Source organism: Aegilops tauschii, chromosome 6, assembly GCF_002575655.3.
Source record: "Aegilops tauschii subsp. strangulata cultivar AL8/78 chromosome 6, Aet v6.0, whole genome shotgun sequence".
NCBI lineage: Eukaryota > Viridiplantae > Streptophyta > Magnoliopsida > Poales > Poaceae > Aegilops > Aegilops tauschii.
The window spans coordinates 256810135-256954313 of record NC_053040.3 but is presented as its reverse complement, the minus strand read 5'-3'; positions in this window follow the sequence as shown (position 1 = coordinate 256954313).

Below are 144179 nucleotides of genomic sequence, written 5' to 3'. Positions count from 1 at the left end.
AGGTCTCGTAAGAGGTGAAGTCAGTATTCTGCTGTATCGGCGCTGAGTGTGCAGCCTCCGTGACGGGGTCCATCCGCCCGTCCACGGACGGCGCGATCTGCTCCGGATCGAGGGCCGGAGCTGCCACCGGTGTGATCTCCCGAACATTGTCCGACGGCAGAGCTAAGTCATGCTTGTCGTGACTGTGCGGCGCACCTGACACGGACTCGAATCCGTCGATGATCAAGTCTCCGCGGATGTCAGTAGTATAGTTTAAGTTTCCAAACCTAACCTGACGGCCAAGGGCGTAGCTCTCGATCTGCTCCAGATGGCCAAGCGAGTTGGCCCGCAGTGCGAAGCCGCCGAATACGAAGATCTGTCCGGGGGGGAAAACCTCACCATGGATCGCATCGTTGCCGATGATTGAAGGAGCCATCAAGCCTTATGGTGAGGGCACAGTGGAACTCTCAATGAAAGCACCAATGTCGGTGTCAAAACCGGCGGAACACAGGTAGGGGGTCCCGAACTGTGCGTCTAAGGCGGATGCTAACAGTAGGCGGGGGACACAATGTTTACCCAGGTTCGGGCCCTCTCGATGGAGGTAACACCCTACTTCCTGCTTGATTGATCTTGATGATATGAGTATTACAAGAGTTGATCTACCATGAGATCGTAGAGGCTAAACCCTAGAAGCTAGCCTATGATTATGATTGTTGTTGTCCTATGGACTAAACCCTCTAGTTTATATAGACACCGGAGGGGGTTAGGGTTACACAGATTCGGCTACAAGGGAGGAGATCTACATATCCGAATTGCCAAGCTTGCCTTCCACACAAAGGAGAGTCCCACCCGGACACGGGACGAAATCTTCAATCTTGTATCTTCATTGTCCAACAGTCCGGCCAAAGCATATAGTCCGGCTGTCCGAGGACCCCCTAATCCAGGACTCCCTCACCAAGTAAACTTTACCCGAACTTATATTTCATGCTCTTTCTCCAACGAGTCCGGCCGTAACGGCTGACTTACAAGACGTGCCTCGGCATAACTTGCCAGGGGCCCGGTATGGGAACAAACGAGTCGCCAGTAAAAGTCCGAATAGCTCTATAGCGTACTTCGGCGTCGCAAGTTAGCCTTATATGCATCAGCTCCAAATCATTGTCTTTGGTCAATAGTTGGGTTGCCCGGCTCCTGGGCTTGCTACCCTACGTTCCGCTCTATCGGCTAGGGTAGTAAGGGAGAACTACTGCGATTGTGCCCTGGCCTAGACCGGATGAGCACCTCAGTAGAGAAAGCCGAAAACTGACTGTCATGATGCGGCGAGAGCTGGTCAACCACTTGACGACTTATTCGAATCTTTAGTGATTCTCCGTGTCACACGAGGGATCTTTTTTAGATCAACATATGTAAGGCACTATAAGCCGTATACATACCAGGGGTTACCTCGTAGCCCCACCATAAAACTCCTATGGTTAAGTGAAAGTGTTAACGCCCTATAGTCTGATTGCCAGGTTCGCCGCATTATCACCTCCTTTATAGACCAATACGTTGGATAAAGAGTGATTTAATGCTTTTCCGAATACCCCCGTACTTCCTACGAGGGGGCTGAAGCCGACGACTGGAAAACTTTCAGATTATACTAAAACGGCCACAGAGGAGGAATTCATGCTTTCGAGCAAAATATAAATAGATTAACTATAAGGTTGTCTATTACATCATTATATAAATCACTCGAACATTATATCTTTTGAGCATTGACCCTCTATTAAGCGGGCGGCATCTAAGACATCTTCAAAATAGAGCTCCGTCTCATTACGGTCCTGGCCCTCGGGTGGACTCCTCGCAGCAACATCAATGGCCTTCATCTTTCCCCAAATGTTTTGACTCGGGCAAAGGCCATCCATGCACCCTCAATGCACACAGACTGCTTCACAGCGTCAATATGTGGCACCGCGTCAACAAGCCTCCGCACCAGGCCAAAATAACTACTCGGAATAGGCTCACTTGGCCACAGCTGGATTATGACGTTCTTCATGGCGTCGCCAGATATCCTATGAAGCTCGGCCCACTAGGACATCTGTTCATTGAGAAACAGAGGGCGCTTCGAAGCGCCGAACTGTGACCAGAAAAGCTTCTCTGTTGCATACCCCTCTTGTGCGCGGTAATATTGCGCCGCATCGGAAGCACTCTTCGGCAAGTCCAAATATTCAGCCAGAGAACTCCAGACCTGGTTCAGCTGAACATAGTCTGGAACGCCAAACTTGGTCTGAAGTAAAAAGGGCTTACCGGCCACTATTTCCTTAGCTTGCCGAATCTCTTCACGAGCTGCCCTAGATTCAGACCGAGCTTCACTCGCCTCTCGTACGACCTTATCAAGCTCAGCCATTTTGGCTTTATTCTCCTTCTCAAGGAATTCACAGCGGCTGGCAGTACTCTTCAATTCAAGTGCCAGTGCGGATATCTTTTCCTCACTTTGGCGGCGAGCTGCTTGTTCGGCTCTTAGATCCGCCGATGCCTTCTCGGCAGCCGCATCACTACGCCGGGCCTGCTCCTTGGCCCGAGCTACCTCCGCCCAAAGAGATTCAACGGCGGCAGCACCATCTGCAGTCATGCACATTTCATATAAACCCTTTTCGGCGTCAGGCCCAAATTACAAGCACATTGGTGTAAGGAATGCTCGACATATATACCTTGCGAGTCATCAAGACGCCTGTTGATTAATGCAATGTCACCTCCACAATATCCAGCTTTCGCTGCAGTTCAGCCTCTTCCGTATTTCTGGTAGCCGCAGGAGGGGAGGCAGCCTATACTCCAATTTAAATCAAGGTTAGCAACTGAGCATATCTTTTTGATCCTCCGATCGCTTCCGTCGGAAGGCAATCCAAGTCTCAGGGGCTACGGCATATACAACAGGTGCATTCTGTTAATATTATTCAATTGGCAAAACTACATCACAAACCTCAAAACCCCTTAGGAGGCTCGTGAAGGCCTCGTTCAAACCGCTCTTCGTGGATAGAACCTTTACGACCACCGTAACCATCAAGGCACGGTGTTCCTCCGAAATGGACGATCATCGCAGCATGTCCGTCAGCATATCCGGCACTTCTGGGTCTTCGGAAGCCACCGCAGGAGTAAGGTATTCCTTTGAAGGAATCCGCCCACTCGCCCCCAGGATAGTCTCCGGCTCTAAACCGGATAGGGCGGGGCCGCCATGCTTGATCCCTGAACCCTGAGGGACAGAGGCACCACCTTCGGGTTATGCCCTCTTTGTTTCCTGCACTGCTTGTTGACCGAGAGGAGCCCCCCGGGACGATACCTCAGAATCATCTGCCCTTTTGGGCGAGGGGGCCGGGGAGGGCGTATCACTCTCCATCATCTCTGGAAGAAGGTCTCCCGAACAGGAGGACGATTGGGAAACACCAGGCGTTGACCTGCGAGGACATACGTATGTCGGAGGATTACTTCAGTAATAAGAAAGGAAGGGGGTATCATTAAAGTACCCTGCTGCACTTACGGTTTGGCCAGAGGTTCATCCTCATCACAAAGCGCCACGTCAACATCGCTTGCCCGGCCCAAGCCGCCCGTCGATGGCGTTTTTCCTTTCTTGGAAGGTTTCCCCTTCCGACCTTCAGAAGCAACCCTCTTCCTACCATGGCGGGCTTCCTCTGCACCTTTGCCCTCCTCTGCAGACACCTGGTACGGTGTCGGAGTCAGCATCCTCGTTAGTAGGGCGTTCGCAGAGTCTTCGGGAAGGGGCGCCGGACACCAGATCAACACCGCTTTCTTTATCCAGTCCTGTGAAGAGACGGGTTGTTCAATATCTTACCAAGAGATACTCGAATGAAAGGTGTGCGGAGATCGAATACCCACCGTGGTGTCCGGATGATTGCAGTCAAGGCCAACATATTCGGTGGTGTCCGGCCTTTGCTCTCGTTCCCTGAAATATAATTTCCACATTCCCTCATGCGTAGTGCCGAGGAAGTGCTGAAGAGTCCGCCGTCCTTCAGGATTAAACTCCCACATACGGAGAGGACGCCGCTGACATGGCAGGGTCCGGCGGACTAGCATTACTTGAACGACGTTCACAAGACCGATGCCCTTCTCGGTAAGGCTTTGGGCACGATCTTGCAGAGTCTGCACTTCATTGACGGATCCCCAGTTCAGTCCCTTATTGATCCATGAAGCAAGCTGAATTGGAGGGCCGAGTCGGAACGCAGGCATAGCTGCCCACTTGGAGCCCCGCAGCTCATTGATATAAAACCACCCCTGCTGCCATAGGTCGGAAGACTTGGCGAAATATCCTTTAAACCAAACCGCGCCGGCAAGCTTGCCTATTGTAACGTTGCTGCACTCTGCCTGCTCCTCCTTTGTCACCTGCGACCTCACGTCAAAGGTCTTGAGCCACAAACCAAAGTGCGGAGGAGTCCGGAGGAAGGCCTCGCATGTGACGATAAATGTCGAGATGAGGAGAATAGAGTCCGGGGCCATATCGTGAAAGTCTAACCCATAGTAAAACATGAGCCCCCGGACGAAGGGGTTAAGCGCGAACCCTAACCCATGGAGGAAATGGGCCACAAACACTACCCTCTCGCTGGATTTGGGGGTAGGAATGACCTGCCCCTATGCAGGAAGCCGATGGAGGATTTCCGGGGTCAGATACCTCGCTGCGCGGAACTTCATAATATCCTCCTCTGTGACAGAAGAAGCCACCCACCAGCCTGGACGGCTGGATCCGGACATGATTGGGGCTGGTGGTGATGGGAACCCGAGGGTTGGAACTCGGGGTGGCTAGGGTTGAGGAAGAAGCGAGCACAAAGGAAGAAGACGAGTCTGAGACCCTGTTTAAAGACCCCAAGCACTAAGCGTAACCACCTGGGTCTCGAAACTTACCAATCTCCAGAGAGTTGTACCCAGGGGACGGTTGGGTTACCCACGCCTGCATTAAAGAAAATCCCGTGAATAAGGGAACATGATCTCTGCCTTGGAAAGACAAGCCAATAAAACCGCGTCCCGAGACGTGGGGCGACGCGCCAGCCAACGGTTGGGAATAGTGACCGGGCAGGCGTGATATCATAAACGGTTGCCAATATATTAGGCTCGTATATTTTCTGCAACAATACATACAGGTCCGGATATATCCACTACATTCGAAGACTATCTTGGAGTTCGGAGAAAGGGGAACCCACCTTGCAATGCCGAAGAAAATCTGCACGCCGGACTCCTCCTCATTGACGCCAAGTTCAGGGGCTACTGAGGGAGTCGTGGACTACGGGGTCCTCGGGCGTCCGGCCTGCTATACATGGGCCGGACTGATGGGTTGTGAAGACATGAAGACCGAAGACCATACTCGTGTCCGGATTGGATTTTCCTTGGCGTGGAAGGCAAGCTAGGCGATCAACTATGAGGATTCCTTCATATGTAACCGACCCCATGCAACCCTAGATCTCTCCGGTGTCTATATAAACCAGAGAGCATAGTCCGGATAGGACACATTCATTACGATATACACATAGGCTAGACTTATAGGGTTTAGCCATTACGATCTCGTGGTAGATCAACTCTTGTAATACTCATATTCATCAAGATCAATCAAGCAGGAAGTAGGGTATTACCTCCATAGAGTGGGCCCGAACCTGGGTAAACATCGTGTCCCCCGTCTCCTGTTACCATCGATCCTAGACGCACAGTTCGGGACCCCCTACCCAAGATCCGCCAGTTTTGACACCGACAGGGCGCCCCCAGCAAGGTAAGCTAAAGACATAAAAAGGGATACATGCCGCAGGGACGGACCCACACGGCCTAGGAATGATGCAGCCCTTAGGGCGCTCCCAGCTAAATAAACTTGGAAAATGTCACCTGCTTCCGTTGCAGAAGGGGTGTTGGGGCAGTTGAAGGTGCGTGGCGAAGGGGTTGCTCCTCACGAGCCACCGGGGCCCTGAACCTCGGGAGGCTCTGGGGGTCCAGGTGGTTCCTTGACGACCGTCTCCATCTTTGCCAGGACTGCGTGGTGCCTGGCCTCCTGAGCCGCCAGGACGCGCCGCAAGTTGCGCTCGTAGGCGGATGCCACGCTCGGCAGGCCGAATGGCATGCGAACGTAGCTGTGCGGTGGGCCCTCGCAGCGTCCCACGCGCGAAGGCCAGAAGAGCTCCTGAGACGCGGCCCTGTTGAGCCCTGGGACGTTGATGCAGACGCGCAGCCCAGCATCCTCGCCTGGATGGGGGGCTGCACCAGATGAGCAGCGATTGCCGCGCATGGCCCTTGCATACTGCAGTTCCTGAGTGGTCTTGGTAATGAACTCCTGAGCGCGGGGCGCTCCTCGCCCTGTGTCCTCCTCAGGGAAATGTGCCACGAAGCACGCCCCCAAATGGTGCCCGAGCGCCTCCCTCGTAATGTTGGCAAGGCCTGAGGCCCTCCAGAAGAGAGCCCCAGAGCCCTGCCCGAGGAGGGCGCCGGGCACGCCTTCCTATGCGATAGAGGGAGGCGCCCCAGGTGCGGGCGTCGATCCTGACGTGGCACCACTTGAGGCGCCGCTCCCCTGAGGCGCTATGCGGAGCAGCTGCTTCTTCTTCTTGGGGATGGCCTCAGGAGGGTACTCGCCCTTGCTGTCGGGGTCTTCGATTGCTGCAGCTTGGAAGGCACGCTCGAGGGAGCACACCGCAACTCTTTCTTCGCAGGGGACTGTGATGATTCCACCGCTTCCTGGCATCTTGAGGACGTTGTAGCCGTGGTGGGTCACCGCCATGAACTTGGCCAGGGCTGGATACCCAAGGATGGCATTGTATGGTAGACGGATGTGGGCGACGTCGAAGTCGATGAGCTCGGTGCGGTAGTTGTCGCGTTGTTCGAAGGTGACTGGGAGGCGGACCTGTCCTATCGGGGTGGTGGAGCCGTCGGTCACTCCTGAGAAAGGCTTGGTAGGCTGTAGCTGATCGTAGGGCACTTGAAGGTTGTCGAACATCTCGACGGACAGGACGTTAAGCCCTGCGCCACAGTCGATGAGAGTCTTGGTGACTTGCACGTTGCTGATGACGGGTGAACAAAGCATCGGGACAGCACCAGCAGTGGCCGCGCACTTGAGATGGTCTGCCGAGCTGAAGGTAATAGCGCACTTGGGCCACCTGAGCGGGCGTGTGGTCTCGAGCTTGGGGAGGATTGCGTTCACCTCGTGAGCAAACTGCTTGAAGATACATTGTGAGGCTGGGGCTTGAGCTCTGCCCAAGATGCAGGCGATAGCGTGCGGCTCCTGGAAGCCCCCAGCCCCCTCGTCTTGATGCTGGTCGTCGTTCCTTCTTGGTGGTAGCGTCAGCGCAGGAAGCCCAGCTTTGTCCTAAGGATTGTCCTCGCGAAGCTGATCCCTCCAGGCACCCTCGCGAGGCTGATCCTACCAGCGGTCCTCACGAGGCCGGTCGTGCCACTCCTGGCATGGGCCCCATTCGTCCCAGCGTCCTCCTCCTCGGGCGTCGCCTCGGTCGTTGCGCTCGGGGCGTCGACCGAAGCATCCGTCGCGAATGGCCCTAAGCTCTTGACAATTGTTGGTGTTGTGGCTGTGCACGTTGTGGAAGGCGCAGAACGGCCGGCTGCTCTTGGACAACTCGGGCTGGTCGCAGCCGCACTTCGTGTTCGGCTCCGCCGCGAATACGGCCGCTCCCTTGCGCTTCACGTCCTTGGCCTTGGCTTTCTTCTCCTCCGGGTCGGCAGCGGGGAGCTCGAGGAGGGAAAGGCGTCCCTCCTCAGCTCTTGGGCACTTGGTCACCATGTTGAACAGCTCCAGAGATGTGCACAGCTCCTCGTGGATGGCGAGTTCCACCTTCATCTTGACGTCGCGGACGCCATCATAGAACGTCGAGATGATGGCCTCGTCTGTCACCTTGGGAATCTTGAGGCGACCGTTGTTGAAGCGCTGGATGTAGTTCTGGAGGGTCTCCCCTGGCTGCTGCTTGACGCGGCGTAGGTCACCCGCGGGCGGTCGCGAGTGCCTTGGAAGTTGGCGACGAAGCGGTCACGTATCTCATTCCAGGAGGAGATTGAGCATGGAGGCAGGTTCAGGAGCCACGAGCGTGCGCCATCCTTGAGAGCCCTGGGGAGCGCAGGAGCTTTCTCCCGCGGCGGTGGGACTTCTTGGCAGCTTCTTTCTTCTCGCGCGGGCGCCGGACATGGTGGGTCACGCCGGGGGGCCGCGCGTCTTGGTGCCAGGGCGCCGTCTTGTGGCAGAGGTGGTGTAGGCTCTCCATGAGTGTAGCGACCAGACCTCAAACAGTCTAGTCTCTGTGCATCAGTGTCATCCCTGGATCGGTAATGCTGACAAGCACAGTACTTTGAAGGATTTATAACAGAGTAGCAATCACACACTTATTACATCGAATAGTTCAAGAGAACTCAATACAATAAATATGGCTTAAGGCCATCTAAAATACGATAACAGCGGAAGGCTTGGAAGATAAAGTGAGTCCATCAACTCCAACGGCATCACTGAGTATAAGACCACGACCTAAGGCTCCTTACTCGTCGTCTGAAAAGTCTGCAACATGATATGTTGCACCCCGAAAATGGGTCAGCACATGGAATATGCTGGCAAAGTAACACATAGAGAGTAATGAATAGAATAATGCTATCACTACATGCATATTTGGCTGGTGGAAAGCTCTATGGTTACAGTTTTGCGAAAAGCCAATTTTTCCCTACCACAAACGAATAAATTTTATTTAACTATCATGGTGGTTGTTAAACATTGAGAAGGTACCTCCAACTCAATCCCAATTAAGAACGTGATTAACCCAATCAAATTAAATTAAGTAACATGATGATGAGATTCACATGATAATCCAAGAACTAGATACTCAAGATGTCCATAATCGGGGACACGGCTAATCATGATTAGTTTGTACACTCTGCAGAGGATTGTGCACTTTTCCCCACAAGACTCGATCGCCTCCTCTTGATTTCTCGCACTACATGGTGTTTGAGAAACGGATGACCGAGACACAGTCTTTCAGAAACACTACTCTTTACTCCGGGTGGACAGTTACACCTACTTTCCCTACATCTGCTAGCCCACCTCTTCAAGAGGTCATGTAACCTACTCAACTATGCTAGAGCCCATAATAGCTTGTGGCTGCACACGGAAGTTTCTAGCATGAATAATCTCATGTTCCCTTTGAGTCTGGGTGGCGGTCCATAGGATGATCACACGGGTACTAAGGGATATCCAAAAATACAGGCAACACCGGTTTCTCCAGGTGCCTCAATCAACATCTGTCATGAAGAATTCACTCAAACCCAATCCACGTCTACGAGCATAGCATAGCAATATAAGCAAACGTAGAAGTAACTCCCAAATGTTTGATTGTAAACAGGACAATAGGTACTACCTCATCTACTTCCCAAAACCAACATATAAATCAGATCCTAATCATGCAACTATTTGAGGATTAATCTAATCCAATAAAACTGGGTGATGAAAAGTATGATCAAAGTGTTACTTGCCTTGCTGATGATCTGTGAAAACTAAGACTCGTAGTAGAACGCTTCGCACTCCGGGTACTCTATCGCAAACAAACAATACATACATAAGCAATCAAGCAAGGGTGCATGAAATAAAACTCAAAATAAGAGATCTAACCAGAAAATTCAACTTAAGAACTCCGGTTTGCAAAAAGAATCAATTCAAACGAAGCAACGAAGGTCAAACGGCGAAAGAAACAAGCTTCGTTTAGTAATCTGGATCTAAATCAAATTTTATAGTAGCAAAAACTTTTTTGAGTTGGTTTAAATGGAAAGTGAATTTCGAGATGAAACTCTAGGCGCTTGAATCGCCTGATTCCGATAAACGAGCGAAAAGTTATACTAAAACGAAAAACAGATCGGAAATCGCGATCAGGAATAATCGCGGAAAATCCGAGAAAAAGAAAAACTGACGAACAGGCTAACGATCGAACGTTCACTGTCTGTAAAAAAAATGAAAACCGTTCGTTAAAATGAACGAACGAACGGGCGTTCGCTATTTAACTAAACCGGAAAAAATATACCGATCTAATATAAAAAAACGCATCTCGGTTTCGAAATAAAACCGAACGGTTTTTCAAGAAAAACCGGTGGCTACCTGGGTTCACGTGATGGCAGCGGCGGCGAGCAGCTCTGGCGGGTGGCGGCGTCAGGCGAGAGGCGCGGGGCTCCGGGGGGCGGCGGCGGACGACGGCGGGGCTCCGGCGGGTGGCGGGTCGGGCGGCGGCGGCGCCTAGGGTTTCGGGGCGGCGGCGACTTGGGCTGAGGTGGGGCTCAGGCCGCGGCTTTAAAGGCCGGCCGGGCTGAGGTGTCCGGGTCGGACACGGCCCGTAAGGCGGTTGACTTTAAAAAAAAAAATTAATTCAGACGTGCAAAAAAAGTAAGAAAATAAATACTAAACGGACTCCAAAAATCCCGAAATAAATTTTCCCAATCCTCTAAAAATATGCCGGACAAAATGAACATTTATGTAGGCCTAAAATGCAATTTTGAAAAACGCGTATTTTTCCTAATTCGAATAAAATCAAATAAAATCAAATATTTGTTTTTAATATTTTTCCTCCAATATTTCATTATTTGTGGAGAAGTCATTTTATCCCCTTTCATATACTTTGATATGAAATATTTTCGGAGAGAAAAATAATTAAAACAAATGATCCTATTTTCAAAATTTGAGAAAGCCAAATATGAAAATAACGAAATCCCCAACTCTCTCCGTGGGTCCTTGAGTTGCGTGAAATTTCTAGGATCGCACATCAAAATGCAATAAAATATGTTATGCATGATGATCTAATGTATAACATTCCAAATTGAAAATTTGGTTTGTTACAAACCTACCCCCTTAAGATGAATCTCACCCTCGAGATTCGGGTTGGCTAGAAAATAGGTGAGAGTGGTCCTTCCGTAGATCTTCCTCTTGCTCCCAGGTGGCTTCATCCTCGGTATGGTGACTCCACTGAACTTTGCAAAACTTGATAACCTTGCCGCGGTTGACTCGGCTGGCATACTCAAGAATCTTAACTGGTTTCTCCTCATAGGTCAAGTCACTATCCAGTTGAATCGCTTCCAATGGCACTGTATCTCTCAGTGGTATCTCATCCATCTCTGCATGGCACTTCTTCAGCTAAGAAACATGGAACACATCGTGAACTCCCGACAATCCTTTGGGCAATTCCAACTTGTAACTAACTTCCCCCATACGGTCCAAAACTTTGTATGGTCCTACAAAACGTGGCGCTAACTTTCCCTTAACTCCAAAGCGCTTTACTCCTCGAAGTGGTGATACTCGAAGATAAACTCTGTCTCCAACTTCGTAAACTGTCTCCTTGCGTTTAGAATCCGCATAACTCTTCTGCCTGGACTGGGCTACCTTGAGCCTATCGCGAATCAACTTCACTTTCTGTTCAACCTCTTTAATCAAATCTGGTCCAAACAACTGACGGTCTCCAACTTCGTCCCACAACAACGGTGTCCTGCACCTCCTTCCGTACAGAGCTTCGAAAGGGGCCATCTTCAAACTGGATTGATAACTGCTGTTGTAAGAGAACTCTGCATATGGCAAATTGTCGTCCCAACTAGATCCATAATCTAGCGCACAAGCTCTCAGCATGTCCTCCAAAATCTGATTGACTCTCTCGGTCGGTCCGTCTGTCTGTGGATGAAAGGCTATACTGAACTCTAGCCTGGTACCCAAAGTCTCGTGCAACTGATTCCAAAACTTTGAAGTAAACTGGGTTCCTCTATCTGATACAATGCTCCTCGGAACTCCATGCAGACATACGATCCTGGTCATGTATATCTTTGCCAACTTAACACTTGTATAAGTGGTCTTTACTGGGATGAAATGAGCTACCTTCGTCAAACGATCGACTACAACCCATATCGAGTCATAGCCTGAACGATTCCTGGGCAATCCTGTGATAAAATCCATGCCTAGCTTATCCCACTTCCATTCGGGTATTGGCAATGGTTGTAGCAATCCTGCTGGCTTCTGATGCTCTGCCTTTACTCTCTGACATACATCACAAACTACTACATACTCCGCAATATCCTTCTTCATTCCGGTCCACCAGAAAGTATCCTTCAAATCCAAATACATCTTGGTATTTCCTGGGTGAATCGAATATGGTGAATCATGGGCCTCTTGCAGAATCAACTTCCTGATCTCTGGATCATTGGGCACATAAACGCGGTCCTCAAACCATAAGGTATCGTGTTCATCCTCACAAAATCCCTTGGATTTTCCTTTACTCATCCTTTTCTTTATCTCAGCAATTTCCTTGTGTGTTTTCTGAGCTTCTCTGATCTTCTCCATCAAAGTAGACTGAATCTCCAATGTTGCTACAAAACCTCTTGGAACTATTTCCAAACATAGTTCATGAAGATCCTCTGCTAACTTCTTGGGTAACTCTCCGGTCATGAGCGTGTTGACATGGCTCTTGCGGCTCAATGCATCGGCTACTACATTAGCCTTCCCTGGGTGATAATGCAATCTCATATCATAATCCTTAATGAGCTCCAACCATCTCTTTTGCCTAAGATTCAACTCCTTCTGCGTGAAAATGTACTTCAAACTCTTGTGATCCGTGTACACCTCACAATGGTTTCCGATGAGAAAATGTCTCCATGTCTTCAACGCATGCACTACATCTGCTAACTCCAAATCATGTGTAGCATAATTCAACTCATGGGGTTTAAGCTGTCGTGAGGCATATGAAACAACTCTTCCCTCCTGCATTAGCACTGCTCCAAGTCCTGGACGAGAAGCGTCGCAATATACTTCATAATCCTTGCGTTGATCTGGCAGAATCAACACTGGCACTGTAACCAAACGTTTCTTCAATTCCTGGAAACTAGCCTCACATTCCTCAGTCCAAATGAATTTGGTGTCCTTCTTCAAAAACTCCGTCATAGGCTTTGCAATCTTCGAGAAATTCTCGATGAATCTCCGGTAATATCCCGCGAGTCCAAGAAAACTCCGGATTTCTCCAACTGTCGTGGGTGCTTCCCAATTTGTCACAGTGTTAACCTTGGTGGGATCTACTCCTATTCCTTCTCCGGATATAACATGTCCAAGGAATCCAACTTCCTTTAACCAAAACTCGCACTTGCTGAACTTGGCATATAACTGATGTTCTCTGAGCTTTCCAAGTACCAAACGCAAATGCTCCTTATGCTCTTCTTCATTCTTCGAATAGACCAGAATACCATCAATGAACACTACGACGAACTTATCCCAAAACTCCATTAACACTTTGTTCATCATGTTCATGAAATAGGCAGGTGCGTTAGTCAGGCCAAATGACATAACAGTGTACTCATATAGCCCATACCTTGTGGTAAAAGCTGTCTTGGGTATATCCTGCTCTCGAATCTTCAACTGGTGGTATCCTGATCGCAAATCAATCTTGGAAAATACTTTAGCTCCTTGTAGTCGGTCAAACAGTTCATTGATCATCGACAGTGGGTACTTGTTCTTGATTGTTACTTCATTCAATCCACGATAATCAACAACCATCCTCAACGATCCATCTTTCTTCTCCACTAGAAGTATGGGTGATCCCCAAGGTGACGAACTTGGGAGAGTATATCCTTTATCCAGTAACTCCTTAATCTGCTTCTTAACTTCTTCCAAATCCTTAGCGGGCATCCTGTACGGTCTCTTAGATATTGGCCTAGTGCCTGGCGAAAGCTCAATCAAAAACTCGATGTCTCTATCCGGTGGCATGCCTGGCAACTCGTCTAGAAATACGTCAGGGAATTCCTTCACCACTGGTACTTCCTCCTGTACAACTCCTGATAAGGAATTCACTTGAGTCCTCTTCGGCACATGTCGGGATACATACTTAATCCTTCTTCCTTCTGCGGTAGTAAGCAAAATCGTCTTACTGGCGCAATCGATGTTTCCTCCATACATCAATAGCCAATCCATTCCCAAAATCACATCCAAACCTTGTGACTCCAAAACAATTAGGTCTGAGGGGAAAACATGCCTACCTATGGCCAATTGCAACTGAAAACATTCTTGGCTTGCCATATACTCTGCTCCTGGCGAGGTTACTAACATAGGTGTTCTAAGAACTTTGGTGGGCAACTTAAACGTATCCACAAATCCCCTTGTTATGTATGAATGTGATGCACCAGTATCAAAAAGAACGATTGCAATAAATAACTTAACCAAGAACTTACCTATTACTGCATCAGGTTGTGCTTCAACCTCCTCCACATTAACGTGGTTCACCTGTCCCCTGTTGAAAGGGTTCGGCTTCTTCCCCGAGCTTCCATTGCCATTTCCATTCGTTGCTTCTGGACAATCAGTGGCATAATGTCCAGTCTTCTGGCACTTGAAACAGGTAATGTGGCTTAGATCCCTCTTGGCTGGGGTTGATGGGTTGGTACGGTTCTATCCGTTGCTTCCTCCGTTCCCATTGCCATTCTTGGGGCCACTATGATTGTGCGAACTTCCTCCATTGTGATTGTGACCTCCATGGTTATGCTGAAGGTGTCCTCCCGAGTTCGGGGTAAAACGAGGCTTCTGGTGAGCTCCTCTACTATACTTTCCTTGTCCATACTTCCTCTTACGACTCTCAATCTGCTGCTGCTTCCCTTCAATCATGAGAGCTCTATCTACCAACTCCTGGTAGTTGTTAAAAGTTGCCACCATCAACTGCATGCTCAGCTCATCATTCAGTCCTTCAAGAAACTTCTCCTGCTTAGCTGCATCCGTAGCAACGTCATCTGGGGAATAACATGTTAACTTACTAAAATCCTCCACGTACTGGCCAACGGTACGTCTTCCTTGGCGTAAGTTGCGAAACTCACGCTTCTTCATGGCCATAGCTCCTGCTGAAACATGGGCAGTACAGAAAGCTTGCTGAAACTGGTCCCATGTGACAGTGTCAATGGGGTGAGTGGTTGTGTAATTCTACCACCATGATGCTGCGGGTCCATCAAGCTGATGTGCGGCAAAACGTACTCTCTCCGCATATGTGCATCCTGCAGTGGTCAGCTCCCTTCCAACCTTGCGGAGCCAATCATCTGCCACAATCGGCGGATTCAGCCTAAGAAATCGGGCTAAGTGATCAACAGGTGGTGGTGGTGGTGGGTTGTTGTTGTTGTTGCCTTGGTTTTGAACTAGCACTTGCATCAGGGCATTCTGCTGCTGAATCAACTGAGTGATCTCCGGTGGGACAACAAATCCGGTGTCACGTCTCGGAGGCATCTGATGGTTTAGAAAAGATGAGAAAATAGAATAGAATGAGGTCTAGAGGGAAAACACTACCCATATGCACATGAGACAAACACAATCATATCACTCCAATCAATTCAAACAAGGCATACAATCGATCTAACTATCGTTACAAAGTGCTTGGACTATAATATATACATGGTGGAATACTACTACTAATTTGGTGGTCTACTAGAAAAATTGCTCAGTCGAAGACTCCATAATATCTGCTCCGGCTTCATCCTCCAAATCATCCTCACTGGGGTCCGAGTCGGTGTCGTCAATGATGATGTAATTCTCCGGGCAAGTAGAATCGTCATCATCTCCTCCTGGTGCTGGGTCTCCCATGAAAACTCCTAGCTTCTTTGTCGGGTCGTCATTCTTCTCCACTAGTGCGACGATTTCCTCCATCTAATCCTCGCGTGTAGCCTTGAGTTCTTCCTCCAGTTCCATGATCCTAGTCTTTGCCTTCTTCAGTTCTATCATGTCTGCGCACATCTGGTTCTCCTGGTGACGAATGTGCTAGTTTAACTCCTGGATGAAAGCTGCAATAGATCTATCCTTCCTGGTACTGATCATCTCCCATTGCTCGTCTCGGCGCCCACAAATCTGATAGATAGTATCCTTGAGATCATTGTGGTACACTTCTCCAATGCGTCCCATGGTGATGTGGGCTTCCATGCTCTTTCCTAGACTCCAGGTTGGTGCATCAAAGGAAAACTCTATGGGCTCAGTGATTGGCGTGAACTTCCTTCCTGGAACTTGAACTTGAATCATCCAGCGCTCCTTTTCTGGTAGTGTGGCGTTGTAGGTTCCGGTGAAGCTTGGTATTCCGATGTTTAGGTACTTAGTAACTTCCTTCAAGTGTCGTCCAAAAGGTGTATCCTCATCTGGTTGCGCGAACTTGTTCCTTGCATCCACCATCCTAAAAGAGTGGAAGAAAGGAGAGGAGTCAGAAATGAGAAGAGAGTAGTGATCTAGGGCTTTGGCTTAGTGGTCGTGTCCTACAGTCAGCGTGTGCTCTGATACCATCTCTGTAGCGACCAGACCTCAAACAGTCTAGTCTCTGTGCATCAGTGTCATCCCTGGATCGGTAATGCTGACACGCACAATACTTTGAAGGATTTATAATAGAGTAGCAATCACCCACTTATTACATCGAATAGTTCAAGAGAACTCAATACAATAAATATGGCTTAAGGCCATCTAAAATACGATAACAACGGAAGGCTTGGAAGATAAAGTGAGTCCATCAACTCCAACGGCATCACTGAGTATAAGACCACGACCTAAGGCTCCTTACTCGTCGTCTGAAAAGTCTGCAACATGATACGTTGCAGCCCGAAAACGGGTCAGCACATGGAATATGCTGGCAAAGTAACACATAGAGAGTAATGAACAGAATAATGCTATCACTACATGCATATTTGGCTGGTGGAAAGCTCTATGGTTATAGTTTTGCGAAAAGCCAATTTTTCCCTACCACAAAGGAATAAATTTTATTTAACTATCATGGTGGTTGTTAAACATTGAGAAGGTACCTCCAACTCAATCCCAATTAAGAATGTGATTAACCCAATCAAATTAAATTAAGTAACATGATGATGAGATTCACATGATAATCCAAGAACTAGATACTCAAGATGTCCATAACCGGGGACACGGCTAATCATGATTAGTTTGTACACTCTGCAGAAGATTGTGCACTTTTCCCCACAAGACTCGATCGCCTCCGCTTGATTTCTCGCACTACATGGTGTTTGAGAAACGGATGACCGAGACACAGTCTTTCAGAAACACTACTCTTTACTCCGGGTGGACAGTTACACCTACTTTCCCCTACATCTGCTAGCCCACCTCTTCAAGAGGTCATGTAACCTACTCAATTATGCTAGAGCCCATAATAGGTGGCTGCACACGGAAGTTTCTAGCATGAATAATCTCATGATCCCTTTGAGTTTGGGTGGCGGTCGATAGGATGATTACATGGGTACTCCGGGATATCCAAAAATATAGGCAACACTGGTTTCTCCAGGTGCCCCAATCCACCCAGATGAAAATTAAAGTAGCCACCTTAAGTTGAACCATATATTAATAATCTCACATATGTCATGAAGAATTCACTCAAACCCAATCCACGTCTACGAGCATAGCATAGCAATATAAGAAAACGTAGAAGTAACTCCCAAAGGTTTGATAGTAAACCGGACAATAGGTACTACCTCATCTACTTCCCAAAGCCCACATATAAATCAGATCCTAATCATGCAACTGTTTGAGGATTGATCTAATGCAATAAAACTGGGTGATGAAAAGTATGATCAAAGTGTTACTTGCCTTGCTGATGATCCGTGAAAACTAGAGACTCGTAGTAGCACGCTTCGCACTCCGGGTACTCTATCGCAAACAAACAATACATACATAAGAAATCAAGCAAGGGTGCATGAAAAAAAACTCAAAATAAGAGATCTAACCAGAAAGTTCAACTTAAGAACTCCGGTTTGCAAAAAGAATCAATTCAAACGAAGCAACGAAGGTCAAACGGCGAAAGAAACAAGCTTCGTTTACTAATCTGAATCTAAGTCAAATTTTACACTAGCAAAAACTTGTTTGAGTTGGTTTAAACGGAAAGAGAATTTCGAGATGAAACTCTAGGCGCTTGAATCGCATGATTCCGATAAACGAGCGAAAAGTTATACTAAAACGAAAAACAGATCGGAAATCTCGATCAGGAATAATCGCGGAAAATCCGAGAAAAAGAAAAACTGGCGAACAGGCTAACGATCGAACGTTCGCTGTCTGTAAAAAAAGAAAACCGTTCGTTAAAACGAACGAACGAACGGGCGTTCGCTATTTAACTAAACCAGAAAAAAAAACCGATCTAATATAAAAAAACGCATCTCGGTTTCGAAATAAAACCAAACGGTTTTTCGAGAAAAACCGGTGGCTACCTCGGTTCGCGTGACGGCGGCGGCGGCGAGCGGGCTCCGGCGGGTGGCGGCGGATGGCGGCGGGGCTCCGGCGGGTGGCGGCGCGGGCGGCGGCTCCTAGGGTTTCGGGGCGGCGGTGACTTGGGCTTAGGCGGGGCTCAGGCCGCGGCTTTAAAGGCTGGCCGGGCTGAGGTGTCCGGGTCGCACACGGCCCGTAAGGCGGTTGACTTTTTTTTAATAATTCGTACGTGCAGAAAAAGTAAGAAAAGAAATACTAAACGGACTCCAAAAATCTCGAAATAAATTTTCCCGGTCCTCTAAAAATAAGCTGGACAATATGAACATTTATTTGGGCCTAAAATGCAATTTTTAAAAACGCGTATTTTTCCTAATTCGAATAAAATCGAATAAAATCCAAATAAAATCAAATATTTGTTTTTAATATATTTCCTCCAATATTTCATTATTTGTGGAGAAGTCATTTTATCCCCTCTCATATATTTTGATATGAAATATTTTTGGAGAGAAAAATAATTGAAACAAATGATCCTATTTTCAAAATTTGAGAAAACCCAAATATGAAAATAACGAAATCCCCAACTCTCTCCGTGGGTCCTTGAGTTGCGTGAAATTTCTAGGATTGCAAATCAAAATGCAATAAAATATGTTATGCATGATGATCTAATGTATAACATTCCAAATTGTAAATTTGGGATGTTACAATGAGCCACGTCACCTGCAGCTGGCGGAGGGCGAGGCAGCGAGAGGGACGGCACAAGGGAGCCCCACGGGGCGCTGACAAGCTCGACGATGCGGTCGAGCCAGTCCTCATAGTGGTCGTAGACGGGGCGGTAGCGCAGGAGTTCGCGTGCCATGAGCAGCGCGGCTTGCACGTCCGTGGGAGCGCGATGAGGGTGGGACAACGAACTGGCTGATGACGACATGTACCTAGGGTAGGGTCATAGGCCTGACCTAGACACCCTCGCCAAGGACATTTACCTAAAGTCAGAAGCATTCAAGGGATACCATCATCCACTCGACCAGAAACATTCTACTCAGAAGACTCAAGTTCATTCGACCAGGAAGTACTCACTCGACCGTAACAAGGATCACTCAACGGATAAAAGATGTAAAGTCACTCTGTATGGCAACGGTCAGGCGTTACTCTGTAGACTTAATGGTCATTCATGTATCTTTATTGCCGGCGTTATCAGTAACGCCCTATCTTTATGTAGCTTAAACCCTGTGTAACTGAGGGCCGGAGGGGCCTGGCGAACTCTATATAAGCCACCCCCTCCTCAGTGACAAGGGTTTGCACCCTCTGTAACTACACACTCATATTCCAATCGACCGAGCTCTCGAGCAACGAGACGTAGGGCTGTTACTTCCACCGTGAAGGGCATGAACTCGTAAATCTTGTGTGTACAACTTCACCATAGCTGGGATCTTGCCTCCTCATACCTACCCCCCATTCTACTGTCAGTCTTAGAACCACGATAGTTGGCGCCCACCGTGGGTCAGGTGTCTTAGTGATTTTTAGGTGTTGCGATTTTTCCGATTCCCATCATCATTGTTTCCGGCGGTGGATTGGCTGAGGGCCGCGAGATCCGTCTCGGCATGCTCGTCTTCATCGCCGACGACTCACCTGGCTCCAGGAAGCTCCCCTCGATGTCGAGACGCTCCCCGTTCGCGGAGCGATGCACTTTCGCGCATGCGTTCACGGCGTCCTTCTGCGGCAGCCGTCGACCCAGTATCGGTCGGCTCCCGTGGTGTCCTCACGCCCCGCTGTTCGCCGATGCAAGCGATCCGGTCGGTCGCGGCTTCAGTGGTGGGTGAAACACGCGGTGGCTCATCAGTCGGCCACCCCACAAGTCACGGCAATCAAGCCCGACGAATCTCTCTATGGACTGTTCGACTGGCTCCGTCGAGACCGCATCCGAGTGCGATAGGAGCGACCCTGAGGCTGAAGTCTTGATGGTCGATGCGCCGTACAGTCCGCCTGGTTTCTGCCGCGATGGTGGTGGTGATGACGGCGGCGATCCGTCGTGCGTTCACGAGGAGTACCACCCTGAAACCCTTTCTTCACAGCAGAGGGAGGAGCTTCACCGCCGCAACATGGGAGTGCTCCACACACCCATCGTTGGGGAACCCCTGAGGCTCGGGCCTTGGAGGAGGCGCGCCTGGCCAATTTGGCTGAGCGCACTCGACTGGAAAACCTATAGCATGCACTCGACGAGCGTGCTCGGCAGCGGATCCCTGAGTCCAGTCGACGACAGCGACAAATTTTTCTGCCTCAGCCTCAGGTATACCGCACTCTGATTCAAAATCTCACAGCTGCGGCCCGTATAGCAGAGTCAATTCAACCTTCCCAGTCGGAGGCTGGTACAGGTTTGATGCAAATCCGGGCCTTGCTCCGAGCAGCAGGAGAGCAGAACACAGCGGTGTCTCAGTCGCGGAAGAGGATTCATAGCAGATATGTGATGGTAGATACAGTTCAGTCGGCCCATAGCCCAAGATCGCCCCCCAGCGTGAGAGACATGGGCACCGGCAGGATCGGTACGTGGGACGGAACCACGAGCAGTATGAGCAGTCGGCCCATAACCTTGAAGGGGATGGGCATTCCGATGTCCAAGCTTAGCGAGAGCAACATGAGTTTCCATGGCGTTATCCCTAGAAAGAAAGCCGAATCACTCGGCCAGATCACTCTTGACGTGGTTTTCGGTGATTCAAAGAATTACTGTAAGGAAAAGTTGACATTTGAAGTTATGGATTTCCAAAGTGCTTATCATGCTATTTTGGGTAGGCCTGCATATGCACGTTTTATGGCTCAACCATGTTACATGTACCTCAAATTAAAAATGCCTTGTCGGTGTGGAACGACACCTATGGGGTCACAAGAATCCCTACTACGATTGCCGGGGCGCGGGCTTGCGAGAAGAGCAGGGCTAGTAGACAGCACGAGGATCGTTTACCCAGGTTCGGGCCGCGAGGATGCGTAAAACCCTAGTCCTACTTTGGTGGGTGTATTTCAGAGAGTTCTTGAGCTCTCGAACTAGTTGTGGTCATTGCGTGGTTCGAAAGATCCGAATCCTTCTCTAGTATGCCATGGGCCTCCTTTTATAGTCGGAAGGGGCTGCCACAGTGGCACAAAGGAGGTGGAAAGGCGTACAGTGCCCTGAGCTTTTCGCTCGTATTACAGGACAAGACGCATTTAATGCGTAGCTTAGGTGTCCCCTTGCTTTATTGGGGACGGGGGCGAGGCTCGTCCCGTCCGTCGGTGCTCCTCCTCGCCTTGACACGCGCCCTGGCCAGTGAGGTGCGTGGTGCCATGTAGGCAGGCAGGCAGCTGAGGTGGCACAGTGGCAGAGCCTTCATGAAGATCTGCACGCCGCCATGCAGGCGCTCGATGAGTTGGCCTGGGAGCTGCATGTTGCCACGCAGGTGCCCGCCCAGCTGGTTGGGCTGGCAGCTGCATGTGAACGGTGGTGGAAGCTTGGTTGGAGCGGGCCTGGCGGTGGCACCGCTGGCGTCCTTGGCGAGGGCCTTGCCGGGTGGCCTGGCAAGGGTCTTGCCGTGTGGCCTGGCAAGGGTCTTGCCATGGCGCGCTGTCGTCCCCGGCAAGGGCCTTGCCGTGGGTCTGGTGGCCTTCCTCGGCAAGGATCTTGCCGAGAATCGTCGTCTTCTAATCCTCATCTGATCTCGAATATGTCTTCGCAAAGATCTGCATGCCACCACAGAGGTGCCTTCCCGAGCCCTGGCCCCACGTCGATGATGGCGTTGGGGACCGTGGGCTCAAGGGTGGCTCGCTCTGTTGGTGTGGAGCGAGCTGCCCCGGCAAGGGTCTTGCCGGGACTGCTGAGGCTGCCCCGGCAATGGTCTTGCCGGGGGAACCTACTCCGTCCCTCTGCTCTTTGTGGTCTTGGCCTTGGCGTTGCTCTGATTATCTTGGGCTGCGGTCTTACCTTGGCTCACCTCCCCTGCTCTGCTTGGCGTGACCGTGGGCGCGGCTCCGACTGCCCGTGCACAGGTAAAGGGGTACAAAAGCGTGCCCCTCTTTTTTTACACCGGCAGGAGCCCCCGGCCCTGGGCCACACATAAGCGCTACAGGTTGTTGGGCCAGGCCCAAAACGGTGCGCGGGGAGGTGGGGCGGCTTTTACCACGGTAAGACTTTTCACGCTTCCCACGACCCACGCGCGCGGCGCAGCGTGGAGGGGCGTGCGTGACATGGGCGGCATGTGTGGGGCGGTTCCTGCACGCATGCGTCTCATCGCAGTAAATGGGCAGCACGACCCGAGGCTTTCCCATAAAAAGGGATAGCTGCGGGCGCACTGTTCCTTTTACCCTTCGCGCAACCCCAATCTCGGAAACCTCCGTCTGCCTTCCTCTTCTTGTTCAAGCTTCGTTCCTGCTCGCCGCTATTGCGCTCCCGCCACCCTCTGTCCTGCCCTCCTCCCCAGCCGCCATGGCGCAAAATCCACCAAGGGCAAGGGACTGGCCAAGGACGCCGGAGCCGCGGAGCCGCCGGAGAGTGCGGTGGCGGTGCAGTGGACGCAGTCCGCCTTCTTCCCCTCGACAGTCGACGTGTTCGAGCTTCGGGACTCCTTCAGGACCGTGTGGGGAGTGAAGACGGGGGGGAGAATTCGGGGCACCCAGCCACGCGCGTCATCCCCGCCGACTGCGCCGAGGCTGCCCCAAATCGGTACCCCTTCTTTGTTGATTATTTTTCCTGCGGGCTCTGTCCTCCCTTCTTCGATTTCCTCAGCGACGTCATGCATACCTTTGGCTTCCGCCTTCTGGATTTTACTCCGAATGCGGTGGCGTGCATGGCCCTTTTCGCGCACCTCTACGAGGGCTTCGCCGGGGTGCACCCCAACACGGCGCTTTTCCGCCATTGCTTCTCCCCTCGGATCCAACCAGGGGGCTCCATCTCCGGTTGCATTGCCTGGGTCTCAAGATCCAAGGGGCGGTATCCGGAGGGCGCCATGAAGGAGAGGTGGGAAGAATGGCGGGGCCGGTGGTGCTGGATCGAGGAGAAAGACCCGCCGGCGTTCTGCGAAGTTCGCCGGGTGCCGCCGGTCCGCAGAAGCGATTGGAGCGACATCGATGCTGACGACGAGAAGCTCACGGTCGCCACCACCAGGATCCTCTGGCTCACCGAGGCCGGCCTCACCCTTGAGATGATCGGGGCGGACTTCATCCGCCGCGGGATTGCTCCACTGCATAACAAGGGGAGGCCAGCCTGGCTCTTCACGAACCCCGCCGACATCATGCGGCTTCGTCTCGGCCTGGACCACAACTTCACAGTGATGGGGCATGCCCATTTCTGCCCGCGGCTCTTCCAACTTGACGTGGGCCACGACGGCGAGGTCGAGCAGACCGGCAAGGTCGCGAGGGCTGCCGCGAAGGCCGGCAAGTCCTCAAGGGGCCTCTGTTCAAGCTTCCGACGGGGGTGGTCTAGTTGTGCAACAACTCGTGCCGGTCCGATATCATTGCCATTATGCCGGACTGCAACGCGCATGGCCCTGACCCGAGCTGGAAGGAACCGGAGGACGCCGAGGTGTAGCAGTTCTTCGACACTCTGCACGAGGGGTAGGTCAACGCCGATGCCGAGTGGCTGCTTGTCCAGGACACCACCCAGGCGGAGCTGGACTACATCGCCACCAGGGCGAGGGAGGCACAGCTTGCTAGGGAGGCCGGCAGCGCCGACGGTGTGGAGGACAAGGCCACGACAGCCGCGGAGGAGGAGGAGCTCGCCCGGTGTGCGGCGGCCGCCGGGGGAGCCAGCAGTGCCGGCACTGAGGCTCCTCTGGTTGAAGATCTGTGCGGTGAGTCGTCGGAGGAGGAGGCCGAGACCGCAGGCCCGACGCCGGCTATGGGGAGAGGGCGAGTCCTGCGGCGGGTCAGTTCCAGCGAGCCGGTCCGGCCTGGCAGGGCTGCGCGGCCACAACTGACCTTGGAGGGGTCCGGGCGCCACACGAGGGCCGCGGTGGCAAAGAAGCCGGCGAAGGCTGCGGTGAAGAAGACAGCCGCCCCCTCTTCGTCCACGCGTGCCCAGACACCACCTTCTTCTCCTCCTCCGGCGGATGTCGATACAGGGGTTACTTTTGATTATAGATCCCTCAGCCCGAGGAGGAAGAGGAAAACAGCAGAGGAGGAGGCGGACGACGAGTAAGTTTCTGGTTCCCTTTTTGTTATCTCTGCCTCCTCAATCTGTGTTGCTCGTCTTGACTTTTCTTCATCTTCGCAGGGATGTGGAGACGCTGGCCGAAAGAGTGAAGAGGGCCAAGGTCTCGGCGGGTGGCCAGCCCCCAGTTGGTACTTCGGGGGCGCCACTCGTAGTGTTGAGCAGCCCGGACAGCAGCCCCCGGCATAGCCCCCAGCGTAAGTTCGTCACTCTTCCCCCCGTCGACACGTGTCTAGGGAACGACACTTTGGTGCTGACCTTGCCAGGTATGCAGGAGGAGAGCAGCAGCAGGAGGAGCCACAGAGGGCTACTCCCAACACGCCGCCCCGATGGGCGTCCCCGGCAAGCGTGCCAGGCACCGGGCCCAGGCAGATGGAGGAGGAGGAGGAGAACTTGGGCGCCGGCGGCTGTGCCTCGACGCTGAGTGTTGGCGGGGAGGGGACTTCCGTTTCCCAGCCGGGTACTGGCACAGGTAAGTCGTTCACCGTTCGTCCCTGCTTCTTTTTCCTTCTGGCCCCTGGTCCTGGCCTCGTCTCACCCCCTTCTTCGGCGTCCAGATTCCTCCTTGGTGAACCCAGATGACATGGACGCCGTCATCGAGGGCGTCGCCAAGGCCGCCGAGGCAGACGTCGAGAAGATCGCTGCCGAGGAGGCCGCCAGGGGCGCTGCCGAGGATGCCGCCTAGGGGCCTGCCGGGGAGGCTGGCAAAGCTGCCGCGGAGGAGGCCCGCAAGGGGCCTGCCGAAGACGCCGCCGGAGCCGCTGCCGAGGAGGAGGAGGAGGTGGCTGGTGACCAGCCTTCCTCTTTTGCTGCTTCCGGCTCCGGCAAGTACCTGAGGGTGAGCGACAACTTGTTCGTCCACCTTCCAGGCGCGTCGAGCACTAGGACACCCGTTGAGGGTGAGGTGAGGCGTCCCCTACCTGGCGCGTCACAGATGTCGGTGTGGAACGACACCTATGGGATCACAAGAATCCCTACTACGGTTGCCGGGGCGCGGGGTTGCAAGAAGAGCAGGGCTAGTAGACAGCACGAGGATCGTTTACCCAGGTTCGGGCCGCGAGGATGCGTAAAACCCTATTTCTGCTTTAGTGGGTGTATTTTAGAGAGTTCTTGAGCTCTCGAACTAGCTGTGGTCAGTACGTGGTTCGAAATAGCCGATTCCTTCTCCAGTATGCCATGGGCCTCCTTTTATAGTCGGAAGGGGCTGCCACAGTGGCACACAGGAGGTGGAAAGGCATACAGTGCCCTGAGCTTATCGCTCGTATTACAGGACAAGACGCATTTAATGCGTAGCTTAAGTGTCCCCTTGCTTTATTGGGGACGGGGGCGAGGCCCATCCCGTCCGTCGCCGCTCCTCCTTGCCTTGACACGCGCCCTGGCCAGTGAGGTCCGTGGTGCCATGTAGGCAGGCAGGCAGCTGAGGTGGCGCAGTGGCGGAGCCTTCATGAAGATCTACATGCCGCCACGCTGGCGCTCGATGAGTTGGCCTGGGAGCTGCATGTTGCCACGCAGGTGCCCGCCCAGCTGGTTGGGCTGGCAGCTGCATGTGAACGGTGGTGGAAGCTTGGTTGGCGCGGGCCTAGCGGTGGCCCCGCTGGCGTCCTTGGCGAGCGCCTTGCCGGGTGGCCCGGCAAGGGTCTTGCCATGTGGCCCGGCAAGGTCTTGCCGTCGCACGCTGTCGTCCCTGGCAAGGGCCTTGCCGGGGGTCTGGTGGCCTTCCTTGGCAAGGATCTTGCCGAGAATCGCCATCTTCTAATCCTCATCTGATCTCGAATATGTCTTCACAAAGATCTGCATGCCACCACAGAGGTGCCTTCCCGAGCCCTGGCCCCACGGCGATGATGGCGTTGGGGACCGTGGGCTCAAGGGTGGCTTGCTCTGTTGGTGTGGGGCGAGCTGCCCCGGCAAAGGTCTTGCCGGGGGAACCTACTACATCCCTCTGCTCTTTGTGGTCTTGGCCTTGGCGTTGCTCTGGTTATCTTGGGCTTCAGTCTATGGAGCAGAAGCGGTTCTCCCTCAAGAGGTCAGGCATCGCTCCGTGCGGGTCCTGGCGTTTGATGAGATGCAGCAGGACGCCGTGCGGGGGATGGACATCTTGCTGGGGGAGGAACGCTGCCGTGAAGCCACGCTACAAGCGGCAAGATACCAGCAGGTGCTGCGACGGTATCACTGCCGTAGCATGCACTCCAGGACGCTCGAGGTGGGCGACCTCGTCCTAAGGCGGGTGCTCTCCAGGGAAGGGATGCATAAGCTCTCGCCCATGTGGTAGAGCCCGTTTAGGGTTCCCCACTTCTCCAGGCCTGGGGCTGTGCGCCTGGGGACGCAGGACGGGGTCCCCATACAGAATGCCTGGAACATCCAACACCTCTTGAAGTTCTACCCATGAAGCAAGGCCCAGCGCATGTGAAGCAAGGCCCAGTGCCTGTGAAGGTGTCCACTCGTGACACTCTCACGTAATAATGAGTGGGGCTGTACACGCCCCGGAGTCTTAGGAGTGCCGCCCTCGGGCCTCGGGGGCTCCGTCCACGTCTTAGTGGAAGCACATAGCTCCGCGCTGGTGAGAAGAGTAGACTCGGTGCCAGACGCGGCTTTCCATTTGCTTTCCGTAGTTGGCTTGCCCCTCTTTAATGGAAATTTGCATTATGGTGTTTCTTGTTGGCTTGGTTCGATCGCCTTTTTCCTCTGTTTCTTCCCTCGGATCTTTGTTTTGACCCATACTCTCCCTCGCATGCCTCGCGAGGGGGCTGGACAGGTGCACTCGTGCACTCGTGAGCGTTTTCCCTGGTATTCGCGAGGCACCCACGCTTGAGCTCGCAAGCTGGCGCACCTCCCTCTCTTAAGTCGGTGCCCCTCGGGTACTGCGATGTGGAACGCTGGGTCATGGCCGGCCATGCCTAGGGCCCTGGGCTTGGATGAATAAGAGTTTCTTAACAAATTTTTGTAGTTCCTCGACGCCTACCAAGCCTACAGCAAGGAGGTCTCATCAGGTGCTAAGAGATGCGTGCCTCACGAGGCGGAAACTACTTCAGACACGTCGAGCTAAGTTATCTCTACACGCCTACATAGAACACTGATGCCGCAACATGACACAGGAACAATAAACATAACATAGCGGCTCGGAAATCACGGTTCGTTGCACACCCTTGCAGGGCCCCATACTTGTTTCTTTTTCAAATGTAGGAACAAAGGAAAGAACAAAACAAAAGTGGCGCGTGCCCCCGCAGCGGTTCATGAGGGTAGGCCCTTGGTGCCCTCCTGGACTCAGCCAGAAACCCTCCTCACACTTCACTGGGGCGCGATGACGAGACGACCCGCTACCGCCCTCGAAGCGGGCACAGCGGCGTGGCGGCTTGTCATAGCCGTCGCTGATGGAGCTGTCGCGGAGGAAGAGCCGCTGTAGCTGGACAAGCCGCGGCCGGCGCCGAGGGCAAGTCCACCTTCACCCTCATCACGACCGTCACCAAGGCCGAGCACCTCACCGCCGTCGTTGTCCTCAGGGCAGCATCCGACGAGGCGACCATCTTCCCTGAATACCCTCACGTAGAGGGTCGAATTGCCGTCGTACTTGGAGAGGAGGGTACACCGCCTACCCAGGCCGCGCGCGTGGGCAAACGTCTGCCAGCCGTGGTCCAGGGCCGCGTTGCCCGCGAGGGAGACCTCCACCGCGACCCACGAAGCCTGGCTACAGCAGTCGTCTGCCTGCAGCCAGAGACCGCCTGGACCCGTGGCCGGCAGTTCTCCAGTGAAGAAGCGTGGGAGCTAAAGCCAGGTGTCGGCCGGGTTCTCCGACGACACGACGAACTCTGGCAGCACCTCCGCCGAGTGGAAGCGTGGCCGGGGAGGCCGTGCAACCATGGTGCGCCTCACTTCATCGACGGGGCTGCCACGACCTGGGCGGCTCCCACCGCACGAGGAGACGCTGCCGCGGCCGCAAGGGGCCACGGCGGGGGTCGCGACGTGCTTACATGGGCGACCGCGCCCCGTCTTGGGTGGCGGTGAGCCGGGCCCCTCCTGGCGGGCCTTCTCCTTCTCTGCGACCGAGAACCTCTTCAGAGGCGCCATGGGTGTCGCTGCTAGTAATGAAGCAAGGAAGAAGGAGCGAGCAGAACGGGAAGAGATGGGCGACGGGGGCTCTGCCCTCCTCCTCATTTATAGCAGGAGAAGGCGAAGCCTCGCGAGGCGGACGACACAAGACCTTCTCAGGGGCAGCCTCGCGAGGCAGACGACACAAGACCTTCTCAGGGGCAGCCTCACCAGGCTAGCTCACGAGGGGCGGAGAGATCAAGGCAAGGGGCACCTCGCGAGGTTCTTGTGACGCAAGCCATGACGACAAAGGCTAGGCGGGCGCTAGCGCGCGCAATGTACTCGCTTCCTCTTTGGTGCTAAAGAGGCAGGCGCAGGCGAGGAGTCCCGAGCCATCAGGCAAAGGTTTCCATATCGGTGCAACAAGACCAAGACCAGCAGGATGGCAGGACGGAGGTTATCGCGGAGCCCACGACTCCGTCACCACCACAGCCTTTGGCAGGCGAAGACCACCTTTTGTCAGGATAGCTTGTACTAGCTGCCCCCCTTCAAATTGGCCGTTGTGGGATCCCTTCCCGCCTAAAATTTGGGGAGAGGACCCAGGCCTCTATAAATAGGACTAGCCACCACTGTAGAAAGGGACGGATGATCCAGATCATGCTCGACCACACAAGCTCACCGAGCTCAAGAACACCTCTCCTTAGGAGGCTGTTCTTCCCTTGTACTTGTTCATCCTAGCCTACGAGGCAATCCACCACACCACACTGGAGGAGGGTATTACACCACATCGGTGGCCCGAACCAGTATAAGCCATGTGTCCCTTGTTCTTCGAGTTCGACGTGCTGAGCCTTGAGATCGTGGTGAGTGGGTGAGCTAGGGAAGGGAGAGATCTTCGTGCGCACCCCATTGTTCGAACCTTAAGGGTAATGCCGGAACCCACAATCCAACAAACATGTTTAAGATCGATATCTCCTTTAGCAACATCATCTCGAATGAAATGGTGACAAACTTCAATATACTTAGTTCGAGAATGTTGCACGGGATTGTGAGCGATCTTAATGGCACTTTCATTATCCCAAAGCAATGGAACGTGTTTCACATATATCCCAGAATCTTTAATAGTTTGGGTCATCCAAAGTAATTGAGCACAACATGAACCGGCGGCAATGTATTCCGCTTCGGCGGTCGATAAGGATACCGAGTTCGTTTCTTGGAGGACCAAGACCCAAGAGACCTACCAAGAAATTGGCAAGTACCCGAAGTGGACTTGCTATCAACCTTGTCACCGGCATAGTCCGAATTGGAGTAGCCAACAAGATCAAAAGAAGACCTCTTAGGATACCAAATGCCAACGTTTTGTGTATTAATTAAGTATCTCACTATCCTTTTCACAGCCTTAAGATGACATTCCTTAGGGGCCGCTTGATATCATGCACACATGCACACACTTAGCATAATATCGGGACGGGAGGCACATAGAAATAATAATGAGCCAATCATAGAGCGATAAACCTGTTGGTCAACCAGTTTGCCACCCTTTGTCAAGTCAAGATGTCCACTAGTAGGCATGAGTGTTTTCATACCTTTGCTTTCTTCCATGTTGAACTTCATGAATAAGTCGTTGGTATACTTTGTTTGAGAAACATAGGTACCCTCCTTTGTTTGCTTGATTTGCAAACCAAGAAAGAACTTGAGTTCACTCATCATAGACATCTCAAACTTCTCCGACTTTAGCCTTCCAAACTTTTCACTAAAATGAGGGTTAGTCGAACCAAATATGATATCATCCACATAAATTTGGCACACAAATAATTCACCATTAACTCTTTTAGTAAAAACTGTAGAATCTATTTTTTTCAATTTCAAAGCCTTTTTCAATAAGGAACTTGGTCAAGCATTTATACCACGCTCTAGGAGCTTGTTTAAGACCATAAAGAGCTTTGTGAAGTTTGTAAATATGATCGGGTTTCTTGGGATTTACAAAGCGAGGAGGTTGTTTAACATAAACTTCCACCTCAATTCCACCATTTAGAAAAGCACTTCTAATGTCCATTTGGTACAAAGTAATATCATGGTGATTGGCATACGCAAGTAAGATGCGTATGGACTCAAGTCTAGCAATGGGGCCATATGTCTCACCATAGTCCATACCTTCAAATTGAGTGTAGCCTTGGGCGACGAGACCGTCCTTGTTGTGTACAACTTGTCCATCTTCATCTTGCTTATTCCGAAACACCCATTTGGTTCCAATGACATTTTGGTTGTTGTCCGGCTTTTGTACCAATGTCCACACTTGGTTCCTCTCGAAGTTGTGTAGCTCTTCGTGCATGGCGTTCACCCAATCCAGATCATCAAGATCTTCCTCAACCTTCATAGGTTCAATGCTAGAGATGAATGAGTAATGTTCACAAAAATTAGCCAAACGAATTTTAGAGAGTAATTCTCCCGGTTTGAATATCATCGAAGATTTGTTCGACGGGATGATCTCTTGAAACTCTTACGCTAACTCGTGAGAGATTTTGTTTGGGTCGGGGTGGAACATCCTCTTCATCATCTTGTTCTTCCTCTTGGCCTTCTTCATTGTTGGTGTTGTTGTTCTCTTGTGGAGGTGGAGAGGGAGGTTGATGAGGTTGATCTTGGTGTGCTTCCTCATTTTCTTCATCTTGGCATGTCCCAATTGTGGATGCCTCCGAGTAAACTCGTGGTCACCTTATCGTGAAGTAGAGGCTTCCACTTGAATCGACGAGGGACTCTCCTTCACCTCCATTGGACAAATCTTGCCAATCGACAAGTCTTGGATTGCTTCCGAAGGGTCTTCGTGTCCTACATCAATTGGCAATTGCTCTACTTGCGAGCCGTTAGATTCATCAAACTTCACATCTACCGTCTCTTCAACCTTTCAGGTGAAATTGTTGTAGACACAGCAAGTGTGAGAGTTTGAGCCATAACCGAGTAGGAGACCTTCATGAGATTTAGGAGCAAATTTCGAACAACGATGCTTATCAAGAATATAACACTTTGAGCCGAATACTCGAAAGTATGCAAATTGGGGTTTGTTACTGGTGAGAAGCTCGTATGCCATCTTGCCGAGTAGTTTGTGAAGATATAGACGATTTGTTGCATGACAAGCTGTCTCAACAGCTTCCCCCCAAAAGTGTTTTGGTGTCTTGTATTCATCAAGCATTGTTCTCGCCATCTCAATAAGTGTCCGGTTCTTCCTCTCAACAACACCATTTTGTTGAGGTGTGTATGTAGCCAAGAACTCATGTGAAATCCCTTCTTCGTCAAGAAAGGTGTCCACATTGGGTTTCTTGAACTCTGTTCCATTGTGACTGCGAACCTTCTTCATCTTCACTTCAAATTGATTTTGGGCCTTCCTAGCGAAGTTCTTGAAGATCTTTTGGACCTGTGATTTATCATCAAGAAAGAACACCCACGTAAATCTTGAAAAGTCATCGACAATGACTAAACCGAATGAGTTACCACCGAGACTCTTGTAGGCATTGGGACCAAAAAGATCCATATGAAGCAGCTCGAGTGGTCTTCTCGTGGACATAATGTTCTTCACGGGGTGGCTTCCTCTAACCTGTTTTCCTGCCTGACAAGCACTGCAAAGTCTATCCTTGTCAAATATAATGTCTTTAACTCCAAGGATGTGATCAACTTTGATAAGCTTATCAAGATTTCGCATGCCCACGTGACCTAACCTTCTATGCCACAACTAACCTTTAGACGATTTAGCCATTAAGAAAGTTCTATGTTTAGCCTTTTTACTGAAATCAACAATGTATAGATCACCTCTACGTATACCGGTAAAGACCATATTATGATTATCTCTTCGAAACACTTGGCAATCTACTTCAGTTACTAGGACATTAATACCAAAGTCAGCTAGTCAGATACGGAAAGCAAATTATAGCCAAGAGATTCAAAGAGCATAACATTTTGGATGGAGCTATCATTTGAGATGGCCACCTTACTAAGGCCAACCACCTTACCCTTAGAGTTATCACCAAAAGTGACATACTTTCGAGGGCCGTCATTTTCAGCAAGCTCACTGTCACAGCCCTAGAATTTGTTTGCAATAGTTGCATAAGCGTCCAGGCACCATGTCTAAATTTATTTGAAACATGAAATAGGGGGTGTTCAAACCCTAGCACTTTGAAATTCAATTAGGTCTAGCAAAAAAAATTGCATTCAATGAACCCAAAATGTTCTGCTTTGATGTTTGATATTTTTGGCAATGGTTTTGATCCATACCAAATAATGAACAATTTTAAGGAACAATTTGGGCACTGAATTTAAGTCATAAAGTATTTGAATTGGGGCCTTTAATTGCTATAAATATTATTAATGCTCCAACAATTCTGAAAATAGCTAAGGGCCTCTGAGATAATTCAGTAATTGCCCATAATTAATTTCAGGATTTATAGAAGTGATTTGGTGTTTTTACTAAATCAAAATCAAACTTGCAAGTTAGAAAACAAAACAAAAGTAGAAATTACAGAGAGAGAGAGAGAGAGTACCTGGGCCACTTACCTGGCCTTACCTGTAGCCGGCCCATTAGGCAGCCCAGCCCACCAGGCAGTCGTGCCATCTTCAACCTCTGCCAAGTAGGCAGAGGCGATGGCGCATGCGCTCGCTGGGAGGCCTCCACCTCCTGCTTCCACCGAGGCATTCCCGAGCCTCCCCCTCGCGCCACCGCGATGCCACGAACCCCCTGGAGCCCCTCTCAATCTCTCCCTCGAGCGCCTCCCCCTCCCCTGCTCTGTCCACCGAGCACAGCCGCAGCCGCACTGCCGACGTAACCACGGGCACCGTGCTCCCCTCGCCTCCCCACCTCGCCTGCAAGCTCTGCCATCGTCCGCCGCCTCGCCCCACCCTAGCCCCGAGCGCTGGGACGGACTGCATCGCCGGCTCCTTCATCTTCTCCCTCCTCGGGTCGCCGGAGATCCCCCTCGCCGCCCCAACTGCTCCGGACCGTCTCCGAGCTCGCCGACCTGCTTGTCCGACTCGCCGTGAGCCTCTGACCCCGGCCATCCCTCTTTTCTTCCTCGTAGACCGCCGTAGCCACCGGACCACCTGCGCCCAAACCCGCCATCGCCCAAGCTCACTGCCGACGTGACTCCAACGACCAAATGGTCCGCCCGGCGCATCCAACCCACTCACCGCATCGCGTAGGCCCCCGCTAGCGCCTCAGCCTGCTTGCTCGTGCACCGCAGCACTGCCTGCGCTCACGCCCGAGCTCCGGCCGCCGCGGTCGAGCTCCTCGCCGTCGCCTCCGGCCACTCCAGGCCCGACTAGCGCCACCGCCCGACGTGTGCTGGTTTGGGCTCTCGAACGAGCCCTGCCACGCTGCGAACGGGGCACCACCGCCCGTGCCCGAGTGCCCCGCCGCCTCTGCTACCGCTGGCGGCTAATCACTGGCGTTTTAACCCCGGTTGACCAGCGGTTTGACCTCCCCTGGGTCAATGACATGCGGGCCCCACCTGGCTAATTAACCAAGTTTAGCTTTAAATTTAATTAGTTTAACCTAGGTTAGTGCTAATTAAACTGGGTTAGTTTAGCTAGCCACTGACACATGGGCCCCACGCATCAGGTTTGACCTGGACGGTGCCCCGTTGACCTGCTGATGTCATGATGATGTCAGGCTGATGCAGTATTTATTTTCTGGAATTTTAAATAAATCAGAAATGATTTATGATTTCGGAAAATGTCCTAAACTTCTAAAAATTATAGAAATTCAACCGTAACTCCAAATGAAAGAAATTATATATGAAAAATGATCAGAAAATTCCAATCTATCCATCTGTACCATTTTCATGCATGTTTGAACAACCTCAGGTTGCTGTATATGACAATTTGCATAATTGGCATTTAAATAATAACATATGGAGTTTAAATTTGAACCTTTGGTTCAAACCATCTTCATTTAAATTGTTGCTAGTTGCATTAGCTCAAGCACACTCATTTTGCCATGTCATGATCATGCATCATATTGTTGCATTGCATTGATTGTGTTCTTCCTTGTTTGCCGGTATTTGTCCCCTCTCGGTTCCGACGAGGAGTTTGATGACACCGATGAAGTGCCAGGCAAGCAAAAACCCCCTTGTTCATTCTGATACAATCCCACTCTCTTGCTCCTGCTCTCTTTTACTGCATTAGGACAACAACGTTTCAACTGTTACATGTTGCAGTAGTTGAACCCCTTTCCTCTGCATGACCTGTCATTGCCACAGTAAATAGATGAAACCCACTAGCATGAGTAGGAGTTTTTTAAGCCCTGATGTGCCTACTCATTCATGCTTGTTTGTCATGCCTGCTACTGCTTAGAGTTGAGTCAGATTTGATTCATCGGGGATGAATTGGAATGTGGTGAACATGTCCTACTGTTGAGAGCTAAGTGTGTGAACACGATTTGGTAAAGGTAGCGGTGAGAGGCCATGTAGGAGTACATGGTGGGTTGTCTAATTGAAACCGTCCTCAGGAACTGAGTTCTGTGTTTGTGATCCGTGAATAGTTACTACCACACATTGGGTTCCGGTAACTCGAATCGAATAGGCGATAAACCTGGACTAGAGACTTGTGTGGTTAGTCAGGTCGTGGCCGACTCCCACACCAGGCTTCCACTTGAAGGTTGCCAAGGTACACGACGTGTACATGGTGGTAAGTGGCGAGAGCGTGTGTGAAGAAGTACACCCCTGCAGGGTTAACATCTTCTATTCGAATAGTCGTGTCCGCGGAAAAGGACTTCTGGGTTGCCTGTACAGTTCATAGACAAGTGAAAGTGGATACTCTAAAATACGCAAGATAAGTGTGAGTGATATGGACGGCCTTCTCGTAGGGAGATGGGAGCGGATCCATAGTGGTGTATTGATATGGTGAATATGTGGACTCGTGTGTGCCACCTCAAAAGAGTTACTTGCAGTCGTAGTTCAGGATAGCCACCGGGTCAAAGCTGGCTTGCTGCAGTTAAACTCCACCACCCCTTTGTTGATACTGATGCATATGTAGCTAGTTCTTATGTAAGTCTTGCTGGGTACATTTGTACTCACGTTTGCTTATTTTATGTTTTGCAGAGAGACTTTAGTCTCGCTAGTAGTCCGCGTGGACTTCGACGTTTAGCTTGTTACCTCAGCTACGATCTTGTACCCTTGGGAGGGTCTTGTAGATAGTCAGGCTTCTCAGCCTTCTTCATTTGTAGTTGTCTCTACTCAGACAAGTTAAGCTTCCGCATGTGCTTGTTGCTTGTATGCTCTGTATGTTGGGTCATGAGACCCATGTTTGTAATACTTGGCTCCTCGGAGCATAATGAATAAATACTCTGAGTCGTAGAGTCTTGTTGTGATGCCATGTTGTATTGCACATATTGAGCATATTGTGTGTATGATTGAAATGCTTGGTATGTGTGGGATCTGACAACCTAGTTGTTTATCCTTGGTAGCCTCTCTTATGGGGAAATGTAGTCTTGTGCTTCCATGAGCCATAGTAGTCCGCTACAGCCCGGTTCACCGGAGTCCTGCTAGCCCAGCACTACTGCTCCGGAACACTTGACTGGCCGGCACGTGATTCACTTTGTTCCTGTGTCTGTCCCTTCAGGGAAATGTCACGCGGTGACATCCGGAGTCCTGCCTAGCCTGCTACAGCCCGGTTCACCGGAGTCCTGTTAGCCCAGTGCTAAAGCCTGGATTCGCACGCTGCTGACCAACATGCTCGATGTTGATTCATGTATGCCAGTCCTCGTAAGTTAGTGCCACTTTGGGTTCACGACTAGTCATGTCGGCCCGGGTTCTCTATCATATGGATGCTAGCGACACTATCATATACATGAGCCAAAAGGTGCAAACGGTCCCGGGCCATGGTAAGGCGACACCCGTGGGAATACCGTGCGTGAGGCCACAGTGTTATGAGGTGTTACCGGCTAGATCGATGTGACTTGGAATCGGTGTCCTGACACTCACGAAACATATCCTTGTCTCTGGTCATGTGATCGGTACATCCACTATCAAGAACCCATTCCTTTCCTCCAGCCATATAGTCGTGAAGGTTAGACATAAGACCAAAGTGTCTCATAGACTCACCGAGATCAGACTCATCATCATCATCCTCATCATAGTATCCATGTTCAACATCGTCTTGTGATTGATCATCACCTATAGAGAGTGATTCATTAGATGTATGACCATGGCAATGTGCATCTTTATGAATTCCAATGACTTGAGAGATAATGCTACTAATGACTCCAACATCTCCTTTGGCACGCATAAGGTCACGAAGCTCAAATAGATAATCATCAAATTTAGGATCACTAGGTTTCATTTTTTGAAAAGCTATGGACTTCTGAAGAATCATATCTAGATTTTTCAAGGAATAGTTTGGAAAATTTACCTCAAGAAACCTCAATATAGTGTAAGCACATTCAAGATTAGGCAAGCATACAATCAAATTTCTAGGCAATCCTCTAATGATAAGATTGATGGTTCTAAGATTGCGGATCATGTGAAGAGACTCATCAGGGGTAGGATGCAAGGGATCAATAAGGGGCGCACAAGCACTAGTAATGTACTGGTTCGAGTGATATTCATTGAAAATCTCAAGCATCTCATTTTTCCAAGCATTAAAGAACTCTCCATCAAGCATAGGCGCTCTATGTCTAAAACTCCCCATCGTAGACCCATCCATCTTCCTCCAATGGTGATTAAACCAAAGCAATGGAGACCAATGCTCTAATACCAACTGAAATGATCTAGAAGAGGTGTCTAGAGGGGGGGGTATTAGATCCTCAACTAGCAAAAGTAGCAGTTTTTAAGTTATTCAAGTTGAGGTGGAGTTCTAGCACAAGTTTGAGCATTCACAATACATTTCAAGCAAGCATGGCAAGAGTATATGAGCATCGGAAAGTAAAGCACGCAAGTTGCAAGAAAGTAAAGGGATGGGATTGGAGTCTGCAAACGCAATTGAGGACACGGAGATTTTTGGCATGGTTTCGATAGGTAGTTCTATCGTACATCCACGTTGATGAAGACTTCAACCCACGAAGGGTAACGGTTGCGCGAGTCCACGGAGGGCTCCACCCATGAAGGGTCCACGAAGAAGCAACCTTGTCTATCCCACCATGGCCATCACCACGAAGGACTTGCCTCACTTCGGTAGATCTTCACAAAGCAGGCAATCTCCTTGCCCTTACAAACTCCTTGGTTCAAAACCACAATCTTGACGGGGGATCCCAAGTGACACCTAACCAATCTAGGATACACCACTCTCCAAAAGGTAATAGATGGTTTGTTGATGATGAACTCCTTGCTCTTGTGATTCAAATGATAGTCTCCCCAACCCTCAACTCTCTCTCACAGATGTTGCTATGGTGGAAAGATGATTTGAGGTGAAAGCAACTTGGGGAAGGCTAGAGATCAAGATTATTGTGGTTGGATTGGAATGTCTTGGTCTCAACAAATGAGTAGGTGCTTCTCTCTCAGAAAATGAGTAGTGGAAGTGTAGGCACGTTCTGATGGCTCTCTCTAGAATAGATAAGGGGGTGGAGGGGTATATATAGCCTCCACACAAAATCTAACCATTACACAAATTTGACCCAACTCGGTCAGACCGAATAAGTGAACTTGGTGAGACCGATTCAGTTCAAAATGTGAACGTTAGGATTCTCGGTGGGACCGACACGATCGAGCCAGTGGGACTTATGTGCTAGGGTTAGGGCAAAACCTTATCTCGGTTTGACCGATTACATAAACTCGATGAGACCAATTTCAGTAATAAGCAAACAGAAAGTTGGTCAGGAAAACTCGGTGGGACCAATTGCATATTTCCGTGAGACCGAAATAAATGCATCATGCAATAGAGAGTTTGCAAGGCCATCTCGGTGAGACAGAGATCACATCGGTGAGGCCGAACTAATTAGGGTTTCTGGCAGTGGCTATGTCAAGTGAACTCGCTGGCGCCAGATGAATGAAATTGGTGGGGCTGAGTTTGACTTTAGGTTTAGGACATATTTGGATTTGAGAAAGTGGTTGAGGCTTTGGAGAATATCACTAAGCACTTTGAGAAAGTAGACCATTAAGCAACACCTCCCCTTTTAATAGTATTGGCTTTTCCTATGGACTCAATGTGATCTTGGACCACTAAAATAGAAATGAAGAGTCTTGAGCTTTTGCCAATCTTTGTCCTTACCATCTTGAAGGGGTTCCACATCCTCTTGTCCAAGCCACGCCTTTTTTGAACTCTCTGAAAGAAACTAGATGAAAATATTAGTCCAACAAGAGATATGATGACATTAATTACCAAAATCACCCAGTGAGCGCATGTGCTTTCAGACGCGCGTCGCAGGACAGACGAGCACAGGGGCCACCAAGATAGGATTCTCACGAGGCCCCTCGTGGACCTCGGGGAGCAGCCCCCACTCGTCGAAGCGCGACATCTTCTCGACGAAGGCCCCCCAGCTCGAGCAGTTGTACAACTGACACCCCTCGGTAGGGAGCGCAGCAGCCGCGGGGTCACCCGTCAGGAGATGGAGCACTGTGCGCAATGTCTTGGAGGGGAACGTAGGCGCCTGGAGCCTCATGGGGTCGTTGGGGCTGGTGAAGGCCCACATAGGGCGAGAATGGCGCTCGAGCGGAGCAATGCGCCACCGGACGAACTCCATCACCAGCATCGCCATCGTCAGCCCTGCCACCTTCAGCTTGGCCAACCTGGACAAGATAGGAACGAGCCGTCGGTCAACGAGCTTCGCGTGTCCCCAGTCGGAACTCGGCTCCGCTGGCACCAATGGGAGGAGGAGCAGGGGGCTGCGCACGGTGGCGTCCACATACACCCACTGCTTCCGTAACCCCAACGCATCCGGGCAGAGCGTGAAGTCGATGCTGGAGCCAGCTCTCGCCGCCACCGCCTGGAGCGACACACACCCCGAGGGTTGCCGTCGTCGACCAAGTGCAGTGAGAAGAAATTGTGGAGCAGGGCCATGGACGAGGCAATGCCCACGGAGGCCTCGCGCAGGAAGGCAAAAGCGGAGAGGAGAACGATGGATCCAGGGTCCAGATGTAGTGCGTGGATCTGGTAATGCTAGAGTACGGCATTGAAGAAATCCAAAAAAGGGGTGACCAGGCCGGCGAAGAGAGCGTGGAGATGAAGGGGGATTTCGGTGGCCTCCATGTTAACCAAGGCCCGTGAGGCAGGCTAGATCGTCGTCGCCTTCGACTCATTGGAATTGGCGGCAAGGGCCAGCCGAACCTTGTCCAGCCCGTCCCGGTTGATCACGTGGGCCGGTCCAGCGCCGGTTCCGACCCCGGTGAGGGCTCCGCGGTCACATGGGCCTTCTCTTTATTCGACCTGGGAGCCATGGCGGCGGGGTGGATTGTAGCTGGCGTGGAATCTGCCGAAGGAGGCGTAAGCTCGCAGGAAAAGAGGGGGAGTAGAAGCCGAGCACGGCGGGCAATGATGCCTGGGCCACATATGCAAGGCAGTTGTCATGTTGGGTAGTTGCCGAGGAGCGTGGGGAAGTGAAGATGCCCACGTCCTATCAGGAGGGATGCGTCAGCCTGGCCCGCAGGCGATTGGGGCCTGCGGCGTTTCACCCTTGCCATTTGGCTTCGCCTCGAAGCCAAGTCCAAGCGCGCCTTGGGCCCGGGGGCTACTGTTTGCATTCTAGAACCAGGGTACCCGGACATGCCTGCCTGTGGCCCACGGCGTGGCTCCATCGATAGCCTGGTAAGGCCCATCTTCAGCACCTTCATGACAAGACCCTCGAGAGGCGGACGAACCCAAGACCTCCGGAGGGAGCGGCCTCCCCAGGCTGCTCCCGAGGAGCAGAGATTTCTATGCAACCGCCCACCTCATGTGGTTGAGGTGACGCCAGCCATGACGACCAAGGCCAAGCGGGCGCCAGCGGGCATAGAGTAGCAAGTTTTCTCTTTGGTCCTAAGGAGGCAAGCGTAGGCATGGTTTCCCGAGGAATCACCCAAAGGTTTCCATTCTCGTGCAACGAGACCAAGACCGCCAGGACGGCAGGACAGATGTCCTCACTGAGCCCACCGCGGCGTCACGACTAGAAGCTTTGCAGGCGAAGACCGCCTTTCGTCAGGATAGGATGTACTTCTTTTCCCCTTCAAAATTGGCCACTTTGGGATCCCTTCCTGCCTTCGTTTGGAGGAAGAGGACCAAGGCCACTATAAATATAGCTTAGCCACCACCGTAGGGGCAGAGGGGAGAGAGACCTCACTAGCTCACACCCATACTAGAATAGACCTCGTGAGGTTGTTCTTCCCTTGTACTAGTTCATCCTCAGCCCCTTGCGAGGCTAATCTACCACAAAGCAGGAGTAGGGTCTTACCCTGCAAGGTGGCCTGAACCTGTGTAAAATGTCATGTCCCTTTCCTTTCTTGTTCATCGAGCTAGGCAGTGGGGGTGACAAACTGGTTGGCTGGAGACGTTGAGTTCTTCGCACACGCCCAGAGTTTGAACCTTTCTAGGGTCTGCGGAGCCCTGAATCCGACACCATCCCAAGGCGGCCTAGCACGCTCGCCACCTCCTGAAGAAGGCCGTGCCGGACGGCGCTGCGCCCGCGCGCGAGCTCTAACGCTCGACCGGGGCTGTCCTCGGTGCCCCAATAAGCTAGGGAGCCACGCGAAGACTTGCCTGTCTCCGGCAGGGGCCCAGTGGCTAGAACTCCCTCGCCCGCTCCTCCGGCCCGAGACAGGGCCCAACGCAGACTCACCCCGCTGCTTGGAGGTGGGGCCGTCCCGCAACTCACCCAGCTACCGACAAGAATTAGTGGGGTAGCCCTTGGCACTGCCCCCGCAATGGTGAGGCCGCCCAGAAAGAAAGACATCAGGAATGCAATCCCAAGGCCCCCAAGGGTTGGCCTCGACTTAGGTGCGGGAGCCTCCTTGCGCACGCAGCTCATGAGGGCACGAGGTCGTGATGGGACCGGTTCCCTCCAGAGGCAGCACTCGGGACATGCTCGTTCCTTCGACGGAAGGGATCCTGAGGGACAAGAGTCAGGAAATGACACGATATGCAAGAATCTAGGAGGAAACGAGGCACTTACTCGTCCGTAGCGATCCACTTCCTCTTCTTCAAGGTCCTTGGGGCAGAGCTACGGCAGCTGTCGAGCTCCTCTTCTGGGTTGCGCCAGGCTCAAGACAAAGCGTGTTGCGATATGGCGCGCAGCCTTGCAAGCCGAAGACGACAGCCACATCCACATCCACATCGTCACCCCCGCCTTCCTCTGGTTGGCTAGCCTGGTCATGGCTCGAGCGAGCCGCGGGTCGACCAACTCCACGTGCCCCCATCCGTAGCTTGGCTCCATGGGGGCTGGTGGGAACAGGAGGAGGGGGCTATACACGGCGGCGCCGACGTACACCCGCTGCCTCTGGAATCCCCCCTCCCCCGCATTCGGGTGCAGCGAGGTGTCGATGCCGGGATCCAGATGTAGCTTATGGATTTGGTAGAGCATAAGAACGACATCGATGAAATTGGAGAATCGCGGCAGCAGGCCAGAGAGAAGGTCTTGGAGATGGAGAGGGATGTTGGTAGCATCCTTGTAGATTAAAGACCGGTAGGCCGGCCAGATCTTCGTCGCCTTCCACTCGTTGGAGTCAGCAACAAGCGCGTGTCGGACCTTGTACAGCCCCTCGCGGTTCATCACGGTGGACCGGCCCAACGCGTGTTCTGGCCCCGCCATCACCGGAGCCTTGCCCCTCTTCTTCTTGGGGGCCATAGGAGCGAGGCGGAGTGGAGCTGGCGCTGAATCCGGCAAAGAAGGCACAAGCTTGCAAGGACAAGGAGGGGCAGAAGGCAGGCGCATAGCAGGGCAACGATGGCCCCGCGGGTGTGCGCCAGCCTTTTGTCAGCCTGAGCGGTTGCCCAGGCGACGTGGGGAAGTGGATGCGTCTGCGTCCCATCAAGCGCCATGCGTCAGCCTGGCCCGCAGGAAATTGGGGCCCGCGGCGCTTCGCCCTTGCCCCTTGTCTTCGCCTCGAAGCCGGCCCGAGCGCACCCTGGGCGCGGGGGCTACTATCGGCGTTCTGGGAACTAGAGTACCCAGACTTGCGTGCTTGCGGCCCACGGCATGGCTCCCTCGATGGCCTGGTACGGCCCATCCACAAGACCGCCAAGACAAGACCCTCACGAGGGCCTTGGCCTCGCGAGGCGGACGACAGCAAGACATATAGAGGGAGCGGCCTCCAGAGGCAGCCTCCCGAGGAGCGGAGATTGCTATGTAGGTACTCGTCCTCCCGAGGCCGCGATGATGTGAGCCATGATGACCAAGGCCAGGCGGGCGCCAGCAGGCGCGGAGGAGGCAGTTTGCTCTTTGTTTCTAAGGAGGCAAGGACATGCATGGCTTCCCAATGAATCCCCAAAAGCTTTCCATTCTGGTGCTACGAGACCAAGACCACGGGCTTAGCAGGACGGATGTAATCACCGAGCCCACCGCTGCGTCACGACCAGAAGCTTTGCAGACGAATACCACCTTTCTTTAGGATTAGATGTACTACTTGTCCCATTCAAATTGGTCGTTGTGGGATCCCTTCCCACCTAAGTTTCAAGGGAAGAAGACCGAGGCCACTATAATAGGTTAGCCACCACCGTAGAAGGGATCCGGATTTCATCCAACCCTTTCCACCCTCACCACTTTAGCCCTTGCAAGGTTGTTTATCCACAATACTTGTTCATCCTCAGCCCCTCGTGAGGCCAATCCACCCCAATGCAAGAGTAAGGTTTTACACCGCAAGGTGGCCCGAACCTCGGTAAACTGTCATGTTCAACTTCTTCCCCATTCACACGAATCCAGCAAGGCTAGGCTGTCGGGCGACGAGCTCGAAGCTTGAGAGGCTGAGATCTTCGCACGCGCCCCAGAGTTCGAACCATCTTCGGTCTGTGGATCCCTGAATCCGACATGCTAGATATTTTTTGTCTTGATAATTTGTTTTCAAACAAAATTCCTATGCATAAGAAGTATGTTAGACTTAAATGTATTTGTCACATGTTTTATGATGCTCTCTTTGTGCTTCAATTCTTGTGTCTTATGTGAGCATCATTAATATTCCAAGCCTATCTTAATTTCTATAAAGAAAGGGCTTGTTGGGAGACAACCCAATTCTTTTTGTTTTTGAGTGTTCACACAATTATGCTCCTGTTATGATTAGTTTTTAAATTTTAATTAGTGTTTGTGTAAAGTAAAGCCTTTGTGATGATTTGGTTGATAGTTGACATGATTCTGTGAAAAAAAAACAAAAACATTTGCGCCCACTACTGGAATTCTTTAAATTCATTGGAAGGTGATAAAATTCTGTTTTTTTACACATTATTGATATAGAAATTGCCCATGTTGTCCTGATAATTCAGAAATTTTGGAGTCACAAAATTATTGCGTTTTTCAGATCATTACAGACTGTTCTATTTTTAATAGATTCCTTTTTTGTTTCATAGTTTGCTTGTTTTAATGATGTTATGGATTATATCGGGGGATATAAGTAATGGAGAAGTTAGAATACAGTAGATATTACGCAATAATAAATTATGAATTGGTTGACAGTACCTAAAGTTTATGATTTACCTGTCATACTAACGGATCTCATGAGGTTTCTGCTGAGTTTTGTGTGCTGAAGTTTTCAAGTTTTCGGTAAGATCACGATGGATGAAGGAATAAGGAGCGGAAAGACCCGAAGCTTGGGGATGCCCAGGGTTATATTCAAGGACCACGAAGTATCTGAGCATGGGGATGCCCCAGATGGCATCCCCTCTTTTGTCTACAATCCATCGGTATATTACTTGGAGCTATATTTGTATCCATAACATGATATGAGTTTTGCTGAGAACATCATGTATTATAAGAGTCTTTGCTTTATTTGCTTTTGAGTTTCCCACAATCATTGTTTTATGCACACACCTTTTCAGAGAGACATGCATTTATTAGTGATTTGTTAGAATACTCTATGTGCTTCACTTATATTTTTTGAACAAGGCAGTTGCTCTAGTGCTTCATCTATATCTTCTAGAGCATGATGGTGGTTTTATTTTAACGAAATAGTTGTACTCTCGTGGTTCACTTATATCTTTTGTAGAGTCTAATAAATAGTAATGGCAAAATGTACGGGTTACAAAATTCGTCCTGGAATGATAGGTATTCAAGAGGGATATTGTAACACCCCGGATGTAACTTTCCATATTTCTAACTCCATCTCTTGCAATTTTCGGCTATGTGTTATGATATTCCCTTCGTGGTCGGGTTTTGTTTTTCGTTTTGCTTTTTGTTCATGTCATGCATCTCATATCATGTCATCATGTGCATTGCATTTGCATACGTGTTCGTCTCTTGCATCCGAGCATTTTCCCCGTTGTCCGTTTTGCAATCCGGCACTCCCACCTCCTCCAGCGCACCCCTATTCGTTTATTTTCATGAGCGGGTGTTGAACGTTCTCGGAATGGACCGAGGCTTCTCAAGTGGCCTTGGTATACCACCGGTAGACCACCGGTCAAGTTTCCTTCCATTTGGAGGTCGTTTGATGCTCCAACGGTTAACCGGGTAACCGCAAAGTCCGTTTGTGTGTTGCAGCAAAACCCCCCTTCAAACAGCCCAAAACCCCCTCTTAGTCTCTTCCATGCTCTAGTTCATTCGATCACGATCGTGGAGGCAAAAACCGCGCTCCGTTTGGACTCTCCTAGCTCCCTCTATCTATTTAAACACCTTCCCCTCCGAAATCCCGGGTCCAAACCCTAGCCCCGCTCCCTCCGCGCCGCCGGACGTGTCCGCCCGGCGCCGGACGAACCAACCGCCGCCGCCCGCAGCCAGTCATAGTGTGCCACGTGGCGCCATATGCCGCGGCGCCGCCGAAGCCCGCGAGCCCGTGGCCGGCCCCCGCCGGGCCCGTGCCTCCTCGCCCCGAGCCCGTGCGCCTCCCCCGCGCCCGAGCCCGCGCGCCGCCGCCGTCCTCCCTCGTCGCCGCCGCCTCGTCGCCCGTGCCTCGCCGGCGCCGCGCCGCCGCCTCCGCCCGCCGTACGCCGCGCCCCGCTCCTCTTCCCCGAGCCCGCCTCCGGCCGCGCCCCTCTGCCGCCTCCCCGCCGGCCCTCTCCTTCCTCTCCAACGATGCCGGCCACGGTCTCTCCACTGCTCGGGCGAGCCACCGTGCGCCCCGAACCCTAGCCGAGCGCTAGATCCGATCGGGTCAACCCGAGGTTGACTTTTCCCCTCTCGATTTTCTCCAAGTCTTTATGTTTTTGCATTACATGCTCATGTTCATCGCATCATAACTCACTGCATATAGCTCCGTTTCATGCGTGTAATATATCGAAATGTTCGTCTCAACATGTTCATTTGAGTCCATCTTGATGCCCAAATCTCTGGTGCAAGAGTGCTAGTTGATGTTAACTGCTGTTACTAATCAGAACTTGAGGATTTGTTATTTTTGTTGCTATTTATGTGTGCATCTTATGGGCATGAGCTCTACATGTGTTTTGATGTATGACATGCCATATTTACAGAGGTGTATGCCATGTATTTTTGTGATCTCTGCGGTGACTAGCACAAGCATGCAAACTAGGCTTCGTGATGTTTCTGATTTCAGGGACTTAGTAATTTTACCAAGTCTGTGACTTCTGTTATTTTGTTGCTATGTATCCATGTGTCTACAGAGAGATCCATGCTCCTTTTGGTGATGCTCAGTAAGGATGTTTTGTAGATATAGTTGTGCTTTATCCATACATGCCATTGTTTGCAATTATGGAGTGCCATAGCATGACTCAATATTGCTATACTTTTGCTATAAATTATTTCTGGCAGATTGTTAACATGATATTCAGTTTTGCCAAGGTTGTTGTAGTTGATCCATTCATGCTATGTATTTGTTCTTTGCACGGATAGCTTCTTAAACATGCCATATTACTGTAGGTATGCTTGTTTCGTCATGCATTGCTTTGTGGTGAGTGCATCAAGCTCACAAAGATGCCCTCATAATGTCTGTTTCTGTCATTCTCTGTTTTCTGCTAAGTCTGTAACCTGTTAACGAAACTTGCTATGTTTACATGGTTACCATCATATCTTCTGGTCCTTTTTTGCTTATGGTCAGTAAGGGACTTTTGTTATATGCATTTAGTAGATTCATTACATGCCTAGCTTTGCTATGTTAAGTTCCTGTAGCATGTTGATTTTGTGATCTGAACATTGCTACCGGATTCTGTTATTGCCATGTCCAGTAATTTCACCAAGTCTGTGAACCTGATATCTTTTGCACTTTTGCCATGCTTGTTTGGACCTATTATGTTGTTATCTAGCCGTAGCTCAGTGTTCATCTTTTGTCAATCATCACCTGTAGATTACTTCCATATGCTTTGTTGCTATGTTGGAATGCTGTAGCATAGTTTCTTGATGTATTCTAAGTGCTATCATGTTGTTAATCACATATTCGTGTCATTCTTGTTTTGCTTGCCATTTGTAAACCGTGCATCCGTTTCCGGTGATCTTTATATCGATTTCGACCGAAATGATCTCATCTTTCCAGTGTCATGCTTGGTTTGCCAAGTTACTGTCTTGTTCATCATTTTTCTTCCGGAGCACGCATATGCATCACATACCACATCTCGCATATCATACATGTTTTACATCATGTTACTTGTGCATTTCCCGTGATTGATTGTGGTTCTGTTGCTTGTGTTCTTGTTTTGGATAGAGCCGGGAGACGAGTTCGTGAACGAGGAACTTGTTGAGTACGCTTACGAGGATCAAGCTTTCGACAACTCTGAGAACCTTGCGGGCAAGATGACCATACCCTCGAAATCACTTCTATCTTTGCTTTGCTAGTTGTTCATTCTATTGCCATGCTTCGCTACCTACCACTTGCTATATCATGGCTCCCATATTTTCCATGTCAAGCCTCTAACCATCCTTTCCTAGCAAACCGTTGTTTGGCTAAGTTACCGCTTTTGCTCAGCCCTTCTTATAGCGTTGCTAGTTGCAGGGGAAGTTGAAGTTGGTTCCATGTTGGAACATGGATATTTTGGAATATCACAATATCTTTTATTTAATTAATGCATCTATATATTTGGTAAAGGGTGGAAGGCTCGGCCTTATGCCTGGTGTTTTTTTCCACTCTTGCCGCCCTAGTTTCCGTCATACCGGTATTATGTTCCTTGAGTTTGCGTTCCTTACGCGGTTGGGTGATTTATGGGACCCCCTTGACAGTTCGCCTTGAACAAAACTCCTCCAGCAAGGCCCAACCTTGGTTTTACCATTTGCCACCTAAGCCTTTTCCCTTGGTTTTTCGCGAGCCCGAGGGTCATCTTTATTTAAACCCCCGGACCAGTGCTCCTTCGAGTGCTGGCCCAAACCGAACGATGTCCGGCGCCCCCTGGGCAACCAGGGTCTATGCCAACCCGACGTCTGGCTCATCCGGTGTGCCCTGAGAACGAGATATGTGTAGCTCCTATCAGGATTTGTCGGCACATTCGGGGGGCTTTGCTGGTCTTGTTTTACCATTGTCGAAATGTCTTGTAAACCGGGATTCCGACTGATCGGGTCTCCCCGGAAGAAGGTTTATCCTTCGTTGACCGTGAGAGCTTATGATGGGCTAAGTTGGGACACCCCTGCAGGGTATTATCTTTCGAAAGCCGTGCCCGCGGTTATGAGGCAGATGGGAATTTGTTAATGTCCGGTTGTAGAGAACTATTCACTTGACTTAATTAAAATACATCAACCGTGTGTGTAGCCGTGATGGTCTCTTCTCGGCGGAGTACGGGAAGTGAACACGGTTTGAGTTATGAATGACGTAAGTAGTTTCAGGATCACTTCTTGATTATTTCTAGCTTCGCGACCGTTGCGTTGCTTCTCTTCTCGCTCTCATTTGCGTATGTTAGCCACCATATATGCTTAGTGCTTGCTGCCACTCCACCTCATTACACCATCCTTTCCTATAAGCTTAAATAGTCTTGATCTCGCGGGTGTGAGATTGCTGAGTCCTCGTGACTCACAGATTCTACCAAAAAACAGTTGCAGGTGCCGATGATGCCAGTGCAGATGACGCAACCGAGCTCAAGTGGGAGATCGACGAGGAACGTGGTCGTTACTATGTTTCGTTTCCTGATGATCAGTAGTGGAGCCCAGTTGGGACGATCGGGGATCTAGCATTTGGGGTTATATTATTTTCATTTGGATTTGACCGTAGTCGGTCTATGTGTGGATTTTGTATGATGTATGAATTATATTTATGTATTGTGTGAATTGGCGATTGTAAGCCAACTCTCGTTATCCCTTTCTTGTTCCTTGCACGGGATTGTGTGAGGATGACCCTTCTTGCAACAAAACTACAATCCGGTTATGCCTCTAAGTCGTGCCTCGACACGTGGGAGATATAGCCGCATCATGGGCGTTACAAGTTGGTAATCAGAGCCATCCCCGACTTGGGAGCCCCCCTGCTTGATCCAATTGCCGGCGTTGTTGAGTCTAGAACAAAATGTTTTTAGTCTTAGGATTATATATATCGGAGAGTAGGATTCTTTTTACTCCTCGGTCCCTTCGTCGCTCTGGTGAGGTCTCCTGACGTAGAAGTTTTGACTCTTCTCTCCTAAAATTTCACAAAAAAAAATTTAGGATCACGCGGGTATCTTAGAATCGTTCTGATGGTTTTGTGACGAGAACATTGTTCTCGGTGCCTCCTGACATTTAGGGGTTGTGGCAGTGTCCCGGGGAGTTGAGCTCCGAGGTGTTGTCGTCACAATTTTATCGTTGCAGTTCTGGAATACCTGAGTTTCGCCGACATCGAAATCTCTTTTATGCAGTTGTTGGTGAGATCACCTCGATGCCACCCAGTACTGGGGCAGGAGTTCGGGAGTACTGCCATAACTCGTATAACTTATGCTTTTCAAAGGTTGAGGTACACGATTTCCGAAGGTTTCTTGGTTATGTGTTGACGGATGGATACAGATGGATCTAGGGATTGCTAGTTTGGGTGATATATTTTGTGTCCCCTGTATCCCCAACACTAGATTGCATAACCAGAAAGTTTCGGGAGTTTATAAGTGGGAATTCAAGTAGCTCCTAGGATATCTTTCCGACAAACGCATGATATGAGATTGGGGTTCGACGTCTAGTGGTCCGCCTTTCCATGGTTGGTTTTACAGTGGTCTCGTAGTGTCTTAAAGAGTCCTTGGCTATGCCGTCTCGGGGACGCTTCGTATGTCATGTGCACTGCCTTGTACATGATGGTGCTGTACGATCGAGCCCGTGTGGGCCCCACCACGAAAACTTCGGACGAAATCTCTATCATATGTTTGTTCCGGCTTATTCTGCAAGCCAATACTTTGTTTTGTTTTGAATTGTGGTATTCGAGTCGCTTCGAAGTCAAATGTTGATTCCATACCTTTTCTAAGTGGCTTCTCAACTTAATGGAAGTGTGATGATTTACTATGGAATTCATTCGTTCATCCGCGTTCGAATGTTTATTGTGAAGACTATATGTTGCAATTTCTATCCGTTGATTCAATTTGTCTATCTGTCTATCAAGATGGTAACGGATGTCACCCTCTTCAGGATGGCTCCACCAACGCGTCAGAATCCGGAACGCAATGAAGGGAATCAGGCGAACCCTCCGCCTCCACCTCCGCCTCCGGAGGCATGGCAAGCTATCATGGCAGCCCCCAACGCCAATGCTCAGATGATTCTGCAACTCTTGCAAGAACGCATCCAAGGGCAAGGCAATCAGGGAAATCAAGGCCAAGGCAACAATCAGCCTCACTTTGCTACCCTCAACCAGTTTCTCGCAAATCAGCCCAAGTCTTTCAGCTACTGTGCCGAGGCCACGGATGCCGATGATTGGCTCGTGGACATCAAGAAGCATTTTGAATGTAGCAATGTCAGGCCTGAGGACTATGTCAAGTTCGCTTCTTTTCAGCTCAAGGACCAAGATGCTGATTGGTATCAACAATACAAAGATTCCAGAGGAGGTCGTGTGATCACTTGGACTGACTTCTGTCGGGACTTCAAAGCACACCACTTTCCACAAAGTGTTGTTGAGAGCAAGCGTGAAGAGTTCCGCAATCTCAAGCAAGGCAACATGTCTGTGTATCAATTCAACATCCAGTTTCAGAAACTTGCTCGCTTTGCTAAACAAGACGTTCCTGATGAAAAGAGCATGATCTATCACTTCAGAGGTGGCCTTATAGAGGATCTGCAGTTAGCTCTCGTTCTTGTTGAGCCTACTCAGTTTGATCAATTCTACAATATGGCACTGAAGCAAGAGGCTGCTCTGCTCAAGTGTGAGGCTTCTACGAAGAGAGTCAGGGACGCAGTTCAGTCTTCTTCTTCCTCACTAGTGGCTGCTAAGCAACACAAGTTCTGGTTGCCTCCTCCTCCTCCGTTTCGCCAGCCTTACCAGCAGAACAACAAAGGTGGCCATGGATCTTCCCACTCTTCCAACTCTGGCTATCAGAACAAGTCTCAGAATCAAGCTCCAAAGTCGAATGCTCCTTATCATCGTCCACTCTCAGAGGTGACTTGCAACAAGTGTCAGCAGAAAGGTCACTATGCTAACAAATGCTTCAATCAATGGCGCCTTCCGCCTCCTCCTCCTGTGAGATCTTCCAGCAATCCAGTGGTCAATCATAATCCAAAGTTTGCAAAGGTCAACATGATGAATGCAGCTCAAGCGGAGGAATCTACTGATGTGATAATGGGTAATCTCTCAGTTAATGATATTCCTGCAAAAGTTTTATTTGATACTGGTGCATCGCATTCTTTCATGTCGTACCCATTTGCATCGAAGCACAATTTTGACACAGAGGAATTATCTAGAGCAATGCAAGTTATTTCTCCGGCTAAGCGTTTGAGCTCTAGCATGATGGTTCCAAATGTCGGTATCAAGATTTGCGACTATAAATTTCTGTCTTCTCCAATTGTTCTTGGTGACTTGAATATTGATCTTATTCTCGGGATGGACTGGCTTTCTAAGCACAAGGCTCTACTTGATTGTGCTGCCAGGGAAATTCAATTGACACACTCTTCTGAGGATGTGATTATCTATGCCGCTCGTGATGAAACCATTCGGTTGTTTTCTCTCAATGATAAGGGCGAATTGAATGCCATCTCTCAGATTCCAGTCATTTGTGAGTACCAAGATGTCTTTCCAGAAGAGCTTCCGGGTATGCCTCCTCACCGGCCAGTTGAGTTCGCTATCGATCTTGAGCAGGGCACTGAACCCGTTTGCAAGCGTCCTTACAAGCTTGGACCCAAGGAGCTGAAGGAATTGAAGAAACAGCTCGATGAACAAGAGCGTCTGGGTTTGATCAGACCGAGTTCATCTCCATGGGGTTGTGGTGTTCTTTTTGTCCAGAAGAAGGATGGCACGGACCGACTTTATGTCAACTACCGTCCATTGAACAAGAAGACAATCAAGAACAAGTATCCACTTCCCAACATCAATGAGCTATTCGAGCAACTCAAAGGTGCTAAAGTATTCTCCAAGCTTGACCTTCGTATGGGTTATCATCAGATTCGCATTCGTGAAGAAGATATTCCCAAGACAGCTTTCAGAACAAGCTTTGGTTCTTATGAATATACTGTCATGTCTTTCGGCCTTGTCAATGCTCGTCCAACATTCTCTCGGATGATGAACTTCATCTTCAACCCCTATACCAATGAATTCGTCCTGGTGTATCTCGATGATATCTTGGTCTTGTCCAAGAATAAGAAGGATCATGCCAAACATTTGCGATTGGTGCTCGACAAGCTCAGAGAGTATCAATTTTATGTGAAGTTTTCAAAATGTGAGTTTTGGCTTGATGAAGTTCTTTACCTTGGTCATATCATCTCTGCCAAGGGCATCGCTGTTAATCCCGAGAAGGTGTCCGCAATTGTGAATTGGGAACCTCCTCAGAATGTCAAGCAGCTCTGCGGTTTTCTTGGTCTTGCAAGCTATTGCCGAAGATTCGTTGAGACTTTCTCTAAGATTGCAAAGCCTCTTTCCAACCTCCTCCAGAAGCATGTGAAGTATGTCTGGTCTCCTGAGTGTGACGTTTCTTTCAATACTCTCAAAGAGAAACTCGTCACAGCTCCTGTCTTAACTCCTCCTGACGAATCCAAGCCATTTGAAGTTTTCTGTGATGCTTCTCTTCAAGGTCTCGGTGCTGTGTTAATGCAAGAGAAGAAAGTTGTGGCCTATACCTCTCGTCAGTTGAAGCCCAACGAAAAGAACTACCCCACTCACGATCTTGACTTGGAGGCAGTTGTCCATGCATTAATAACATCGAGACATCTCTTGTTGGGAAGACAAGTGGACATATTCACCGATCACAAGAGTCTCAAGTACATCTTCACTCAGCCCAACCTCAACCTTAGGCAGACTTGATGGGTCGAAATGATTCAAGAGTACAATTCGAGTATTGAATATACTCCAGGCAAAGCCAATGTCATTGCAGATGCTTTAAGCAGGAAGGCTTATTGCAACAGCTTAATTCTCAAGCCTTTCCAACCAGATCTTTGTGAAGCTTTCCGCAAGCTGAATCTCCAAGTTGTTCCTCAAGGCTTTCTTGCCAACCTCATAGTCTTTCCTACTTTGGAAGATCAAATCCGTGAGGCGCAACTCCTGGATACCATGGTGAAGAAGGTGAAACGTGGTATCGACAAGGGTCTTTCCAAATACAAGTGCTATCGCATTGATGACAGAGACACTTTATTCTTCGAGGACCGGATTGTGGTTCCTAAAGGTGATCTAAGGAAAGTCATTATGAACGAGGCACACAATTCTCTTCTTTCCATTCATCCTGGAAGTACGAAGATGTACCATGACCTCAAGCAGTCGTATTGGTGGACTCGAATGAAGCGAGAAATCGCTCAATTCATGAATGAATGTGATGTCTGTCGAAGGGTGAAAGCAGAACAGCAACGACCAGCTGGTCTCCTCCAACCTCTTGCTATCCCAGAATGGAAGTTTTATCATATCGAAATGGACTTCGTGACTTGATTTCCAAAGTCCAAGCGTGGAAATGATGCTATCTTCGTTGTCATCGACAAGCTTACAAAAGTGGCTCATTTTCATCCAATCAAAGAATCCATCACAGCAGCTCAGTTGGCAGAGCTATACACCTCCAGGATTCTCTCCTTGCACGGCATTCCACAATTGATTTCTTCAGATCGTGGAAGCATCTTCACATCTAAGTTCTGGGACTCCTTCCAGAAGGCCATGGGCACCAACATTCGCTTCAGCACAGCTTTCCATCCTCAAACTAGTGGCCAAGTGGAGCTAGTAAATCAAATTCTTGAAGATATGCTCAGGGCTTGTGTCATTTCCTTTGGCGTGATATGGGAAGATTGTCTTCCGTATGCCGAATTCTCCTACAACAACAGTTTCCAAGCGAGTTCGGGCAAGGCCCCATTCGAGATTCTCTATGGCAGAAAGTGTCGTACTCCTCTCAATTGGTCAGAGACTGGTGAACGCCAACTTCTTGGCAATGACTTAATCACAGAGGCTGAAGAAATGTGTAAAGTCATATGTGAAAATCTCAAAGCCGCGCAATCGCGCCAGAAGAGTTACTATGATTGTAAGCACCGTGATGTGGCTTTCGAGATAGGAGACCATGTCTACCTCCGCGTCTCTCCAATGAAAGGCTCTCATCGTTTCGGTATCAAAGGGAAGCTTGCCCCTAGATACGTGGGTCCTTTCAAGATCATTGGAAAAAGAGGCGACCTCGCCTATCAACTTGAGCTTCCTTCCAACTTCGCGAACATGCACGATGTGTTCCACGTGTCACAGCTTCGCAAGTGCTTCAAGACGCCTGAGTGCACCATCAACTTCGAAGAGATTGACCTCCAGGAAGATCTGTCTTATCATGAGCACCCCGTTGCTATTCTTGAAGAAACTGAGCGCAAGACTTGCAACAAGTCAATCAAATTCCTGAAAGTGAAGTGGTCGCACCATTCCGACCGAGAAGCCACCTGGGAACGCGAGGACCATCTCCGTTCCGAATATCCGGAGTTCTTTCAGTCCTAGAATCCTCTCGTAGTGGTGGAGTGTTGTAACACCCCGGATGTAACTTTCCATATTTGTAACTCCAACTCTTGCCATTTTCGGCTATGTGTTATGATATTCCCTTCGTGGTCGGGTTTTGTTTTTCGTTTTGCTTTTTGTTCATGTCATGCATCTCATATCATGTCATCATGTGCATTGCATTTGCATACGTGTTCGTGTCTTGCATCCGAGCATTTTTCCCGTTGTCCGTTTTGCAATCCGGCACTCCCACCTCCTCCGGCGCACCCCTTTTCGTTTCTTTTCGTGAGCGGGTGTTGAACGTTCTCGGAATGGACCGAGGCATGTCAAGTGGCCTTGGTATACCACCGGTAGACCACCGGTCAAGTTTCGTTCCATTTGGAGGTCGTTTGATGCTCCAACGATTAACCGGGTAACCGCAAAGTCCGTTTGTGTGTTGCAGAAAAACACCCTTTCAAACAGCCCAAAACCCCCTCTTAGTCTCTTCCATGCTCTAGGTCGTTCGATCACGATCGTGTGGGCGAAAACCGCGCTCCGTTTGAACTCTCCTAGCTCCCTCTATCTATTTAAACACTTTCTCCTCCGAAATCCCGGGTCCAAACCCTAGCCTCGCTCCCTCCGCGCCGTCGGACGTGTCCGCCCGGCGCCGGACGAACCAGCCGCCGCCGCCCGCAGCCAGTCACAGCGTGCCACGTGGGACCGTACGCCGCGCCGCCGCCGAAGCCCGCGAGCCCGTGGCCGGCCCCCGCCGGGCCCGTGCCTCCATGCCCCGAGCCCGTGTGCCTCCCCCGCGCCCGAGCCCGCGTGCCGCTGTCGTCCTCCCTCGTCGCCGCCGCCTCGCCTCCGCCCGCCGTACGCCGCGCCACCGCCTCGCCTCCGCCCGCCGTACGCCGCGCCCCGGGCCTCTTCCCCGAGCCCGCCTCTGGCCGCGCCCCTCTGCCGCCTCCCCGCCGGCCCTCTCCTTCCTCTCCAACGACGCCGGCTACCGTCTCTCCACTGCTCCGGCAAGCCGCCGTGCGCCCCGAACCCTAGTCTAGCGCCAGATCCGATCGGGTCAACCCGAGGTTGACTTTTCCCCTCTCTCGATTTTCTCCAAGTCTTTAAGTTTTTGCATTACATGCTCATGTTCATCGCATGATAACTCACTGCATATAGCTCCGTTTCGTGCGTGTAATATATAGAAATGTTCGTCTCAACATGCTCCTCATTTTATTAAATTGTGCCATATTCATTTGAGTCTATCTTGATGCCGAAATCTCTGGTGCAAGAGTGCTAGTTGATGTTAACTGCTGTTACTAATCAGAACTTGAGGATTTGTTATTTTTGTTGCTATTTATGTGTGCATCTTATGGGCATGAGCTCTACATGTGTTTTGATGTATGACATGCCATATTTACAGAGGGGTATACCATGTATTTTTGTGATCTCTGCGGTTACTAGCACAAGCATGCAAACTAGGCTTCGTCATGTTTCTGATTTCAGGGACTTAGTAATTTTACTAAGTCTGTGACTGCTGTTATTTTGTTGCTATGTATCCATGTGTCTATAGAGAGATCCATGCTCCTTTTGGTGATGCTCAGTAAGGATGTTTTGTAGATATAGTTGTGCTTTATCCATCCATTTCCTTGTTTGCAATTATGGAGTGCCATAGCATGAATCAATATTGCTCTACGTTTGCTATAAATTATTTCTGGCAGATTGTTAACATGATATTCAGTTTTGCCAAGGTTGTTGTAGTTGATCCATTCATGCTATGTATTTGTTCTTTCCACGGATAGCTTCTTAAACATGCCATATTATGGTAGGTATGCTTGTTTCGTCATGAATTGCTTTGTGGTGAGTGCATCAAGCTCACAAAGATGCCCTCATAATGTCTGTTTCTGTCATTCTCTGTTTTCTGCTAAGTCTGTAACCTGTTAACGAAACTTGCTATGTTTACATGGTTGCCATCATATCTTCTTGTCCTTTTTTGCTTATGGTCAGTAAGGGACTTTTGTCATATGCATTTAGTAGATTCATTACATGCCTAGCTTTGCTATGTTTAGTTCCTGTAGGATGCTGATTTTGTGATCTGAACATTGCTACCGGATGCTGTTATTGCCATGTCCAGTAATTTCACCAAGTCTGTGAACCTGATATCTTTTGCACTTTTGCCATGCTTGTTTGGACCTATTATGTTGTTATGTAGCCGTAGCTCAGTGTTCATCTTTTGTCAATCATCACCTGTAGATTACTTCCTTATGCTTTGTTGCTATGTTGGAATGCTGTAGCATAGTTTCTTGATGTATTCTAAGTGCTCTCATGCTGTTAATCACATATTCGTGTCATTCTTGTTTTGCTTGCCAGTTGTAAACCGTGCATCCGTTTCCGGTGATCTTTATATCGATTTCGACCGAAATGATCTCATCTTTCCAGTATCATGCTTGGTGTGCCAAGTTACTGCCTTGTTCATCATTTTTCTTCCGGAGCACGCATATGCATCACATACCACATCTCGCATATCATACATGTTTTGCATCATGTTACTTGTGCATTTCCCGTGATTGATTGTGGTTCTGTTGCTAGTGTTCTTGTTTTGGGTAGAGCCGGGAGACAAGTTCATGAACGAGGAAATTGTTGAGTACGCTTACGAGGATCAAGCTTTCGACAACTCTGAGAACCTTGCGGGCAAGATGACCATACCCTCGAAATCACTTCTATCTTTGCTTTGCTAGTTGTTCATTCTATTGCCATGCTTCGCTACCTACCACTTGCTATATCATGGCTCCCATATTTTCCATGTCAAGCCTCTAACCATCCTTTCCTAGCAAACCGTTGTTTGGCTAAGTTACCGCTTTTGCTCGGCCCTTCTTATAGCGTTGCTAGTTGCAGGGGAAGTTGAAGTTGGTTCCATGTTGGAACATGGATATTTTGGAATATCACAGTATCTTTTATTTAATTAATGCATCTATATATTTGGTAAAGGGTGGAAGGCTCGGCCTTATGCCTGGTGTTTTGTTCCACTCTTGCCGCCCTAGTTGCCGTCATACCGGTATTATGTTCCTTGAGTTTGCGTTCCTTACGCGGTTGGGTGATTTATGGGACCCCCTTGACAGTTCGCCTTGAATAAAACTAATCCAGCAAGGCCCAACCTTGGTTTTACCATTTGCCACCTAAGCCTTTTCCCTTGGGTTTTCGCGAGCCCGAGGGTCATCTTTATTTAAACCCCCGGACCAGTGCTCCTTCGAGTGCTGGCCCAAACCGAGCGATGTCCGGCGCCCCCTGGGCAACCAGGGTCTATGCCAACCCGACGTCTGGCTCATCCAGTGTGCCCTGAGAACGAGATATGTGCAGCTCCTATCGGGATTTGTCGGCACATTCGGGCGGCTTTGCTGGTCTTGTTTTACCATTGTCGAAATGTCTTGTAAACTGGGATTCCGAGACTGATCGGGTCTTTCCGGGAGAAGGTTTATCCTTCATTGACCGTGAGAGCTTATGATGGGCTAAGTTGGGACACCCCTGCAGGGTATTATCTTTCGAAAGCCGTTCCCGCGGTTATGAGGCAGATGGGAATTTGTTAATGTCCGGTTGTAGAGAACTTGTCACTTGACTTAATTAAAATACATCAACCGTGTGTGTAGCCGTGATGGTCTCTTCTCGGCGGAGTCCGGGAAGTGAACACGGTTTGAGTTATGAATGACGGAAGTAGTTTCAGGATCACTTCTTGATTATTTCTAGCTTCGCGACCGTTGCGTTGCTTCTCTTCTCGCTCTCATTTGCGTATGTTAGCCACCATATATGCTTAGTGCTTGCTGCCGCTCCGACTCATTACACCATCCTTTCCTATAAGCTTAAATAGTCTTGATCTCGCGGGTGTGAGATTGTTGAGTCCTCGTGACTCACAGATTCTACCAAAACAGTTGCAGGTGCCGACGATGCCAGTGCAGATGACGCAACCGAGCTCAAGTGGGAGTTCGACGAGGAACGTGGTCATTACTATGTTTCGTTTCCTGATGATCAGTAGTGGAGCCCAGTTGGGACGATCGGGGATCTAGCATTTGGGGTTATATTGTTTTCATTTGGATTTGACCGTAGTCGGTCTATGTGTGGATTTTGTATGATGTATGAATTATATTTATGTATTGTGTGAAGTGGCGATTGTAAGCCAACTCTCGTTATCCCTTTCTTGTTCATTACATGGGATTGTGTGAAGATGACCCTTCTTGCGACAAAACCACACTGCGGTTATGCCTCTAAGTCATGCCTCGACACGTGGGAGATATAGCCGCATCGTGGGCGTTACAGGTATAATAAAAACTTTCATGTAGATCACTAAATATGATAAGTTTGATTCCTTGTAATAGTTTTGTGATATAGAGATGGCAATATGTCAGTTTTACTAGTGAATAATTGTGGCTTAGTAAGGATATTAGTGTTATGGTTTGTGATTCTCGAAGCATGAACGTATAGTCTTTAGTTATGCTAAGAAGTTGGAGCACGATTTATTATTGAGTGTCTTACTTTGCGTGGAGGTCGGGGGCACGCGATGGTTGAATCCTACCAACCTCCCCTAGGGGCATGCATTGTAGTACTTTGCTTCAAGGGCTAATAAACTTTCGCAATAAGTATGTGAGATATTTCTGAGTAATGTGAGTCCATGAATTATACACACTCTCACCTTTTTGAAATTTGCTAGCCTCTTTGATGCCATGCATTGCCCTTTCTCACCTCGAGAGTCAGTGCAAACTTCGCCAATGCATCCAAAACCTGTGACATGATACACTCTATCACGCATAAGCCTCCTTATATCTTCCTCAAAACAGCCACCATACCTACCTATCATGGCATTTCCATAGCCATTGTGAGATATATTGCCATGCAACTTCCATTGTTCTATTATTATGACATACATCTTAATTGTCATATTGCTTTGCATGATCATATAACTGACATACTATTTGTGGCTCAGCCACTGTTCATCATTATCATACATGTTACGCTAGTATCATTGCACATCCTGGTACACTGCCAAAGGCATTCATATAGAGTCATATGTTTCAGTTTTATCAAGTTGTAATATTGAGTTGTAAGTAAATAGAAGTGTGATAATCATCAATATTAGAGCATTGTCCCAGTGAGGAACTAAAAAAAGAAAAAAAGAAATAGTCTGATGATCACCATTATTAGAGCATTGATGGGCATCTCCATATCATGTTGATTAGCGGCGTCGATGCGAGACTATCTTCCTTTTTTTGTCTTCCCCTTATTAATTTCTACCACTGCATTCTATAACATCTATAGTGCTATAACCATGTCTTGCGCTCATGCATTGCTTGGGGCTTGAAAATGCTGAAGCACGTTAAAAAGTATGAACCAATTGCTCGGCTGACATCGGGGTTGTACATGGTTTATTTTTTGTGTGTTAAGAAGATGGAGCATGAAAAGGATATATGATTTTGCAGGGATATAATTCTTTAGCATTTTAATTTTGAAAGGCATCATTGTATGTTGGTATGCCTGAGTATTGATGTCTTTATGTCAAACTATAGACTATTGCTTTGAATAATTCGGATCTTAATATTCATACCATAAAATAAAGATTACATGATAGACATGTTAGGTAGCATTCCACATCAAAAATTCTATTTTTATCATTTACCTACTCGAGGACGAGCAGGAATTAAGCTTGGGGATGCTTGATACGTCTCCACAGTACCTATAATTTTTTATTGTTCCATGCTATTATAGTATCAATCTTGGATATTTTATATGCATTTATATGTTATTTTATATAGTTTTTTGGTACTAACTTATTAACCTAGTGCCTAGTGACAGTTGTTGTTTTTGCTTGTTTTTGACTTTTTAGAAAATCAATATCAAACAGAGTCCAAACACGATGATAATTTACGATGATTTTTTATGGAACAGAAGGGACCCACAAAGGTTTGGGAGAAGACTCGAAGAGCCACGAGGGAGGGCTTCTACATCATCCTTGCTGCCTTCCGATGATGCGTGAGTAGTTTACCACAGACTTATAGGTCCATAGCTAGTAGCTAGATGGCTTCTTATCTCTTTGATCTTCCATACAATGTTCTCCTCGATGTTCTTTGAGTTTTATCCGATGTAATCTTGTTTTGCTGTGTATTTGTTGGGTTCCAATGAATTGTGGGTTTGTGATCAGATTATTCATGAATATTAACTGAGTCTTTTCCGAACTTCATTACGCATGATTATTATAGCTCTGTTGCCGGTGTATAAAACATAGGTGTTCTACACCTTGACTTATCACAGACAAGTAGCAGTTCCCTTGCCGGCCAAGGAACTTGCCAAAGATTGCAAGACCAAGGTCGATGAGCTATGGGTGTCGGTGTCCTGGGAACGGGAGTGCCCAGACTTGCTTGCCTGCGGCCCACGGCGTGGCTCCGTCGACGGCCCGATACGGCCCAGCTTTAGCAACAACAACCCAAGACCCTCGCGAGGGGCCAAGCCTCACCAGGTGGACGACACCAACATCTCCCTGAGGGGAGGCCTGACTAGGCTGGCTCCCGAGGAGCGGAGATATCAATGCAAGGTGCACCTCGCGAGGTTCACGTGACGTGATCCATGATGACCAAGGCCAGGCGGGCACCAGCGGGCGCAGTGTACCAGTTTCCTCTTCTGTGCTAACAAGGCAATCCCAGGCGTAGGGTCCCGAGGAATCAACTAAAGGTTTCTATATCGATGCAACGAGACCAAGACCGCCAGGACAACAGGACGAAGGTCATCGCAGAGCCCACTGCATCGTCACCACCAGCGCCTTTTGCAGGCGAAGACTACTTTTGTCAGGATAGCTTGTACTAGTTATCCCCCTTCAAATTTGGCCGTTGTAGGATCCCTTCCCGCCTTCATTTGGGAAGAGGACCAAAGCCACTATATCCTGGACTTAGCCACCACCATAGAGGGGGGAGGATTCAGAACACCCACCAGCTCATAGAGCTCAAGAACACCTCACCCCCTGAGGCTATTCAGACAATGTACTAGTTCATCCTCAGCCCCTCGAGGCAATCCACCACAAAGCTTGAGTAGGGTATTACACCGCAAGGTGGCCCGAACCAGGAGAAACTGTTGTGTCCGTTGTCCCTTGGGTTCGTCGAGCTAGGCTATGGAATTGTTGAGCAGGCAGGCTGGGAAGAGGGAGTTCTTCGCACGCACCCCAGAGTTCGAACCTCTGAAGGGTCTATGGAACCCTGAATCCGAAATTTGGTGCGCCGGGTAGGGGTGCGTCGAAGCCTCTCTTCCGTCGGTCGACCCGCCGCCGCTCCACTGCCTCGATGGCTGACGCCCATCGAGCCTGTGCTGAGCGTCGGGCCGCCCTCGCCGCTCGCATCACTTAGACGGCGCCCGTCTGCGGGCCTCCCCATCGTTCTCCATCGCCAGCTGCCAACGCCGCCACTGGCCCGGCGGGGCATGAGCAACAAGCTTCGTCGCTGCACCCCTCCGTTCAGCGAGATGGACGCACCACCGCCCCTTCACTGACTCTGGCTCGCTCGTCGTCCCACGCTCTTCACGGCCCAACCAATGCGCAGGCTGCGTTACTCATGGCGCGCGAGCTCCTGCGCTATCGCCCCGTCGAGGACCTCTACGAATACTAGCTAGACCGCATCGCCGAGGTTGTCAGCGCCGTTGGGGGCTCTCCTGCACCGTCCCTCTTGCTGCCTCGCCCGCCGCCTACTGTGGGCGACGTGGCCTATGGAGTGCCTCCACCACCTCCCCGTCAGGACGTCGCCCTCGGTCCCAGACGAGAGGCCCCTAGGCGCGACCCGCAGCGCAGGGTGCCCGCATGTGAAGAAGAAAGCTGCCAGGTGGTCCAGCGGCCGCTGGCAGAGGCACGTGCGCTTCCAGCACCGCCACATCAAGATCGCGGGCCGCCTGCGGTGGTGGCGCGTGAGCGCTAGGATCAGGCTCCACCTACACGACCGGCCCCAGTGACCACCATGGGCTGCCGAGACTTCACTCCCGAGCTACGCAGCGTCGTCTGGTCGGGCAAGTTCAAACCTGACCTACCTCCACGCTACGACGGCACCCTGACCCAACGGAGTTCCTGCAGCTCTACGAGCTCAGCATTGAGGCGGGCAACGGCGACGAGAAGGTCATGGCGAACTGGCATCCCATGGCTCTCAAGGATGGCGTGTGCTTGTTGCCGGTCTCAAAACCGGCAGATCTTGGGTAGGGGGTCCCGAACTGTGCGTCTTAGGATCGAAGGTAACAGGAGACAGGGACACGATGTTTACCCATGTTCGGGCCCTCTTGATGGAGGTAATACCCTACTTCCTGCTTAATTATCTTGGATGAATATGGGGTTTACAAGAGTTGATCTACCTCGAGATCGTAATGGCTAAACCCTAGTTATCTAGCATGTATGATTATGATTGCCTCTACGGACTAAACCCTCCAATTTATATAGACACCGGAGGGACCTAGGGTTGTACAAAGTCGGTTTACAGAGAAAGGAATCTTCACATCTAAATGCCAAGCTTGCCATCCACGCAAAGGAGAGTCCCATCCGGACACGGAGAAAATCCTCTGCCTTGTGTCTTCACGGGCCATTAGTCCGGCCCATGTCACATAGCCCGGACGCTTGAGGACCCCTTAATCCAGGACTCCCTCAGTAGCCCCCAAACCAGGCTTCAATGTCAATGTGCCCGGCGCGTAGATTGTCTTCGGCATTGCAAGGCGGGTTCCTCCTCTGAATACTTTAAAGCATCTGACCTAAAGAATTATACTCGGCTTCTCATTTAATGTCATACCCTTTGGCTTCTGCGCCTTCGTTGCTTCGGCTTCCACGTGTCGAGCGAATACAAAAGGTCAGAGTATTTTTTGCACATAACACCCTGGCCATGTAAGAAAGGCGTCTATTTAAAGGGATTGGAGCTCAGATGCCATTACACACCAGGCGGAAAATCCTTAGAGCTCGCCAGGAGAAAACATGCAAACAAGGCTAGCGCTCCCAGTTCTTCCCCCCACCCTCATGGCTCCGAAAAAGGAGATTGAGAGAGATGTTCAGTATCCCATGGCCAGCTGGTTAAGCTTCAAACGCAAGGATTCCTTCCCCCCGCGGATCTAGTTCCCGTTCGGGCAGGATTAACCTCTTCCACCGGCGAAGCCCTGGCGGAAAATTTCCCCAATCCAACCAGGGGGAGCGAGTGTGCTTCGTCTCCTTCTGATTAAGAGGCATCAGATTTCCAGTTCACCCTTTCCTCCGAGGTCTCCTGGAGTACTACGGCCTCCAACTGCACAATCTTAGGCCGGCCTCTATCCTGCACATCGCGGGCTTTGTCGCTCTTTGCAATCTATTCCTGGGCTGTGAGGCCCATTTTGAGTTATGGAGGAAGCTTTTCTGCCTCGTCCCTCGCACCCAAAAGGGATCTGTATTCGAGGTGGGAGGCGCCGAGGTACGGCGCATAGCCGGGACCGGATACCTGTCCGGCACGCCGAAGAAGGCGTCCGAAGAGTGGCCCTCAGAGTGGTTTTATATTGAAGATGTCGCTCTCCCCGACCCAGTCTGAATGGGCCTTCTCGAATTTTCCAGCGCTCCATTGAGGAAGCGCCACAAATGGCGTCCTCGGAGCCTCGAGGAGGAAGATAGGGCGGAAGTCCAACAATAAATGGGCAAGATAAGGATACTTGCCCAGTCCGGATTATCTATAATCGAGGTAATGGCGAGTTCCATAGCGCGAGGTGTTCAGCCACTCCAATTTAGAGGGCTCCCTATGTGGCACTACAATGGGGAAGATGACGCCTCACGCTGCGGACGAAAGTGTTCGGACACCCCCGCCGCCCTGGCCACAATATTGGCCGATCTGTATAAAAGGTAGAAAGAGGAGTTCACTCGTGTTAAGCGCCGAGAGGGATTTTCCATGTACAATCCTTCTAACTGGGTGAGTTTTAATCCCGCGACCTTACTCAATACTCTCCTGATTCATGTTTAATTGACATTAACCCGTCCAATTTTAATAGGAATGTCGGAAGGTTATCGCGGGGATCCATAGCCCCGCTCGACAGCCGGAGGAACATAACCGGGACCTCGATCCCGGATTCGAAGAGGATCCGGACATATTGGTAGAGCTCAAGGAGGGAGTCCTCTACCAGGCGAGCTATGATGACATGGAAGTGGCCATCATGGCCGATTAACCCGGCCTCCTTCCTGCCTCATATGTAACTAGTCAGGAGACATCTCCTCCAAAAGAGCTTCCTCATTATGCCTCACCCACCGCACTGTCTTGTTCTCCAAAGGGGAGGCGCTCAGCATGCCATGCTGCACTAGAGGCGCCTCGTTAGAGAGCGGCGTGCGCCGGGCGGGTCTTTGAAGAGGAAGGCAAATGACAGCATGACTGGGCTTTTTTCAAAGAGGTATGACTTTAAATATGCCCCATGGCAGTCACATCGAACCGTGACATTGTCTGCTGTGTTTTATAAGGAAGAACATTCACCGGACTATGTCTAGGGATCCTACTGGTCGCGCCTCCACCAATCAGGTTCCAGACCCTGCCTCTAGGGTGGGGGCTGACACGGGAGTGACGCCGGATTATCCTCCTTCAGAGGATTCGGATAATGTATCCGTCACGAACTCTGAAGTAGAGAGCTCCATGAATCATCGGCGCCGGAGGGCCGCTCTCCGCGACCCTAGCTTTACTAAAGAGGCGATCAATGCCTTCAGCTCAGCTGATGCGTACATCCGAGCTGCTCAGGATGGGCTTGCCAGATCCACTGACCAGCATTTGAAACATATGCGGGTAAGTACGCATTGTATAGATCTGGTAATCATATACCAGTAGCCCCTGAGACTTGAAGCAGTTGAAAGAACTGATTTAAGGATCATTGTATAATCAGGCACTCACGGAGAAGAACAACATGCTGTATCATGAGCTGGAAAAGTGTCGGACCCAGCTAGTTGTTGTTACCGCCGAACTTGAGAAATCCAAGGAGGCATCGCTCTAAAATATAATCATATACCAGTAATGTTAATACTTTAGTATTTCCCATGGCAGGAACGTTAGATCAACTGAAAGAGGAACTAAAGTTCGCGCAGGCGGGTAAACATCAGGCCGAAAAGGAACTGGCTGCTGGTGAACGTGTGTTGGCACGGACCAGGGATGATAAGAACAAGCCGCAGGATTCCAACACCCTGCTGGGCGAAGAGCTAAAAGACGTACGAGCCCAGCTAGTTGATGCCGTAAAAGAGAACAGGAGGCTACGGGGCGGCATATTCAGTATCCTTGTGAACATACCTTCATGTGGTGCGGTAAAGAAATGAGTTAACAGATTTATGTCTGCAGGTATGCTAACTGGCCGGCCCGAAGAGGAAATGTCCGGATCTCAAGGCGATTTGCTAGAAGAGCTGTCCCAAGTGCACGAGCGAGCTCGGAAAGTGCTGCAGAGTGTTGCCAAGGATTCATGGCCATCCGCATCCCCTCCAGGAAGTATGGAGGAGCTTGGGAAGCTATTCAAGGGAGCTCGGGGCCGCTTTAGATTATGGAAGATATCGGCTTGCTGAGAAGGCGCGCGAGAGGACTGGGCCATGGTGAAAATGCGGTACACCGCACTTGATCCGAATCATATGGCCCAAGTCGGACCTCGAGGGTCAGATGGACAAGAGATTCCAGTGAGCTTGGTATATGACCAAGTACAGATAGCCGCCAAGTTTTCACAACAGGATTGTAAGCTAAACAGCCTATTAGACGATATAGAGGAATAAGAAGCTTTTGAGTCCAAGTGACTATGTACTTCAATTGACAAATTTGTCCCTAGTCGAATTGTAAAACGATTGTCATGGTAGACCTTTTCGCTTCTACCTCCGTACCCGAAGGTGCGGAGTGTTTCCGAGTACCGGTCTGGTGATAAATACCGAGGCATGCGTGGAAACCAGGTGTAGGGGTCATAGTTACTTGAACAGACAAGTTGTATCCGGGTAGCTATGTTATATTACTTATTGATTGTAAGAAACATCTTCCAGAGAGAATAGTTCCGTTAAGGGTTCCTTTCCCTGGGTAAACATGCGTTAGTATGCATGCCCAAACTGTGATTTGAAAAAGTAGTATATGTAATATCTGGGGATTCATAGTGCAATGAGGGTAAAACGTCTTTAGTCCGCCGACCGATTATTCCCTTAAGAACGCTAGCTTTCGGCTTCACCCAGTCTGAGGTACAAGTCCGGATGACCCGGCTGTAACAATCGCAGAGGTGCTCCCTTTATGTCCTAGCCGAACAAACGGGAACGTAGGGCATAAGCACAGGAGCCAGGCAACCCAGCTTGGCAAAAACTTAATTCATAAAGGTGCATATGATGGCGAAGAAAAGGTATATATTAGAAAATGACACATATGTGCTGAGCTTGATGCTCGGAAAACGATAATAAGCTTCCTTCAAAGAAGCCCCCAGGTATTATGGGCGTATACATTTAAGGATGTGTACCTCATAAGTGTGCGGTCTAGCCGCACAAGAGCTATAAAGCTAAAGAAAAATTTAAAGAGAGAAAAAATGGAAAAAGGAGAAAAAATGAACAATGAGTCTGGCTCTAGGCGTAGAATCTTTGGAGTCTGGCGGCATTCCATGGGTTCGACTCTAAGCGATTATCCGATGCATCACGCAGATGGTATGCACCTCCAGTGAGAACTTCATCTATAATGAAGGGACCTTCCCACTTGGGCTTGAGTTTGTCATTTTTCTTTTCTGGCAAGCATAGAGCGATTTCACCAACATTATAAGTCTTGGCCCGCACTTCTCTGCTTTGGTACCTGCGAGCTTGTTGTTGATATAATGCGGAACGGGCTTTTGCAACATCACGCTCCTCCAGGGCATCTAGACTGTCCTGTCGATCCAGCTCGGCTTCTCTCTCTTCGTACATGCGCACTCGAGTTGAGTCATGAATGATGTCACAGGGCAAAACAGCCTCGGCGCCGTACACCATGAAGAATGGTGTGTAACCGGTAGTGCGATTGGGCGTGGTCCGCAGCCCCCGGAGTACGGAGTCGAGCTCCTCGACCCAGTGTTTGTCTGACTCTTTTAAAGACCGTAGTAGTCTAGGCTTAATGCCGCTCATGATAAGACAATTAGCTCGTTCGACTTGACCGTTTGTTTGGTGGTGATAGACGGAGGCATAATCGAGCTTGATGCCCAGGTTTGCACTTCATCAGCTGTAAAGTTGGAGCCGTTATCGGTGATGATGCTGTGTGGGACACCATAACGGTGTACGACACCGGATATAAAGTCTATCACTGGTCCGGCTTTGGCCGTTTTAACTGGTTTGGCCTCTATCCACTTAGTGAATTTAGCTACCATGACCAGCAGATATTTTTTCTTATGGCTTCCCCCTTTAACGGGTCCGACCATATAAATCCCCCAGACCGCGAAAGGCCAAGTAATGGGGATTGTTTGTAGGGCGGTAGGCGGCATATGGCTTTGATTGGCGAAAAGCTGGCATCCTACACAACATTGGACAAGGTCCTGTGCATCTGCTCGGGCCATTGTCCAGAAGAAACTGATACGGAAGGCTTTACTTACAAGGGCCCGAGCTGTGGCGTGGTGACCGCCGAGACCCGCATGTATTTCAGCCAGGAGCTGCCATCCTTCTTCTTCGGAGATACATCTTTGAACTACTCCGGTAGCGCTCTTCTTGTAGAGCTCTCCTTCATGAACCTTGTAGGCTTTCGAACGCCGAATGATGCATCGAGCCTCATTCTGATCCTTAGGGAGCTCCCGCCTATTGAGTTAGGCTAACAAGGGTTCGGTCCATGGGGCAATTACTGCCTTTATTAGATGGGCCGATGGTGTTATTTCGGTGGCTGAGCCCCCGATGATATCGGTATTGTGTTCGGAATCTGGGGGTATAATCGGATCCGGACTAGTGTTCCCGCTCTCATCCTGCCACACCACAAATGGCTTGAAGAGCCTTTCCAAAAAGTTGTTAGGCGAGACGGGGTCACGCCTGGCGCCCATGCGAGCAAGGACATCCGCCGCTTGATTACTTTCTCGAGCCACATGATGAAACTCGAGTCCCTCGAACCGAGCTGATATTTTGAGTACGCCGTTACGATATGCCGCCATCTTCGGATCTTTGGCATCGAAGTCTCCGTTTATTTGGGATATTGCGAGATTTGAATCCCCGCGCACATCCAGGCGTTGTATGCCCATGGAGACAGCCATCCGAAGACCGTGCAATAAGGCCTCATATTCGGCTGCATTATTGGAGTCTATGTATAATATTTGGGGTACGTACTGGACTGTGTCTCCTGTGAGGGACGTTAAGAAAACGCCCGCTCCTAAACTGGCCAGCATTTTAGAGCCATCGAAGTGCATGACCCAGTTGGAATATGTACCGCACTCTTTAGGGAGTTCGACCTCTGTCTAATCGGCGATGAAGTCGGCCAATACTTGGGATTTAATGGCTTGGCGTGGTTTGTATGTTATATCAAATGGCAAGAGCTCAATGGCCCACTTGGCAATCTGGCCTGTAGCGTCGCGGTTGTTTATTATGTCATTGAGTGGTACTTCGGAAGCCACCGTGATCGAGCACTCTTGGAAGTAGTGCCATAGCTTTCGGGATGCCATGAAGACCGCGTATGCTATATTTTGGTAATGAGGGTACCGGGATTTGCATGGTGTGAGTACAGCGGATACATAGTATACCGGTTTCTGAAGTGGGAATTTATGTCCGTCCTCCTCTCGTTCAACGACGAGCACCGCACTCACCACCTGGTGTGTTGCAGAGATATATAGTAACATGGGTTCGCCGACGTTCGGCGCGGCCAGGATTGGGTTGCTTGCTAAAATAGCTTTTATTTCTACCAGCCCAGCCGTTGCCGCGTTCGTCCACTCGAAGTGGTCGGTGCATCGGAGCAGGCATATAGTGGCAATGCCTTTTCTCCTAACCTAGAGATAAAGCGGCTTAAAGCTGCCACGCACCCGGCTAATTTTCGGACCTGTTTGAGGTTTGTTGGTGTAGCCAATTGTCACAAAGCTCGGATTTTGGCTTGGTTTGCCTCAATTCCTCTATTGGAAATGATGAAGCCCAGCAGTTTTCCGGCGGGGACGCCGAAAACACACTTTTACGGATTGAGCTTGATGTCATATGTACAGAGGTTGTCGAATTTGAGATGCAGGTCGTCTACTAGTGACTCGACATGCTTAATTTTGATGATGACGTCATCCACATATGCTTCGACCGTCTTGCCAATTTGTTTCTCCAGGCATGTTTGAATCATGCGTTGGTAGGTGGCACTGGTGCTTTTCAGTTCGAAGGGCATAGTGTTGAAGAAGAAAGGCCCGTATGGGGTAATGAATGTCGTTGCGGCTTGATTAGACTCCTTCATTTTGATTTGATGGTATCCGAAGCATGCGTCGAGTAAACAGAGTGAGTCGTGTCCTACAGTAGCATCAATGATTTGATCAATGTGGGGGAGGGGGAAGGGGTCCTTAGGGCAGGCCTTATTGAGGTCTTTGAAATCGACACACAGGCGCCAGGATTTATCCTCCTTTGGTACCATCACCAGGTTTGCTAGCCAGTCCGGATGTTTTATTTCTCTGATGAACCTGGCCTCAATTAACTTGGCTAGCTCCTCCCCCATGGCTTGTTGCTTGGGTTCGGAAAAGCGTCGCAGTGTTTGCTTGACCGGCTTGTATCCCTTCAATATATTGAGGCTGTGTTCGGCTAACCTGCATGGGATTCCTGGCATATCAGAAGGGTGCCAGGCGAATATGTCCCAGTTCTCATGTAGGAAAGCGCATAATGCGGCGTCGACCGTCGGGTCCAGCTGTGCCCCGATGGAAGCTGTCTTCTTGGGGTTCGTCGGGTGAACTTGAAATTTGACTATTTCGTCTGTTGGTTTGAAGGAGGTGGATTTGGGGCGCTTATCGAGGATTACGTCGTCCCTATCCATCGTGGAGCGTAGTGCGGTTAATTCTTCGGCCGCAAGGGCCTCGGATAGTGCCTCGAGGGCCAGGGATGCGGTTTTATTTTCAGCGCAGAGTGCTATATCCGGATCATTGGCGAGAGTGATAATACCGTTGGGCCCGGGCATCTTGAGCTTCATATACCCGTAATGAGGTATGTCTTGAATGCGCGTGAATGCATTTCGCCCCAACAGGGCGTGATATCCACTGTTGAAAGGGGCCACTTGGAAGGTTATCTCTTCGGACCGATAGTTCTCCTGCGTGCCGAATACCACGTCGAGCTTAATTTTTCCGGCGCTTCTTGCTTCCCGACTGGGAATGATTCCTCAAAAGGCCGTATTACTTTGCTCGATGCGGCTTCTGTCTATTTGCATTTTGTTGAGCATGTCCTCGTAGATGAGGTTCAGTTCACTGCCGCCGTCCATGAGCATTTTAATGAGCCAAAAGCAATCCACAATTGGGTTTGAGGACCAAGGCGGCTGGTGCCCGTACTGAACGGAATTTTGGTTCATCATTGGCATTAAAAGTTATGGCCGTATCATTCCAGGGATTTATTGTTGTGACTTGGCATACTTCGGCAAGGTCACGGAGTACCCTCTTACACCGATTGTTTGAAGCAAAAGTCTCAAAGACCGTCAATACTCTGAGGTTGTCATCTTCCGGAGAGTGCTGCTCTGAGGTATTTTTGGTGAGGATATCCTCGCCGCTCTTGGCCACATGCCAGAGTTTTCAACATGCTCTGAGGCCGTGGGTTGGTTCGGTATCCGGTGTCGTGTGTATTTTGCATGGCTTATCAAGCCATCCCTCAAGAACGGTTCCACGTCCCGTAATGGGTTTAATTTTCTTGCCTACGGGGTCGGGTGCCCAGCGAGGGTGCATCCTTTTCGCCCGCCAGGGAGGTGGCATGAACGCTGGTGGTTCCCAGCGGGTTGTCTGAGTTTTCCAGGCGGTTTCCATTGCACAGTACTCCTGTACTATGGTTGCCAAGTCAGCGAAGTGTAGTACGTGACGGCGGTTGAGGGCGTTGAGGATTCCTTCGTCCGTGCAATTATTGTAGAATACTGAAATCGCGTCCTCGTCGCGACAATCTTTAATCTTGTTCTTGACAAGGAGGAATCTGGCCCAATAGTGATGCACTGATTGCCGAGGCTGCTGTCGTACGTATATGAGGTCGCATATATCCGGGGGATCAGAATTGCTTGGCGAATATTTCTTGTGGTGGGTGGGTGGCGTTAAATCCGAACCCTGACCCAATGTGGAGTCCGGAGTTTGAAAAACTTCCGAGTTTATTAATTCGGGCTCCGAGATGTCTAGTGATTCTTTAGGCTCTATGCCCGATTCTAAGTTCAGAGGACTGGGAGTTCTCCCCCGCTGTAACATCACTATCCTTGCTATGCACTTGGACTAGCTTGGTTGTTGCATCATGTCTAAATTTATTTGAAATTTGAAATGGGGGTGACCAAACCCTAGCATTTTGAAACCCAAATAGGTCCAGTTTAAAAAAAATGCATTCAATGAACCCAAAATGCTTTCATCAATGTTTGGTAATTTTGGCAAGGCTTTGGGTCCAAACCAAAAATAGTGAACATTTTTGTGGAATATTTTGGGCATTGAATTTAAATCATTATTGTATTTGCATTTGGAATTATATTCATAATATGTAGAATATATTTCAAAATGCCCTGAAATAATTTATGTGCATTTGGATGGGTCCATTTTGGCAACATAGATATTTCAGTGAAGTTTGGCACTGGTTTTGAATCTTGCTTAGATTTAAAACAGTGGCAAAGTAATAAAGAAAACAAAAATAGGAAACAGAGAGAGTGAGGAGAGGGACCTTACCTGGCTCTTACCTGGCCTGGCCCAGCACGGCCCAGCCCAGCTGGCCGACGTCAGTCGTCGTCTCCAGCGCACCAGAAGGACGCTGAGCGCGTGCTCGCCGTGCGCACACACGCGCCCGTGCCACCTCCTGCCTGCTAGCTTGCGTGGCGCCGTGGACAGACCCGCGAGAGCCGTCTGGATCGCTCTGACCGCCCCGCCACTCTCCCCCTCGCCTCCCTCTCGCCCTCTCCACCATGGCCAAGACGCCCGCGAGCTTGCTGCCGCCATAGCCGCGACCACCGTGCTCCCCTCGGCTCACCGACGCGCCCAGAAGCTCCGCCACTTCATCCTCGGCCCCCTCGCTGAGCTACACAACACCGGACGCCTCGAAGTGCCGCCCCCGACGCCTTCTTCTTCCTCGGGTCGTCGAGATCGCCTCCGCCACCCCGCTCGCTTTGGACCTCCTCCGAGCTCGCCGTAGCCTCTACTACAACCGTTGTGAGCTCACGGAACGAACCCCTCTCTCCCCGCGCTCTTTTGCACTCTCTAGACCGTGCTACCACCAGATGCGAGCGCTCCTCGCCGCCGTCCATGTTGCCACCGTGGCCACGGCCGTGCAAGCTTGCACCCGAGCTCACCACTGCACTCAGTACATCCCCACAAGTCGAACACGACCACCCGCTACTCCTGACGCCGCCGGTAACGCCATTTCGAGCAACGGCCGAACTCCGACGGCCACAAAAGAGCACGCCGCCGTCGACTGCGGCCACCCCAGGCCAGACTACTACCACCAGCCGATGCACTGCAATGCCAGCTACCCGTAGAGACCAACGGCGGTTCAAACCGCGGAGCAACTCCGGCGAGTTGCCGCCATGGTTTTGGTCGCCGCCAGCTGAACTCCGGTGGCGCCGACGTGGCGCACTTACTTAGCCACTAATGACCCTGCTAATTACCCCCTGACCCACTTACATATGGACCCCATGCCCTTAATTAACTACAGTTTATTTCCTAGTTAGTTTAAGTTAATCACAGTGGCCCCACGCGTCGGTGTTGACCTCGCTGACGTGGCCGTTGACCTGGACCCACTGGTCAGCCTCTATTCCTGCCCTGTTACACTGACGTGTGGACCCCACACGCCAGGTTTGACCCGTACCAGCTCCTGTTGACCTGCTGACATCACAGTGATGCAATGCTAACGCAGTAAAGCATTTTCTAGATTTAAGTTTATTCAGGAAATTCCAGAAAATAGTGCTAACTTATAAAAATCATAGAAATTCAACCGTAGCTCAGAATGAAATAAGTTATATATGAAAAATTATCAAAAAAGTCCAATCTATCCGTCTGTACTGGTTTCATGCATGTTTAAACAAGTTAACTTGTTGTTTAGTGCAAAACATGTTAAAGCACTATTTAAGATCACAAATGAGTTTGAACTTTGAATCTTTGGTTCAAAATAGCTCAAACCCATCTGGTTGTAGTTGCATTAGCCCAACACACTCATTTTACCATGTCATGATCATGCATCATATTGTGCATTGCATTGATTGTGTTTCTTTCTCTGTTGCCGGTATCGACGATGAGATCGATGACACCAATGAAGAACTATACTATCTTCAGAAGTGCCAGGCAAGCAAAACCCCCTTGTTCATTCCGAGACAATCCCACTCTCTCGCTCCTGCTCTCTTTTACTGCATTAGGACAACATCGATTCAAATGTTACATGCTGCGGTAGCTGAACCCCTTTTCCACTGCATGACCTGTCATTGCCACAGTAAATAGATGAAACCCACTAGCATGAGTAGGAGTTGTTTGAGCCCTGATGTGCCTACTCATTCATGCTTGTTTGTCATGCCTGCTACTGCTTAGAGTTGAGTCGGGTCTGATTCATTGGGAATGAATTGGAATGGTGATGAACATGTCCTACTATGTGTGAGCTAAGTGTGTGAACACGATTTGGTAAAGGTAGCCGTGAGAGGCCATGTAGGAGTACATGGTGGGTTGTGTCATTAAAACCTTGCTCAGGAACTGAGTTCTATGTTTGTGATCCATGAACAACTACTACCACACATTGGGATCCTTAATTGACTCTCTTGACTTATTAATCGCCTTGATCTTTGTCCAGGAGTTGCAACTAGTTTCTGGTGTTTGTAGGATATGTGTTTGAGGCCGTGCGTAGCGCTGACCCTAGGGGTGGGCTATGATGCGGTAGATACACCGTGGCCCGGTGTAACGGACGCCCGTTTGGTGTCTCGGGAACCCTGCACACACCATTTGGGGCTGTGAGCGAAACCCCAGCCGGATCTCCTCGCGGATGGAACCCGAATAGGCGATAAACCTGGACTAGAGACTTGTGTGGTTAGTCAGGTTGTGGACGACTCCCTCGCCAGGCTTCCGCTTGATGGTTGCCGAGATACACGACGCGTACATGGTGGTAAGTGGCGAGAGCGTGTGTGAAGAAGTACACCCCTGCAGGGTTATAAATGATATATTCGAATAGCCGTGTCCGCGGTAAAGGACTTCTGGTTTGCCTGTACAGTTCATAGACAAGTGAAAGTGGATACTCTAAAATGTGCAAGATAAGCGTGAGTGCTATGGATGGCGTTCTCGTAGGGAGGAGGGAGCGGATCCATAGTGGTGTATTGAAATGGTGAATATGTGGACTCGTGTGTGCCACCTCAAAAGAGTTACTTGCAGTAGTAGTTCAGGTTAGCCACTGAGTCAAAGCTGGCTTGCTGCAGTTAAACCCCACCATCCCTTTGTTGATAATGATGCATATGTAGTTAGTTCTGATGTAAGTCTTGTTGGGTACATTTGTACTCACGTTTGCTTAATTTATGTGTTGCAGAGAGACTTCAGTCTCGCTAGTAGTTCTGTGTGGACTTCGGCGTTTAGCTTGATACCTCAGCTACGATCTTGTGCCCTCGGCAGGATCTTGTAGATAGTCAGGCTTCTGAGCCTTTTCTTTCGTAGTTGTCTGTACTCAGACAAGTTAAGCTTCCGCATGTGCTTGTTGCTTGTATGCTCTGAATGTTGGGTCATGAGACCCATGTTTGTAATATCTCGCTCCTCGGAATCTATTGAATAAATACTTGAGTCGTAGAGTTTTGTTTTGATGGCATGTTGTATTTACACATATCGAGCATATTGTGTGTATGATTGAAATGCTTGGTATGTGTGGGATCCGACAACCTAGTTGTCTATCCTTGGTAGCCTCTCTTATGGGGAAATGTAGTCTAGTGCTTCCACCGAGCCATGATAGTCTGCTACAACCCAGTTTACCGGACTCCTGTTAGCCCAGTTGCTAGTGCTCCGGAACACTTAGACTAGTCGGCATGTGTCCTTCTTCCATCTTGTGTCTGTCCCTTTGGGGAAATGTCACGCGGTGTCTTTCGAAGTCCTGTTAGCCTGCTATAGCCCGGATTCCTGGAGTCCTCCTAGCCTAGTTGCTACAGCCCGAATTCACTCGCTGATGACCGACACGTTCATTGCTGGGTCATGTATGCCTGTCCCTGTAAGTTAGTGCCGCTTTGGGTTTACGACTAGTCATGTCGGCCCGGGTTCTTTGTCATATGGATGCTAGCAACACTTTCATATACGTGAGCCAAAAGGCGCAAACGGTCTCGGCCCAGGTAAGGTGGCACCCGTGGGAATACCGTGCATGAGGCCGCAAAGTGATATGATGTGTTACACGCTGGATCGGTGTGACTTAGGATCGGGGTCCTGACAGCTTTGGTATCAGAGCCTGACTGCCTGTAGGATTACTAAGCCAAACCGGTCGAAGTCGAGTCTAGAAATGTTTTATTTATATAAGGGAATTGATTGTGGAAGGGAACGTAAGGCTCTTTTTACTCCTTTACCTTATGCCCTTCTGATCTGAGTCATCCTCTTCTTTTCTACGGGGATTAAGAACTAGGCCTTCTCATCTATCTATCAGGATGACGAGTTACTATGATAGAGACTTATAGGATTGATGGATTCAAGCCTCATTTCAGTTCCTACTACTTCCGTGTGTTGACCGTTGATCTCGGAACCTTGATATTACGATGCTAAGTGGTGATGTCACCATTTTGCATGATGTCTCAAATATTTTTGAGCATTTACACCCGTTATGCTGTCCGAGTCATCCCAGGTTTCTAAATAGTCTAATGCATTTGCAAATCCTTCCTCCCAGTTTCCGATGTCCTTTTGAGCCAGACTAAGCGCACTAAACGGTCTGTTGAGGTACTCCATTGCCTTGACATATATGTTGGAGCTATTATTATGACCCTAGGTGTCTTAGAGGATCACCTAGTAATCTAGCCATGTCTTGTGTTCCCACTGTGATGATTCTGGCCATCATTCTCGAAAGCATCCCATGATGCCACTTAGTTTGTTAGAGGCATTCTACTCGTGGGTTCTCGAACCCGAGATTCACCTTACTTACTTCATGTTGATAGTGTTTGCTAGTTCCTTTAGGATATTAGTAACCTTGCGATAGTCCTCGAGGTCCGAGGTATTTCCTTCTTCCAAATACCATGGACCATTAAGGCAGAAGTTATTTGAACCAAAAGATCACAATCAGAGTACTCTTGAGGAGTTCTCCATTCATAATTGTGACTCTGCCAGTCCTACCTCTCTGCATGGGTTATCCGGAAGAAACATGTTGAACTTGGTTCGACATACTAATCTATCCATCCACAACTCAGAAAGTTATATGATCCTTGAGTTGACCCTCCTCAGCTGTATTCCGACCCTAGTCTATCAATTGATAGTCAGGAATAGTTGTGCATTCGTGTTCATCGATGCCTATTATTCTTGTGGTCCGTCAAGCCATTCTATTCCGGAATGACTAGGAGAAATAAACTCCAGTACCTCGTCCATTTCTAGGATTGGGTCAAAGTAGTTGTATTCCGCAGATCAAAATGCCAATCCATCTTTTTCTCTGTTCGACCTTGGAGTGTTACCATCTTATGTCAAGAATGTCATGAGAATTGCACCACCTCTTATGAATTCTTGACGCAGTGATACTTCTCTCCATCATTATTCATTCCTCGGTCCCGTGTTGTTGTAACCGGAATGTCGACAAGTGAACTGTGATGTGTGAAATCAAAACTCCTAGCAACCTCGTTGCTTGGTAGTTAATGGACAATACTCTCACTCTTAGCGTGCTGGTTATTGAATCATCATCCTAAGATTGATTGTGCTACCTAGTCCATATTTCCTAGTGCACTCTCTGATCAATGAGATAGGATTGTGTCAATCCATCACTCTCTTGGTCACGTCGTCTTGCCCTCAAAAGCAAGATTGTTCTCGAGCTTAGTAACATATCGATGGTTCGTGATTTTCCGAATATCTTCTCGGAAGTGTTACCAGGTTGTCACCTGACCGCTATGTTGAGTTCGTGATCAAGTTGGTTTCTTGTAGCCACGCCTTTCTCCAAGAATCTGTGTTGGATACCCCTGAGCTAGTTGGTTAAGCTAAACAACAACTTGGAGAGTTGGAAGATAAAAGCTTGCCTAACCTAGTTCGTTCCAAAGGGATATCTTTGTGTTTGTGTGTTAGTTGAAGAAATATGATATCTTCATCGATTGGTCCCTGTGATCAGTTGTTGGACCTATTGTCTTATCAAAACTTTGATTTGAGTATGGGCTATCACCAAATCAAATCAGGACCAATGATGTTCGTAATGTTGTCTTACTCGTGGTTGATCCCTCGAGCATACATCATTACATCTTTTGGCCTGATCAATGCTATCATCTTGTTCACATAACCATGTAACCCCATCTTATGGAAATCTTGATAAATTGTTGTTGAGCCCATCAACAACGTCTTTATCTCCTCCATGATTCATGATGAACATTAAGCTGGTGTTGGAAACTTTTAAAGAATTTCTTCATGCTAGCTCATGAAGCATATGTTTGGATGAAAGAAGTGGCTTCCTCTAGTTCTTGTGCAATCGATGCAAGTTGCCGCCGTGAATTCGAGGGAGCTTGTTTTTGCTTCCTTTGGAATCATCCCAAGTCAGTCATGCACATGCGAAGTGCTCTATGGTTTGATAGGTTGGCCGTCTCCACTCCATATGTGTTCCTAGCACACCAAGCCACTGATTGATTTGTTGAAGGAAAAGGAGCGTGTTGTGCTAATTCTAGATCATGCACAAGATTCCGTTATCCTTGATGATGGTTCCCAACCAGAACTTGGTCGTATTTTTATTATAAGACTACTATGTGGTCATGCTTGTCTGGGACGGCGTGTTCACATGTTGTAGCAAAACCCGCTCATGTTTTGGAGCTTGCTATCGTAGTTCATCTCTCGAGAATCTCGCAACGTTACCTCCTTGATTTGTGTTGCAACTCTTCCTTTCAGACATGTGAGTCTGCAGTATCCTGTTTCTAACCAGATCTGAATCTCGGGCAGATATGCTGGTTGGAGCATTCCCAACATTTGCATTTTTTTCCCAGCTTGCACCGCCGTTGTGCCAATTTCCCATGGGCTGCTCTCTCAGTAATTGCTATTCAGGATCATCTTCAAAAGTGGTCCTACCATGGGTTCCATCCATTTCGGATGATAAAAAAATCATCCATTGCATTGTCTTCAACAAGCTAGTCCACATCATCCATTCTAGTATGAGTATGCCATTTCTTCAAGCTCCTTCACACGGTCATTTGTGATTTTCCTTGGGCTGGTTTAGAGAGTTTCAATGATTTCTATATCAAAATTAATTCTTTTGGCCACTCAAGGGAATATTTCTACGAGTCACCCCCCAAGGTGTCCCGTTATGGAATCATGGTGATTATCTCCTCGCTATTTTATAACCATCCACCATCTTCTAAGCATGGAATTGTTGCCTACTAATCTGAACCTTCGTCACCTGCCTCTTTCCATCGCTCCTCATTTGTGTTTTGTTCTTCAGCTCAAGAGATATTGCTACGTCTCGTTCCGTGAGTTGATCCTGTGATCATTAAGATGATCCATCCCTATAGAGTTATCTCGCTCTTCTGTCCTCGTGTTGGGTGAAGATCTCGAGAGCAAGGTTGTCAAGTTCAAGATGATGCAATGAATTAATATCTTCGATAAGGGCAGCTGGATCGTGAAGATTGTGTTAGCTTGTGTCCCTCTGTCTTCTTACCTCACGACTTGAATCTCGGGACGAGATTCTTGTTTAGTGGGGGTGAGTTGTAACATCCCTAACCTTGCTATGCACTTGGACTAGCTTGGTTGTTGCATCATGTCTAAATTTATTTGAAATTTGAAATGGGGGTGATCAAACCCTAGCATTTTGAAATCCAAATAGGTCCAGTTTAAAAAATGCATTCAATGAACCCAAAATGCTTTCATCAATGTTTGGTAATTTTGGCAAGGCTTTGGGTCCAAACCGAAAATAGTGAACATTTTTGTGGAATATTTTGGGCATTGAATTTAAATCATTATTGTATTTGCATTTGGAATTATATTCATAATAAGTAGAATATATTTCAAAATACCCTGAAATAATTTATGTGCATTTGGATGGCTCCATTTTGGCAACATAAATATTTCAGTGAAGTTTGGCAGTGGTTTTGAATCATGCTTAGATTTAAAACAGTGGCAAAGTAATAAACAAAACAGAAAACAGAACAAAAATAGGAAACAGAGAGAGTGAGAGAGAGGGACCTTACCTAGCGCTTACCTGGCCTGGCCCAGCATGGCCCAGCCCAGCTGGCTGACTCCACTCGTCGTCTCCACCGCGCCAAAAGGACGCCGAGCGCGTGCTCACCGTGCGCACACACGCGCCCATGTAACCTCCTGCCTGCTAGCTTGCGTGGCGCCGCGAACAGACCCGCGAGAGCCATCTGGGTCGCTCTGACCGCCTCGCCACTCCCCCCCGCCTCCCTCTCACCCTCTCCACCGTGGTCGAGACGCCCTCGAGCTCGCCGCCGCCATAGCCGCGACCACCGTGCTCCCCTCGCCTCACCGACGCGCCTAGAAGCTCCGCCACTTCGTCCTCGACCCCCTCGCTGAGCTACACAACGCCAGATGCCTCGTAGCGCCGCCCCCGATGCCTTCTTCTTCCTTGTGTCGCCGAGATCGCCTCCGCCGCCCTGCTCGCTTCGGGCCTCCTCCGAGCTCGCCGTAGCCTCTGCTGCAACCGTTGTGAGCTCACGGACCGAACCCCTCTCTCCCCGCGCTCTTTTGCTCTCTCTAGACCGTGCTACCACCGGAGCCGAGCGCTCCTCGCCGCTGTCCCTATCGCCACCGCGTCCACGGCCGTGCAAGCTTGCGCCCGAGCTCACCACTGCACTTAGTACATCCCCACAAGTCGAACACGACCACCCGCTGCTCCTAACGCCGCCGGTAACGCCATTTCGAGCAATGGCCAAACTCCAGCGGTCGCAAAAGAGCACGCCGCCGTCGACTCCGACCACCCCAGGCCCGGCTACTGCCACCAGCCGATGCACTGCAACGCCAGCTACCCGTAGAGACCAACGGCGGTTCACACCGCGGCCTGTACGCGAAACACGAGCAACTCCGGCGAGTTGCCGCCACGGTTTTGGTCCCCGCCGGCTGAACTCCGGTGACGCCGATGTGGCGCACATACTTAGCCACTAATGACCCTGCTAATTACCGCCTGACCCACTTACATAAGGGCCCCACGCCCTTAATTAACCACAGTTTATTTCCTAGTTAGTTTAAGTTGATCATAGTGGCCCCACGCGTCCGCGTTGACCTCGCTGACGTGGCCGTTGACCTGGACCCACTGGTCAGCCTCTGTTCCTGCCCTCTTACACTGACGTGTGGACCCCACACATCAGGTTTGACCTGCTGACAACACAGTGATGCAATGCTGACGCAGTAAAGCATTTTCTGGATTTAAGTTTATTAAGGAAATTCCAGAAAATAGTGCTAACTTCTAAAAATCATAGTAATTCAACCGTAGCTCAGAATGAAATAAGTTATATATGAAAAATTATCAGAAAAATCTAATCTATCCATCTGTACTAGTTTTGTGCATGTTTAAACAAGTTAACTTGCTGTTTAGTGCAAAACATGATAAAGCACTATTTAAGATCAAAAATGAGTTTGAACTTTGAATCTTTGGTTCAAAATAGCTCAAACCCATCTGGTTGTAGTTGCATTAGCCCAATAGACTCATTTTACCATGTCATGATCATGCATCATATTGTGCATTGCACTGATTGTGTTTCTTTCTCTGTTGCCGGTATTTGTCCCCTCTCGATAGACGTGGTTTCGACGATGAGATCGATGACACCGATGAAGAACTATACTATCTTCAGAAGTGCCAGGCAAGCAAAACCCCCTTGTTCAATCTGATACAATCCCACTCTCTCGCTCCTGCTCTCTTTTACTGCATTAGGACAACATCGATTCAACTGTTACATGCTGCGGTAGCTGAACCCCTTTTCCTCTGCATGACCTGTCATTGCCACAGTAAATAGATGAAACCCACTAGCATGAGTAGGAGTTGTTTGAGCACTGATGTGCCTACTCATTCATGCTTGTTTGTCATGCCTGCTACTTCTTAGACTTGAGTCAGGTCTGATTCATCGGGAATGAATTGGAATGGTGATGAACATGTCCTACTATGTGTGAGCTAAGTGTGTGAACACGATTTGGTAAAGGTAGCGGTGAGAGGCCATGTAGGAGTACATGGTGGGTTGTCCCATTGAAACCGTCCTCAGGAGCTGAGTTCTGTGTTTGTGATCCATGAACAGCTACTACCACACATTGGGATCCTTAATTGACTCTCTCGACTTATTAATCGCATTGATCGCTGTCCAGGAGTTGCAACTAGTTTCTGGTGTTTGTAGGATATGTGTTGGAGGGCGTGCGTAGCGCTGACCCTAGGGGTGGGCTATGATGCGGTAGATACACCGTGGCCCGGTGTACCGGACGCCCGTTTGGTGTCTCGGGAACCCTGCACACATCGTTTGGGGCTAAACCTGGACTAGAGACTTGTGTGGTTAGTCAGGCCGTGGCCGACTCCCTCGCCAGGCTTCCGCTTGAAGGTTGCCGAGATACACGACGTGTACATGGTGGTAAGTGGCGAGAGCGTTTGTGAAGAAGTACACCCCTGCAGGGTCATAAATGATCTATTCGAATAGCCGTGTCCGCGGTAAAGGACTTCTGGGTTGCCTGTACAGTTCATAGACAAGTGAAAGTGGATACTCTAAAATGCGCAAGATAAGCGTGAGTGTTATGGATGGTGTTCTCGTAGGGAGACGGGATCGGATCCATAGTGGTGTATTGAAATGGAGAATATGTGGACTCGTGTGCGCCACCTCAAAAGAGTTACTTGCAGTAGTAGTTCAGGTTAGCCAGTGAGTCAAAGTTGGCTGGCTGCAGTTAAACCCCACCATCCCTTTGTTGATAAAGATGCATATGTAGTTAGTTCTGATGTAAGTCTTGCTGGGTACATTTGTACTCACGTCTGCTTAATTTATGTTTTACAGAGAGACTTCAGTCTCGCTACTAGTTCCGTGTGGACTTCGACGTTTAGCTTGATACCTCAGCTAAAATCTTGTGCCCTCGGCAGGATCTTGTAGATAGTTAGGCTTCTCAGCCTTTTCTTTCATAGTTGTCTGTACGCAGACAAGTTAAGCTTCCGTATGTGCTTGTTGCTTGTATGCTCTGAATGTTGGGTCATGAGACCCATGTTTGTAATATCTCGCTCCTTGGAGCCTATTGAATAAATACTTGAGTCGTAGAGTTTTGTTGTGATGCCATGTTGTATTTACACATATCGAGCATATTGTGTGTATGATTGAAATGCTTGGTATGTGTGGGATACGACAACCTAGTTGTCTATCCTTGGTAGCCTCTCTTATGGGGAAATGTAGTCTACTGCTTCCACTGAGCCATGGTAGTCTGCTACAGCCAAGTTCACCGGAGTCCTGTTAGCCCAGTTGCTACTGCTCCGGAACACTTAGACTGGCCGACATGTGTCCTTCTTCGATCCTGTGTCTGTCCCTTCGGGGAAATGTCACGTGGTGTCTTTCGGATTCCTGTTAGCCTGCTACAGCCCGGATTCCCGGAGTCCTGCTAGCCCAGTTGCTACAGCCTCAATTCACTCGCTGATGACCAACACGTTCGTTGCTGGGTCATGTATGCCTGTCCCTGTAAGTTAGTGCCACTTTGGGTTTACGACTAGTCATGTCGGCCCGGGTTCTCTGTCATGTGGATGCTAGCAACACTTTCATATACGTGAGCCAAAAGGCGCAAACGGTCCCGGGCCAGGTAAGGTGGCACCCGTGGGAATACCGTGCGTGAGGCCGCAAAGTGATATGATGTGTTACATGCTAGATCGGTGTGACTTAGGATCGGGGTCCTGTCACCTGCAGATGGGTATCCCGCTCTCCTAGCTTGAAAATCTGAACATAGCTTGTTTTCAACATAGGGGAAGAGTCGTTGTGGTTTTTCTCCTCTACGACCGCTATCTGATGGGTGATCGGCGGAGATTTGATTTCTCTCTGATCGGGTTTAAGCCCGATCTGTTCATAGTCTGAAGCGACCCCCAGGGTGGCGATGCGATCCAGGAGTTCGCTTAAAGACGACAAATCCACCGGATCCATCCGTTTGGAGTACTCGGGGCCAACGTGGAGACGATTTTTGATGACTTGGGAAGTCATCATCGGCTTAACGACCAAACGCGCGGCCATGGTAAAGCTACCCAGCCGAAGGGTTTGGCCTGCGGCCAGGGCTCCTCCGGAAGTGATACTGTCCTTGATAGCAAGGCGAGTCATGAATCCTATCACCGACGCCATAGAGGAACTCTGAACGAAAGCACCAATGTCTGTGTCAAAACCGGCAGATCTCGGGTAGGGTGTCCCGAACTGTGCGTCTTAGGATCGAAGGTAACAGGAGACAGGGACACGATGTTTACCCAGGTTCGGGCCCTTTTGATGGAGGTAATACCTACTTCCTGCTTGATTATCTTGGATGAATATGGGGTTTACAAGAGTTGATCTACCTCGAGATCGTAATGGCTAAACCCTAGATGTCTAGCCTGTATGATTATGATTGCCTCTACGGACTAAACCCTCTGGTTTATATAGACACCAGAGGGACTTAGGGTTGTACAAAGTCGGTTTACCGAGAAAGGAATCTTCACATCCGAACGCCAAGCTTGCCATCCACGCAAAGGAGAGTCCCATCCGGACACGAAGAAAATCCTCCGTCTTGTGTCTTCACGGGCCATTAGTCCGGCCCACGACACATAGCCCGGATGCCTAAGGACCCCTTAACCCAGGACTCCCTCACTCGTGGCTCCTGAATCTGCCCGTGGGATCGATCTCCAACTGGGGCGAGATGCGTGAGCGTTTCGTTGCCAACTTCCAGGGCACTCGCGACCGCCTGCCTGCCGCGGGTGACCTGCAACGCATCATGCAGCAACCAGGGAGACCCTACAGAAGTACATCCAGCGCTTCAACAGCGTTCGCCTCAAGATCCCCAAGGTTTCGGACGAGGCCATCATCTCGGTGTTCTCCGATGGCGTCCGCGATGTCAAGATGAAGGAGGAGCCCGCCATCCATGAGGACCTGTGCATAGTCTAGAGATGTGCAACATGGCAACCAAGTGCGCGAGAGCTGAGGAATGGCGCCTCTCCCTCCTTGAAGTCTGTCGGATCACAGGTTCCGGCAAACCCTTGAGAGGTTTGAACTCTGGGGTGCACATGAAGAAAACTCTCTCCCCAACTCACACGCTCAACGATCCCACGACCTAGCTTGACGAACCCAAAGAACGAGAGACACAGGGGTTTATACTGGTTCGGGCCACCTTGCGGTGTAATACCCTACTCAATTTTGTGGGTGGATTTCCTCGAGGGGCTGAGGATGAACTAGTATAGTGGATGAACAACCTCAGGAGGTGAGGTGTTCTTGAGCTCGATGAGCTGGTGAGTGTGAGAATGGTCTGAATGATCTCCTTTGCTACGGTGGTGGCTAGGTTCTATTTATGGTGGCCTTGGTCCTCTTCTCAAATGTTAGGCGGAAAGGGATTCCACAACGGCCAAGTTTGAAGGGGGACAACTAGTACAAGCTATCCTGACAAAAGTAGTCTTCGCCTACCAAAGGCTGTAGTGGTGACGCTATTGTGGGCTCCTCGACGAGCTCCGTCCTGCCGTCCTGCTGGTCTTGGTCTTGTTGCACCGATATGGAAACCTTTGCCTAATGCCTCGGGACCCCGCGCCTGCGCTTGCCTCCTTAGCACCAAAGAGGAAACTAGTACACTATTCCCGCTGGCGCTCGCCTGGCCTTGGTCTTCATGGCTCACATCACGCGAACCTCACGAGGTGCCCCTTGCATTGATATCTCCGCTCCTCGGGAACTAGCCTAGTGAGACTGCCCCAAAGGGGGTCATGGTGTCGTCCGCCTCGCGAGGCTTGGCCCCTCGCAAGGGTCTTGAGTTGCTGCTGCTATAGCTGGGGCATACCGTGCCATTGATGGAGCCACTCCACGGGCCATAGGCAGGCAAGTCTGGGCACCCCCGTTCCCAGAATGCCGACAGTAGCCCCCGGGCCCAAGGCGCGGGCTTCGAGGCGAAGCCAAAGGGCAAGTGCGGAGCACCGCGGGCCCCAACCGCCGACTGCCTTGATTGACGTGTGGCGATTGATGGGACGTGGGCGCCTCCGCTTCCCGAAGCTGCCTCGGCAACCGTTCAACTTTATGAGACCCTACAGCATGCAGGAGAAAACCATCATTACCAGCGATTGTGGTCGTCGGCGGTTTGCCTCCTTCTGGCTATAAATGAGGGGAGGGGCAGAGCGCCCGTTGCTCATCTCTGCGTTCTCGCTGATTGCTCCTTCCTCTTCCTCCTCGCCTCGCCGTCTCGCCGCACCCCCAAGGCACCGATTAGGACGTTCTCCTCTGCGGAAAAGGGAAAGACCCCCTACGAGGAGTTGGGGCCACTCCCACCGGAGAAGAGGTTGAGCCGCTCCCACGACATTGCCGTGAGGCTGGAGGTGACGCGGCCTTGGTACGAGCGCCCGCCGCCTGGCTACTAGCTGCCCTTGTACACTCAAGCATAGGGCTCCGGAGGGGAAGGTAGCGCCCCACGCCGCGCAAGCCACGACCACGGAGGTCAGGCTGTGGCAGTACGTGATGCTATCCCACGAACCCATGTCGAGGGCTCCTCGTGCGAGTTCGTGGTGTTGGCGGCGATGCCACCGCGCACATGGATCAGGTTCCCGCAGTTCTTTGCTGAAGAGATGCCGCCGAGTGGTCCGCTCGCGCTGTGGTTGCAGCACGCCGAGTGCAGCACTCTGGCCACGGGTGCGGATGTCGCGGTCGTCTCCCCGGGGAAGATATGCAGGACCAGCGGATGGGGCGAGGTTGCCCATCCTTGCCTCATGGAGGGGGGCCCTCGCCATCCATTTCGAGTACGAGGGCGCCTCCACGCTGTTCTTCAAAGTCTTCGATGAGGAAGGCCGCCGCCTAGAGTGCTGCCCTGGAAGAAACCATGGAGTGGGCGCTGCAGCGGGCGCCGAGCCTACCCCTTGTCCTGCCGGTAGCTCCTCCAGCAGCAGCGATGACCCCTGGGGGTCCAGCGACTCTCCCGAGCCCAGTGGGTCTCCAGAACCGAGCAATGACAGCTACGCACCGCCAAGCTCCCGCCGAGCCCGGAGAGCGGCAGTGGCATCCGTCCGTCATCGCCGATGACCTGGATGCAGTTGGCGTCGACCCCTCGTGGCCCACTTTTGATGATGGCATTGGCGGTGACATCTGTACCTAGGTTTCCTTGGGATTTTTCCTTCTTTTGTTCCCTGCGAGGAATCGAGACAAACCCCATAGGGGTGTGTAAAGAAACTGTAATGCTTTTGCTCTGATGCTTATTACCCCTACTATAAGATTTGTGGTGGCCTGTCTTGCTTCAGCTCTGTCCCCCCTTTTCGTCCTCGCGGTAGCTCAGCTCTCTACGCCGGCATGTCCCAATCCCTAGGAAGGCTTCAGCCGTCGCTGGTATGCCATGTCGCGATGCCGTGGTCAAGGACAAGAGGTGAGCGGCCTAGTGTCCGGTAAGAGCTCCTGAGGCGCAATGCTCAAGAGGTCCCCTTTGGCATGCAAGCAGTGTCCCGGAGGCAGAAAAGGAAGGCGGCACTTCCAGAGCAAGGCTGCCCGAACCGAAAATTCCAATTGCGACGTCGTGCTAACGCGAATATGTGACTTATCTTGTTGAGCCCGAGGCGGTTCCTTGCGCGGCGTCCAATTTGCGCTTCTACAGGAGTGCTATTAGGTGAGGCTCACGCGGGCTTCCCCCTTCCTTGCTCATCTAAATGCTATTCATCCTCGGGTCCCAAAAACCGAGCAAGCTCAGCCGCCACTGGTATGCCAGGTCACGGTGCCGTGGTCAAGGACAGGGGTGAGGGCTGGAGAGTCAGTAAGAGCTCCTGAGGCACGATGCTCATGAGCCCCCCTTTAACGCGCAAGCGAATCACACGAAAGGAGGCTAGCAGGCGAGGCCACCCGTAGCCAAGCTCCGTAGATTCCCGCGGGTTAGTTCGAGGGGAGAGTACAGCTTGTAATCGGCTGTCCTGCCGCTAATCTTTCCGCAACAAGATGAAGGCAACGAGGATCATGTGGGTGACGTGCACGGGGCGGGCCGTGAGCCAGAGCTCAATCTCCCAGGTTTGTCAGCGTTGCAGGGATGGACCCGAGCACAACCGCCGTGCCAGCAAGTGTAGCCCCTATTGCGGGATGAGCAGGAGGCTGGTCAGCAAGGCGGGAGGCCGCGAAGGGCAACAAGTGAGCAGGCGATAATCATAAAGTAACTCATGGGAAAAGGCAGGCTAGCTTGGATAAACGCAAGAATGATACATGCAGCCCGAGGGGCGCCCCGAACAGAGTAAGTTAAAGATGCAGAAGGATACACGTCGCAGGGACAGGCCTGTGCGACTTGGGGATAATGTTGCTCGAGGGGCGCCTCCAACTGAATGAATCAGAAAGAGTCACCTGGCACCGTTGCTGGAGGGGTATTGACGTAGCAGAAGAAGCGCGTTGAAGAAGTTGCCCCTCATGAGCCGCCTGGGTCGAGAGCCTCAGGAGGCTTTGGGGGCCTCGGAGGCTCAAGAAGAACCGTCGCCATCTCCGCTAGGACTGCGTGATGTCTGGCCTCCTCAGCCGCCAAGACGCTCTGCAGGTGGCACTGGAAGGTGACAGCCGCATTCGGCAGGCCGAATGGCATGCGAACATAGCTGTGATGTGGACCCTCGCACCGGCCAATGCACGAAGGCCAGAAACGCTCCTGGGATGCGGCTCTGTTGAGCCCTGGGATGTCGACGCAGACTCGCAGCTCATCATCCTCGCCAGGACAAGGAGCTGCGCCAGGTGGTGCACAGCGGTCGCCGCGCATGGTTCTCGCCTCTTGAAGCTCCTCGGTCGCCTTGGGGATCAACACCTGGGCACCAAGCACTCCATGCCTTGTGCCCTCATGAAGGAAGCGTGCGGTGAAGCATGACTCCATGTGGTGCCCGAGTGCCTCCCTCGTGACATTGGCTAAGTCAGAGGCCCTCCAAAAGAGAGCCCCTAAGCCTAGCCTGAGGAGGGCACCCGGCGCGCCTTCCTATGCGATAGAGGGAGGCGCCCCAGCCGTGGGTGTAGATTCTGACGTGGTGCCGCTGGAGACACCGCTCCCGTGAGGCTCTTGACAGCACAGCTGCTTCTTCTTCTTTGGGACGACCTCAGGTGGGTAGGTCGCACCTTCGTTGTCTGGGTCTTCAGCCGCCACAACCTGGTAGGCGCGCTCAAGGAGCACACCGCATCCTTCTCCTCGCAAGCGACTGTGATGACGCCACAGCTCCCTAGCATCTTGAGGACATTGTAACCATGATGGGTCACCGCCATGAACTTGGCTAAGCCCGGATACCCAAGGATGGCATTGTATGGAAGGCGAATGTGGGCAACGTCGAAGTCGATGAGCTCAGTGCGGTAGTTGTCGCGCTTGCCAAAGGTGACAAGGAGGCGGATTTGCCCTATCGGGGTGATGGAGCCGTCGGTCACTCCTGAGAAGGGCTTGGTTGGCTGTAGCTGATCGTATGGCACTTGGAGGCGGTTGAACGTCTCGACGGAGAGGACGTTGAGCTCTGCGCCGCCGTCGATGAGGGTCTTGCTGACAAGGACATTGCTGAGGATGGGCGAGCAGAGCATCGGGAGGGTCCATGCGGTTGCCCCGCATTTGAGCTGGTCGGACAAGCTGAAGGTGATGGTGTACTTGGACCACCTGAGCAGGTGCGTGGCTTCGAGCCTGGGGAGGGCCGCGTTCACATCGCGAGCAAACTGCTTGAAGATACACCGGGAGGCTGGGGCCCGAGCACCACCCAAGATGCAGGCGATGGCGCGAGGCTCCTGGAAGCAGCCAGCTCCCTCATCCTGGTGATGGTCATCGTTCCTCCTTGGTGGTGGCAGCAGTGGAGGGAGGCCAGCATTGCCTTGAGGGCGGTCCTCACGTGGCTGGTCCCTCTAGGCACCCTCGTGAGGTTGATCCTGCCAGCGATCCTCATGAGGTCGGTCGTGCCATTCCTTGCGAGGGCCACGGTCATCGCTGCGTCCTCCACTTCTACCTCCTCCATGGTCGTATCCTCGGTCGTTGCGCTCGGGGCGTCGACCGAAGCGCCTGTCGCGGATGGCCCTGAGCTCCTGCCAGTTGTTGGTGTTGTGGCTGTGCACATTGTGGAAGGCGCATAACGGGTGGTTGGCATTGGACGACTCTGGGTGGTCGCAGCTGCGCTTCATTTCTGGTTCCGCCGCGAGTACAGCAGCCCCCTTGCACTTCACGTCCTTGGTCTTGGCCTTCTTGTCTTCTGGGTCGGCAGCTGGAAGCTCGAGGAGGGAGAGGCGTCCCTCCTCAGCTCTCGCGCACTTGGTCGCCATGTTGAACATCTCCAGACCGGTGCACATGTCCTCGTGTATGGCGAGCTCCTCCTTCATCTTGACATCACGGACGCCATGAGAGAATGTTGAGATGATGGCCTCGTCCGTCACCTTGGGGATCTTGAGGCGAACGCTGTTGAAACGTTGGATGTACTTCTGCAGGGTCTCCCCTGGCTGCTGCTTGATGAACCGCAGGTCACCGGCAGTTGGCGGGCGGTTGCGAGTGCCTTGGATATTGGCGACGAAGCGCTCGCGCATCTCTCCCCAGGAGGAGATCGACCCCGCGGGCAAGTTCAGGAGCCAGGAGCACACGCCGTCTTTCAGAGCCATGGGAAACCAATTCACCATGACCTTCTCGTCGCCGTTGGCCGCCTTGATGCTCATCTCGTAGAGCTGCAAGAACTCTGCAGGGTCGGGGGTGCCATCGTAGCACAGAGGTAGGTCGGGCTTCAACTTGCCGGGCAGACAACACTGCACAGCTCGGGGGTGAAGGCGCGGCAGCCTGCCGTGGTCACTGGAGCCCGTCACGGAGGTGGAGCCTAGTCTTGGTACGCACGCGCCGCCGCTGCAGGCGGCGCGCGTTCTTGACGCGGTGGTGCCGGGAGCGCGGGAGCGTCCTCTTGCAGGCGCTGGACTTCCCGGCAGATTTCTTCTTCACGCGTGGGCGCCTTGCGCGGTTGGTCGCGCCGCGGAGCCGCACGTCTTGGTGTGAGGGCGACATCTTGATGCGGAGGTGCTCCATGGGCTACGTTGCCCGCAGCAGGAGGTGGACGAGGCATCGTGAGGGACGCAGCAGGAGAGCCCCCAGCGGCGCTGACGAGCTCGGCGATGCGGTCCAGCTAGTCTTTGTAGAGGTCGTCGACGGGGTGGTAACACAGGAGCTCGCGCACCATGAGCAGCGTAGTCTGCGCGTCCGCGGGTGCGTGACGAACGTGGGACGACTAGCCCCGCGGAGTAAGCGATGGGGTGGTGGTGCGTCCGTCCCGCGGCACAGAGGGGTGCAGAGACGAGGCTTGCTGTTCGTTCCCCGCCGGGCTGGTAGCGGCGTTGGCAGTGGGCGACGAAGAGCGACGGGGAGGTCCGCGAGCGACAAGGCGGCTTGGCGCTCAGCACGGGCTCGATGAGCCTCAGCCATGGAAGCGGTGGAGAAGTGGTACGTCGATCGGTGGAAGAGGGGTTTTAGCGCACCCCTGCCTGGGTGTCAAATATCATATCATGGGATCCGGCAAACCCTTGAGAGGTTCGAACTCTGGTGTGCGCACGAAGAACACTCTCTCACCAACTCGTATGCTCAACGATCCCACGGCCAAGCTCGACGAACCCAAAGAACTAGAGACACAGGGGTTTATACTGGTTCGGGCCACCTTGCGGTGTACTACCCTGCTCCAGTTTGTGGGTGGATTGCCTCGAGGGGCTGAGGATGAACTAGTACAGTGGATGAGCAGCCTCAGGAGGTGAGGTGTTCTTGAGCTCGATGAGCTGGTGAGTGCTAGGATGGTCTGAATGGTCTCCTTTGCTACGGTGGTGGCTAGGTTCTATTTATAGTTGCCTTGGTCCTCTTCCCAAATGTTAGGCGGGAAAGGATCCCAGAACGGCCAAGTTTGAAGGGGGACAACTAGTACAAGCTATCCTGACAAAAGTAGTCTTCGCCTACCAAAGGCTCTAGTGGTGACGCTGTTGTGGGCTCCGCAATGACCTCCGTCCTACCATCCTGCTGGTCTTGGTCTTGTTGCATGGATATGGAAACCTTTGCCTGATGCCTCAGGACCCCGCGCCTGTGCTTGTTGCCTCCTTAGCACGAAAGAGGAAACTAGTACACTGCGCCCGTTGGCGCCCGCCTGGGCTTGGTCGTCATGCCTCACGTCATGCGAACCTCGCGAGGTGCCCCTTGCATTGATATCTCCGCTCCTCGGGAACCAGCCTAGTGAGACTACCCCCAAGGGGATGTTGGTGTCGTCCGCCTCGCGAGTCTTGGCCCCTCGCGAGGGTATTCAGTTGCTGCTGTTGAAGCTGGGCCGTACCGTGCTGTTGATGGAGCCACGCCACGGGCCGCAGGCAAGCAAGTCTGGGCACGCCCGTTCCTAGAACGCCGACAAACTCCCAGTGGCTGACCCACAAGACAAGAAGGCCAAGGCGAAGGACGTGAAGCACAAGGGGGCTGACGTGCTCGCGATTGAACCAGAAATGAAGCGCGGCTACGACCACCCAGAATCATCCAAGGGCAGCCATCCGGTTTGCATCTTCCACAATGTACACAGCCACAACACCAATGACTGTCAGGAGCTGAGGGCCATTCGCGATGGGCACCTCACTCGATGCCCCGAGCGCAACGACCGAGGCTACGGCCGTGGAGGAGGCAGAAGTGGAGGACGTTGGGACGACCGCGGTCCCCGCTAGGAGTGGCGCGACCAGCCTCATGAGGAACGCTGCCAAGGCCAGCCTCGCGAGGGCGCCTGGAGAGACCAGCCTCGTGAGGACCTTCCTCAGGGCAATGCCTACCTCCCTCCGCTGCCACCACCACCAAGAAGGAACGACGACCACCACCAGGACGAGGGGGCTGGGGGCTTCCAGGAGCCTCGCGCCATCGCCTGCATCTTGGGTGGCACTCAGGCCACAGCCTCCCAGCGCATCTTCAAGCAGTCCACTCGTGAGGTGAACGCGGCCCTCCCCAGGCTCGAGGGCGCGCGTCCGCTCAGGTGGTCCAACTGCACCAATAGCTTCAGCTTGTCCGACCAGCTCAAGTGTGCGGCGACTGCCGGCGCACTCCCGATGCTCTGCTCGCCCGTTATCATCATGTCCTTGTCACCAAGACCCTCATCGATGGAGGTGCGGGGCTCAATGTTCTTTCCGTCGAGACGTTCGACCGCCTCCAAGTGCCATATGATCAGCTGCAGCCCTCTAAGCCTTTCTCAGGTGTGACCGGCGGCTCCACCACTCCGATAGTGCAAGATCTGCCTCCCTATCACCTTCGGCCAATGCGTAAACTACCGCACCGAGGTCATCGACTTCGACATCGCCCACATCCACCTTCCGTACAACACCATCCTTGGATATTCGCCCCTGGCCAAGTTCATGGCGGTGACTCACCATGGCAACAACATCCTCAAGATGCTAGGGAACCGCGACATCATCACGATCACCTGCGAGGAGAAGGACGAGGTGTGCTTCATTGAGCGCGCCTACCAGGCTGCGGCGATCTAAGACCTAGACAACGAAGGCGCCATCCAGCCTCCTGAGGTTTTCCCCATGTAACACCCACGATGCGGTTATATCTCCCACGTGTCGAGGCACGACTTAGAGGCATAACCGCATTGTGGGTGTTACAAGTTGGTAATCAGAGCCATCCCAGACTTAGGAGCCCCCTGCTTGATCGAATCGCTGACGTTGTTGAGTCTAGAACAAAAATGTTTTGAGTCTTAGGATTATATATATCGGAGAGTAGGATTCTTTTTACTCCTCAGTCCCTTCGTCGCTCTGGTGAGGTCTCCTGACGTAGAAGTTTTGACTATTCTCTCCTCAAATTTCACTATTTTTTTTTAGGATCACGCGGGTATCCTGGAATCGTTCCGATGGTTTTGTGACGAGAACATTGTTCTTGGTGCCTCCTGACATTTAGGGGTTGTGGTAGTGTCCCGGGGAGTTGAGCTCCGAGGTTTTGTCGTCACAATTTTATCGTTGCAGTTCTGGAATACCTGAGTTTCGCCGACATCGAAATCTCTTTTATGCAGTTGTTGGTGAGATCACCTCGACGCCACCCAGTACTGGGGCGGGAGTTCGGGAGTATTGCCATAACTTGTATAACGGATGTTTTTCGAAGGTTGAGGTAAACGATTTCCGAAGATTTCTTGGTTATGTGTTGACGGATGGATACAGCTGGATCTAGGTATTGTTAGTTTGGGTGATATATTTTGTGTCCCCTGTATCCCCAACACCAGATTGCATAACCAGAAAGTTTCGGGAGTTTATAAGTGGGAATTCAAGTAGCTCTTAGGATATCTTTCCGACAGACGCATGATATGAGATTGGGGTTCGACGTCTAGTGGTCCGCCTTTCCACGGTTGGTTTTACAGTGGTCTCGTAGTGTCTTAAAGAGTCCATGGCTATGCCGACTCGGGGACGCTTCGTATGTCATGTGCACAGCCTTGTACATGATGGTGCTGTACGATTGAGCCCGTGTGGGCCCCACCACGAAAACTTCGGACGAAATCTCTATCATATGTTTGTTCCGGCTTATTCTGCAAGCCAAATCCTTTGTTTTGTTTTAAGTTGTGGTATTCGAGTTGCTTCGAAGTCAAATGTTGATTTCGTACCTTCCCTAAACGGTGTTCTCATATTTCTATGTGGATGCTAATCCTTCTTGATCATCAAGGTGGTCTTTTCAATACTTTTCAACCGGTGTGCTTCTCTTCAAGTGGATCCGATCATTTCAACATTCGCTAGATCACCCCTCAGTTCTTTCTCAACGGTGTTTATTCCATCTGCCCCAAGTTGCCTTTGTTTTTCCCGCCCTCCCACCCTTTTTCTTCAATGACTCAGATTTCTTAATCATGTATCCATCTTATGGAGGTGAAGTTTCTCCATTCTTTTCCGTCAATGTTCTTATCCGGTGAGTTCCCATGAAGATGCTCAACAGTTTCAAGTTCATCATCCTTCGTTGGTGTTTCTTCTCCGGTGGACCCAATTCAAGCTTTCGGTGTTGATCATATTCCCTTCCTTGTTTCAAGTGTTTTCGTATGTTGGTTCATCTCTTAATCATTTCCCGTTTGCTATTAAATTGTTCCGGAGTGCTGAAGTTATCCCAGAGGATTCAAGTTCCCATTCTCAATTCACTCAAGTTGTTTTGAGGATGCTATCTCATTCAAGCCATTTAATTCAACTAGCGCAATCTCTCTTTTAAATCATTTCAACGGTGTTTCTCTTGAGTGGGCCCTAACCCACAGGTCTTTTTTCCAGGATTTTACCTGACTCTTCCAATTCTTTCCGGAGTTATTATCAAATTCATTGCAAAGTTTGACGTAAGAATGATTTAACGTCGGTCATATTTCTTTCTCCAAGATCTTTCAAATTCTTTTCATCGTTGGTTCAACCTTTCTAATTTTTCATCCCAGAGTACCTCAATAATTCATGGTGGTGTTTCTCATCATCATTCTCAACATTTGAAGACTGAAGAAGAGTTTCTCTTAAATCTTGCTCCATTCTCTTCAAGATTCATGGTTCTAGCTTGATGCCATCCTCTCATAGTTGTTTTCGATTGTGAGAATTCTTTTCATGCCCATCCGGAGCTTTTCATGAGTCTTTTCAGTTTGATTCTCCGAAGGCCATCATTTTAGAAGATTTATTCGTTTTCAACATTCAGCTCATGTTCTCCAAATCTCACCGGTGCATCATTCAAGTATCATCTAATCAGCTCGTGATCTCTTCGTTCTCGTGTATCAAATTCCCTTGAGTATTTTCGCGCGTTCTTTAATTCTTACGGTGTTTCGTCCTCTTTTCTTCAATTGTTTTCAATTCTCGCGGTGGTTCGTTCAAGATTTCTCTTCCTTCATTATCATATCAAGTTATTCGTTGTTTCAATCCTACCGGTGGTTCGATGAAGGCCTTCCCAAGTTTGCGCAATATCTATGTTAATCCTTTCTACGAGAATAAGTAGTATGCAAGATCCGTTGCTTGTCATCAATTTATATTGGTGAAGGATACGCATAACATAATTCTTGTTCTTGTTTCCTCCAAGTGTTTAATCCTTTCTTTTGGAAGTTCGTTCATGATATCAAATTCTAGGTTCCAAGTTGTTCATCTTTTCTTTCCGGAGCTCCAAGTTATTTCAATTATTTCATTTCAAAGCTTCATCTAATCATTGCAAGGCTTCTCCCGGAGTTCTTTTCAACTTTCCATTTCGTTTGATCATTCTTTTATTGCAGGAGTTCTTCATGGAGGCTCTACATGGTGGTTCGTCAAGGATTCCTTTCATTTTTCAATTGTTCTTCAAGATTTCTCTTGAAGTTATGATCCGCCAAGCTATACTAAATAAACATGGTGTTCAACACATGTTTTGTTTTGAGGAGTTTAAGCATTCTTCATCTTGCATTCTGAAGTGCAATTCTTTCTACAATATCTTTTGAGGTGGTGTTATGTCATTCTTGACAATTTCCATTCATGTTCCATGATTCACTTGTTGTTAAGAATGAGGTATTTTAAATCCATCAATCTCGTCGTTGGATTTATCTTGTGTCATGTTTCACCTAAAGCTTTCCCTAAGGATTTTGCTATTTATGGTGCTTATAAATGACCCAAGTTCTTCATTTGTCCTCCCGGTGAAATAAGTTTCTCGTCTCCTTGTTGATATCAATCCAATCATTTGTTTCCGTCAGTGGCGGGTTGTCACCTCATAATTTTGAGAAGTTTTCCATAAGCCCACTACAAGCTTGTTCTTTTCGTTGTTGGTTTTCCAACAACTCCGTTCTAACCTTCTTGCAAGGATGCTTTCCAAATTCAATTGTGGTATAAGTTGTCTTTTCCTTCTCCGTTCTCTTATTCCGACGAACAAGCTTCTATTCGTTCGTTCCGAAGGCATTGTGACGTTGCTCTCTTCACTCATCTTCTCAGTTTGTGAGGACCGTGTTCTTTTCGTGCCTATCCATTTCCAACCAGAGTGTCGTGCCCTCTTTTCAAGTTCTTCCCATTCTGGCAAGTTTTGTCTCCTCCCTCAACCGGAGTGCTGTCTGAAATCTTTCTTACCCCTTGTCCCATTCTTTCATTAGTACCGGAGGTAATGTGTTGTTAATTTCATCGAGTATCCTCTCATCTTGTCAAGCTCATGTTCATTTCCTTCCATTTACAGTCCGAGTGCTGTCCAAATTATATCATTCTTATTCCTTCCTATCTTGTTTTAACCGGAGTGGTTTAAATATCTATCGTGTCAATTAACCTCAAGGTTCACATGGTGTTCCTTGTTTCTCTTTTTCACCGGTGTGCTTTCATATTCCTTTTGATCCGTTAAGCACTTGTTTCATGTCCTTCAACCTACAAGGTTCTCGCAATGTTCCTTGGTTCTCTTTTCTAACGGAGTGGTTGCAATCGCGTTCATCTCCATTGTATTCTTCTTTAAATTATTAACCTCTCAAGGTTCGTGGTTTCACTCGTTTGTCAAAGAAGCAATTTGTTTTACCTCTTCCTCTTCCGCTTTTCTCCGGTGCCATCCTAGATCTCGGGACGAGATCCTCTTGTAGTGGTGGAGTGTTGTAACGCCCCGAGACCGACGCTCCAGACGCCTTCCATGTTTTCGTGTGCGCCGTGTGTTTTATTTGTGTGTTGCATTCATCATTGCATCATCGCCTTGCATCCGTCATTGTTTTTCAAACATGCATCCGATCATAGTTGCCGCGCCCCCCTTGCTTCCGTTGACCCTTCCGAGACCAACTTCGTTCTTTGTTTTCCCTCTTGCTTAAACCGGAGTCCCTCTTTGCACACTGCTTCGCCCCCTCACGTGCGTCCGAAATTCGTCCCGAACCCGAACCGGACTTTCGTTACCGTTGGGTCCGGATCATCCCCTAACGTCTACAAAACATCTCCGTTTTCTTTGTTGGACTCTCTAGCCTACTCATTATCGACCGCCCGATTACGATCGGACGGATCGCGTTAAACCCCTACCCTAATCCCCTACCTATATAAATAGTCCAACCCTAAACTTTAGGAAGCTTGTCCCATCCTTCCCACTCCACCTGATCCATCCCGAGCCAACTACCTCTCCACCTGATCCATCCAATCCATCGACCGCTGCCTGCCTCGCCTCCTGCCGAGCGCCTCCTCACCTCGTTCGTCGCCAGGCCTGCCTGCTCTGCCTCGCGCAAGTTCCGCCGCCGCTGCCGTTCCACTGCCATGGCGCCTCGGCCTCCTCTGCTTCCCGCGTCGCCCAAGTTCCCCTGCGTCACCGGCGACCCCAGGCAGGCCCCGTCACGCCCTGCCATCTCCCTCGCCGTCCCGTTCGTCTTGCAGCAAGGCGAGGTACCGAGCTCCACCGCAAGTCCCTTTGTTGCTCCGCGTCGCGCCGCTGCTCTTCTTGCCGGAGGGACTCGACGAGAGCCTCGCTCGCGCCCCCTCCATCCCGTCTCCTGGATCCCGCCGCCAGCGCCCCCGAGTCCCGTCCAGCCGCCCTGGAGTTACTTCGCCGCCATGCCCTGCATCCCGCATCGCCAGCCCGGCATGGTCGTGCCTGACCGCGCCAAGCTCCACCGCCTCCCTGCCAAGACCGTTCCGCCGGAGTCCCTTGGAAGCAGCCGCCCTGGATCTTATCTCCGGCCCCGTCCGCGACCTCCCCGACCCACGCCGCCGCGAGCCGCCTCCTTCCCTTGGATCCTCGCCGCCCTTCGCCCTGCTCGCCTCGTCTACTTCGTTTGAGCAGGGAGGACGACGCACCTCTGCTCGTTGCGTTGACCCGCGCGTGGGCCTCGTCCAGCCTCGCCTTCTCCAGCGCCCCGCTTGGGCCTCCTCTCCAAGGCGCCAAGGCCCAGGTCCTTGGAGCCCAATGTGAGCAGCCCCAGCCCCTCCAGATGCGGCCCGCATCATTTTTTTTTCCAGTCTGCAATTTTGTCCAATTATCCAGAGAATTATAGTTTTACAGAAAAGTCCTTCATGTTCATGCATTAATAACTCACGAATCGTGCATCATATTAAAATAATTTATATATGTAAAATGCTTAGAATTTTGTGTAGTTTAATAATATGCCACTTTCATCCCATGTTAAAATGTTTAAAATGCTGTTTATTTAATTTTGCATAAATGCCATGTTAAAATGATTTATTTCATAACTAAATAACCGTAACTCGGATTTTAATAAATTATATATGTAAATGGGGTAGAAAAATGCCTAGTTTATCATGGTGCACTTCATTTTGCTGTTTAACAATATTAAAATTGTGTTTATGGCAGAACAGTACCAATCCCAATATATGGACATGAGGATTTTCCGGAATTGTTGTTGTTTGTTTCCGGCCTCATTTAAATTGCCTAAAATAGGTAGTTTCCATATGTTTCACCTCTTGCCATGGTTAATAACATTTAATATTGTTGGGTGCATAAACGAGAGAGAACTAAATAATTAAATGTGGTGTTTCGTCAATATGCAACTCGTTGCATATGGAGCTCCACTTAATTTGTAGTGTTGTTTGTTGCACTTTGCCATGCCATGCCTCTTTAAACCGGACATGCATCATACTTGATTGTGCATCATGCCATGTTTCTGTGGTGGTTGTTTACTATGTTGTTTGTTTCTTTCCGGGTTGCTTCTCTCGTTAGCTTCGGTTTCGTTCCGGAGTTGTGAGGATTCGTTCGACTACGTCCGTTTGTCTTCTTCATGGACTCGTTCTTCTTCCTTGCGGGATCTCAGGCAAGATGACCGTACCCTCGAAATCACTTCTATATTTGCTTGCTAGTTGTTCGCTCTATTGCTATGCCGCGTTACCTACCAGTTGCTATACCATGCCTCCCAAATTGCCATGAAACCACCTCTAACCTTTGTCACCCTTCCTAGCAAACCGTTGTTTTGCTATGTTACCGCTTTTGCTCAGCCCCTCTTATAGCGTTGCTAGTTGCAGGTGAGGATGAAGATTGCTCCATGTTGGATTATGTTTATGTTGGGATATCACAATATCTTTTATTTAATTAATGCATCTATATACTTGGTAAAGGGTGGAAGGCTCGGCCTTATGCCTGGTGTTTTGTTCCACTCTTGCCGCCCTAGTTTCCGTCATACCGGTGTTATGTTCCTTGATTTTGCGTTCCTTATGCGGTTGGGTGATTTATGGGACCCCCTTGACAGTTCGCTTTGAATAAAACTCCTCCAGCAAGGCCCAACCTTGGTTTTACCATTTGCCTACCTAAGCCTTTTTCCCTTGGGTTCTGCAGACTCAAGGGTCATCTTATTTAACCCCCCCCCCCTCGGGGGCCAGTGCTCCTTCGAGTGTTGGTCCGAACTGAGTAGACTGCGGGGCCCCCTCGTGGAAACTGGAGGTCTGGTTTTACTCGTAGGATGTCTCATCCGGTGTTGCCCTGAGAACGAGATAGGTGCAACTCCTATCGGGATTTGTCGGCACATCGGGTGGCTTTGCTGGTCTTGTTTTACCATTGTCGAAATGTCTTGTAAACCGGGATTCCGAGACTGATCGGGTCTTCCCGGGAGAAGGTTTATCCTTCGTTGACCGTGAGAGCTTATAATGGGCTAAGTTGGGACACCCCTGCAGGGCATAAACATTCGAGAGCCGTGCCCGCGGTTATGTGGCAGATGGGAATTTGTTAATATCCGGTTGTAGAGAACTTGACACTTGACCTTAATTAAAACGCATCAACCGCGTGTGTAGCCGTGATGGTCTCTTCTCGGCGGAGTCCGGGAAGTGAACACGGTTTCTGGGTTATGTTTGACGTAAGTAGGAGTTCAGGATCACTTCTTGATCATTGCTAGCTTCACGACCGTTCCGTTGCTTCTCTTCTCGCTCTCATTTGCGTATGTTAGCCACCATATATGCTAGTGCTTGCTGCAGCTCCACCTCATTACCCCATCCTTTCCTTTAAGCTTAAATAGTCTTGATCTCGCGGGTGTGAGATTGCTGAGTCCTCGTGACTCACAGATACTTCCAAAACAGTTGCAGGTGCCGATGAGACGAGTGCAGGTGACGCTACTGAGCTCAAGTGGGAGCTCGATGAAGATCTTGTTCGTTGTGTTGTTCTTTTCTGTTTGATCAGTAGTGGAGCCCAGTTGGGATGATCAGGTATCTAGCAGTTGGGTTGTCTTCTTTTCTTTTGGTTCCGTAGTCGGACCTATGTGTGTATCTTGAATGATGTATGAATTTATTTATGTATTGTGTGAAGTGGCGATTGTAAGCCAACTCTTTATCCCAGTCTTGTTCATTACATAGGATTGTGTGAAGATGACCCTTCTTGCGACAAAACCACAATGCGGTTATGCCTCTAACTCGTGCCTCGACACGTGGGAGATATAGCCGCATCGTGGGTGTTACACCCCAAGAAGAAGAAGCAGCTGCTCCGCCAAGAGCCTCAGGATAGCGGTATCTCCAGCCGTACCACCTCAGGACCTGCGCCCACGGATGGGGCGCCTCCCACCCGTGCATACGATGGCGCGCCCGGCGCCCTCCTCACGCTGGGCTCAGGGGCTCTCTTCTGGAGGGCCTCTGACTTAGCCAATGTCACGAGGGAGGCACTCGGGCACCACATGGAGGCATGCTTCATCGCACGCTTCCCTCACAAGGGCATGAGGCACGGGGTGCCAGGTGCTCAAGAGTTCATCACCAAGGCAACCGAGGAGCTTCATGAGGCAAGACCCATGCGCGGCGACTGCCGCCTACCACCTGGCACGCCCCCTTGTCCAAGCGAGGATAATGAGCTGAGCGTCTGCGTCAACATTCTAGGGCTCAACAGAGCCACATCCCATGAGCACTTCTGGCCTACGCGCGTTGGTCGGTGTAAGGGTCCACCTCACAGCTACGTTCGCATGAACTTCGGCCTGCCGAGAGCGGCTGTTACCTTCCATGGCCGCCTACGAAACATCATGGTGGCTCAGGAGGCCAGGCTCCACGCGGTCCTGGTGGAGATGGCGACGGTTCTTCACGAGTCTGCCGAGCCTCCAGAGCCTCCCGACGTTCAGGACCCAGGAGGCTCGTGAGGACCAACCTCTTCAGCACGCGTCTTCAGCTACTTCAGCATCTGTTCAGCAATAGTGCCAGGTGACATTTTGCGGTCTATTCTGTTGGGGGCGCACCTCGGGCTGCATCATCCCCAGACCGCATGGGCTTGTCCCTGCGGTGTATCTTTCTTGCATCTTCCAGTCGCTCTGTTGGGGACGCCCCTTGGGCTGCATCATCCCCAGGCTGCGTGGGTCTGTCCCTGCAGCATGTATCATTCTTGCATCTATCCGAACTAGCTTTACCTCCTCCCATAAGCTGATTTATGTTGTCACCTGCTTGCCTGCACCTCCCGCGTTGCTGGCCGACCTCCTTCTCATCCCACAATGGGGGCCACACATGCTAGCACAACGCTTGTGCTTGCGTCCGAACCTGCAACGCTGATAAACCTGAGAGATGGAGCTCTGGCTCACGGCCCGTCCCGCGCACGTCACCTCACCAGATCCTTAGTGCCTTCGTCTTCTTGCGGAAAGATCAGAGGCAGGGCAGCAAACACAATTTTAAGTTATGATCTCCCCCCGGACTAACCCACGGGAACCTCCAGAGCTTAGCTACTGGTGGCCCCGCCAGCTGCCCTTTTTCACGCGATTCGCTTGCACGTTAAAGGGGGGCTCCCGAGCATTGCGCCTCGGGAGCTCCTACTGACTCTCCAGCCCTCACCCCCTGCCTTGACCACGACATCGTGACCTGGCATACCAGCGGCAGTAGAGCTTCACTCGAGGGTTAGGACCCGAGGACGTAGAGCACTTAAATGAGCGAGGATAGGGGAGGTTGGCGTAAGCCTACCTGGTGGCACCACCGCCGAAACGCATATCGGGCGCTGCACAAGGAATCGCCTCTGGCTCGTTAAGATAGGTCACCTATTCATGTTAACGCGACACTACTGTCTGGAGTTTTGACTCTTGCAGCCTTGCTTCGGCAAAGCCCCCTCCTTTCCAGCCTTTGAGAAGTTGCTTGCACGCCAAAGGAGACCTCTTGAGCATCGCCCCTCAGGAGCTCTTACCGGACCTTGGGCCGCTCGCCTCCTAGCCTTGACCACGGCATCACGACCTGGCATACCAGTGACGGTCGAAGCTTGCCTCGGGACTGGGACCTGCCGGCGTAGGGCGCTAAGCAACCGCGAGGACGAAAAGGGGGGACAATGCCGAAGCAAGATACGCAGCAGCAACGTTATAACAAGAATACTAAACATTGGAGCAAAAGCATTGCAGGTTCTATACATACCCCCACGGGGTCTTGTCTCAATTCCTTGCAGGGAACAAAAGAAGAAAATCCTCAAGGAGCCCTGACTATGGGCATCGCCGTCGACACCATCATCAACAGTGGGCCCCGAGAGGCCGACGCCAACCCCATCCAGGTCATCGACGACGCCGAGCAGACGCCGCAGCCGCGCTCCGGGCACGGCGGGAGCTCGGAGGCACATAGCTATCGTCGCTTGAATCTGGGGACTCGCTAGGCTCGGGAGAGTCGCTGGACTACCAGGAGTCGTTGCTGCTGCTGGAGAAGCTAGCGACAGGACCGGGAGCAGGCTCGACGCCCACTGCTGCGCCATGCTGGCGGCTTCCTCCAGGGCAGCACTCCATGCGGCGACCTTCCTCGTTGAAAACCTTGAAGAACAGTATGGAGGCGCCGTCATACTCGAAATGGATGGAGAGGGCCCCCTCCGCGCGGCAAGTGCGGGTGACCTCGCCCCATCCTCGGGTCATGAAGATCTTACCCAGGGAGACCACGTCGACCTCTGCCCCCATGGCCAGACTGCAGCACCCGGCGTACTGCAGCCATAGATCAAGTGGCCCCCTTGACGGCATCTCCTCGGCGAAGAACCATGGAAATCGGATCCAAGCGCGCGGTGGCATCGCCGCCCACATCACGAACTCACCCGAGAAGCCTTCGGCGTGGGTTCGCGGGCCGGCCGCACAGCCCCAGCCTGGTCATCGCGGCCGTGGCTTGCGTGACGTGGGGAACTGCTGCCCTCTCCTGAGCCTTGCGCCTGGGCGTACAGAGGGAGCGGGAAACTGGGTGGTGGGCGCTCGTACCAGGGCCGCGTCACTTCCTGCCTCTCCCCGACGTCGTGAGGACGCCTGGACCTTTTCTTCAGTGGGAGCAGCTCAGGCTCCTCGCGGGGGGCCTTCCCTTTTTCCGCTGCAGAAAATCTCCTAATCGGCGCCATGGGTACTACGGCAAGACGGCGAGGCAGAGAGGAAGAAGAGAGAGCGGACGACGAAAAGAAGGAGATGAAGCAAAGGGGGCTCCGCCCCTCCCCTCATTTATAGCATAAAGGATGCCAATCGCCGGCCTCCATAATCGCACGTAATGATGATTGTTCATTGCATGCAGCAGAGTCTCATCAAGTCGAACGGTTGCTGAGGCAGTGTGGGGAAGCAGAGGCGCCCACGTCCCATCAATCGCCATGCGTCGACCAAGGACGCAGGCGGTTGGGGCCCGCAGCGCTCTGCCCTTGCCCTTTGGCTTTACCTCGAAGCCAAGTTCGAGCGCGCCTTGGGCCCGAGGGCTTCTGTCGGCGTCCTAGGAACGATGGTGCCCAGACTTGCCTGCCTATGGCCCATGGTGAGGCTCCGTCGACGGCCCGGTATGACCCAGCTTCAGCAACAACAACCCAACACGCTCGCGAGGGGCCAAGCCTAATGAGGCGGACGAGACCAAGACCTCCCTCAGGGGCGGCCTCACTAGGCTGGCTCCCGAGGAGCGGAAATATCAATGCAAGGTGCACCTCAGGAGGTTCACATGACGTGATTCATGACGATCGAGGCCAGGCAAGCGCCAGTGGGCGCAGTGTACCAGTTTCCTCTTTGGTGCTAAGGAGGCAAGCGCAGGCGCAGGGTCCCGGGGAATCAACTAAAGGTATCTATATCGGTGCAACGAGACCAAGACTGCCATGACGACAGGACGACGGTCATCGCGGAGCCCACTGCAGCGTCACCAACAGAGCCTTTTGCAGGCGAAGACTACTTTTGTTAGGATAGCTTGTACTAGTTGTCCCCCTTCAAATTTGGCCATTGTAGGATCCCTTCCTGCCTACATTTGGGAAGAGGACCAAAGCCATTATATACAAGACTTAGCCACCACCATAGAGGGGGGATGATTCAGATCATCCACACACCCACCAGCTCATCGAGCTCAAGAACACCTCATCTCCTAGGGCTGTTCAAACACTGTACTAGTTCATCATCAGACCCTCGAGGCAATCGACCACAAAGCTGTAGTAGGGTATTACACCGCAAGCTGGCTCAAACCAGGATAAACTGCTGTGTCCCTTGTCCCTTGGGTTCGTCGAGCTAGGTTGTGGAATCATTGAGCAGGCAGACTAGGAAGAGGGAGTTCTTCGCACGCACGCATAGTTCGAACCTCTCAAGGATCCGCGGAACCCCGAATCCTACAATGGGGAGGATCCCCAAGTCAAGAAAGCTACTCTTTGAGAGATCATGGAGCGCATCAAGAAGACCAAGATTCAACGCCAAGTTGACCTACTTAGCTAAGGAGAAGGACAAAACAGAACACTAGAAGCAGTCCTTGCTGGTAGGACCGAACTGGCAAGGCGAAGGCCCGGCAAGCTCCATGGATGGCAAGCTCCTGGTAGTCTCCAGTGCTCCACCTCACTGAGCAGCTAGTCACTAAACGGTGAGGTGTAGAGCCCGCAGGCAGTTAGGTGAAGCTTGTCGAGCACGTGCCAGCACACTGGAAGCAGTTTTTACCCTTATCGACACATGTCTAGATAGCATGTCAAGTTAATCGGAGTAAGCTAGGGAAGCGATGACACAGCCTTGCCGGGGCTCCTCCTCCTCGCGACACCTTCTGATGCATTTAATGCTTTTTTTCAACTGCAGAGTTAGGTATGATAGCACTATTCACTATCTAATCACTAGATAATGACTGTCTTGCCACTATGGTGTCGGTGTATTAAACACGGATGTATAATACCCTGACTTATACACAGACAAGTAGCAGCTCCCCCACCAAACCAAAGCTTCCACTTAAGATTCTCAAATGAAAGAACAACTCTTTGAGAGATCAAATAGTGCATTAAGAAGACAAAGACAAAGCTACAAGATGAAGCACTAGAAGTAACACCTGCCCGCAAAGCTGAGCCGGCAAGGCGAAGGCCGGGCAAGCGCCAGACCCAGCAAGACTTCACCAAACACCAGTGCTCCACCACATCGAGTAGGTAGTCACCCATCGAGAGGTGTCGAGCCCGTAGGTGGTTTGGTGGGGCTTATTGGGCACGTGGCGGCTCGCTAGAGAGAAGATTATCTTTATCGACACCCATCCTAATGGCATGTCAAGATAATAGAAAGGCGATTGAGCAAGGGTGAGAAATCTTGCCGGGACCCCTTCTCCACATGACACCTAGCGATACATTTAATGCTTTTTGTCTTAACTAGCAGAGTTAGGTATTGTCGATGCACTAAGAATGGGGTCCTTAGTACCCTTGACTTGTGCACGGATATTGGTAGCATCCCTGGCAAGGGGCCCTAACGGGGGCCAGCACTAGCGCACATAAATAGCTCTTCGAGAGATCAAGGAGCGCATCAAGAAGACCAAGGAAAAGTGCTAGAAATAACTCACCGGCAAGGTCGAGCCGGCGAGACGGAAGCATGGCAAGCCCTGCGGTAAGCGGATCCCTGCCAACCACCAGTGCTCCACCTCACCATACAGCTGGTAGCTATTCAGTGAGGTGTCGAGCCCATAGGCGGGGTGGTGGAGCCCGCATGCACGGGTCAGCTCGCCGGGAAGCAAATTACCTTTATGGACACCCATCCTAATGACATGTCAAGCTAATAAGAGGTAGTTGAGCAAAGCGCCGCGACAACCTTGCCAGGGCTCCTCCTCCTTGCGACACGTAGCAATGCATTTTGTCTTAACTAGCGGAGTTAGGTATGATAGTTCTATCTCTATCTAATCATCATGTATTGACCCGTTTGCCACTGTGGTAACCCCTTGAGCTATAAAAGGAGGGCCAGGGCAACCTTTACAAGCGTTCGAACCCATTCTAACCTCGAGCATACATGCCCGTGCTGCTGCTTTCTCCTCGGGCTTTGCCGGGGGATAGCGCTCCATGCACCTGCACACACACACACATCCAATACATCCAAGCAGGAGTAGGTTTTTACGCTTCTCAGCGGCCCGAACCTGAGTAAATCCCGTTGTGGCTCTTGTTGTTCTGGCTCTTCGCGTTGAGTGCAACCCCTTGCCGAACCAGAAGGGCCAGCAATGTCCCATAGATTGCCGACTCCACGCCGACATCTTTGGCGCGCCAGGTAGGGGGACTTCACTGGCATGAACGAAGGCGATGCGCGGCGCATCCATTTCATCGAATTCTTCATCATCATCATCACCTCCCATGGCACCCAAGAAGAAGGGATCCATGGCTGCTAAGCCTTCCATGTCCAAGCTTCCATTGCACTTGTCTGCGGGGGGAACACCATCACAGGCAATGCCAACGCCGTGATGGGCATGACCAGCGTAGGCGGCACGGTCGTCGTGCCCGTCACAGTGGGAGCAAACGATGGGGACTTCGGAGGCGGGCATCTGCCCCGGCCTCCTGGCGACAACGACGTGGCGCTGGCAACGCAGGTACGCAACCCTCGCCGCCTCAGCGCACCAGCGAGTGCAACCGTCGGAGTGGTCGCGTCCAACCAATTGGAGGCCGCGATCCTACGGCTGCAATAGATGTATTAAAGCTATTCACGAACAAATTCAGGAAATGGGAGGCTACCCCGACTGTCAGAATCGGGGCTCCGCAGACCCTAGAAATGGTTCGAACTCTGGGTTATGCGCGAAGATCTTCGCTAAGCCATGGCTCGCTGATCACTACCCCACGGCGATGCTCCATCGTGCTCGAGCGAGATGGAAGAGGAATGTGACCCAGATATTTTCCCAGGTTCGGGCCACCTTGCAGTGTAAAGCCCTACTCCTGCTTTGTGGTGGATTACCTCACGAGGAGGATGAGGATGAACTAGTACAAGCGTTAGCTGCCTCGTGAGGGCTTAGGAGGGTGAATGGATTTGATTCGGTCCCTCCCTATGATGGAGACTAACCTATATTTATATTGGCCCCGGTCCACTTGCCCCATGTCTTAGGCGGGAAGGGATACCATAGCGGCCAATTTGAAGGGGGTAGGAGCACACCCTATCCTGACTAAAGGTGGTATTCGTCTGCAAAGCTTCTAGTCGTGACGCGTGGGCGGGCTCGGTGATGACATCCATCCTACCGAGCCTGTGGTCTTGGTCCTGTTGTACCAGAATGGCAACCTTTGGGGGATTCCTCGGGAACCCGCGTGCTGGTTTTATCCCTCTAGCACCAAAGAGGAAAATATCCTTGCCTGCGCCCGCTGGCGCCCTCCTGGCTCTGTTCATCATGGCTCATGTCACCACGCGCCTCGTGAAGCAGGGTGCTAGCCTAGATATGTCCGCCCCTCTGGAGGTAGCCACGGGAGGCAGCCTCGGGAGGCCGCTCCTTAGGAGGTCTTGATGTAGTTCGCCTCATGAAGCAGGGGCCCTCGCGAGGGTCTTGCTCATGAAGCCTTGATGCTGGGTCGCGTCGGGCCGTTGGTGGAGCCACGCACTGGGCCATAGGTAGACGGGCCTGGGTATCCCCAGTCCCAGAGCCCCGATAGTAGCCCCGGGGCCCATGGAGCGCTCGGCCTTGCTCGGAAGCAGAGACGAAGAGGGGAGGGTGAAGCGAAACGGGCCCCAACCGCATGCGGGCCAAGCTTGACGGGTGGCGCACGGCGGGGCAGGGACGCCCCCACTTCCCCACATCGCCTTGGCAAATGCCCTGGCTGACATAAAGCCTGGCGCACTCTGCGGGCCCATCATTGCCCCTTCATGCGTCCTGATCCTCTAGTTCCTTCCATCTCGAACAAGATTGCCCTTTCTTCATCACTGCCGAGCTGATCCACTCCACAACACCTCCATGGCCCCTGCGAGGAAGAAGGGCATGGTGGCGGAGGAGTCTCGAGTGGGGCCTGAGCCAAGCCTGGGCAGATCAACGGTGCTCAATCATGAGCGGCTCGACAAGATTCGGCCGATGATCGTGTCGAGTTCCAACGAGTGGAAAGGCACAAGGGGGTCTGGCCCAGCTCTCGGCCTCAAGCAGAACTGGAGGTCACCACGGTAGCCATTCACCTGCCCGCAATCTTCTCTTGCTTGCTCCCCCCTTCTTCGATTTCTTCAACACCATGCTCACACACTACTAGGTGCACGCGCTGCACCCGGACACAAAGTCCATCCTCCTTCTCTTGGCCTTCGCCTTCCTGTGCGAGGCCTTCGTGGGCATAGCTCCCTCGTTGGCACTGCTCCGCCATTTCTTCTGCTTGTGGTTGACCGCCACCGACCAATGCTTCGGGTGCGTGTCTCTCCATGCCACAGCGCCGACGGCGGGCGATGGCATCGACCTGGAGGATAATCACGAAGCCAGGGGCTTCCGGCGGCAGTGGATGTATGTGGACGCAGCTTAGTTCAGCCCTCTTCTGTACATCCCCACGTCGCCGGCGGCGGAGAGCTCCGGATGGGTGCACGAGAGGCTCACCGACCCAAGGCTGAAGCGGGTCATGGCGAGGATGGTCGTCTTGAGGGCGGCAAGAGTGACAGCGACGATGGTGGTGAAGGAATTCCTCCGTCGGTGCATCGCTCCCAATCAGTGTCATTCCCGCCCCATGTGGGCCTTCACAGGCTCATATGACACAATGCGCCTTCGAACATGCCGCTTGTCCCCGGACACGCTGTCACATCACCAGTTCTGGTAATGCCTAGTGCTAGCATCTGGTGTTGCATCATGTCTACTTTACTCAGAAAGTTGAAATGGGGATGACAGAAACCCCCAGCACCCCCTTAATCCAACTAGGGTTTACTAAAATCTTTTTCAATGAACCTGAAATGCCCTTCTAAAATGTTCATCATCTTTGCCTTGGTCTAGAACCTCTGACAAAAATGGTGCACACTTTTCTAGGACATCATAGGGTCACTGAATTAAATCATACTCTATTTGCATTTGGGCATTAAAATGCTATATAATATTTTAAATGTCCAAATAATCATAAAGTTAAATGTTTACTGTTGGATATATTCCAAACAGTGGGCTTGAGCAAGTTTCATGATTTTTGAATGTGCCTAAGTATTTTTAATAAAGCCCTAAAAGCTGCAGAAGAAATAGAAAACAGGAAATAAAAGAGAGAGAGAGAGAGAGAGAGAGACTTACCTGGCCTCACCTGCGCGGACCACCTGGCCGGCCTAGCTGGCAGCCCTGCCCACTACCACAGCCCCCTCTGTCGCCGTGAGTTAGCGCCACTTCGGGTTCATGACTAGTCATGTCGGCCCGGGTTCTCTGTCATATGGATGATAGCGACACTATCATATAAGTGATCCAAAAGGCGCAAACGGTCCCGGGCCAGGTAAGGTGGCACCCGTGGGAATACCGTGCGTGAGGCCGCAAAGTGATATGATGTGTTACATGCTAGATCGGTGTGACGTAGAATCGGGGTCCCGACACACACTAGACGAGATAGCCCGAGAAAGGGAATTGTAAACTATACCACCGAGGTGGCCCTTGCAGATAGGATGCCGCGCTTCGACCAGTGGGATTGGTCCCCGATTGCCAGGAGGGGCCTCGAGACAACACCTTCTTGAGGATTCCCGTGTCGGCGGCCTCACGAACGCGTCCCCCTTGGCCGTGGCGATGGAAGGCAGCGACGAGGAACCTCTTCAGGCTGCCCAACGTCATGTCGTCGTACCACCAGGCGCGGGCAGCCCCACCTCGGTCGGGGGCGGGGCGACCGCCCCTGTTGTGACGAGCGGCGCGTGGGGCGTCAAGGCGTCATCCTCGGGTATGCGCGCTTCCAAGGTGAGGGCCTGACAAGAGTGCAACGCTGGCGTGCTACCACGGGCGCTGAAGAAAAGGAAGTGGGTTGCCAAAGATGAGTGAGTGGTCCTAGTCCCCCTTCCTCCTCCAGTGCAGCGTGCGTTCCTGAGTTTTCCCTTCTCGCATGTCCTCCTTAGGCGAGGGAACGTAGGAGCCCCCGAGCTGAGTGGCGGACTCCCCACCTCCTACCGTGGGCGTGGGGTGCCTCAATGGCACGCCTTGCCAGGGCACCATCACTACTAGGGAAAACCTTAGTAGTAGCGCTTTAAATATGCATAGCAGTAGCGCTGGGTCCAGCGCTACGGCTAGCGCGCTACAGCTAAGTTGTAGCAGTAGCGCTAGTATAGGCAGCGCTACTACTAAGTATTGTTAGCAGTAGCGCTTCCTCGACCAGCGCTACTGATAGTTATCAGTAGCGCTTTTTCATGTGAAGCGCTGCTGCTAAGCTGGTGCTACTGCTAGGTGCTCTCCAGTGCTACTGCTAATGTTCCTGCTTTCGCAGACCCTCACCCCCTACGTATTTGTGGTGTATTTATACATGCTCTATACAATAGTTTCATCAGATCATACTGAACATACACTATTCTCATCATATCATAGACATACAGTAGTCTCATCATACCATCATCATTATTCAACACAAATATCATCAAATATTGAAAATAGCAATACACAAGTGCGATCATGTCATGTCTTGAATAAGTGCAACTGCATGGTCATGGCACACACACAAGTTTAATCATCTCTATCTAAACCATGATGTAGAAGAGAAGACTGATCAGCATGAGCAAGAGCGCGACTATGTAGTACCAGTGGTGCCGCCCCTGCTCATGTTGGAGTGTCCACCTCAAGTAACTACTTTCCAATTCGGCTCTTCCGTCGAACCCTCTATGGCTAGCACCCGGGTACCTGTGCACCTGGGCCTGAGCGGCTGGCCAGTGGTCGTAGACTCCTGGAACTCTCCCAACGTATACGGCATAGTAGCCCTTCGCCATCTCTGATCTATGTACCTGCATCATGGACTTGATGAATTGAACGATAATCTGCAACATAATGTACTTAAGAAAACAAGGAGGCATAATTAGCAAAATACAATCAAACAATAGTAAACATAAATGACGAAGTTCCTCATATCCAAACTAATTAACTAGAGTGATCTACGCTAGTTCAGGACCACATTTTAGTTACATCACATAGTTTCACCGTGCGTAAATTCAAAGTTTTGCCATAGAAAGACAGTAGTGACACATTGTCATCAACAATCAGTCCTCCATGTCGACGGTCCAATCTTCATAGTCAAGGAGGAAGCACCCGAGCTTCTTGAAAGGCTTCAGGTCCAGACGCTGAGCGAGTAGCAGTGCTCGGACATCTTCCCGCGTGATTGGCCCATGGTAGAACATCCCTGTTGGTTCGAGGACCTGCTTCATGATCACTTGGGCAAGTTCACATTGTACGTGATAAAACTCCGCTGACAATCTCGGCATCGTTGGTAGTAGGTGGCATGCGAAGGCGTTGATTATCCCTTCTGTACTCGAGCAGGTGATGCATGAGGTAGAATCCATCAGCCATACTGGTGTGCGGTTGCTGGATGCAGCAGAAGTCGGTCTTATGACCGAAAGCCAGCCCGCGATTCCTGTACTTTTTCACCTTGATATATCCACCAGACAGGCTGAAGGTTAATAGGGCACTATCGAGAACACTCTTTATGAGCTTGTAATCCTTTTTCCTGAGGTTCTTCGATGAGTCCAAGTACATCGCATGGGAGTCTTCCGGGGACAGAACGATGTGGACGGCGCCCCCCCCCCCCCCCCCCCCGCTGCGCAAATTAAGTACACCTCAAATTAGCCTCCATGCTTGCAAAGGAATGATTAACATTTATGAAAGTATATGTGCAGATGACTTGCGTGGGATGATAAGGCAAGAGACTCACTTCCTTGTCCTTATTAGCGATCATGAATTCGCCGAGGTATTTGCTCGCATAGTCACGGTGCTCTTTGCAAACTGCCAAGAAGCTCTCGTGCATATAGAACGGGTCCGCGACGCAGATATATTTGACGTTCTCGACCCTCATGAAGTAGTTTACATACAGCGCACACATGCGTATGAACTGGAAATCCATCTTGGTCATGTGGAACATGTCGTAGATGTAGTCAAATCGCGGGATGAACTTATTCACGGGCCATCTATCAACGTACAACCTCCCACCCGGCACCTGAGCCGCGTAAATCGGGTATCCTGGTATTTCCGCGACCAGAAGGCTTTTCTCTCTGGCCAGCACATCATCATGGAGCCTCCTTAGATCATTGTTCACTATGTGCTCTAGCGCTTTCGCAGGTAGGATCGGCTGGCCGGCCTCATGGAAGCGCTGCACACCTTCGACAGGTATTCTGTGGGCTGCAGAAGCGGCTGGCTACTTGAAGCAGCTCTCGCTCCTTTAGGGCCTTTCTTGTCCGGTCTCCTCCTTTGCTTCTTTGTGGGTGGCGGTAGTGAGCCCACCATACCTTCCCTAACCACAACCCCTAGTGTCGTCGGGCTAATCAGTGGACGGGCGTCATGGGGTTGCTGGGTACAGGCGGCATCTCGAGGCGTCTCCTGCGAGGATCAATTGAAGAGAGACTTTTTGCATTCCGCCTTAGGACGTTCTGGCTCCGGCAAATCAGGCAGCATCAAGTCATCATCTCCATGTTCATAGCCTGAGTCTTCGCCGTCCTGAGCCATCAATCCTCCATCATCATAGGCGGTATTGAAATACTTGTCTGGGTCATCATCATCATCATCATCCTATGTGTCATCATCAACATTTGCTTCTTTAACAACGGGGGCTACATCATCTGGCACTAATGGAGGCTCTCCCTCGCGTCGTCCGCTATCACTCGCCACGACAGGTGCAGGTAATGTGGTAGGTGGGGTGGTGTTCATACCTTCTTGAGAAGAAGGCGTTGGCGTGATACTTGGAGCCTCGAGACGAAGAAGAGACTTGGGCCAAGGCAAGAACCAGCTCTTGCATGTGCCAATCATGTTAGGGGTCTCGTCGTCATCGAGTGGTACCGGAGGAGACAAATCCTCGAAGCCCGCTAAGACACTGGCCACGTTAACCTTGAAGACGCCATCGGGCATCTCTCGGTTGTGTAACATGCGGTCCTTTGTCTTCATGATCGTTGCCTTTCCCATGGCCACCTTCTTGCCCTTGATGTCATAGAGTAGGGTGCACGGGGTGTCGTCGGCCTATGAAGGAGACATGTCTGCAACGTCAAACATCCGAAAGGCAACTGAAACGGAAGACTATAGACATGCTGCTCAAAAGGGTATGACGCGTAATTACCGTGAGGGCGTCGAGCTCAGCCAGCGATGAAGGCCCACCGACCATGCAAGAGACGGAGGTCGGGCTGCTATGAACAGAAGTGGGACCTTTTGCGGTTGCTTGAGCAGGTGCTGGTGCTCTGGTGTTCACCGAATTGCTCCCGATGATGCTGGGAAGGGGAAAGTCCTCCAGCCGTGCATTTGGATTGTTCTTCGTGAAATACCATAGTACCGGAAGCAAGCTGAGCACCGCGTCAGTGACCGCTGCATTTACAGCCCCGAGCAACTCTGGTTTGGTCTCAGCTTTGGTCTTATCGACCGCAATCTTGACCTTCTCGTTGATGCTCTGGTGAGTGACAACTGAGCGTCTCTTCCTTCTTTCCTCTAGATCCTCGGGGTAGCACGTCTTCCACAAGGCTCCATCTCCGACGCCGTGCACACATCCATAGGACGGCGGCTTGTCCACCGGGACCTTCTTCAGTATGTTCAGGGCCCGGTTGAATGGGGTGTCCAACTTGGGCCTCGCCGACGACTGTGACGACTCGTCGCTTTCGGCTGACTTTTGGTGCTGCTCTTTCTGCAAAAGGAACGTGGATGGTTTACAAATGTGACAAAACTTGCAGTCGAATTGATTGGAAGCTATAATATGATAATGTGGTAATATAACAATTACCAGAAGTCTCATGAAGTCCCTCGTGATCGGGTCCGTGTAAAAGAGCTTTTTTTCTTTGTCCCACTTGTACCGGGCCCTGATCTAGTCATGCTCCAGCGGGTCGGTGAACTCCGCCAAGGGGTCTGGGATTCCGTGACTTTCACGTTCGGCGTCCTCCTTGGCCCATACGGCCCTCTTCCCCTCGTAACCACGACTTCCGAGGCGGTGGGGAGGCGTGTTCCTGGTCTGGAGCGCCCTCATTTTCTCCGACTTTGCCTTGAATTCTTGTTTAGCGCAATTCTCCTTGAATTTTGAAGAGTCCTCTTCCGTTATTGACGGATTGTCAGCATGAATCTTGGACCACGGTTCATTCTTCGCAATCGCTTTTTTCACCCGAACTTTCCAGGAGGACAAGTCGTTGGTGAACATCCCTATCGCCTTGTCGTTTATCTTTGTCATGGCGATGTCTTTCCACGGATCTTCATATTCTTTTTCATTGCAGCCGGGGAACAAGAACCTATTGTGCAACTTCTTTAGGAGCATGTTCTCCATATGTGGTATCTGCCTCAACCTCTCGTCATTGATGTTGGCAGTTTCCCTGAGGATGCATCCAAGTTGATTGCCCCAGCACGAGCGCGCTAACTCCGGCGCCGTTGGCTCAAACTTCTTGGGGTGCATCTCCGTGACCACAATTTGTCCGATGCCAAGCTCGTTTCATCTTCGTGTCCTCTTCTTCTTTGGTGCTTTACCGGCTACGACAGCATCGTTGCCGGTCTCGGGGGTGGTGCCGGTGCCGGTGTCGGTGTCAGGGTTGGGGCCACTGCCGTCACCATGCAACCCCATCTGGTGTTGGTCCAGGTAATCGAAATGGTGATTTGCGTCCTCGATGGGGTCTTCGAGGCGAGCAGAACCACACGCGACTTCAGCGTCGGTAGACATGTTTCCTATTCAACAATTGTAAATAAAAGATATAATGAAAAGAAAAAAGGGGCCTATTATTGGTCGGAATGTTGATTCATTCCCCTTCGGCAAATTTTGGGTACTCCATATGTCCTAGTTTCTAGCACAAGTCATGCAGAAAATCACGGAAATTTTTGGCATGACCTTTGCTAAAAAGTGGACATATGGAGCGCCTGAAATTTGCCGGAACGGAAATGAATCAACATTTCGGCAAAACATAGGCCACTCAGATATTTTTCGACAATTGGCACAAGTTCATATAGCATCATATGACAAATTTCCAGGACTTACCAAATTAACCAATTGTTAAAAACAGCAACATTTTATAGGCTATATGCTCCTAAAACAGATACTGGTTTTTATTTGCTACTAGTTTTTATTTGCCCTAAACAAATTTCCCCTAGCTAAATTTGCTCATTTGCTAAAAAATTGGCCCTAGCTATATTTGCTACTACCCTAATTAGCTACTGTTTTTTTAATTTGCTACTGTTTTTTATAGCTAATTTATATACCTACAAAAACTACTTAGCTACTGTTTTTTATAAATTGCACTAAGATAAATTTCCTAAAGTAAATTGCCCTAAACAAAATTGCACTAAACTAGGGTTCATAGGGTTCATACATCTCCTCCCTCTCTCTCCTACATCTCCTAGCAAGGGTTCATACATCCAAATTAGAGAGAGAGCAGAGAGACAGAGAGAGAGAGGAGGGCAGGGGAGAGGAGAGGGAGAGGCTTACGGGGCGGTGGAGAGGCCGGCGGCGTCGAGGGCGTGCGTTGGGCGAGGGCCGGCGAGGTTGAGGGCGGGCGCAGGGGCGGCGAGGTCGAGGGCAGGCGCAGGGGCAGGGGAGAGGTGGGGCGGCGTTGTGGTCGACGACACGAGCTCGGGAGATGGCCGGCGACGAGGTCGACGGCGGCCAGGGGGCGACGGCCGGCGGTCGAGGGCGAGCAGGGAGACGGACGGCGCGAGGGTGACGGCCGCGGCGACAGAGTGGGGGGAAGAGGGTGTGGGGACAGTGGCCGGGGGAGAATTGGGACTTGGCGGTTGGCCAAATTTGAGGTTAACTCAAAATAGAAGTAGCGCTGCTTTACAACCCAGTGCTATAGCTAACTTTTCTAGAACAAAGCGCTATAGCTATAGTACCTATAGCGCTGGTTCTCAAGCCAGCGCTACTGCTAACTGTTCCAAGTTTTATTATTTTCTTTTTATTAGTTTCCTTTTCTAGTTTATAATTTTCTTTTCTTTTATTATTTTCCTTTGCTTTTCTGTTTACTTTCCTTTTTCTTTTGTACTGCTTTCTCCCTTTTGTTTTTGTTTTTTTTTTCTCCCGACGACGGCGTCTCCCTCTCCCCCTCCGCGCATATCACCGGAACCATGCATGTGGTGGTAACATATCAGTTGACCGATAACGGTTACTTAAGTGCGTACACAAAATAGATGTAGGTTTCTGATCAGCTGCGTTGACGACGTTTCACATTGAGCTGCTTCCCTTTCTTGTTCGTTCCCGAGTAATTGAGCGCCTCCTTGTGACTTTTTCGAAACCATGGATTACGATCTTTCTTAGGTAATGTAGTATTGATTCTTATTTTCATGTATGCTTCATCGTCATCCTCATCTTCCCTCATCGGGTTGCCGTATTGGTCGTAGTCTTCCTCGCTGGCTACTCCATCCATTCCGACGATGCTCCTTTCTGATCTCCTCATGACAACACGTTTGGGATTGGCTGGGTCGGTTATGAAGAAGCATTGTGTCACGTGCTTAGCGTGTACCCATGGCTCATTTTTGGCGATGATGTTAAAGTTCACGGGAGTGCTCTTCGCGTCGGGTATAGACATGGTGGTGAAATACTTTTGTTCTCTTACGACGTTCTTGGCCCATCTGACATGGAACATCGTCGCATCGTGCATTCCAGCATAGTCAAGCTCCCAGATCTCTTCGACCCTTCCATAGAATCTCTCAGTTGTGCCGTTGGCGTCAGTCACGCATTGAATTGTCAGCCTAGAGTTCTGGTAATCACTGTCCATGTCTTTGGCCTCCGTGTAGAACGTGTACCCATTGATATTGTAGGACTGATAGGTCGCGAGCTTGGGCGCGGGGCCATGTGCTAAGGCGTGTACGAGCAATCCGTCCGAACTGCCCTCTTCCGGGGGATTTTCAAGAACTTGTTGTTTAAACCAGCGCAAGAAAGTGGCGTTGTGCTCTACAGTAACTTCGTCGTCCATCTTGAGCATCCCCTTATCACGGTACTTCTTTGCGATGGTTTCTTTGTGCTGTGCCACATAATCATCTACCACATCTAGGTGTTGTAGCACTACTAAGTTAGCCCTGTCAAAGTTGTTCCGTCTATCCGGGTAGTCCACGTGCAATTCCCTCCGGACGTTGTTGTGACAATCTCCTTCGAGCTTCCCATCGTGCTTCTTGATGGGCAAACCAACAAAAGGGTCTCCGACGCTTATATAATTCTCGCAAAAGGAGACGCACTCATGCGTAAGATACCCCTGGACGATGCTCCCTTCCGGACGGGACATGTTATGAACGAATCCTTTGATGCCCCATTCATACTCTCGAACGGCATCATGCTGTGAAGGAAAGTCGGCCTGAGGTCGATGATGTCATCCACGATGTGGACACACAGATGCACCATGACGTCAAAGAACGCGGGCGGGATGTACATCTCAAGCTCACATAGTATGACAACGATCTCTTCCTATAGCCTTCGGAGCTGCTTCACACTTATGGACTTTCGAGGTATAACATCAAAGAAGTTGCAGAGACCAGTAAGCGTGTCACGGACGTGCTTCTCCATTATCCCTCTAATGGCAACCGGGAGTATCTGTGTCATCATCGCGTGACAGTCATGACACTTCATCCCGCTGAACCTTTTCTTCTTGGGGTCTACAAATCTGCTTATATTCCCACAGTAACCGAAACTGACTTTGATTCCCATAAGGCACTTGATGAATTGATCGATCTCCTTCGCACTTAAGGTGAAGCAAGAAGGGGGGCAATAATTCTCCTCCTTCTTGTTGACTTTTCTGCCCCTTTCCCCCTCCTCCGTCTCCGTCTCTGTCTCCTCCATCAAATTTTTACGGTGGAGATCTTTCCTGATCTTCAAATCTTCCAAGTCTTTCCTTGCCTTCGGCCCATCCTTGGTCTTCTCTGGCATGTTCATCAGTGTGCCAAGCAAGATCTCGAGGACATTCTTTGTGATATGCATTTGGATCAAGGCAATGAGGTGTATCATGATTGGGCCAGTACTCCAAGTCCTAGAAAACAGACCTCGTTTTCCATACCTTCAGCAGTGGCTCCGGTGCCTTTTTGATCTTTCCCGGCACGGGGCACTGTTCCCAGTTTCTCAACAGCTCGTCGATTTTGGCGCCGCTCCTCTTACGTGGAGGTCCTCGAAGCTCAGCCAACCCATTGAATAGATCTCCATGCTTTCTCCACGGGTCATCCTTCTCGAGCCATCTACGATGCCCCATGTACACGATTTTCCCGGACCGACAATCTTTCATTGACGTAAGCTGCTGAGATGTTGTATCATCCATGCACCTCGTGCATCCGCAGTATCCGTGGCACACCTGGCCTGAGGTGTACCCATAACCGAGATAATCTTGCACCATCATCATCAGCGCGGTTCTCTTATGGAAATATTCTCCTTTGCTGGCATCCCATGTCCATGCCGGTGTTTTCCATAACGTGTCTAGCTCCTCTTGCAGAAGCCCCATATATAGGTTAATACTATTTCCCGGTTGTTTCGGCCCTTGAATCAGCATGCTCATGTGTATATACTTTGTTTTCATGCACTTCCATGGGGGGAGGTTGTACATCCATACAAACACGGGCCATGTGTTGTGGTTGGTGTTCTGCTTTCCAAACGGATTCATGCCATCAGTACTCGCACCAAGCACAATGTTCCTTGGATCTTCTACAGCAAATCCATATACGGCGTTGAATGCTCTCAACTGGCTACCACCTACGAGGTGTCTCAGCCTCGGATCATCTCCATCGTCGGGCTTCTTCCTCTCTGCGTGCCAGCGCATGAGCTTTGCTTCCTTAGGATCTACGAAATACCGCTGCAGACGGGGAGTGATCGGAAAGTACCATACAACTTTCTGAGGAGCTTTCTTTCCTGCCTTCTTGTATCGAGAAGCATTGCACACTGGACAACTCGTTTTTCCCACTGCTCCCCCCGATAAATGATGCAATCGTTGATGCATGAGTGGTACCTAGTGTGCGGCAAATCAAAAGGGCAAACGATTTTGTTGGCCTCCTCGACAGTAGTAGGACACAGGTTCCCCGCGGGAAGAACTTTATTATGTAGAAACTTCAAATGCTCATTGAGGCTTTTGTCTGTCCATTTGTTTTTAGCCTTCGTCTTTAGAAGTTCGAGCATGAAACTCAAGCGGGTCACCTCGAAATCGCAACCGTCATACAATGGAGTCCTCGAGTCTACTTCAAGTTGCGCCAGCTTGGCCTCCTCTCTAGAAGCAGCTCTCCCGCTAGTCGTACTCTTGCGAAGGAGGTCTCGAACATGAGGGTCCTGCACGACTGCACTTAGTAGCGTCGAAGACTGCGGCGTGACCGCCGCCTCTTCTCCGCCATGGCCGGACTCTTCTTCGCCGTGTCTGGAATATTCTCCTCCACCGTCGTCATTTCCGGACTCTTCCCCCCCGACATGTGTGGCGCCATCGTCTTCTTGTTGATTGGTCATCTCTTCGTCTAGCCCCATGTCGTTATTCCGTGCCATGTGGACGTCCTCATCATCATCATCTTCTTCACTTATCCACTGAGTATAGCCATCCATGAAACCATTCATCAGCAGGTGTGCCTTCAAAGTGCCACGATCAAAAGGGTCCAAAGGGACTCCTTCCTTGCATCTGGCACACGGACATCTAATCCTAGTCCGATTATTTGCAGACATGTCCATCACTGCGGATTGCATGTACCGCTCCGCCTTCCATCCACTCACCTTCATGACCGACTGCACGGTATAACAAGCAAAAGGGTTATGAAATAAATAATGCATGCTTCAAAGTCATATATATATATAATTTTGGCATGACCTTGCCTAAAAATAGGACATATGAGTTTGCTCGAAATTCACTGAAACGGAAATAAATCGACATTTCGGCAAAACATAAGCAACTCAAGGGCATGTCACTAGCACAAATCTCTCCATATATATATATATATATATATATATATATATATATATATATATCCCAAACACACATATTCTCATTAACACACATATTCCCATTCTTGAAATGAACAACTTTTATTTACTCACCTATATATATCTCCCGAGAGAGACCGAGAGCACGCGGTTAATTAGATGATGTGGAGGAGGGTGGTTGGCTAAATAGCTAGCTAGATCTAGTTGTTGGGGAGGAGAGGTGAATCTAGCTAGCTAACTAATGGAGAGGGGTTATGGTGGATGGGGGAATTAATGCGGGAGAGAAGAGAGGAGTAGGAGAAAGAGAGAGGCCATTTATGGAGGAGGGTGCCATTAATGAGGAGAGAAGAGAGATAGGAGGAAGAGAGAAGAAGAGAAACAATGGTGGAGCTAGAGTGGAGAGGGGAGAGGGGAAGGGAGGGGGAGAGAGGGCAAAGTGGGGGAGAAAGGGAGGGGAAGGGGGTGGAAAAGGTGGCACCAGCCGCAACTAGCAGTAGCACTGCATTGCAAAAAGCGCTGCTGCTATTGGACTTAGTAGTAGTGCTTTCCAGGAAAAGCGCTACTACTAAGGAGGGCGCACTAGCAGTAGCGGCGCATGAAAACAGAGCGCTGCTACTAAACTGTTAGTAGTAGTGCTTTTTCTGTACGCCGCTACAACTATGAAAACAGTCGATGGCCTCGTCTGGTCCCACATAGTAGTAGCGCTTTTCTGCTCCACAGCGCTACTACTATGGGGTTACTAGCAGCAGCGTTTACTTCTTTCCCGCGCTACTACTATGCTACTATCTATAAGCGTTTTCCTAGTAGTGCATGATCATACCTGGGCGTACGGGGCCTCAGGCGAGCTGCTCCCCCGCCTCCGTGACATTTTCACCGAGATTAGCGTCGAGCCGGCGATGGCAGGACCGACGTTCTCCATGCATGCGCCCCTCTGCGCCCGAGGGGGCCACAGGCTAGCAGCCTCCATCAGGGGAGCGCCGCATCCCCATGGTTCGGTCCCCCGAGCAGGACGGATGGACGGGGAGCTGCGTACCTTCCAGCCCCCGGCGGACGTGGCCAAGCCTACACGCACCTCAACTTGAGGCAAGGGCACGAGGCTTGGGCCTGCCAGGCTCTAGTCCTCGAGGGGTCGGGCGATCATCAGGCAAAACCTCCTTCAGGATGCAAAGCACGTGGTGGGTCGGCTCGAGACGGAGCTCTACGACGTTGACGCACGCCTTGAGGATGAGCGCCAACAGCTGGCGCGTGGGTGGCATCAACTCGAAGTCACCGTCAAGCTCAGCCAGCTGCAGCACGAGTCCTCCCGCTCGAAGGACGTGGGGCTTACTGCCGCAGCAAAAGAGGCTCACGAGCGCGCCCTCGAGGAGGCCGAAGCCACAGATCGGCGATGTGAAGCGGCAGAGGTCTGATACGTCTCCAACGTATCTATAATTTTTTATTGTTCGATGTTGTTATATTATCATTCTTGGATATTTTACAATCATTTTATATCATTTTTGGGACTAACCTATTGACATAGTGCCCAGTGCCAGTTGCTATTTCCTGCTTGTTTTTTTACATCGCAAGAAATCAATACCAAATGGTGCCTAAAATGAAGTGGAACTTTTTCTGGAATTTTTATGGACTAGAAGACACCCAATGGGCCTGAGAAGCACCTGGAGGGTGCCCCGAGGGGGGCACAACCCACCATGGCGCACCTGGGCACCTGGGCGCGCCCAGGTAGGTTGTGCCCACCTAGGTGGCCTCCGGCACCGCCTCTTTGCTCTATAAATACCCCAATATTCCAGAAACCTTAAGGGAGTTGACGAAAATCAATTCCAGCCGCCGCAAGTTCCACAACCACCAGATCCAATCTAGACACCATCACGGAGGGGTTCATCATCCTCATTGGTGCCTCTCCGATGATGTGTGAGTAGTTCATTGTAGACCTATGGGTCCGTCGTTAGTAGCTAGATGGCTTCCTCTCTCTCTTTTGATTCTCAATACAATGGTCTCTTGGAGATCTATTTGATGTAACTCTTTTTTGCGGTGTCTTTGTTGGGATCCGATGAACTTTGAGTTTATGATCAGATCTAATTTTTTATGCATGAAAGTTATTTGAGTGTTCTTTGATCCCTTATATGCATGATTACTTATAGCCTCGTATTTATTCTTCGAATCTTTGGTTTAGTTAGGCCAACTAGATAGATTTTTCTTGCCATGGGAGGATGTTCTTTGTGATGGGTTCGATCTTACGGTGCTTGATCCCAGTGACAGAAGGGGAATCGACACGTATGTATCATTGCTATTAAGGATAACAAGATGGGGTCTATTTCTACATAAATAGATCTTGTCTACATCATATCATCGTTCTTATTGCATTACTCCGTTTCTTCATGAACTTAATACACTAGATGCATGCTGGATAGCGGTCGATGTGTGGTGTAATAGTAGTAGATGCAGGCAGGAGTCGGTCTACCAATCTTGGACATGATGCCTATATAACGATCATTGCCTGGATACCGTCTTGATTATTTGAAGTTCTATCAATTGCTCAATGGTAATTTGTTTTACCCACCGTATGCTATTTTTCTCGAGAGAAGCCACTAGTGAAATCTACGGCCCCCGTGTCTCTTCTTTATTATATTAGCCTTCGCGATCTATTTTTATTTGACTTTATTTTTAGATCTATTAAACCAAAAATACCTTGCTGCAATTTATAATTTTTTATTTTATCTCGGATTCCCACGAGATATATTTATCCAATCTACTACAATTTTACCTATCTTTTTACCCGTGAGGGATTGACAACCCCTCTCTTACGTCGGGTTGCAAGTATTTGTTCTTTGTGTGCAAGAACTATTTATGTGGTGTTGCGTGGTTCTCCTACTTGTTCTATAACCTTGGTCTCATCACTGAGGGAAATACCTACTGTAGCTGTGCTGCATCATCCCTTCCTCTTTGGGGAAATACCGACGTAGTTCAAGCCGTATCAAAAGGAATTTCTGGCGCCGTTGCCGGGGAGACATCATCAACATCTACCAGGTTCCTAATCACAAATCTCATCAACTTGCGATTTACATTATTTTCCATTTTCCTCTCGTTTTCCTCTCCCCCACATCACAAAAATTTGCCGTTTTATTCGCCCTCTTTTCCATTCGCCGTTTTCTTGCCGGATCTATCCGCGTTCTTGCTTTCTAGTCAGTATGGCTAGCATGACTACTCCTTCTTTGTCACCAGATTCTGAAGTTTTGTACTTCAAGCAAAGACAAGGAGAAAATTTGAAAGATGCTTGGTATAGGTTAATGGAATCCTATCGTGTTTGCAACCTAAAGGGGGACTCAAAGATTTTTCTTCGTAATTTTTACATAGGATTGAGTTTGCATCATACACAACTCTTAGATTATGCCGCTAAATGGAATTTTATTGAGCTTGATGCTAATGCTGCCTATGAAATCTTAGAAGGAATTCTGGGGGTTCCACCTGTAAAGAAGGGGATGTCTTTCACCCTAGAGGGAGTTCAAATTTTGGACAAACTTGGTGATTTGCACGAACATATGGTTGAATTGCAAAAATATAATGAACCTCTCAAACATCTTAATGGTAGTATCAATCGCTTGAATACTTTGAATACCATTTGCAATAAACGGTTGGATATATTAGATCTCAAGTTGGTTTCTTTTCCGGAAAATTTAGGGAAGCACAAAGAGCCTCCCGGATTTGAAAAGGCCCTTACTAAAGTGGCAATGACCAAAGATGACAATACTTAGATTCTTTGCATTATGCATAGCTAGGGGCGTCAACCGATAGCGCTTGTTGGGAGGCAACCCAATGAATAAAATTTATTTTTGTCTTCATTTTGTTTCTGTTCTTGAGTGTTTGCACAATTATGCTACTGTTATGATTGTGTTTTTTGTGTTTTAATTAGTGTTTGTGCCAGGCAAAGCCTTTAGGATCATGTTGGGTGATAGTTGATTAGATCTTGCTGAATAACAGAAACTTCTGCGCTCACTAAAATAATTTCCGTTGTTAACAGAAGCGTGATAAAATACTGATAGTTTTTGCAGAAGATTTATATACAAAATTTTCACATTGTCCTAATTTTTTAGAATTTTTGGAGTTACAGAAGTATTCGAAATATTCAAATTGCTACAGACTGTTCTGTTTTGGACAAATTCCGTTTTCTTTGCGTCGTGTGCTTGTTTTGATGATTCTATGGTTTTCTTTGAAGAGTTTTTGCCATAGAAAAGTTGAAATACAGTAGATATAATGCAAAAATAAAATATGAATGGGTTTGCAACAGTACTTATTGTAGTGATTTGCTTTCTTATACTAACGGATCTCACGAAGGTTTTGTTGAGTTTTGTGTGATTGAAGTTTTCGAGTTTTGGGTGATATTACGATGGATGAAGGAATAAGGAGTAAGAAGAGCCTAAGATTTGGCATGCCCATGGCATCCCAAGCTATTATCCAAAGAGAAGCAAGCAACTAAGCTTGGGGATGCCTGAGTGGCATCCCCTCTTTCTTCTAACGACCATCGGTATTTTACTCGGAGCTATAATTTTATTCGTCACATACTATGAGTTTTGCTTGGAGCATATTATATGATATGAGTCTTTGCTTGTTTTGCTTTTTATTTTAATTTATGAATCCTTGCTGGACACACCTATTTGGGAGAGCAAAAATTAAGCTATGACTTGTTACAATTGCTCTCTATGCTTTACTTAAATCTTTATGAGCTATGCAATTGCTCTAGTGCTTCACTTACATCTTTTTGAGCACGATGTGCTTTACTATTTTTGAAGAAATGCTCTCATGCTTCACTTAGATTTGTTTGGGAGTTAATAATTTTTTAGAATTCTCTCTTGCTTCACCTAAATTATTTTGAGAGAAATAAATATTATGCTCATGATCTTCACTTATATTTGTTTGAGCTTATCAAAAGCAACATATGAAACTAGTCCCAAGGTGATAGATATCCAAGGATGATATAATAAAAACTTTCATCAAGATCACTGGATAAAATAAACTTGATTCCTTGTAATAGTTTTGAGATATGTCGATATAATATGTAAGTCATGTTGATGAGTAATTATGCTTTAGTAAGAATAATTGTGTTAAGGTTTGTGATTCCCTATCCAAGCACGAAAGTCAATAGTTATGCAATGAAATAACATCCTACTTGTGGTGTATTAATCGGTGTTAGTTATGCTTAATGCTTGCTCATGAGATTTTTCGTTCCTTGGTTGGATGCTTCTCAATCTTTTGCTAGCCTTCATTTTGCACTAAGTATGATCACTACTCGTGCATCCAAAATCCTTTAAACTAGTTTTGCCATATGAGTCCACTATACCTACCTATATGCGGTATTCTTTTGCCGTTCTATGCAAATTTGTATGTGCCATCTCTAATTTTCAAAATAAACTTCTCTTTTGTGTGCTCGTACGGCTCATGAAACAGTAGGGGGTGGCTGATATATTTCCATACTAGATATGTTATTCTCAAGATGAGTGTTTATTCACTTGTCGTTGCACGAGAGTACGACAAAGGTATTTGGGATGCCCGGTCCCGAAATTAAAAATGAATTTACTTTATGTTGTTAAATAATAAATTCCTTGGAAAGTGTTGTTATGGAAGGCACTCGTGGATACGGTTAGCCATGGAAAGTGAAAGTATGGTTGAAAATGGAATAAACTTTATTTTCTGTTTGGGAACCACCTATGATATATCTAACATGGAAAGTATTGACTACTCGATTATTTTCGTTGACTGGAAAAGCATGCCACCTAAAATGTTTTACCTCTATCTTTTTAGCTTTGAGCTCTGGCACCTCTACAGATCCCTACTTCCCTCCGCGAAGGGCCTTTCTATTTACTTTATGCAATTTTTATTTTTACTTGAGTCTCCGTCTTCTCTTATAAAGCACCAACTACGGGGCACTATGGTCATACTTGAACATTTGGTGTAGCTAATATGCGAGTGTGTTTCATGAATGGATCACCTCGGTGGGTTGTGCCCACCTTGGTGGCCTCCTGCACCGCCTCTTTGCTGTATAAATACCCCAATATTCCAGAAACTCTAAGGGAGTCAAAGAAAATCAATTCTAGCCGCCGCAAGTTCCAGGTCCACTAGATCCAATCTAGACACAATCACGGTGGGGGTTCATGATCCTCATTGGTGCCTCTCCGATGATGCATGAGTAGTTCATTGTAGACCTACGGGTCCGTAGTTATTAGCTACATGGCTTCCTCTCTATCTCTTTTGATTCTCAATACAATGGTCTCTTGGAGATCTATTTGATGTAACTCTTTTTGGGGTGTGTTTGTTGGGATCCTATGAATTTGAGTTTATGATCAGATCTATCTCTTTATCCGTGAAAGTTATTTGAGTCTTCTTTGATCTCTTATATGCATGATTACTTATAGCCTCAAATTTCTTCTTCGAATCTTTGGTTTAGTTAGGCAAACTAGATCGCTTTTTCTTGCCATGGTAAGCGGTGCTTTGTGATGGGTTCGATCTTACGGTTCTTGATCCCAGTGAGAGAAGGGGAACCCACACGTATGTATCATTGCTATTAAGGATAACAAGATGGGGTCTATTTCTACATAAATAGATCTTGTCTACATCATGTCATCGTTCTTATTGCATTACTTCGTTTCTCCATGAACTTAATAGACTAGATGCATGCTGGATAGCGGTCTCTATGCGGAGTAATAGTAGTATATGCAGGCAGGAGTTGGTCTACTAATCTTCGACGTGATGCCTCTATAACGATCATTGCCTGGATATCATCATGATTATTTGAAGTTCAATCAATTTCCCAACAGTAATTTGTTTACCCACCGTATAATATTTTTCTCGAGAGAAGCCACTAGTGAAATCTACGGCCCCCGGGTCTCTTCTTTATTATATTTGGCTTCACGATCTATTTTTATTTGCTTTTATTTTCAGATCTATTAAACCAAAAATACAAAAATACCTTGCTTCAATTTATCATTATTTATTTTATCTCGCGTTCCCGCAAGATCTACAACAATTTTACCTATCTTTTTACCCATGAGGGATTGACAACCCCTCTCTTACGTCGGGTTGCAAGTATTTGTTCTTTGTGTGCAGGAATTGTTTACGTGGTGTTGCATGGTTCTCCTACTGGTTCGATAACCTTGTTCTCATCACTGAGGGAAATACCTGCCGTAGATGTGTTGCATCATCCCTTCCACTTTGGGGAAATACCGACGTAGTTCAAGCCGCATCAAGGTTCAAGAACCCCAGCTCCTAACTTTGATCGCCACCTTGGAGCAGCAAATTCGAGAGTGCAGAGCCACCCTCTGTGCCCTCGAGGAAGGGCCGTTGACGTGCGAGGCGAGTCTTAGGGCTCTCGAGGAGGAGTTGGCGCTGGTGTCATCCGTGCAGACTCTGGAGTACGAGCGCCTGGAGGTGCCGGAGCACCAGCTGACGGCCGTTGAGGCTTCCTTGGCCGGTTGTGACGAGGAGGCCGAGGCCTCCCTAGCCTCCCGAGAAGGGCGAATCCAGGTGAATGCTAGCGAGAAGTTCACGAGAACTCGCCAAGCGCTCATCGACGACCACCGCAAGAAGTTGGAGCTTCAGGAGACCCGTTTCCACGCCATGCGTGGAGAGCTAAAGGGCGAGATTAAGGCCCTCAAGAAGAAGTTGGCCGAAGCAGAAAAAGCTGCGCTGGACGCCCGAGCTGTCGCGGAGGCCCTTGACGAGCGGGTAGTAGGCGTCACCTCCCTCGTGGAACGGGCGGTGGACGAGGCGAACCATGCTCGGGGGCTGCAGCACACGCGCTCCGACATGTTTCAAGGCCTCGAGCGGCGAGCTTGCCGCACTCTGGGCTCCATCTGTAAGGGGAGCGTCTCCAACCCACTCGTGCCCGATGACGCTGGTTACCTTGCTTTCTTCACCAGGATCATGGAGCGGCTTGAAGAGGGCGCGGAAAAGGTGTGCGAACTGGTCGAGGAGGAGAGTCGCGACATTCTTGCCTGGGCGTCGACGTGTGTCTTCAGCCACCTCTTCCGGTCCAACCCTAACTTCGACTTTGATGTTGTGATAGCCCCCGTCCCTGCGGTGATCTGCGATGCCCTCGGGGAGTGGGTGGAAGATCATGTCGACGCGCTAAGCGCGTAGTTCACCCCTGACAGCCACGAAGATCAGCGTGGGGCTGAGGGACTGGGGGACGATGATGACGAAGATGGTGGCGATGAGGACAACGATAGTGACGGAGATACTCTTTCTTGGGCCACCCCTCTTTCCTTCCTTGCCGACAACTTAACTGTAACCCTGTAATGGCACGAAGAACATTTTGCTGGAATGTTTAAATGGTGCGCTAGATCATATTTGTGTCCTCCTGGCTTGCTTCCTTCCATGCTCACTTCCCTACTCCATGTCGTTAACCGCAACCCCCGAGCGGGCATCAATCATCTCTGGTTTGCCGGGTCATGGCGCCCGGGAACAATCTAGAAGCAAGCGCTACTGAGGTGGGAAGCCTGGTCGACTCGCGCCTACTATGTAGTTCGAAAGCGTCATGCGAGGATTCGGACACCAAGACCTTGGTGAGGTGGGAAAAAATGTGCATAGGGGCGGACCTGCGGCCTTGAGGTCCCAACTACCTGGGTCCTTAATGCCGCTGGGGCTGACCCAAGCACGATCACCGTGCCCGTAGCCCCCGCTCGTGCGATGATCGTGAGGGACCCACAAAAGAGAGAGTGATATTTGCAAAATGATATTTGAGAACAGAAACACCGCAATTAAAAAACCCATCCCTTTTCTCAGTGAAGACACAACAACTTCGAGCTTTACTCAGAGAAAACTACAAAGTTTGTTACAAAAAGGGAAAGGCTGTAGGTTCGGCACCTACACTAGTCTTCCCACTAGCACGGAGCATGGGGCCTCCATTTGGACGTGGGCATGGTCGTTGTTCGACCATTCCGCCAGCGCAGATCGTGGGGCTTCCACTTGGGTGTGGGTGGGAGCTCCTGCAAGGCCCTAGGGCAGCGCTCTGGGCGCTTCGGGGTGTGTACAACCCCACTCATTGTTACTTAAGAGTGTCACGGGTAGAACTTGCGGAGGTGCTAGATGTTCTAGACGTTCTGCACCGGAACTCCATCCCATGCCTCCAGGCCACGACGCTTGGCCTGGAGACGTGGGTGACCCTTAAAGGGCCTTCCCACATGGGCGAGAGCTTGTGGAGGCCTTCCCTGGAGAGGACTTGCCGCAATATGAGGTCCCCGACCTCGAGAGTGCGAGGGTGGATGTGGCGGCTGTGGTAGCACTGCTAGGCTTGCTGGTACCTCACGACGCGAAGGGCGGCCCGTTGGCGGGCCTCCTCGCCAAGCACGAGATCAGTTCCCCGCGAGGCCTCCTGCCATGCCTCGTCGAATGCCTGGACCCGCGGGAACCATGCTTGGTCTCAGACGGGAGGACCGCCTCAGGCCCATAGATGAGGAAGAAGGGGGGTCTCACCGGTGGGCTTGGTCACGGTGGTGCAGATTGACCATACACTACAAAAAAAGACACATCCGTGACATTTTGGGCCGAACGAATTTTTTTTGTCATGCTTATGACACTTCTATGATGATAATTGTGACCAAACCTGATATCATCATAGATGTGGTGGGCTCCTACTTCTATGACAAAAAATCATGACAGAAAATGGACTTTCCATCCTGGACGGGCCGGAGACGCAGCTGCATGACATTGTTTGGGCCATCCATGACGGAAAAACCGTGGTAGAAGCGATGGCGAGGAAAATATAGGGCAGTTCCCGATTACAGTGGGTGGTTCGGGGCCGAGCGATGCACGGAGGGATTGCACGTTACTCTTGTACATGTATGCGCGTGGGTGCGAGGAGTTGGGCTCTAACTGAACCCAAGCATGGCGTTCGCCTACTGAACCTGAGCGATTGCACTGGCTACGCATTACTGAACCCGAGCGATCGATCGATCCCTGGCTGTCAACTGAACCCGATCGAGCGATTCCTTCGCTACTTCTACTAACTGAAGTCGATCGAACCTGCTACCTCTTGATGAACAGTGAGCGTTGTTGGGGGTTGGATGAACAGGACCCCGTGGTAGTAGCTAGAGGCCGTTGCCCGTGGAAGAACAACACCCTGATCGAGCAAGTTGGGGTGGATGAACAAGATCCCGTGGAGGGCTGGTTGAACAGTAGCTGGTGGAGGGCTGGATGAACAGTAGTCCGTGGAGGGGTGGTTGAACAGTAGCTGGTGGAGGCTGGATGAACAGGAGCCCATGGATGGACAGTAGCTGGTGGAGGCAGGAGGGAGACGCTGTGGATGAACAGTCGCGGGTGGAGGCTGAAGGAAGTCGGCGGTGGATGAACAGTAGCCCGTGGAGGCTGGAGCGAGGCAGTGGACGGTGGATGAACAGTAGCCGGTGGAGTCCCGTTTTGCGGTACGCCACACGCCCCCCGATGAACAGGACCCTCGTTTCAACCGTAGGAGGTCGAAGAAAGTCTGTTTCCTTCGTTTTGTGGTACGCCACACACCTCCCGATCAACAGGACCCCGTTTCGATCGTAGGAGGTCGAACACAAGGCCGTTTCCTCCATTCTGCTGTATGCCAGGCATCGTTTCAGCTGTTCCGTCCAAACCGGTAGGCTCCCGATGAACAGGACGCAACATGTTGCCTCCCGATGAACACGACGACTTAGTTTCTCCGTTCCGACCCAGCCGGTTGTGTAACGCCCCGGACACACCCGCCGGTGGTCGTTACTCCTGGCGGGATCTAGACTAGCCCCACAGATCAATACTAGTCTTTTCTGCGCACTTTGTCCTCACTCGTGCGCACCCGGGAGCAACTTCCCGGTTGGTCACCCATCCTAAAACTACTCCAAGCTGAGCATGTTTAACTTCGGGGTTCTTTCCGAATGGGCTCTCGGAAAAGAAGTGATTCCTTATTGATATAAGTAGTCTATCATCCCTAATAAGCTAGGCTATCACATACACCCCCACTCACAGGAGCCGATGTACTTGTCGGGCCACATGAATGTTCCCTCTTAGCACATATGTCTGTGCATCCAGTCCGGTACGTGTGCATGTCGTGTGCCATGACAGGTCACAAACGTCATGAACAACATGTAGCCATGAGGGTTGGCTCTGATACCAACTTGTAGCGCCCTGGACACACCCGCCGGTGGTCGTTACTCATGGCAGGATCTAGACTGGCCCCATAGATCAATACTAGTCTTTTCTGCGCACTTTGTCCTCACTCGTGCGCACCCGGTAGCAACTTCCCGGTCGGTCACCCATCCTGAAACTACTCCAAGCTGAGCACGCTTAACTTCAGAATTCTTTCCGAGTGGGCTCCCGGAAAAGAAGGAATTCCTTATTGATATGAGTAGTCTATCATCCCTAATAAGCCAGGCTATCACAGGTTGGCTGCCGGTGAGCAGGTCGCCGTCCCTGCTCTCCGCTGCCCTCTCCATGTACATGAGCCCTGGCCGTATGTATGGGCGAGTAGGCGTTCGAGGCACCGCCCGGGAGTATTTACTTTCTTGCACCCTGGTTGTACGTACGTGTACATGATATTGACGGGACTACGTGACATGCTACGTCTGCGCCTCTACTACGACACGTGCCCTTCCTTACTCGGCCATGGTTCATCGTTGCAGCCTGCAGACAGACCGATCGAACAGTATGTACGTACATGTTCGCGACCAGACAGACAACCCTACGTATGGTTCGAACGGGTGGGTCCCAGCTGTCAGGGAGGTAAAGAGGCACTTCCTTCCGTGCAAAGATAATAGCTGGTGGGTCCGAGCTGTCAGGGCGAGAATCATATTTTTTGCCCGTAATATGGATGCACTTCCTTGCGTGTGAAGATGTAGCTGGTGGGTCCCACTAGTTAGGGGGGAAATGTTTTTTTCACGAAATACGGTGCCCAGTCCAGTGGGTCCCTACTGTCAGGTGGAGGAATCATTATTTTGTGCATAGTAAGGAGGCATTTCCTTGCTGCGGCCTTGGACCCAGCTGTCAATCTCTCCACGTACAGTACTCTTCCGATGGAAGTCGTTCCTTGACCACATTGACCATGCCGCACCAAGAGCACCTAGGCGGTGGACCATGCAGAGCCGGGAAGACGCGACAGTGGATGCCCACGCGAAGAGGAGTACGAGGGTTGACTGGTTTGGCTGTGGTGTGAGGCTGCCATCGCCGTAGAATAACAGGGGTTGTGGGCGAGTAGAGGGATGGCCTGGCCAGAGGTTGGAGTAGGGTGGGGTGGTCAGGCCTGTGCGGCAGCAAAGCCGGCCACAGGAGGCAGGAGCGGACGACATGGCCGGCTGGTTTGGGCGGCTGGAGCAAGAAGACCAAAGGTTGCAGAAGCACTACGGCCGTTGGATGGACATCGTATGGTCACTGGGGCTAGAATCATTGATATTGACTAAGTTTACAAAGCCCTCCCTCCACGTCAGTAGGCCCACAATCCCCAGGATTATCGTTGCCTTAATGTAAAAAATCCAGGATTTTATTGTTAAAAAATATTTTTATAAGTTAATAAGACGTGGGATATTGTTTTCTTATATATGTAAGTATCTGTTGAATATATGATGAGAATAACAATAATATATAATAACATATAAAATAATATAAATATGTATAATATAGTTAGAAGGAAACCATAAGTTGGACCTGGCGTTCCTATTCTTATATAGAAAAATAGAACAGACCTCTGCGTTTTCTTCAAAAAAATACATAAGTTGGGCTTCGGATGTTTCAGGAAAAATAAAAGCTAGGATGGGAGGTCCATAGGCCGGTCGATACATAACGGACCACCAGAAAATATAAACCGGCATGTCGTGGGCCGCGCATGCTAAAATAGAAAGCCTAGACGGGGCAGCCCACAACCCAGCTGATACATGCTGGCCCACTGATAATAAATGATACCTCCCAGCTCCCCAGCTTTGTTGTAAATTTATCTCCTTTAGTAACTATGTTGAAGCACCTCAAAACAAAATGTAACTATGTTGACTAACCCGTGGGCCCCAATGTCAGTATTGAAGGAAATATGCCCTAGAGGCAATAATAAAGTATTATTTATTTCCTTATATCATGATAAATGTTTATTATTCATGCTAGAATTGTATTCACCGGAAACATAATACATGTGTGAATACATAGACAAACAGTGTGTCACTAGTATGCCTCTACTTGACTAGCTCGTTAATCAAAGATGGTTATGTTTCCTAGCCATAGACATGAGTTGTCATTTGATTAACGGGATCACCTCATTAGGAGAATGACGTGATTGACTTGACCCATTCCGTTAGCTTAGCACCCGATCGTTTAGTATGTTGCTATTGCTTTCTTCATGACTTATACATGTTCCTATGACTATGAGATTATGCAACTCCCGTTTACCGGAGGAACACTTTGTGTGCTACCAAACGTCACAACGTAAATTGGTGATTATAAAGGTGCTCTACAGGTGTCTCCAAAGGTACTTGTTGGGTTGGCGTATTTCGAGATTAGGATTTGTCACTCTGATTGTCGGAGAGGTATCTTTGGGCCCACTCAGTAATGCACATCACTATAAGCCTTGCAAGCATTGTGACTAATGAGTTAGTTGCGGGATGATGTATTACGGAACGAGTAAAGAGACTTGCCGGTAACGAGATTGAACTAGGTATCGAGATACCGACGATCGAATCTCGGGCAAGTAACATACCGATGACAAAGGGAACAACGTATGTTGTTATGCGGTCTGACCGATAAAGATCTTTGTAGAATATGTAGGAACCAATATAAGCATCCAGGTTCCGCTATTGGTTATTGACCGGAGAGGTGTCTCGGTCATGTCTACATAGTTCTCGAACCCGTAGAGTCCGCACGCTTAAAGTTACGATGACAGTTATATTTTGAGTTTATATGTTTTGATGTACCAAAGGTTGTTCGGAGTCCCGGATGTGATCACGGACATGACAAGGAGTCTCGAAATGGTCGAGACATAAAGATTGATATATTGGACGACTATATTCGGACACCGGAAGTGTTCCGGAGAAGTTTCGGATAAAACCGGAGTGCCGGAGGGGTTACCGGAACCCCCCCGGGAAGTATTGGGCCTTAGTGGGCCTTGTGGGGAGAGAGAGGGCAGCAGCCAGGAGGTGGCGCGCCCCCTCCCATGAGGAGTCCGAATTGGACTAGGGGAGGGGGGCGCAGCCCCTCTTTCCCTCTCCCTCTCCCTCTCCCTCTCTTTCCTTCCCCCCTCTTTTCCTAGCTGGACTAGGAAAGGGGAGTCCTACTCCTACTAGGAGGAGGACTCCCCCCTCTCCTTGGCGCGCCCAAAGGCAGCCGGCCTCCCCCTTGCTCCTTTATATACGGGGGCAAGGGTGCACCTCTACACACAATTGATATACGATATTTTAGCCGTGTGCGGTGCCCCCCTCCACCATATTACACCTTGATAATATCGTTGCGGAGCTTAGGCGAAGCCCTGCGTCGGTAGAACATCATCATCGTCACCACGCCGTCGTGCTGACAAAACTCTCCCTCAACACTCGGCTAGATCGGAGTTCGAGGGACGTCATCGAGCTGAACGTGTGCTGAACTCGGAGGTGCCGTGCGTTCGGTACTTGATCGGTCGGATCGTGAAGACGTACGACTACATCAACCGCGTTGTGATAACGCTTCCGCTTTCGGTCTACGAGGGTACGTGGACAACACTCTCCCCTCTCGTTGTTATGCATCACCATGATCTTGCGTGTGCGTAGGAATTTTTTTGACATTACTACGTTCCCCAACAGTGGTATCAGAGCCTGGTTTATGCGTTGATGCTATGCACGAGTAGAACACAAGTGAGTTGTGGGCGATATAAGTCATACTGCTTACCAGCATGTCATACTTTGGTTCGGCGGTATTGTGAGATGAAGTGGCCCGAACCGACATTACGCGTACGCTTACGCAAGACTGGTTTCACCATTGCGAGCACTCGTTGCTTAAAGGTGACTGGCGGGTGTCTGTCTCTCTCACTTTAGTTGAACCAAGTGTGGCTACGCCCGGTCCTTGTGAAGGTTAAAACAACATCAACTTGGCAAACTATCATTGTGGTTTTGATGCGTAGGTAAGAACGGTTCTTGCTAAGCCCGTAGCAGCCACGTAAAACTTGCAACAACAAAGTAGAGGACGTCTAACTTGTTTTTGCAGGGCATGTTGTGATGTGATATGGTCAAGACATGATGCTATATTTTATTGTATGAGATGATCATGTTTTGTAACCGAGTTATCGGCAACTGGCAGGAGCCATATGGTTGTTGCTTTATTGTATGTAGTGCAATCGCCATGTAATTGTTTTACTTTATCACTAAGCGGTAGCGATAGTCGTAAAAGCAATAAGTTGGCGAGACGACAACGATACTACGATGGAGATCAAGGTGTCGCGCCAGTGACAATGGTGATCATGATGGTGCTTCGGAGATGGAGATCACAAGCACAAGATGATGATGGCCATATCATATCACTTATATTGATTGCATGTGACGTTAAACTTTTATGCATCTTATCTTGCTTTGATTGATAGTAGCATTATAAGATGATCTCTCACTAAAATTTCAAGATAAAAGTGTTCTCCCTGAGTATGCACCATTGCAAAAGTTCTTCGTGCTGTGACACCACGTGATGATCGGGTGTGATAGGCTCTACGTTCAAATACAACGGGTGCAAAACAGTTGCACACGCGGAATACTCAGGTTAAACTTGACGAGCCTAGCATATGCAGATATGGCCTCGGGACACGGAGACCGAAAGGTCGAGCGTGAATCATATAGTAGATATGATCAACATAATGATGTTCACCATTGAAACTACTCCATCTCACGTGATGATCGGACATGGTTTAGTTGATTTGGATCACGTAATCACTTAGATGATGAGAGGGATGTCTATCTAAGTGGGAGTTCTTAAGTAATATGATTAATTGAAATTGAATTTATCATGAACTTAGTACCTGATAGTATCTTGCTTGTCTATGTTAATTGTAGATAAATGGCCTGTGCTGTTGTTCCGTTGAATTTTAATGCGTTCCTTGAGAAAGCAAAGTTGAAAGTTGATGGTAGCAATTACACGGACTGGGTCTGTAACTTGAGGATTATCCTCATTGCTGCACAGAAGAATTACGTCCTGGAAGCACCGCTAGGTGCCAGGCCTCCTGCAAGAGCAACACCAGAAGTTATGAACGTCTGGCGGAGCAAAGCTGATGACTACTCAATAGTTCAGTGTGCCATGCTTTACGGCTTAGAACCGGGTCTTCAACGACGTTTTGAACGTCATGGAGCATATGAGATGTTCCAGGAGTTGAAGTTAATATTTCAAGCAAATGCCCGGATTGAGAGATATGAAGTCTCCAATAAGTTCTATAGCTGCAAGATGGAAGAGAATAGTTCTGTCAGTGAGCATATACTCAAAATGTCTGGGTATAATAATCACTTGATTCAACTGGGAGTTAATCTTCTGGATGATAGCGTCATTGACAGAATTCTTCAATCACTGCCACCAAGCTACAAGAGCTTCGTGATGAACTAAAACATGCAAGGGATGAATAAGACAATTCCCGAGCTCTTCGCAATGCTAAAGGCAGCGGAGGTAGAAATCAAAAAGGAGCATCAAGTGTTGATGGTCAGTAAAACCACTAGTTTCAAGAAAAAGGGCAAAGGGAAGAAGAAGGGGAACTTCAAGAAGAACAGCAAGCAAGTTGCTGTTCAGGAGAAGAAACCCAAGTCTGGACCTAAGACTGAAACTGAGTGCTTCTACTGCAAGCAGACTGGTCACTGGACGTGGAACTGCCCCAAGTATTTGGCGGATAAGAAGGATGGCAAGGTTAACAAAGGTATATGTGATATACATGTTATTGATGTGTACCTTACTAATGCTCGCAGTAGCACCTGGGTATTTGATACTGGTTCTGTTGCTAATATTTCCAACTCGAAAGAGGGGCTACAGATTGAGCGAAGATTGGCTAAGGACGAGGTGACGATGTGCGTGGGATATGGTTCCAAAGTCGATGTGATCGCCGTCGGCACGCTACCTCTACATCTACCTTCGGGATTAGTATTAGACCTAAATAATTGTTATTTGGTGACAGCGTTGAGCATGAACATTATATCTGGATCTTGTTTGATGCGAGACGGTTATTCATTTAAATCAGAGAATAATGGTTGTTCTATTTATATGAATAATATCTTTTATGGTCATGCACCCTTGAAGAGTGGTCTATTTTTAATGAATCTCGATAGTAGTGACACACATATTCATAATGTTGAAGCCAAAAGATGTAGAGTTGATAATGACAGTGCAACTTATTTGTGGCACTGCCATTTAGGTCATATCGGTGTAAAGCGCATGAAGAAACTCCATACTGATGGACTTTTGGAATCACTTGATTATGAATCACTTGGTACTTGCGAACCGTGCCTCATGGGCAAGATGACTAAAACACTGTTCTCCGGAACTATGGAGAAAGCAAAAGATTTATTGGAAATCATACATACAGATGTATGTGGTCCGATGAATACTGAGGCTCGTGGCGGATATCGTTATTTTCTCACCTTCACAGATGATTTGAGCAGATATGGGTATATCTACTTAATGAAACATATGTCTGAAACATTTGAAAAGTTCAAAGAATTCCATAGTGAAGTTGAAAATCATCGTAACAAGAAAATAAAGTTTCTACGATCAGATCGTGGAGGAATATTTGATTTACGAGTTTGGCCTACATTTGAAACAATGCGGAATAGTTTCGCAACTCACGCCACCCGGAACACCACAGCGTAATGGTGTGTCCGAACGTCGTAATCGTACTTTATTAGATATGGTGCGATCTATGATGTCTCTTACTGATTTACCGCTATCATTTTGGGGTTATGCTTTAGAGACGGCTGCATTCACTCTAAATAGGACACCATCGAAATCCGTTGAGACGACGCCTTATGAACTATGGTTTGGCAAGAAACCAAAGTTGTCGTATCTTAAAGTTTGGGGTTGCGATGCTTATGTGAAGAAACTTCAACCTGATAAGCTCGAACCTAAATCGGAGAAATGTGTCTTCATAGGATACCCAAAGGAGACTGTTGGGTACACCTTCTATCACAGATCCGAAGGCAAGATATTCGTTGCTAAGAATGGATCCTTTCTAGAGAAGGAGTTTCTCTCGAAAGAAGTGAGTGGGAGGAAAGTAGAACTTGATGAGGTAATTGTACCTGCTACCTTATTGGAAAGTAGATCATCACAGAAATCAGTTTCTGCGACACCTACACCAATTAGTGAGGAAGTTAATGATAATGATCATGAAACTTCAGATCAAGTTATTACTGAACCTCGTAGGTCAACTAGATCAAGATCCGCACCAGAGTGGTACGGTAATCCTGTTCTGGAGGTTATGTTACTAGACCATGACGAACCTACGAACTATGAAGAAGCGATGGTGAGCCCAGATTCCGCAAAATGGCTTGAAGCCATGAAATCCGAGATGGGATCCATGTATGAGAACAAAGTATGGACTTTGGTTGACTTGCCCGATGGTCGGCAAGCCATTGAAAATAAATGGATCTTCAAGAGACTGACGCTGATGGTAATGTTACTGTCTATAAAGCTCGACTTGTTGCGAAAGGTTTTCGACAAGTTCAAGGGATTGACTATGATGAGACCTTCTCACCCGTAGCGATGCTTAAGTCTGTCCGAATCATGTTAGCAATTGCCGCATTTTATGATTATGAAATTTGGCAAATGGATGTCAAAACTGCATTCCTGAATGGATTTCTGGAAGAAGAGTTGTATATGATGCAACCGGAAGGTTTTGTCGATCCAAAGGGAGCTAACAAAGTGTGCAAGCTCCAGCGATCCATTTATGGACTGGTGCAAGCCTCTCGGAGTTGGAATAAATGCTTTGATAGTGTGATCAAAGCATTTGGTTTTATACAGACTTTTGGAGAAGCCTGTATTTACAAGAAAGTGAGTGGGAGCTCAGTAGCATTTCTGATATTATATGTGGATGACATATTGCTGATTGGAAATGATATAGAATTTCTTGATAGCATAAAGGGATACTTGAATAAGAGTTTTTCAATGAAAGACCTCGGTGAAGCTGCATATATATTAGGCATTAAGATCTATAGAGATAGATCAAGACGCTTAATTGGACTTTCACAAAGCACATACCTTGACAAAGTTTTGAAGAAGTTCAAAATGGATCAAGCAAAGAAAGGGTTCTTGCCTGTACTACAAGGTGTGAGATTGAGTAAGACTCAATGCCCGACCACTGCACAAGATAGAGAGAAGATGAAAGATGTTCCCTATGCTTCAGCCATAGGCTCTATCATGTATGCAATGCTGTGTACCAGACCTGATGTGTGCCTTGCTATAAGTTTAGCAGGGAGGTACCAAAGTAATCCAGGAGTGGATCACTGGACAGCGGACAAGAACATCCTGAAATACCTGAAAAGGACTAAGGATATGTTTCTCGTTTATGGAGGTGACAAAGAGCTCATCGTAAGTGGTTACGTTGATGCAAGCTTTGACACTGATCCGGACGATTCTAAATCGCAAACCGGATACGTATTTACATTGAACGGTGGAGCTGTCAGTTGGTGCAGTTCTAAGCAAAGTGTCGTGGCGGGATCTACGTGTGAAGCTGAGTACATAGCTGCTTCGGAAGCAGCAAATGAAGGAGTCTGGATGAAGGAGTTCATATCCGATCTAGGTGTCATACCTAGTGCATCGGGACCAATGAAAATCTTTTGTGACAATACTGGTGCAATTGCCTTAGCAAAGGAATCCAGATTTCACAAGAGAACCAAGCACATCAGAAGACGCTTCAATTCCATCCGGGATTTAGTCTAGGTGGGAGACATAGAAATTTGCAAGATACATACGGATCTGAATGTTGCAGACCCGTTGACTAAGCCTCTTCCACGAGCAAAACATGATCAGCACCAAGACTCCATGGGTGTAAGTATCATTACTGTGTAATCTAGATTATTGACTCTAGTGCAAGTGGGAGACTGAAGGAAATATGCCCTAGAGGCAATAATAAAGTATTATTTATTTCCTTATATCATGATAAATGTTTATTATTCATGCTAGAATTGTATTAACCGAAAACATAATACATGTGTGAATACATAGACAAACAGTGTGTCACTAGTATGCCTCTACTTGACTAGCTCCTTAATCAAAGATGGTTATGTTTCCTAGCCATAGACATGAGTTGTCATTTGATTAACGGGATCACCTCATTAGGAGAATGACGTGATTGACTTGACCCATTCTGTTAGCTTAGCACCCGATCATTTAGTATGTTGCTATTGCTTTCTTCATGACTTATACATGTTCCTATGACTATGAGCTTATGCAACTCCGTTTACCGGAGGAACACTTTGTGTGCTACCAAACGTCACAACGTAAATGGGTGATTATAAAGGTGCTCTACAGGTGTCTCCAAAGGTACTTGTTGGGTTGGCGTATTTCGAGATTAGGATTTGTCACTCCGATTGTCGGAGAGGTATCTCTGGGCCCACTCAGTAATGCACATCACTATAAGCCTTGAAGCATTGTGACTAATGAGTTAGTTGCGGGATGATGTATTACGGAACGAGTAAAGAGACTTGCCGGTAACGAGATTGAACTAGGTATCGAGATACCGACGATCGAATCTCGGGCTAGTAACATACCGATGACAAAGGGAACAACGTATGTTGTTATGCGGTCTGACCGATAAAGATCTTCGTAGAATATGTAGGAACCAATATGAGCATCCACGTTCCGCTATTGGTTATTGACCGGAGAGGTGTCTCGGTCATGTCTACATAGTTCTCGAACCTGTAGGGTCCGCACGCTTAAAGTTACGATGACAGTTATATTATGAGTTTATATGTTTTGATGTACCGAAGGTTGTTCGGAGTCCCGGATGTGATCACGGACATGACGAGGAGTCTCGAAATGGTCGAGACATAAAGATTGATATATTGGACGACTATATTCGGACACCGGAAGTGTTCCGGAGAAGTTTCAGATAAAACCGGAGTGCCGGAGGGGTTACCGGAACCCCCCCCGGGGAAGTATTGGGCCTTAGTGGGCCTTGAGGGGAGAGAGAGGGCAGCAGCCAGGAGGTGGCGCGCCCCCTCCCATGAGGAGTCCGAATTGGACTAGGGGAGGGGGGCGCAGTCCCTCTTTCCCTCTCCCTCTCCCTCTCTTTCCTTCCCCCCCTCTCTTCCTAGTTGGACTAGGAAAGGGGAGTCCTACTCCTACTAGGAGGAGGACTCCCCCCTCTCCTTGGCGCGCCCAAAGGCAGCCGGCCTCCCCCTTGCTCCTTTATATACGGGGGCAGGGGGGCACCTCTACACACAATTGATATACGATATTTTAGCCTTGTGCGGTGCCCCCCTCCACCATATTACACCTCGATAATATCGTTGCGGAGCTTAGGCGAAGCCCTGCGTCGGTAGAACATCATCATCGTCACCACGCCGTCGTGCTGACAAAACTCGCCCTCAACACTCGGCTGGATCGGAGTTCGAGGGACGTCATCGAGCTGAACGTGTGCTGAACTCGGAGGTGTCGTGCGTTCGGTACTTGATCGGTCAGATCGTGAAGACGTACGACTACATCAACCGCGTTGTGATAACGCTTCCGCTTTCGGTCTATGAGGGTACGTGGACAACACTCTCCCCTCTCGTTGCTATGCATCACCATGATCTTGCGTGTGCGTAGGAGTTTTTTTAGTATTACTACGTTCCCCAACAAGTATAGCATTAGGATGAAGTATTTTTTCAATGAGGCACTTGCTTGCGTACGGCCATAGACCTGGTGAGTCCCGACTGTCCGCCTCTCCACGTACAGTCCACTCCAGATTCCTCTCGTTTGTTCAACATGTTCACAACAGCAGACAGCGGCGCTGTGGTGAGTGCACAAAGGCGGAGGACGAGAACGAACCACCGAAGCCGGGGAAGGCATGCTACAGTGATGGTAGATGTTGTGCCTTATTTCTACCAAAACTACTGAACTACTGAGTGGCCAAGTGACACTACCCGACCGCTATTCCGCTCGGGTTCGATTCCACCTGATGCATTGATAATATCTCTAATTTTTTTGCCTCTGCCATTATTGACATGTGGGTCCCCATTGTCATCTACGGACACCATGTCCAACACTTGCCAAAACTTCGTCCCTCATTTTCTCTATTTTTCGCACACTCAACATTGTGTGGGCATTTTGAAAATAGCATATCGTTTTGACTGTGCATCATATGAAGATGTGTTATGCATGAATGTTGATCTACATGATGTTAACTGGTTGGTAGTTCCATTTCCAACCATGAATAAAACTTCCAACATGATGTTACCCCTGTTGGAAAAGGGTGTGTTAATATAAATGCTCTGCCTCTGAAACTTGCAGTTTCTTATCTAAAACTGGAACTTGCAGTTTCTTCTCTGAGAATCACATTGTCTACACTTTTATATGAAACTACATTTTTTTAGGAGCTAAAAATAGATTTCTAGAATTCGTAAAATACACATTCATATCTAAAAGTACTCTCAAAATACACAACACAAAACACAATTCACAACCTGCAAATACTAACAACCCTAAGCTCCTCCTAACAATTCACAACCTGCACAACTATTGGGTTGGGGCAGTCCCCTCCTATTCCTCGGCAGCAGACAGCCGCCCATGAGTCGATGTGAATGGCGAGGGAGAGGATGGCGGTGAACCGTTGTCGGGCCAACTGCTTTTCTCCTCTTGCAGTTGGGTTCGGTCATTGAAGACTCCACTGGCTCGCTCTGGCACGGCACCCTCACAAATGGCACCCTGTAGATGCTCGATCCTTCAATATATGGTGGATGCTCCATCTTGGATCGATACTCCCACCACCGCTGCCTCACGATCGGATTCGGTGAATCTGTTTGCTCCATGGCCTAGAGGACCAGCTCTATGTACTCCAGCGCGACTCCCGTTGGGAGTATTGCCGCCTTTTCGCTCTGTTGCACATATTTGGCCATGGATGTCGCTGTCGCCTCTATTTGGTCCCTGTTGTCAAACTAAGACTGCATCTCCAACATCCTAGCTAGCTTCACAGGGTCGCCGTCTGCGATCCTCATGCATCGATTGTACTCCTCCATCGATCTACTTCTCCACAGCACCTTCACTCGCCGGTGGTGGTTTTTGAATGCAAGAGGAGAGGAGTGGCGCTGGTTTTGGATTAGAACGGGAGAGGAGTGGCGCTGGTTTTGGATTGGAACAGGAGAGGAGGGGCGGTGCTTTTGAAATGGAAGAGGAGAGGAGCGGCGCTGGTTTTGGATTGGAACAGGAGAGGAGGGGCGGTGGTTTTGAAATGGAAGAGGAGAGGAGCGGCGCTGGTGAGGGAGTCCTAGATTAAGGGGTCCTCGGGCGTCCGGCCTATATGACATGGGCCGGACTGATGCGCTATGAAGATACAAGACATAAGACTTCTTCCCGTGTCCGGATGGGACTCTCCATTGCGTGGATGGCAAGCTTGGCGTTCGGATATGTAGATTCCTTCCTCTATAAACCGACCTTTGTACAACCCTAGTCCCCTCCGGTGTCTACATAAACCGGAGGGTTTAGTCCGTAGAGGCAATCATAATCATACAGGCTAGACAGCTAGGGT